General features: G+C 39.2%; 2 protein-coding genes across 5 annotated transcripts; one reads left to right on the top strand and one right to left on the bottom strand.

Moving 5' to 3' along the window:
- Window positions 1-11,692: 11,692 nt before the first annotated feature.
- On the bottom strand, window positions 11,693-13,950 carry LOC139740088 (uncharacterized). Its single transcript, XM_071650676.1, has one exon. The coding sequence runs from the start codon at window positions 13,853-13,855 to the stop codon at window positions 11,693-11,695; it is 2,163 nt and encodes a 720-aa protein (XP_071506777.1). The 5' UTR covers window positions 13,856-13,950.
- Window positions 13,951-50,952: 37,002 nt separating this feature from the next.
- LOC139740080 (uncharacterized) lies at window positions 50,953-132,263 on the top strand. Of its 4 annotated transcripts, none has more exons than XM_071650668.1 (15): window positions 50,953-51,140; window positions 97,962-98,005; window positions 101,592-101,746; window positions 116,062-116,132; window positions 116,553-116,806; window positions 118,301-118,498; window positions 120,729-120,834; window positions 122,923-123,051; window positions 123,710-123,756; window positions 125,576-125,722; window positions 126,321-126,381; window positions 127,589-127,728; window positions 128,440-129,926; window positions 130,421-130,591; window positions 131,027-132,263. In XM_071650668.1, exons 1-15 carry the CDS (start codon window positions 51,111-51,113, stop codon window positions 131,518-131,520), a joined length of 3,534 nt encoding a protein of 1,177 aa, XP_071506769.1. In that variant the 5' UTR covers window positions 50,953-51,110; the 3' UTR covers window positions 131,521-132,263. The 4 variants fall into 4 exon arrangements, with proteins under 4 accessions (XP_071506769.1, XP_071506771.1, XP_071506768.1 ...); XM_071650670.1 differs by lacking the exon at window positions 50,953-51,140 and adding an exon at window positions 79,663-79,699 and having other exon boundaries at window positions 101,592-101,674; XM_071650667.1 differs by lacking the exon at window positions 50,953-51,140 and adding an exon at window positions 79,663-79,699.
- Window positions 132,264-138,938: the final 6,675 nt, after the last annotated feature.

Here is a 138,938-nt window from a genome sequence, read left to right as displayed (position 1 = left end):
AAAGTTGGTTTTGAAAAGGATGAGATATCCATAACAAGCGATCCTGGTAAAAGGTATTTCTTTTTTTTTTTTTTACTTCTTTTTGTTTGTTTTCTTGTTATCGCAGCCATTTCAATACCGACTTTCATCAAATAAACTTTGAATTCATCTTAGACGTGTTAGAATGTCATGTTCCGTAACATTGTAAGTGGTTTCTTCATGTGTTGCAAAATGTTACAAGCTCAATCCTCATTTCCACCAATACTACCATCCCTTAAAAGCAGTCGGTCCCGTGATTTGCTTGCTTACAAGTACTCGCTTCTTCCTTTAAAGCGGTCACGTAAAATACGTCAATTCAATTCAGTTGCCTGTTATAAACGTGTTCATGGTTCGAGTTTTAAAGCACAAGATCGCCAATTCGGAAGTTTTGTGATTGCTCATATACAGTGCGTTTCCATGCAATCCTTAAGAAGAATTTACATCATGTAACTTAATATCTTCTTCAGTCCGTTCTTCTATAGTAAACATTTAAGTCTGATATCGATACACAAGCTTGACAAACAGAATGGTGAAAGTTTCATCGAAATTACAACCTGAAGTGTCTTAAGATTGTAAAAGTTAACATCTTTTTCTGGGACCAATATTGATCGCATCCACATTTTCGTATGGTTTGTACACGAAAACATCATAAAAGTCATATCTTAGCTCATAATTGCACGGCGGCAGACTCTCCCTCACAGCAACACTAAAAAGATTAGAAAACATGATATTATTGCCTGTTGCTTATAATACAACAATCACTGAATATGAAGGCATAAGTTCTTTGTTTCGTACCCATAGAAAAGAAGATATTTGGTGAAGATTAGTTGGCATGTCTCTGGGAGACTTGTGGGCCAATGATATCAGATTCTCATTTGCAAAAAAAAAAGAGAAAATGTTAATGAGTAATCTTACTGTTTTATGAAACGTGCGACATTAAACGAGAAATAATCTCACTCTTACTGCCTGAGTTTGCTGAAACTTGTACTATTCTGCTTGTCTAATCTTGCTCTAAATCAACATGAGGATCAAATGACATTCTGTAATCAATTTATGCTTTCGATACATTCAGCATGGAGTTTACTCCTGTTCAACAGAAGTGTTTGCGTATTGAGAAAGGACTGCATTTGAATTCTCTAATCTGCTGCTGACAGGCTGTTGGTAGTCGTTGCTCATAGACCTTTGCAGTTTTCGACGTTCTCGAATGACGTCAGGATCCTCGTAATTCTCATCGATTTCACAATGTTGTGACTCACTCATCGATCGCTGGACACGGCGGTGACCGGTGGATGTCACCATGCTGGAAGGAAGAAATCCGCCGGTGGGGATGGGTATCATGCCGGATGCAGGAAGGGTAAGCGAGCGGCAGAGGAGAGGGTGATGTTCCGAGTGGGCACTGCTAGCGCAGCTACCCTGGCGAGATCGCATCACGCCCGTGTCCCCGACCATTGGCTGATACTGGGAATCCTTGACAATCGAGACAGAGCTTGCGTTAGGCTTGTCAAGTGTGCCGGTCGGGTTGGGTACTGGTGTTAGTGTCGCAGAGATTGCTCCTGTTGTGTCAGTCGGTTCAGCAGGAAGCTCCCGTTGGCTCTGAATCGTTGCCTGATTGTGTCCGCGAAGTAAAAGTTGACCATTCATCAAGGTATTCGAATCCGCGCGAAAAGAGATCTGGGGACTTAAGGGAGCCTGGTAGATAAACTGGGGTTCATGATGCTTTTTCCCCCTTCTCTGTAAAAGCAGCAGGAGAAGTAAGATCAGGAGCACTGCGACGGCGACAGAAACACTGACGATGAGGGCAATTTGTGTCGTTCCAGTGACCTTGTTCGTTGGTTGCCCTCCAATGCTTTCAGCCAGATGTGGATAGGACACACTCCCAGAATGGACCCGAACGCGAATAATCGTCGGTTCACTTCTACCAGAGATATCTCCAAAGGAAGCGATACACATCACAGACGCTCCGTCATCTTCTTGTGAGATGTTTCGAACAGTGAGAACATCATCCTGCACGTCGAATTTTGAGCCATGCACGTCCTTACCGTTGAAAGTCCATCTGATATGAACTGTGTACGTTGTGAAAGGAGCGTGCAGAGCTGACCTATAGCTGCAGCCAAATGAGACACTCTCGCCGATGTACACAGTAGGGTTCTTGGGCACGATAAATGCAGTAATAGCGTTCTCGTGATACATGTTGGTCACGACTGACGGTAGAGTGGTTTCGTCGAGTGAGCCGTCGCTGTGACTGTACACAGTCATTCTTGTTTCCGCAACGCCCAATGCGTTTTCTGCTCGACAGATGAGGACAGTGCCGTTGTCTGCAGGAGCTACCGGACCGATGGTCATGACGCCGTAACCGGGAAACTCGGTTTCAAAAAGTCGGCTGGTTGCATGGGAGGCTGTCAGGTCGCAGGATATGTCTGAAATGAAAGGAGGATTCGAGTGCACGAATGCGTGGTACTTGCTTTCTCTAGAGTTTTCATCGGCCAACCTAAGAATTGCGATGTAAGGTCGGCTGAAGTAACATGAACGTCTAACTTCTGGTTCCACATCATCGTTGTACGTCAGCCGACATTCAAACGAGCTTGTGAAGTCTTGCCTTTGAGCCCGGTAAACCGCTTTCATCTTAGCTCCAACTGGTGTATCCTCTGCAACTAACGAGTCATTTCGATACCATCGCAAGGTTAAAGGCGGTGTGGTTCTTTCTGACATGCAGGTAAGGCTTACCTCATCTCCAGTCTCATCTGGGAGTGCCGTGCAATGTGGAAAGTGCTCCGCAGGTGGATACTTGACTGTCAGCTCAAAACTTGACGACGGCGTCTCAGTGCCGGACGTCTCGACGAGGACGCACATATACCTGCCTCTATCAGCCTTCTGAATCTCTCGAATGGTGAGAGTCTGAACAAAGAAACCATTTCTGGACACCTCTCCCGCCGATCCTAAGGCATATCGAGTAGCGTCTGCACCGTCCAGGAGTTCACTCCCTGAACCCTGTGACCATCGTCCGATAGTCTGTGTACCAGTCATCAAGGATGACTCCCGCCGCCATTCCACTCTCGCTCCGGTCGGGAATCGCCCTCCGCTGTAACATTCCAACTCAGCGGTGGTTCCCCGACTGACCACCGTACTTCGGGAATCGATATGCATGCTATAGGGCTGTACAGCATGGATGTAGGAAAATAGAAGAAACAGCAGACAAATGTCACTGGCCTCCATATTGATTCCACTAATAATCATCTCAAACTTGCATGTGTAATGTCTATACAGGACAATGTATTGAAGTAGGGGTTGAAGAAGAGAATAATCAGCTGACCCGAGTTGTTCGATCTGTTCTGATTACTAGTACCCCAAAGCAATGCATATCAGTATATAACTTCGCAGAAGGTTCCTCTGGAGTTTGCGAAATGATAAAGGAAAAACCACTGCTGTGTCTGATTGGTTCTAATCCGCGTTGCCAAGAAACAGTAATGAATTGAGTAAGTGTGTGTGTGTGTGTGTGTGTGTGTGTTTGTGTGTATAGACCTGTGTATGTGTGTGTGTGTGTGTGTGTCTTTGTTGCTTTTTTTCTTTCCCTGTTGAAGATGAGAGGGCGCTCATTAGGTTATATCAGTGTATGATTTTACAGCTTTGATGTCTGTGAAATGAAAATAAACAGCTGCTGCATGTTTTTGATTGGCTACTCCGTATTGCTATTAAACACGCCCACTAATGAATCCGATGTCACGTGAGCAAGTACTATAGTGAGAAAAAATTGAGCTCCGAAATGTTTAACAACTCTTGACTGTCTGCCGACCGTGGCAACAGAGGGCGATAGTGCTTTTGAAAATGCATTGCGTGAAACATGAATGATACCTTGCCCACGAGTGATCGATATTTCATGTATACCAGTGCCTCAGTAATTGTTGCTCAATACAGTTCATCTCGTGTCCATTATTGATATTCTCCATTAATAATTGTCAAATGTTCTCTGCCATTTTGGTAGCTCAGTCTCCCTCAACCATTTTTAACCTTTCTACCACCAATTATTGCTTTAAACTCCCAATGCGAACAATTTGCTGGCAATACTTGTTTTGAAGTCGAAATGGCAGGGACCGACGCATTTTTACAAATTCTAATTCTTTTGTATTCTTAATTAATCCTTTCCTTGCTTCACATTGTTTTTAATTGACCCTCATACATATTTCACATTCCTTGTGATCCAAACTCAGAACCTGTATTATGATTTATTCATGATAATGATACAGACTCATAAAGTTATGTTAAGCGTCAAATTTCTTTTATTTCCGTAATTTGTTTTCATGGAAAAGATTAAAAAAGTGAGTGATTATGGTCGATATATTGAGTATATTCACAGCAGTAATCAAGCTTTCTGCAAAAAATGAAAACGATACTAGTAACAATATCAAAACTATTTGAATAGAATGTATTGATAAACATAACAAGACGCCTCAGGTTTTCGATGCTTGTCTAAAACAATGAGATCTCAATTTCTGTGGTTTTGCCGCACTTCTGAGAGTTTCAAACTAAGTTGTAGAGCGTAATTTATTGTACTTCCTCATTATAACAGTGCTTTGAAATGGGCATGCGCATGCCTTGTAAACGTAATGAAATGAGAACCGGGAAATGAAAATCAAACAAATGACCCCCATGTTTTTAATGTGTTTATGAAACGGCTCGTCATAGGCTGGCGAAGTTGCGCGTATATAAAATTCAAATAGAGTATACGCTGTACTAGTACAGTATATGTTAAAAAAAATACAATTGGATTTTCGTATTGATAATACCCAATATGATTAAACTGTCTAAATGTTACTTCAGGGTCTTAAAATATAAAATCTTAACTCTATTTTGCAGAGAACCCCCTTCAATTTGATTAAGCGGTCACAGAGAAATGTGCATTGTTGTAAAGCATGTCACGAGTCTGATTCTTCCGAGTTTAGTGCTCTTGGATGCTCTTGGAACTGCATATTAATGTGTGAACACAATAGACAGAACTTGGAGGGAAGAGATTCCCGACATGCTCCACAAAATTCCTCATTTCTCTTTGACCACTAAAGCAAATCGAATGGGGTTTTCTATACGATGTTGGCAATGAGTTAAAGTTTCATATCCTGAAATTGTATTTGGATTGATTCACTATTTTTAAAGTTACCGTTGCGGAGGGTACCGTTGTAATTTTTTTTTTTTGACATTCGGTATAATACTATATACTTTGTTCAATACACCTCTACAACATTTGATTATTATGTACATTTATAACTATATGTGTGCGTGTGTGTGTTTCTCTCCTTTTCTCTCTCCTCTACCTCTTTCTCTCACTCCTTTCTTTTCGCTGTAGAACATGAGAGGGCGCCCCATAAGCTTGGGAGAGGGAGAGGGGGTAAGTCGTGGTTGAGCCAAAATTACTTCTATTATTGTTTTTGTTTTGTATTTTGGCCAGTGTCGCTAAATGAATATCTTTGTCAAAATGATAATCAGAAATAGATAGATGCGTTTTGAATGCTTTTTGTTCTTTTAGATATCTCTTTGTCTTGTTGCATTTAAACGATTAAGGGACCATGGAAACAACAATTTCGAATTGCTCTTTTAATTCTGCATGGCATATTACTTTTCAAAACATGTTTTTAGGAGTGGAACAATCATTTAAATCTAATCAAGGAAGTACCGAACTGAGTATAAAAACAGAAAAGGTACTTATTGAAAGTTGCATCGGGGTAAATTTTTCAGTTTAAGTTATTATTTTGTTTGTCTCTTTTTGTGCGCGTGAATGTGTTGGTTACAGATGTTATTCCAAAGGTTCCTTAATCTGAAAATAAAATGACGTTCCTTATTCCGAGGGTTCGTTACTCCCAATATATATATATATATATATATATATATATATATATATGTGTGTGTGTGTGTGTGTGTGTGTGTGTGTGTGTGTATGTATACATAATTTGTTATTCCAAAGGTTTGTTAATCCGAAAAATGAAACAAGGTTCGTTATTTGGAAGTTTCAAAACGAACGCATTTTTGCTGTTTTTAATTCAATCTGGGAATAACGAACCTCGTTTCATTTTCGGATTAACGAATTTTCGCCATTACGAACCTTATTTCATTTTAAGGACTGACAAATCTTTTGAATAAACAACATTTGGAGTAACGCCACAAATAATTGGATAAACAATTTCATTTTCTGATCAAAGAACATGTGGGTAGGCCCTTATTGAATTTGTGTGTTTCAAAATCGAACGAAATAACGAACCTTATTTCATTTTCGGTTTAAAGGGCTGATTTCAATTCAGTTTCAATCTTTATTCCCGATTTGATATGAGCAAATTGTATAGGGCCTACAAACGTACAGATATAAAACAATGATAGCATTAACGAAACAAGGCGAGATTATGAAAAAGAAAAAAATAACAGCATGAGGAAACAGATAGCATATACGTACTTACAGCACACAAGCTCAATATCATAATTCTCTGTGCGTAGTGATCAAAAAGTGGTATGTTCGTATGAAGCCCATAGGCTTGTTATGTTGCAGCAGTGGCAGATCCAGAGGGGGCGCACTCCCGGTGCGCCCCATCTTTATTTGTTTGCTAAAACAAAATAAATAAAAAGAAAAAGTGGGGCTCGTGCGCCCCCTTTAATTTCGTAAAGGCACCTCCCCTTAACGGAATTCCTGGATCCGTCCCTGGTTGCACATACCCTAAAATATCATTAACAATTCAAAATAAAATAATGGATACTAAAATTTCACTGAGAACGCTTTGCGAAGGACGCGAATGTCGTAAAAGTGGTAGTCCATCACTCGGCATGGTTTTCTCCGAATGTGCATCCACAATCAGGCGGTAAACTATTGATTGCGCAGTTTGTGCGTAGTACTCACAACATTATGCATGATAATAGTGCAAATGTCGTGTGTACCACTGCTGATGGCTGAACTCCACTCAGACCACACTCACCGTGCGAAGAACACCTGACTTGAGAAGATCTGAAGACCTGAAGGCGTTTCACGAAGAACTGAAGTCGAACTTAAAAGTTGAGATCGACTTATATTTATGGTATGCCGTTGGCTTTTTTTTTTCCTGAATGTAGACATTGTCTTGTTTTGTTTCCCTCCCTTTCTTTGTCATGCCTATCTTCAGTTTTATTTTCTGTCTGTTCCGTCCCTGCTTTTGTTCTTGTCCTTGTCATAGTCCTTTTTTAATTTTCTGATTATTACGCCTGACATCAGGATATAAAAATCTTATGGAGTCCTTGACGGATGTTGAGATGCCCTCACCTTCTAAGTAATTCACAAATTTTACAAGCTATGCTTTTCTTGTGAATTCCTATTTTCCATGTAGAGTTATGAATTAAGATTGTATTGCTTACTTGTTTATTTATCCAAATCAGAGTTGATATCATTATGATAATTGTAATCATGATTTGTTGAAACCTACGTGATTCAAAGTTCATTTGAATATTATGTACTCATGTAAGCATTATATATATTACTTTGTATTACTTCATATGGAAGTTAAATCATCTTTGATTGAATTGAATTGAATTTCAGTTTTACCTTATGTTTTCAGATTCCTGTTCAAATTGTTATCAAATTGAAAGAAAAAAATCCTTTGTCCCTTACTTTATTTTGTTGATTAATGCCTGTATGAAACTCTCCATAAATATATGCCATAATTTCAAGTTGAACTTCACAGTTAAGATCGACTTAATTTCTGTGTCAAACACCCCCTCCCCGTAGCGTGGGTAATTCGTGGGTGCTGCCTACCGGAGTAAACTCGAAAACCACGAACAGCACCAGACAGCCAATACGTGCACCGATTATAGCTAAGTTCCTTGGTAACTGTCGACTCCAGTCACGATGTGTGAATACTGACATACAATTTAAAGCACAGTAACAAAGCTGTACACATTTTGTTACGGAGATTCTCGAATACTAGTAATCCGAACCAGGCGAGTCCTTAATGCGAACGACGTAAATGTTCCAATAATCAGGGACAAAAATGTTTCCAACGGAGTTGGCAGCTGTCTTGAGTCGAAGTCAAAGTTGTTCTCTACTTTTTCTTCTTTCTTTTACTCTTTTTTTTCTTTCTCTCTTATTTTTCATACATTGTTAGCTTGTGCAAAAACATTTGTTGTTGTGTAAGTGTGTGTGTGTGTGTTTGTTTGTGTACCGACTTAATTTCCAAGGAGCTACCTGCACAAGCATCTGTTTTTCTGTACAATAGGTTCCCTCATATACATTATCTTAATTTTCACATATATGAAGTACTCCAAACTAATTTTGGTGTATTTTCTAGTGTGACTTATTAAGTAAATTTGATTTTCGATCATGTAATGTGGCGACGCCGCCAAACCAACCCCATCCCCCTCCCCTCCCCCTCCCACCCCCCCCCCCCCACCCCCGCCGGTTTGACGATCATTTGCAGACGAGCATACGAACGTTGACGTTTGTCATTTTTTCGATATTTGCATCCCTCAAAAATTGCTCACGTGACCCGTGAAATTAGCCCCTAGAGGGATGGCATAGTTTTGGCTGAGATGGGGGATTCACGTTTCCAACTTTTTGCGAGATAATAAGAAACCACATAGATCTATGGAGTATGAAAGAGCACACAATTCTAAAAGGAATTCAAAGTTTATTTGACGAAAAGTGGTTTTGAAATGGCTGAGATATCCAAAAGCAGGGGGACTGATAAAAAGTGGGATCCATCGTTTATTAGGCTCCTCCAGATCAAACGATACTGATATAATACAAGAAAATGCAAAACAATATGGGCAAACGGAAAAAAAGAGCTAAACTATAACGATACTGACAATACTGATTAGATTTGTAGCAACGCACTGTATCTATCAAACCTTTGATGACGAATCAACTTGGGACATGTCTCTATAGACAATATCGTTTCGACTTCAACAATTGCTCCAGCAGATTTGCAGCTCTTGCATTCCCAGTGCAGTTGTCACCATTCGACTCGTTTGTTGCATGCCTACAATCAATTTCTGCTGCAAAAGTGACGTCAAACGATGATCCATCTAGATTGCTGCACACGGTGACTGAACGCCCTCTACGTTGCTTCTTGCGTGTCAATACCTTTTGATTTCGCTTGCGTGTTTGCTGGCTTCATGGTTCGCGATATGTCACGCAATTATAACGCAGCTTCATTTCAACATTCTTACATATAATATCCTCGATAGAGCATCTTATGTTCTATCGAGGATGTCTAAGAAATTTGACACGTTTTGTATTAGAAAACATTCGGGGAACTCTGTTCATGTAATTATAATGAAGTATAGGTATAATCACAAATATCAAAACCTCAAATATAAGTATAGTCACACGGGAGTAGGAGCTTACGTAAGACGTCACCAGGGAGTTCTATCCCCCTGTTTTCACAAAACATGAAGGAGGCAAAGGAAACGGGTGTAGAGAGGAATGGAGAGAGCAAAACGGAGGAGTATCAATCAGCGAGGATTGAGAGAACAAGCACACACCTTTTTCGCAGAGTGCCGAGACAGAGTGGTTGGAAACGTAGTTACAACTGTAGTATATCCTGTTCTTACACTAAACAAATAAACTGTTAACACAAACATACAATATACGAATGATCTGATGCACAGGACAGAATGTGTCGATGAGAATGGATGCGCAAGTTTAACTCTGGAACTGTTTAAACCCACGAGCGCAGCAAGTGGATTTTAGACTGAAGTGATTTTAGAATGAAGTGATTCGCACCATATTTTTTTTTTTTTTCATAATGATATGATATCAGTGGGACCGGAAGTTTCAGGTGGAGGTATACCGGCTTTGAAGTGAACTGCACCTTAATTGATATTCCTCAGTACTTTTCATATCATTGTTATATACACCACACGTCATGACAGGTATATCCTATCTGAAAGCTTGCATCGAAAACCTGTACAAAGTGTAGGCATAATCAGCATTGCTCCGCGTACAGTTATCAGGTCATCGCTCCAGTTGAACTATCAAGGCTTTCCCTCGATAAGGATTGCCCTTACAGGCAAATCTGCGGTGGAACACAATGAGAGCAGTCTTACACAACGTGAAAATGTAATGGGTTTCACACAGTGCTTTGGATATCGAAAGAGAAGACCCTGTTAAAGACACCATGATTTATGAACATGCATAATGTTTCGTAATATACATTAAATAAAACTGCTGCACAAGCGCTAAATGCAGATTGATTTCTCATTGATTCTCAGTTCTATGCACTTTAGTGTATTTACATTAGAACGACTCCATCTATTACCTTTTTCGACTTTACAGCACTGATTCTGAAGATATTAAAATTAATATCTCATGAAATGCATATTTTCTTGAGTGAATATGATACGAGATTCTTACTGCTTCTTTTCCTTATTGTCTATTCTTAAGTTGCGGAACATTTTGCTTACAGCACTACGGATATTGTGGTACCTCCATCTTCTTGTGGAGGGAACTTAAAGGGATGGTATAGTTCTGGTTGAGACCTGGCTTCAGGTTTCTATTTTTTTTTTGTGAGATAATGAGAAACCTCGTATGAAAGAGTATGAAATTCCAAGAGGAATTCAACTTTTATTTGATGAAAATTGGTTTTGAAATGGCTGAGATACCCAAGCGATCCTAATAAAAGGTATCGCTTTGTTAAACTTTGTTTTTGGTTATCTCAGCCATTTCAAAACCGATTTTCATCATATAAACTTTGAATTCTTCTTAGAATTTTATGCTCTATAGCATTTCATAAGTGATTTCTTCGTGTGTTCAAAATGTCACACGCTCAATCCTCATTTCCATTAATACTATACTATCCCTTTCAAGCGGTCGGTCCCGTGATTTGCTTGCTTGCAAACACTCGCTTCTTCCTTTAAAACGGCCACGTAACACAAATCAATTCGATTCAGTTGCCTCTGTTATATGAATGTTCATATCGAAGTTTTGTGATTGCTCATATGCACTCGCGTTTCTATTGAATCCTTAGGAAGAATTTACAGCATGTACTTTATCATCTTCATTCAGTTCTTCTGTAGTAAACATTTAAGTCTGATATCGATGGATAAACTGGACAAACAGAATGGTGGGAAGTTTCATCGAAATCAGACTTGAACCATAAGTGTTTTAAGATTGTAGAAGTTAACATGTTTTCTGGGAACAGTGATATTGATCGCATCCACAGTGAAATATACATATCACCACCGAAGCTATTTTCGAATTGTTTGTACATGAAAATATCATAAAAGTCATATTTTAGCTCATAATTCCACGGTGGTAGACTCTCCCCCACAACCCGCGAAACAACACTAAAAAGATTAGACAAATAATTAATATCATTGTCTGTTGATTATAATACAACAATCACTGAATATGAAGGATTTCAGTTCTTTGTTTTGATCTCACTTACAGAAAAGAAGAAATTTGGTGAAGATTAGTTGGCATGTCTCTTGGAGACTTGTGGGCCAATGATATCAGATTCTCATCTGATTTGAAAAAAAAGAGAAAAAGTTAATGAGTAATATTACTGCTTCATGAAACGTGGGACACTAAAAGAAAATTAATCTCACTCTTACCGCCTGTCCGAGTTTGCTGAAACTTGTACTATTCTCTTTGTCTAATCGTGCTCTACATCAACATGAGGATCAAATGACATTCTGTAATCACTTTATGCTCACGAAACATTCAGCATGGAGTTTACTCCTGTTCAACAGAAGTGTTTGCGTATTGAGAAAGGACTGCGTTTGAATTCTCCAATTTGTTGCTAGCAGGCTGCTGGTAGTCGTTGCTCATAGCCCTTTGCAGTTTTCGACGTTCTCGCATGACGTCAGGATCCTCGTAATTCTCATCGATTTCACAATGTTGTGACTCAATCATCGAGCGCTGGGCACGGCGGTGACCGGTGGATGTCACCATGTTGGAAGGAAGAAATCCGCCGGTGGGGACGGGTATCATGCCGGATGCAGGAAGGGTAAGCGAGCGGCAGAGGAGAGGGTGCTGTTCCGAGTGAGCACTGCTAGCGCAGCTACCCTGGCGAGATCGCATCACGCCCGTGTCCCCGACCATCGGCTGGTACTGGGAATCCTCGACAATCGAGGCAGAGCTTGTGTTGGGCTTGTCAAGTGTTCCAGTCGGGATGGGTGCTGGTGTAAGTGTCGCAGCGATTGCTCCTGTTGCTTCAGTCGGTTCAGCAGGAAGCTCCCGTTGGCTCTGAATCGTTGCCCGATTCTGTCCACGAAGTAAAAGTTGACCATTCATCAAGGTATTCGAATCCGCTCGAAAAGAGATCTGGGGACTTAAGGGAGCCTGGTAGATAAACTGGGGTTCATGATGCTTTTCCCCCCTTCTCTGTAAAAGCAGCAGGAGAAGTAAGATCAGGAGCACTGCGACGGCGACAGAAACACTGACGATGAGGGCAATTTGTGTCGTTCCAGTGACCTTGTCCGTTGGTTGCCCTCCAATGCTTTCAGCCAGATGTGGATAGGACACACTCCCAGAATGGACCCGAACGCGAAGAATCGTCGGTTCACTTCTACCAGAGATATCGATGTCTTCTCCAAAGGAAGCGATGCACATCACAGACGCTCCGTCATCTTCTTGCGAGATGTTTCGAACAGTGAGAACATCATCCTGCACGTCAAATTTTGAGCCATGCACGTCCTTACCGTTGAAAGTCCATCTGATATGAACTGTGTGCGTTGTAAAAAGAGTGTGCAGAGCTGACCTATAGCTGCATCCAAAAGAGACACCCTCGCCGATGTACACAGTAGGGTTCTTGGGCACGATAAGTGCACTAATGGCGTTCTCGTGATACATGTTGGTCACGACTGACGGCAGAGTGGTTTCGTCGAGTGAACCGTCTCTGTGACTGTACACAGTCATTCTCGCTTCCGCAACGCCCAACGCGTTTTCTGCTCGACAGATGAGGACACTACCGTTGTCTGCAGGAGCTAGCGGACCGATGGTCATGAAGCCGTAACCGGGAAACTCGGTTTCAAAAAGTCGGCTGGTTGCATGGGAGGCTGTCAGGTCGCAGGATATGTCTGAAATGAAAGGAGGATTCGAGTGCACGAATGCGTGGTACTTGCTTTCTCTCGAGTTTGCCTCGGCCAACCTAAGAATTGCGATGTAAGGTCGGCTGAAGTAACATGACCGTCTAACTTCTGGTTCCACATCATCGTTGTACGTCAGCCGACATTCAAACGAGCTTGTGAAGTCTTGCCTTTGAGCCCGGTAAACCGCTTTCATCTTAGCTCCAACTGGTGTATCCTCTGCAACTAACGAGTCATTTCGATACCATCGCAAGGTTAAAGGCGGTGTGGTTCTCTCTGACATACAGATAAGGCTTACCTCATCTCCAGTCTCATCTGGGAGTGCCGTGCAATGTGGAAAGTGCTCCGCAGGTGGATACTTGACTGTCAGCTCAAAACTTGACGACGACGTCTCAGTGCCGGTCGTCTCGATGAGGACGCACCTGTACCTGCCTCTATCAGTCTTCTGAATCTCTCGAATGGTGAGAGTCTGAACAAAGAGACCATTTCTGGAGGCCTCTCCCGCCGATCCTAAGGCATATCGAGTAGCGTCTGCACCGTCCAGGAGTTCACTCCCTGAACCCTGTGACCATCGTCCGATAGTCTGTGTACCAGTCATCGAGGATGACTCCCGCCGCCATTCCACTCTCGCTCCGGTCGGGAATCGCCCTCCGCCGTAACATTCCAACTCAGCGGTGGTTCCCCGACTGACCACCGTACTTCGGGAATCGATATGCATGCTATAGGGCTGTACAGCATGGATGTAGGAAAATAGAAGAAACAGCAGACAAATGTCACTGGCCTCCATATTGATTCCACTAATAATCATCTCAAACTTGCATGTGTAATGTCTATACAGGACAATGTATTGAAGTAGGGGTTGAAAAAGAGAATAATCAGCTGGGCCGAGTTGTTCAATCTGTTCTGATTACCACAAAGCAATTCCATATCAGTATATAACTTCGCAGAAGGTTCCTCTGGAGTTTGCGAAATGATAAAGGAAAAACCACTGCTGTGTCTGATTGGTTCTAATCCGCGTTGCCAAGAAACAGTAATGAATTGAGTAAGTGTGTGTGTGTGTGTGTGTGTGTGTGTGTGTGTTTGTGTGTATAGACCTGTGTATGTGTGTGTGTGTGTGTGTGTGTCTTTGTTGCTTTTTTTCTTTCCCTGTTGAAGATGAGAGGGCGCTCATAAGGTTATATCAGTGTATGATTTTGCAGCTTTGATGTCTGTGAAATGAAAATAAACAGCTGCTGCATGTTTTTGATTGGCTACTCCGTATTGCTATTAAACACGCCCGCTAATGAATCCGATGTCACGTGAGCAAGTACTATAGTGAGAAAAAATTGAGCTCCGAAATGTTTAACAACTCTTGACTGTCTGCCGACCGTGGCAACAGAGGGCGATAGTGCTTTTGAAAATGCATTGCGTGAAACATGAATGATACCTTGCCCACGAGTGATCGATATTTCATGTATACCAGTGCCTCAGTAATTGTTGCTCAATACAGTTCATCTCGTGTCCATTATTGATATTCTCCATTAATAATTGTCGAATATTCTCTGCCGTTTTGGTAGCTCAGTCTCCCTCAACCATTTTTAACCTTTCTACCACCAATTATTGCTTTAAACTCCCAATGCGAACAATTTACTGGCAATACTTGTTTTGAAGTCGAAATGGCAGGGACCGACGCATTTTTACAAATTCTAAATCTTTTGTATTCTTAATTAATCCTTTCCTTGCTTCACATTGTTTTTAATTGGCACTCATACATATCTCACATTCCTTGTGATCCAAACTCAGAACATGTATTATGATTTATTCATGATAATGATACAGACTCATAAAGTTATGTTAAGCGTCAAATTTCTTCTATTTCCGAAATTTGTTTTCATGGAAAAGATGAAAAAAGTGAGTGAGCATGGTTGATATAATATTGAGTATATTCACAGTAGTAATGAAGCTTTCTGCAAAAAATGAAAACGATACTAGTAACAATATCAAAACTATTTGAATTGAATGTATTGATAAACATAACTAGACGCCTCAGGTTTTCGATGCTTGTCTAAAACCAAGAGATCTCAATTTCTGTGGTTTTGCCGCACTTCTGAGAGTTTCAAACTAAGTTGTAGAGCGTAATTTATTGTACTTCCTCATTATAACAGTGCTTTGAAATGGGGTGGATAACGATTCAGGCGCATAACTTGTAAACGTAATAAAATGAGAACCGGGAAATGAAAATCAAACAAATGACCCCATATCTTTAATGTGTTTATGAAACGGCTCGTCATAGGCTGGCAAAGTTGCGCGTATATAGAATTCAAATAGAGTATACGCTGTACTAGTACAGTATGTCAAAAAAGTTACAATTGAATTTTCGTATTGATAATACCCAATATGATTAAACCGTCTTAGTAAATGCTTCCTCAGGGTCTTAAAATATAACATCTTAACTCTATTTTGCAGGAAAAAACGCTTCAATTTGGTTAAGCGGTCACAGAGAAATGTGGATTGATGTAAAGCATGTCATGAGTCTGATTCTTCCGAGTTGAGCACTTGGATGCTCTTGGAACTACATATTAATGTGTGAACACAATAGACAGAACTTAGAGGGAAGAGATTTCTGACATGCATGCTCAACAAAATTCCTCATTTCTCTTTGAACACTGAAGAAAATCGAATGGGGTTTTCTATAAAATGTGGGCAATGAGTTATAGTATCATACCCTGAAATTGAATTTGGATTGATGCACTATTTTTAAAGTTACCGTTGAGGAAGGTACCGTTGTATTTTGGGGGACATTCGGTATAGTACTACTTTGTTTGATACACGTCTACGACATATGATTATTATGTACATTTATTAGGCCTACTATATATGTGTGTGCGTGTGTGAGTGTGTTTCTCTCCTTTTCTTTCTCCTCTCCCTCTCTCTCTCACTCCTTTCTTTTCGCTGTAGAACATGAGAGGGCGCTCCATAGGGCTTTTTTTTTTGGGGGGGGGGGGGGTTCTTTCTCGTGGTTGAGCCAAAATGATTTTTTGCCCAGTGTCGCTAATTGAATATCTTTCTCAAAATGATAATCAGAAATAGATTAATGTGTTTTGGTTTGTTTTTGTTCTTTTAGATATCTCTTTGTCTTGTTGCATAATGATAAAAGATAAGGGACCATGGAAACAATGATTTGGATTTGTTGTTTTAATTCTTCACGGCACATCACTTTTCAAAACATGTTGTTGATTATGGAATAATCTAAATCTAACGAAGAAGGTACCTGACTGAGCATGAAAAAACAAACAAACATCGAATAAGGTTCATATTCCGATGGTACATTACTCCCAAAATGAATTATATATATTTATTTATATATATATATATATATATATATATATATATGAACATATATATTATTATTCCAAAACTTCGTTAATCGTTAATCTTTTATTCAATTTGGGAATAACGAACTTCGTTTCATTTCAGGACTAACGAAACTTTTAAATAAAGAACATTTGGAATATAGGCACAAATAATTAGATAAACAGTTTCATTTTCGGATCACATGTAGGTGGGCCCTCATGGAATTTGTGTGTTTCAGAATCGAACGAAGCTGGTTTAAAGAGCTGATTTAATTCAATTTCAATTTTCCCGATTTGAGCAAATTATATAGGCCTACCAAAGTATAGATATAAAGCAATTAAAACATTGACGAAACAAGGCGGGATTGCGAGAAAGAAAAATAACAGCATGAGGAAACAGATAGTATAGGTACTTACAGAACACACGCTCAATAACATAGTTCTCTGTGCGTAGTGATCAAAAAATGATATATTCGGAGAGAGCTTCAGGCTTGTTATGTTGCACCAGTGGCGGATTCAGGGGGGGGGGCGCACTGGGCTCGCTCCCCCTTTTTATTGTTTGTTAAAACAAAAGAAAGAAAAAGAAAAAAATGGGGGGGGGGAGGCGCTCCCTGTAATTTTGTAAAGGCGCCTCCCCTTAACTAAATTCCTGGATCCGTCTCTGGTTGTACATACCCCCAAAATATCATAAACAATTCAAAATGAAATAATAGATACTAAATTAGGGAGTTTTAGATTTTAGACGCGCGGACGTTCAAAGGGAAAAAAACATGGTCTGAGCGTGCGCAGAAGCGTGCGTCAACTTGACGTGTGCGAAATTGTCTCCATGCGTTTTGTTAATGGAGCATTAACGTAAGCGTCGGCGTCGATTCGCGAAAACAACATCTCGCGAAAATGTCTATGACCTCGTCATTCGCGAAAATATCTGTACGCGAAAATAACTGCGTATACAGTACGTGCACCGATTACAGCGTAAGCTCCTTGGTAACGGTCGACTGCAGTCAAGAGTCTTCGGCTGTGTGAATACTGACATACTATTTAGAGCTCAGTAATAAAGCTGTTCACGTACGGAGATTCTCGAATACTATAGTAATCCGAACCGGGCGAGTCCTTAATGCGAACAACGTAAATGTTCCAATAATCAGGGACAAAAATGTTTTCAAGGGAGTTGGTAGCTGTCTTGAGTCGAAGTAAAAGTTGTTCTCTACTTTGTCGTCTTTCTTTTCCTCTTTTTTTTCTTTCTCTCTTTTTTTTCATACATTGTTAGTTTGTGCAAAAACATTTGTTTTTGTTGTGTAAGTGTGTGTGTGTGTGTGTCTGTGTGTCTGTGTGTTTGTGTACCGACTTAATTTTTAAGGAGCTACCTGCACAAGCATCTGTTCTTCTGTACAATAGGTTCCTTCATATACATTATCTTAATTTTCACATATATGAAGTACTCCAAACTAATTTTGGTGTATTTTCTAGTGTAAGTAAATCTAAGTAAATTTGATTTTCGACGCCCGCGAATCGTTGTAATGTGGCGACGCGTCGCCAAACCTGCAAAAGTGGCAAACGATGATCCATCCGAATTGATACACGCGGTGACCAAACGCCCTCTACGATGCTTCTTGCGTTTCACTTGCCATCCTTTGCTTTCGCTTGAGTGCTAGCTTGCTTGCTTGCTTCATGCATGGTTCGCGGTATGTCACGCAATATGACACAGTTTCATTTTTAACATTTTAACATAAATCCTCCATGGAGCATTTTATATTTCATCGAAGATGTGTAAGAAAGTTGATATGTTTTGTATTAAAAAACATGTGGATCGGTGAGAATTAGATGCGCGAGTTTAACTCTGGAACTGTTTAAACCCATGAGCGCAGCGAGTGGATTTTAGACTGTTTCCAAAGTTAAACAAGCGCATCCAATTCTTACTGATCCACGAAATAGGCATTTGCATCATTCGTATCCGTAAATTCATGAAATTCAACTTTTTCCCAATCACGCGTCCCGTACAATAACAATTACATAGTTTGATCCATGCTTTCGGATTTTACCGGAGGCATGGCCATGTGTTCAGATTTTACCGGACGCATCATGGCTCAGTGTAGATCAGTAAAAATCAATGCATGATAACTGATCAATCAGATTGCAGAGATTCTAAAGCCCATTTTATGGGTAAGCACTATTGAGCACCCGTCCCGCTTCATCATGAATATTTATCATCTACATGCATCCGTAATACCGTGGAAATACATGATTTTTACATTTCCCGGCAGCGTTTTTACATTTCCCGACAAAACTGAACATTTTTCCTTCTCCCGGCGAGACGTTTTTACATTCCCCGTTGATGCATTTTTCGAGATTTTTACATTTCCCGGCGATACGTTTTTGCATTCTATGGCACCTATCCAGCATTCTGGCCATTTACTTGTACAGTATCTTACTGCCTGATGAATATTCATGATGAAGCGGGACGGGTGCCCAAACAGTGCTTACCCATTTCATGAAACGAAATAATGTGGCCTCGAGCTGTCCTTCATTGGAGGAAAGAGTATACAACATGTACTATGTCTAATGGCGAAAGGAAGGACAAGGCTCGGGGAAGGAGGAAGAGTTAAAGGCAATTTTCTCACTACTGGCTGTCCTCTCATAATAGATATAAGTCGGGAGCCATCTTGCGTCCGCATACAACGATTAGTTTTACTAGACGATCTGCTAGATCTATCGACTTGCCTTCGCTGTGCAGGTGTATGTGCAAGTCGTGATAGAAGTGAGCATTCATTTCCAACGCAAGTTTTCGGCCCCTCTTTTCTCAAAGTAGGGACGATATGACGTTAGCAATGCGATTCTAGACAAACAGTCTCAAGTTTCTTGCCCATTTTTGCTCGTTTTAAGAATTTCTTACTGACCTTCTCTCTCGTCCTCCTCTTCCGTTTTTACACACACACTCTCTTTCTTCTATCTCTTTCAATTTCTCTTTCAGATCCCTTTCTCTCTCTCTCTCTCTCTCTCTCTCTCTTCATCTCTCTCTTTGTGATATATACTACCCAGAAACAAACTAAACGGCTAATTCTATTGTACGGTCTTATTTGTTGTCTGTATTATGCTTTTTTCAGAGTAAGGCATCGCGAAAGTATGCCAAATCTGTAATTCTTACATGACTGATATTCTCATTCCTAGCCGGTCAAGTTACACCACTTCTAGAAAAAAAAACCCCAATAACAATACAATAAGGAAACAAATCCTGCCCAAACAAACACGCGCGCACACACACACACACACACACACAAGTGAAAAATTAAAGATAACATCTGATTTGGTATATCAATGTTCATACGACGATCTCATCTCCAGAAAAGTGAATAGAAAAAACAAAACGGAAGAAAAGCATTTATATTTCGGTACAATTAGAATGCCACTGTGAAGCCTTTACTTCAATTCATGTCGAAGTTGTAAGTTGTAAGGGTATTCAGTTGGAATAAAAAACCCGGACCATATATATACGGATATAAAAAAACTCGCTTTGATAATATCTTCGCTACCAATTAAAGCTGCGGCATCCAGCTACTAATGGCGAACAAGTAGAACGACCTTTTTTATTCTTCAATGACACTCTTAACGTAAATTTTAAAGTTCACAGTGGACTAACAATAATGTGGGCAGACGGATTCGCGAACATTTCAAATACAGCTGCAAAGGTTAATGAGACAGAAATCTATCACGGTATGGAGTTTCACATACAGAAGAGAGTACTGGAAGGATCGAGTTGCCAAAATATCTAGTTCTTCCATATCCTCTTCAGTATTGTGAAGGTGTGTGCGAATGTATAAACTGGCTATTCTCATTCGTCAGCGACGCAACATGAAGTGCGCATGCCCAATCTCGATGCCTGTGCTCCGATCCGTTCGTGGTGCGTAGGAGTACATAGTATCAAATATCATATCGCAGTACCCTCGAACTCGGCACTAGTGATAACGCGTTTTTCAGTGGGTTCCCGGTCAATAATCACTCATTAGCTCACTCGATGCAGGTGACGGGAACACAACAAAGAGCTCTGCTGGTACTCACGGTAAGCCGAAGACAGACCTAGGTTCTACGAAGCCTTGGCAAATGGTCCTTCCCTTCCGGGCAAAGGCTGTGCTGACTTTATACTCATTTTTGGGAATTGATGGTGCAGAAGAGCTACGATGAATTATCCAGCTTCAATCATGTTTTCTTTCTTGGTGTTCTCATCGCTAATCATAGCTCACGTATCAGCGGCAAACGAACTTTATCTCAATGTTAACTCAAGAACTGTCAGCCAGGGCACTGCAAACACCTTCACTTGCTACAGCAACCAACTCTCCGATTCGAATGTCTTCACAACCGGCGGGATGATAGAGTGGTTTCGCTACCCGCAGTTTTCGTCCAGCCAGCAGCTGGTTGCCACATGGACCAGAGACGCCGGGCCCAGGTATTTGCTCACCGACCCTGCCGATGTGGATCGATTCACTCTCGTAGGCGCACTGAGTGGCTACGACAGAGTCAACCAGCAGCTCAAGATTCGATCTACGACCAGGTCTGACCAGGGGCAATATTACTGCGTGGTGTATGATGGGCAGGGTTCGAAGTTAATACAGTCTCTCCCTGTGCAACTGACGGTGAAGTATCCTCCGGCAGACCACTTTCCTCTCTGCACGGCCACGCCCCTTGGGGGTACCCTGAAACTCCGTTGTGAGTCCGAGAATACAACCCCAGACGTGGTGGTGCAGTGGTATAAAGACAACAACAAAGTTGCCGATGGAGTGAAGGAAACAGTCAACACAGTATCTTTGTACACAGCGGATCCTTCGGAATTTTCGAGTCAGTTCGAGTGTCGCGTGTCGTATGATGACAATCTCGGCATGCAGCAGTCTCAAACCTGTCGATTCAGCTTACCATACGTCATGATACTCAGAATGGTAGGAGAAAGTACCAATCAAGAGATAACGTATTACGCCTTTGCACACTCTAGCCCGCCGTTTGTGTCCGATTTATCCTGTAACCTCGAAACACCTACTTCGACTCCAAACGACTTCCGGTTGGAGTTTCCCGGTTATGGTGTGATGAAAGTCGGTCCCGTCCCGGTTGCCGATAATGGCACTCAACTCGTTTGCCGTGCGGAGAATGTCTTTGGCACTGGCGAAACTCGGATGACTGTTTACAGCAATGGCGACGGATCCGTTGGGGTGGCAACGATACCGTCACTGGTCACTAATTACGTGAACAACGAAGGGTCTCTCGTCGTTTCTATCTGGCCCGAAGTCCCATCAGTTGCTCCAGGTCAAAGCGTGATGTTTTTCTGTAGTCACAGCCTGACAGCCGTTCATGCTTCTTCTCACGCAAGAGTCAGTATTAGCTGGAGGTTCAATGACGTTCCCGTAGATGTGACGTCATCGGATTCTAGATTTGCCATGGAGGGGAACACTCTCCGTGTCGATAACATAGAACAAGCAGATGATGGAGCCAGGGTGACGTGCCGAGCTTCTGTGGTCGTAGACGAGATGGCTTTTATCAACATCCCCGGAAAGGAGTCGACAACCACCATATCGGTGTCTGCGGAGATGGGATGTCAAACGGTGAACGGTGCTGATCCCTCTATTGGAATCAGCCAGCCAGGTGGAAACTCAGTTCTGCACAACCAGTCGTTCGTTATCGGGGTCCTGGTTTTAGCTGCGGTAGGTTGGCTAGCTCTGATCATAGTCGTTCTCCTCATCGTCACTCAGAGGAGGAAAAAGAATCGATCGCGTTTTGCAGGTGCAACCACTACGTCTCAAATTACATTTCGAGCAAGCAGCAATGGTGTGTCGCACAGAAATCAAGTTCGCGCCGAAAATGTGATTCCAAGCCCGGTTCAGCGTGCGTTACCGATGCAGCCCTCTCAGAAAGAAGCTCAGAGCGACACTCAAGTGAATACGACGATGGATGTTCGCATGACAATGTCAAACGGGGCATCCAAACCTGCAACTACCTATGAGTCGATGGTTGGGCACACCGGAGTGACGAGAAGCCGCAATCCTCCCTCCTCCAATGGTGTCATCAATGGTGTTCCTAATGGCCATGGCATTGCCAGATCGTTGCAGACATCCGCTCCCGTGATGGTGCCGGGACCACAAGGGGGATTCGTTCCACAGAGCTTGGCGAGCACGCCTAGCGAAGCGAGCGGTGAGGAGGAGTGTGGAGACATGAAATACGAGGAGTTGGACTGCATCAAGCAGCAGCACGTTCCCCTGGCAACGGGCAACGACTACCAAACGTCCGTTTCTAACACGCCTCGCATGCAAGAGCTAGATGAACTTCTCCCACATTACGCTAACTCATAACAGTGGAACCTTGTTCGGAAGCATTTCTGCTAATTCTTGCATGGTCTAAAAATATCGCAGAACATCATTTGGTCGTCTGAAATGTGTTTATCTTCGAAACGCAGTCACCCGGGAAAGGGGATAAGCGTGACAGAATACGTACATTATGAATACTGAGATAAAGCACAGGTGCAGAAGGCTGATTTTGAACAGTGATGTCGAACATTGACACGGGTATTGAAAATGTCGACCCAAAGACCATGGCAGTGACTTCATTGTATATTGATTTAAATCCGTCTTCCCCATCTCTATATATTATCTTTGAAAGCAATTAGATCAAGGGATAATTACGTAAATACTATCAAGAGTTGTGTTCTTATCGTCACATAATGGTGCATTTAGCTGCATGTTCGCGATGAAACAATGGCACATGTCCAGCTATTACTGATAAGATGTATTATAGATATGAAGAGTCGAGATTGTGTACATTCAATGTCACTTTTCGGTGGGGGATTTGTTAATTTGCCACCCGTTACGTTATCTGATATCAAAGAATGAGAGGACTATCACCAAACTCAGACTCTGCAGAGTTTGTTGCAAAGGTCGTGAGTAATTCGTGGTCGTAGGTCGTAATTAGTATATTCTTATATGAATCTACATGGTGCCAATCAGGATGTAATATTTGAAGTATAAAATGCTCTTCTCTGCACATTTGTATTCTAAAAAATTGCTCGTGTAGTTACACATATTTTGATTCTTTTATTCTTCGAAACACGTGTAATGGGAGGATGATCATCATTAACTATGGCTCTGACTGGTGAACGACTGTTTACTAATCTTACATCGAATTGACTCATTGTGCACCGTAGTTCTTTTTGATTTCTTACTTAAAAAACAACAACACTATAACCTTCAAAACCGAAGTGAAAAACGGGCATGTGATGAAGTAAAATCTCTTCAAACAAATTATGTAAAATAAACCACTTAGTGTATCTCCATTGAAATTACCCTGTTAATCGATAGTGTATGCCATATTGTATACACAAACAATCCTGTAAAGGGATTTAAAAATTTACATGCGTAACACTTTGTTTCCTGTAAGTCCCGATGGTCAACTTACCTACCATTCTTTATATTCTTTTATTATCTTTTTTTTTTTTTTGCTTTCTTCCTTTCTTTCATTTTTCTTTCTTTTGGGCGTATTGTTTGGTAAGTTACGATTGCGTTTTCTGAAGAGAAGCAGGCAACAGGTGTCAAATCAAATGTATTCTTTGTATTGTCACTGTAGTACAGTACCTATTTTTGTGTCTGTTTCAGTATGCATTCATGGTGATGACCCTGCTACTGAGAATGACTGCAATTCACAAAACAAAAATATGGGTACCTGCAACATCCCCAATGCTTTGTCTTGATAAACAAGTACTAAACTGGGAAGTCATGTCAATGGACATCCATCTCTGATCGATGTACATGATGTATTTGTGACCGATTGTGTAGTTTGTCACTTAAACTGAGATTTATGAAATGACATGACAACTTACAAGAGTGTCTCAAGAATGGAGCTTGCAAATACGTAGTATTACGTCACAGTATTTTCAAAATACCCAGAGGCGGCTTCCCAGGAAAATCCTTTGTCTGTCCACTTACATATTCAACATTTGCTTTGATTGCGATCTGTCAAAAATATCTTTTCTTGGTCATATTTTACCAGGCTTTTCCTCACCATAACATTTTGTTTCCGATGAGGTGAATGCGATATCTATACTTTTTTACTTGACCATAAGATGTAAATGTTCACCCATACAAAACGATCACAAGTAAAGGTGTATTCCCCGACCCCCGCCAGATCCAGACTTTTCTAGGATGTCAGTATGTATCTATTTACAAGTGTATTTTGTATTCATAATTACCAAAAACTATAACGATTTTCTGTTTGATCAGACTATCATCAATACGAAGTTCTGGATTCACCCTATTTAATCATGGAATGAGTGTTATACATTTAGGCTGTGGGTAAAAGGATATATTTAACTTATCGCTGAAGACTGATGCTGTCAAATTTGCATCGCAGTAATCGTGTCTTGTGTAGAGATGAAAGTCCTCAAGAACTATAGAGATAGACGCGTATTTTCAGAGAAGTATAGTTGCCTTTCCTTGTAGTATGTACACAATTATATCCAACCACAACCAGTGAAACTCAATCGCGTATAGTCACTGATTAGTCAGGTGTCTAGAGTACGACGATTTTTTAAAATATCTTTTTTCCCCATCACAAAACACTCACAAGATTCTCTTAAAACACATTCAATATGAATTTATCTAATTCACTTGCTATCTTAGCAAACGATGAGAGAACATCGAATCAAAGTCGAATTTGCGTCGAATTATTCCTTAGAAATATTGTATTATATCTTTGCGTCACTAATCTATCGTTTGTTTTGTTGTTGTTGTTGTTGTTGTTGTTGTGCGCGTGCACGTGATGTGTACTACACAAGTCGGTAGCAAAGCCTCATATTGATTTTAGCCATAGGACTCATTTTGGAAAGTGAAAACAAAGCACCTTCTCCGTTTTAAAGCACTCTGATGGGGGAATTAATTGCAAAAAAATGCTTTTGCGTTTTGTTCCAGTCATTTTAGTGCCAAGTTTGAAAGATAAAATGTAAATACACATGTATCGCAATGTATAGGAAGTTTAACATATTAGTCTTCACTTATGCCAGTTACAGACACGCCGTAATCCCCATAATTACCCGAAGATGGTGATGATGAAGCATTTATATCAGGTATGATTGTGCATTTGACTTGAAAACATTATGTCAATATTTCGTCCGTATGAATTGTGATCAGACTGTCGTGTGTGAGATGAAGCATATTACAATATAACGGACAAACAAGACTGCATACCTGCTCAAGCACAAAATTAATGTTGACTAATACACTATATACTTGCTTTGAAAAGCAAGGATGTAAATATTCTATCATCTTCATGATTACAGTATAATGGTGTACGCTATCAAATGTATATCTAATGTATATACTGCTATAAGCATTTTCCCCCATTTTCGGACATGCGAAGCCTTTTGTTGTTGTTGTTTTTTGGAGAAATAAACTGTATATTGTCAATGCTTCCATGACAAATAAACGTGTTCCATGTACTTTTAATTTTATTTGTTTGCTGGTTCATTCAAAATCTGTAAGTCAAATGCATATACCTATATTCATTCGTGTATGAATTCATATGCGCATAAGTAAACGTTTATATATATATATATATATATATATATATATATATATAAAGGTCTTTGATAAAAACCTTCATACAATATACAAAATTTAAGAAATTGTAAAATACCCAGAGGCGGTAAAAAATAAAAAAAAATAAAAATCTATTAAAATTTTATCAAAATTTAATAAAAATTTTAATTGTGCTTTATTTAACCTTTAATAAAGGTCTTTGACCGAAACGTCAGTCTAATTTTTTGGCTGCTGCGGTGTTTATACCAGTGTTTTTACTCTTTATATCTACTTACTACACACCGACGCAGAACTTTCATATTTTGATTATGTATATGTATATATATATATATATATATATATATACGTACATAATTATATATAATTATATATAGGTAATAGTAATGTCACGATGAAGGAATTCATTAAATGCCAATTGGTTTTTATTCAAAATCCAAGTTTTCGAGGGCCTTCCCCTTTGTCAGGGATGAAAGTGCTTAAAAATCTTCGCAAAATTGTCATATATATGTATATATATATATATATATATATATATATATAATGTGTGTGTGTTTGTGGGTGTGTGTGTGTGTTCGTGCGTGTGCCTGTGTGCGCGTTCTTTCCTGTACGTGCTGTTGATACAATATTTGTCTGGAGATGAATATTGGAAGATTATCGTAACATATCAGCTGAACGAAAATACCATATTTAGCTACCGGTAAACGATGGAGTTCTGAATACACATTCATGTTTTACTATTATCCAGTATATTTTTAATACCATATGTATCGTGGAACATGGCCGGGGGGGGGGGGGGGCTGATAATGTAGGTAAAGTGTATTATATAGTACAGTTTTTGACATGAGATTGTGTTATTGAAATAGGGTCATATAGTATGTGGTATCCGCTTCTTCCTCCCCGATTACAATATGAAAGATTAACTTAAAATTTGGGACTTCCATGTTTGTTTGTTTGTTGTTGTTGTTTTTTTTTTTCAGGAGTTGCATTGGAGTATCATACAAGGAGCACGTGAAAAAAAAAATGGTCCTTTTTGTATTGCATTCACCCGAAAGGTATTGAATGGGAACTTGGTCCCGCTCGGGAAAAGGAAATGACAGAATGTTACCTGAGATAGCAGAGCTAGAAGCTTCTTGATTGATGAAATAATGATAATGCACCCATACCATGCATACGGTGAGATACAGTGGTTCCTATTATGGCTTATCTGCGAGTCAAAGGGCAAATTATGACACAATCGATACTTAATAACCCGATACCTTCTATTACATTAGATTGAACCTTATCAATGGGATTAAGTTGGACGTGGAATAAGTTCTGGATGAGATCTTGTTAACCATTAATGAAAAGGCACATACTCTCGCGGTCAGCGTCTCTTAACCTTGCCGGGTAAACTAGTTTTGTTTTGTGTTTCCTTCTTAGGTGGTTGTCCTATATTCTTTCTTTCACTTCCGCGAGCTGATTTTGTCGGGCATCGTTCGAGCTAATCCGAGGCCAGTCAATAAAATTGCCCTTCAGTTGATGCAAAACATGACGATGCAATGATCTTCCTCAACAGACGGAAGACACGATTTTTACCTGCGGTATTGGTGTCCGAGGTCCGGGTCCATGACTTGACATTGTTGTTCACTCAGATATTTACTGCCAATCGGACACTAGCACCATATGTCCCTCCATACCACTTGAAAATAAATGCTGGTAAGCAATGCCCACGTCGTCGAACGTATTCTGCAAAAGCATTAGATCTGTTTGATATTCTGACTCTGTTCTCGTCTTAATGATGATTATAGCGAACTTGCAATTGGAGGCCCTAAAACAAAACTAAAAAACAAACAAAAAACAAAAAATGACGTCAGGCCCCGGAGATTTATGTAGTTTCCTGTTTTATGATTGACTTTCTGCTGCCAATGTTGACTGCTGGTTTCATTGCAGACATAAAGGGGAATATAATGTACTAGTATATAACAGAGAATTAGACACACAGGTAAATCAAGACGAGAATAAGGAAAAAGAAACAATAAACCAAAAAGTTCTTTTCTCCGTATTTGAGGGTTTGCTTTGGGTTGATTTTGATTTTGATATAGTCAAGCAGACGGTCCTATGTCGTATTCGTGCCATTAAGGGAAGGGAATAGAGAGAGTCTTTTTCCTGCTATAACTTAGTACACTGGTATAGTTGAATTTTGTTAAGGAGTTAAGGGCAGTGACCTCTATATTTCAAATTGTATCTTGGTTGCCATAAAACCAAACGAAAAAAAAGAGAAAGAAATAGAGAAATATTTACGTCGATGTAGGGCAATTTGTCAATCAGTTGCAATGAAAACATCACGACGGAAGAACTTCATAAATTTGAATAACAAAAGCAGTACCCGCTGCATGCTATAAGGATTAGAACCAACACTTGCTGTCGGGCGAAAGCTCGGTGGTCTAGTGGAGATGACGCCTGTCCGGTGATCAGGAGGTCGTGGGTTCGAATCCTGCTCGAGTATGTACGCCCATGATTTTTTATCATGGCTACTACTAAAAACACTGATCAATTCAGTGCTTATTTACGTCGATGTAGGGCAATTTGTCAATCAGTTGCAATGAAAACATCACGACGGAAGAACTTCATAAATTTGAATAACAAAAGCAGTACCCGCTGCATGCTATAAGGATTAGAACCAACACTTGCTGTCGGGCGAAAGCTCGGTGGTCTAGTGGAGATGACGCCTGTCCGGTGATCAGGAGGTCGTGGGTTCGAATCCTGCTCGAGTATGTACGCCCATGATTTTTTATCATGGCTACTACTAAAAACACTGATCAATTCAGTGCTTATTTACGTCGATGTAGGGCAATTTGTCAATCAGTTGCAATGAAAACATCACGACGGAAGAACTTCATAAATTTGAATAAGAATTGTTCTATTTTAAAATATTAACAACTGCAATATACAAATTAAAAAAGAAATTAACACGGGTAGTGATCAATGTGCTGAACTTGCACATGTACTCATGGTAACCTTCCTGTAACATGGGTACAATCACTGAAACAACTTATCAGTCAAAGTTAAATGAGCAGTGGTAAGGGAGAAAGATTGAACACGTAATGACAATGTTGATTGTTGGTAAGTTATCCAATTGGTGCACGGAAACAATCACAACAGCCGATTAGGTGTTCTCACAATCAATATCTCATACCAGCCATGGCTTGTCATTTTCTTCCGTCTCGTATTAATTCTTTCTGACTATCAAATCAAGGTCAAGTGGGCCTAAGCAAAGGACTGAGAGGAGTTCCTGCATCCTCAAATATTACCCGGATGGCCCAAAGGTTCATGACATTTTACCACTCAAATCCTCGCACAGTTCCTACTACAAGGCTGCTCAGCGTTGTCACTTCCGCTGGTTGCCATGGCAACATCTTGCAAATCTTGCAAGAAAAAGGATATTTGGTCATTTCCTTCCCGGCGTAATACTCATACAGGAAATCAAATTGTTCAAACCATTAAAAAAATATTACGTTAAATATTGGTGGTCACTGGAATAAAGGTGTATCGTTGTCAACTTGCCGTTCACGTGGTGTTCTACCTTCATGAGATAAGTGATTTTAATGATAGTGTCAATTTTACATGATGATAAAGATAACAGTAGCAACAATAATAACAACAATGATGATGATGGAGATGATGATAGTGATTATGATGATAATAATAACAATAACAATAATAACAATACTAAAATAATAATAATAAGAAGAGTATGGCTGAAGAATACATGCATTAAGAATAAGAAATTTTCGAGGAAGAAAGTTAATCCCCCCCATTCCCATTCACTCACACATAAACACAGACACACCCAACACCCAGCACAAACACACATTCATACAATGTTTAAAGGGGAAATCAAGTCCAAATATAAGTTAATCTGAGAAGAAAGAGTAAAATATTACGAGTTCAACGGTATAAATTTGATAGAAATCGGATGAAAAATAACGAAGTTATGACATTTTGAAGTTTCGCTATTTTGGGGAAAACAGTTCTTGAACAGTCAATATGAATATGCAAACGGAAAAGTGAGCATGTCTTTCCCTCACAACTTCAAATTCTATAGTTTGTACATAAAACTTTGAAATTTCCTGTTTTTAAGTCAGACACAATTATGCCCGAGGCTCAAATCCTCGTATGTCTAACTGATCACTATTCCGAAGTTATTCAACCAGGAATAACGTCATGTTCAGACTTCAATGACAGAAACATTGAATTATCGTCATTTTTTGTACACGATCAATGCAAAATTGTGAGGGTATGACATGGTTAGGTCACTCATTTGCATATTCACATACCCACAGTACAAGAGCATGCAGTTTTGGAGAAATCATCAAAACTTCAAAATCTCATAACTTCCTATTTTTCATCCCATTTCAGTCAAATTTTTACCGTTGAACTCGTAAAATTTTACTCTTTTTATCAGACTAACTTGTATTTGGACTGGATTTCCTCTTTGAATATTATATTATGTCCTTTTTGGACAACAATGTCTACGACTGAAATTAATAATGAGGCAAACAGAGAGAGAAAGACACACACACACACACACACACACACACACACACACACACACACACACACACACACACACGCACAAACACGCACAAACACAAAACAAACGCATTATGCAGACGATCAGTAGTTCAGGCAGAACCAGAAAGTAGACCTAGGTCTTTTTCGCGGAAATGCCAAGTGTCCTCCTCGAGACCAGATGGTGTTGGTGTTGGACTGTACCTGGGAATATATCCATTTTGGTAGGATATAACAGACAAGACGAAACTGGTTTCAATTCATTTCATTTTCAATTTATTTTCTTTTCTTCTTCCACAAAACATAACGTAATGCACGAAAATTACAAATGATCTTGTACACAGAGGTTGGCTGTCCGATGAATATAAGAGGTAATTTACAAACTAAATATAAACATTGTTTCAATGCAAACTTGTTATATTATCCATACTCAAAAAAAGGAAGAAAGAAAAAAAATGGGGATCCAACAAAAACAGCAGGAACAGAGTTGTACTCCACTGCGGACAACTCATACAATCTACTAAAAAAAGGAAATATAGAGTTATTAAAAACATGACAAACATTACAAGACAGACACGATAGAAAAACAAACAATTATTCAATACAAAAGCACAAAAACATAGTAAATACAAAAGCACAGCAACATGACATGCTATTGAGGAATCGGAACAATAAGGATGATCAAGAAAGTGGCTTGAATAGTTGGTGACTTCGGCTCGGCTTTAAAGCTGTGCTGAGAAAATGAAGTATGAATATCATTATCTCGGAATGATGATATTTGAATCATCATACTGATGGAAAAAATTGGAATGATGCAATACTAATTTGCCAAGAAGGGGTCCTAAAATGAAGCATTATCACCCTCGCTGATTAAGTTAGGCAATTCAGGACCTTTCTCGGACAAATTATCTATATATGGAGTCATTCTGATTCATGTTGATTTCGTAACTTTGATATTTTTTGGATAATCCTTTTCACTGATTCAAGTCTGTGAAATCCATGCATAATTGGAAAATTCAATTGGACAAATGACGCAAAGGAATAGTGATGTGTGAGTTCAGAGATAAGTAATAAATGCAGTAAATGCCGGTATCCGATTGCATTCTTGCATGGGAGAGTAGCAAAAGAAAAGGAAACAAAATAGGACCTTAGATAAGTGACTTGAATTTAGAATCTGCTGTAATTTTGTCGTTGACAGCGAGAGTGCGTGTATTCAGCCAGATCACACATACACACACACGCACACGCACACACACGTGCACAGTCCCCCCCCCCCCCCCATCTCCAACAACTCTGTTTCGGAGTTTACCATAAAGATATAGTTTACCATAAAGATGAAGCATATATTCGTATCTCTGTTAACAATTACCTGTGTCTTTATTACATGTTATCATGTTCATTACATTGTTGTACTGATTTCGTGACATAATTCTATATACCAAAACATTTCATTGTATCCTTAATTTGTTGGAGATGAAATAAAACAACTTGAACTTCAACTGGAACAAAAGAAAATACATACAAATACATTTTTCTCTCATTAATTCAATAAAGTGACATGTCTCATTCTTTGCTGATGACTCGCCTTAACCTAACTTGCTCACAGCGCACAAGCAACGACATCGCGTTTATTCCTTAATCAGGGTTCAGACACATTATACAATTTTTCTATAAATATGTAACATCTGTTCAGATACCTCACGCCCCTTGACGTCCAGGGTTTCATTTTACTGGTCACACTTTTCTAATTTTCCAAGGGGGGGGGGGATAAGGAAGAAAGGGTAGGCAGAGAGGGTAGGAGGTATATATAGGGAGACTGGTACCTCAGGGAGACTGGTAACAAAAACAAAAGATGGGTCTATATTATGACTACTTTGCGTGGCGCTTTAGCGACTCCAATTATACTATCCTTGGCAAAACTGAAAAAGTTGGTGCATATACAGTATGGTTATACTGAAGACACGGCGCGACTTTAATAAGCACGGCTACCCGCCGATACGCTCTTCGGAAATGGTTAACAGTTTCACGGTCGGGCGAGCCCACTGTGCGCCCGGTATGTTGCTCCAAAGGCATCGTGCGTACGACCGTGACGGGTATGAACGCGCGGATGAAATTTCGTTAATAACAGCGCTCGATTTTCATTAATTGAATCATAAATCAGCCTTTAAAATGAACGCTACCCCCCTTCCCCTTCCCAAATAAATAAGAAAATGAGACAGAAAGAAGAAGGAAGAGGAGATGTGTCTTCTCCATCCATTTGAAGCTATACCTCCATGTCCTTTTTGTATAAGGACTGGGATAATAGGATTTTTTATGCACGTTGGATGGAGGGATGGTGGAGTGAACAGAGAAACTGGTAGTAAACCTATTAATTTGACGTAGTGTGGAGCTGACGTGCTCACTGGGCGTGATGAACACTCTGGCATTTCTGTATTTTCTCAGTTTGGCTCACAAATCACGTGGAAAGGAAATTCAACTGACGAAGAGAAGACGTTGACGAAGTTGATAGAAATCACAAAAGAGAGGAAAACAATCCTGCAAAAAAAAGAGAGGAAAAGAATCAGATAAGAGATATGTAGAAGGAAATATACAAAAAAAGGAAAGAAATGAAATATATATGTATATATATATATATATATATATATATGTTTATTATTATTATTATTATCATTATTATTATTATTATTATCATTATTATCATTATTATTATTATTATTATTATTATTATCATTATTATTATTATTATTATTATTATTATTATTATTATTATTATTATTATTATTATTATTATTATTATTATCGGCAGACATCAACTTGATAGGTTGTCTGAACTGGGGGCATTTCATGAAGCGTTTTGGTCGGATATTTTTCTGACAAACTGTTACAAGCTACTGAAATCCTTACATCTATTTGGCTGAGGGCAAATTTGTCCGACAACTTTGTCGGACAAAATGCTTCATGAAATGCCTTACATCCCCCCCCCCCCCCCCCCCAGATGTGTGCTCCATAGATCAAGTTTCATCCTCGTCTTCGTGGTTAATTGTTTCATGCCAAAATTTCGACATAATAATATGGCAAAAATGTGCAACGTCGTACCATGCAGGCAGGTATGCAGGCAAATGTATGCCCCCTTCAAAAAAAACAACAACAAACAAACAAGAAGAAGATATAATCGGGTTCTGCATAGATAATTTTTAAAATAGAGAATCAATGCAAATGCAATTTCATTGTATATGAAACTACATCTTATTATCTATATCTCACAGAAACCCCACCAACTTTGCTTTGGTGAGAAATAAGTATTTTATCCCCTCAGAGCATGTCAGAATCCCTTCCCTCCAGGTTTTGTCCATTGTGTTCACAGTTCCAAGAGCATCCAAGTGCTGATCTTGGAAGAAGCGGACCCATGACATCCTTCACAATGATCCACAATTCTCTGGGACTATCCGTTAATTATCCAAATTGAATGGGGTTTCTGCAAAATGTAGGTAAGAACTTACAGTTTCATTCCCTGAAATAGTATTCAGATTGTTTGATCATTTTGAAACTTTTCAATGCGGAAATTCAATTGCATTTTTTTTTTTCGGGAGGGGGGGGGGAGACATGTTGTACAGATATATTTCGCTGTGAGTAATGCAAGATGTCTGTATGTAATATTGGCGTTAATGCATGAGTGAATAATGATAGATAAATATATCAAGGAGAGAGACGAAGAGGCATAAGAGGGAAAGGGGCGGGAGGAGAGAGAGCATTTTTATACGTGTTAAAGGGATGATACAGTTTCGGCACAGCGACAGTTTAGAGTAAAGTTAAAACAATGGATGGATGTCAGACGTAAGGAAAGAAAGAAAGAAGCACAGGATGAAAGAAAACGGAACAGAGATAAGCAGAGTATGCTCAGCTAATGCATCGCCACCCGCACATATTACCCCGTCATGCGTTTGAACACAAGTCGTAAACCCTAAAACGATTTTTTTTAATGCATGTACGTCTCGTCATGCATATAATAAGAGGTTAAAAGGGTGTGCTGCTATAGCAAGAATTTCAATTGGAAACAGGTATGCTTTTTCTATACTTCACTCCAGAGGTCAAGGGAAAGCCTACTTTTCTGTCTGGGGCACCATTGTGATTGATATTCACTCCTATCCCATAAATTGATTCAAACACAACCATTAAAATTCATCATTCAGTTTGTCTTCTTGTCGATACAAAATGACTTAGACAAATCCTCGCTAAGTCTGAAAGTATGCCTGCAGGCTTTAAAGGGAACATCGTGTTCTTGCGACGATCAAAAACTCTGTGTTTCTAATAGTACCTATGATAGCATTGTGGCCATGAACCCAATTAGTGAGGTATAATTGGAAACATATCAATTTGACGACATGTAAGGAACAAGCAGCGTAACTGCGACACCGATTAAAAAAAGAAATGGGGAGGTTTATATTTAATAACTTTTTAAAACTTATAAAAGTACTGTTGGGATATTGAAAAGGTGTGCATGCAATTACATGATTACATGGCTTTGAACAACAAGACCGCCACAAGCCATATTATGTACATAGGCAGACAACGACTATTCAGGATGCCAGTACAAAGACTAACTTGTTATAGACGCTAGTTTTAATACGAGACAATACCTCTCTCAGATACTATTCAGCTAAAGCTGATGATAATACGTACTTAACAATATCTGAGAGTATAAAAGCCGGGTATACCACGTCCCAACGTCAAGTCGGTTGCTTTGTGGGGACTTACAAAACTATATCATGGACTAGTAGGTCCATTATTATATCAAGCATGCCAAGGGCATGCAGTAATTGTATAGTGCTATCATGGTGATCATAACAAATTCCAGGAATGTCCCCTTAAGACAACACAAAATATCACTGTCAACAACGAATATTACATGAATAGAAGAAAGAAAGAAGGATAGAGAGGAGAAATAGATAGATGAATAGATAGATAGATAGATAGATAGATAGATAGATAGATAGATAGATAGATAGATATAAGATAAAGAGTGAGATAAAGAGATAGATAGAGAGTGAGATAAAGAGATAAATGGATATAGATAAAGGGATGGAGAGAGATACATCATATAATTAGAGAGAGAGAATGTATAGTGAGAGGGGGAGGGAGGGGGGAGAGAAATATCATTATGTAGGCATATATGCCATATATCTCCACTGTACCCGAGAGGCTTCTTGAAAATAATGTTTTGATGTTTGATCACTATAATGGTCTCATGGTGACAGACATCAACTAAGACGAGGTATGCCTACAAAACAAGAAGATAAGTTTTTATTGAAGAAGAAAATCTGGCTGTCAGCACTGCAAGAAATGATTGCCAACCGTACCATGTTTTGAGCACAGTTCAGCGAGATTTCTGTTTTTTCATGACAATTAAATTGTAGTTGGCAGAGTAATAGGCGACTTATTTTATTCATCTCTATCACTATACTCTATATGCTGTGAGCCTATTGCTCATATTAACAGTTTTTCTATCTATTCTCACTCATGTCATCTCATACCCAGAAAAAAAAAAGAAAAAAAAGAGACGAACTTGGGAATTGGTTCATTAAAAATTGTACTTTATGAGACTTGTTGGGTTCTTTGTAAGGGATTTCAAAGAGTCATATTGATACACACCACAAGGCTTAATGAAAAAGAAAAAAACACGAAAATCGGAAAGCATAAATTGAAATTGTCAAGGATATAATAGATAGCCGCTTACGTGATTATCGCTTTGTATGCTTTTAAATTTCGAAAATGCGTTTTAATAGCCAATAGCAAGCCTTTTATTCGTCATATACGAGTAACCGTATTTGAATATCATTTATCTTATTCAAAACAAGGTAAAATGAATATGAGACATGTCCATGCTATAAAGTTTGGCGGTCGTTTTGGCCGACGAATGGCTCTTGAGGGATAATACCGTGCCACGTTGTCTTCTGTGAAAGCTGTTGGCTGTAGATACTTTTCGGGTTCCTTCCCGTACTTTATCATTCTTGATTGGAATTAATTCATGTAATTGCATGGTAAAAGGTGGTCATTTGGACCTGCTTCATCTTGACTGAGCCATTCATATTTGCTAAGACTGCTAAACTGAATGCACGCGTTACACTATAGCACATTATACATGGACAGCGCAGGTTGATGTAACAATGTCTTCAGTGCCAAATTGATTCAAAACTGAGACTTCGGAGGCTTTGCACTTTTTTGCATCTATCCAAACTGAAAGTATATATCGGCAGATATCGTAGAAGACAGGTTTTTAATTACAGCTTATCAAATTTTCATTTGTACGACTTACAGTAAGAATCTTATACTTCTCAGTATGTAATAACATTCCTGCGGTTATCAACTCTTGCGGATTCAATCAACTCAAATCCTCTTTCTGAAAGTACAACTGTATTTAGCCCCTCCCTCCTCCCCTCTCTCCTAATGCGTGATACTGATGAATGTTTTGAGAAACGTCTGTGTAATGACTAACAAGGGCGGAACCAATATTGTCGACACCAATAACTTATGCCAAAGAATCAACAACAGCATTCAATTGCAATTAGGAGCGTGTCTATAACGGTTGCCACAGTACATTTTATTATTTTCCATCTTAAAAGTCTGCCCGGCAACACCCCTCTCATTATATAGGTTAGCTTTGGAAAAAAAAAAAACAAATGGGGGGGGGGGGGGTATGTTAAAATTAGCTTTATGATATTTACGTCGTTCTCAGCCATTCAAAATACCTCCTTGGTGTATAAGAAATTTTGCCCTCATATCAATTAAACCAATATTGAGCGGAATTAGGGCGGATGTTTGATTTGCGGCGGCGGAATAATTTCGTAAGCAGATGTTGCATGAGTGTTTCATGGATGAATACGATTTTTTTTTTCGAACTAAATTTTGCTACGTTGACACACCCCCACTTTGTGATTTGTATTCCGTTTCAACAACATGACTAACTCTTCCCCACAACATCATTAATTGATATCAAATACGTTAAAACTATACATAAATAGGCTTGTATAAATATATGTATGAAATTTCGTAACAGAATGTAACCTTACTATCGATGTATCTGGATGGAAATAAGAAAAGGAAATCGGTGTTAATATTTAGCCTGCCATCCTGATCTTGCATCGAGTGAGGACTGATTACGCTTCTCCAATTCATTCTTAATTTGTTTTATGATTAAATTTGATCAATATAACTTTCTGTGACTATAACCCACGACATATTTAAAGGAATGGTATAGTTTTGGTTGAGATGGGGATTCAGCTTTTAACTTTTTACGGGATAATTAGAAACTGTGAATGAAATATCTAAGAGCATACGATTCCAAGAAGATTTCAAACTTTAGTTGATGGAAACTATAGTATACTATATATTCGGCTCTGAAATGGCTGAGATATCTTAAAACAAAGTAAAACAAAACTATCCCATCTCAACCAAAATTGTAGCATCCCTGTAATGTCCATGGAGTTACCGTTCGGCTCGTGCACGAGCAGAAAACTGAGAAAAAGCAAGCATGTCTTGCTTCCAACAAGTCCAAGTCAGTGTAGTCATTCTGTTTGACAGTGCTGTAAAAAGTCTTCAATCAGCGATTTTCCACTTGTTTATCAACTGTCATGGAGTATACTGATGAAATTTCTCCCGTTGTCCTAAACAATTCATAATAATCATAATGGAAAAGGGGAAAAAACTTCGTATATATGTCAACAAAGCATTGTTTATTACAATGTTCGTGTTTTGTTTACACGTAAATGGTCGCTTTCAGTCTCTTTAAAGAACAGGGCTAGCCCAAGTATAATTTTCAACAATCATTGGACTGAAGAAAATTATAATCTTATGTTGCCGTCTCAGCATATACGAACTTTGTAGGTGTATAGCCCAAAACAAGAGTGCGCAGGTCTGGAAAAAGATCATATTGTAAAGCAATCACACTATAGGTTTCAAACTATGTCCAAACGTTTGGCCACTGGAAAAATATGCTTTTGGGAATTCCCCAAACATACGGAAATTCCAAAGATTTTTTTTTTCATTTGGCATCGCTGTTTCCGATTAGTGTTACTTTTCACGTGCGATATTTTTATTTGTTTCATATAAAGTTGGTAATAAAATTTTGTGGATATTAAGAGGCGGAAAACGGGAGATCACTTACCATGAAGAAAAAGAAAAATATTCCGACGGCGGAAAAGATACAATTATAATTATTAAAAACAACAAACAATGCTACCATGCTGCAAACCCAAACAGTTATCAAGGCCAATAATTATGGTCATGACACAGCACGTACTCTTCGCAGGTGCCTTGATTTTTAACGCAAATTGTTATATAGTTGCATTTTGTTTATTATTGTTGTTTTCTGTTTTTCTTCGAATTCTTGGTCTTTATCGTAATGCCAACTTAATGAAGAGACCTCGTGATATAATATGAATCTTGTTTTCCCATTTCATTTTCTGGACTTTCAAAGTTTTGTTTTGATACTTTGACACCCGTGAATGCTGGACACACACACACACACACACACACACGCACAATTCATTTTTTCATTTCATTTCATTCGTTTATTTATGCACGGCACATACTTCAGTCGGAAGACTGTTCTTCCGCAGGTCCGTGCGGATAAAATACATCATAGATATACAGAAATGAAAAAAGAAACCAAACACACAAAAAACAAAACTCATACATAAAAAAGACAAAACATATAGAAAACACCAAAAAAAAAAATGGTGATGAAAACTGCGGCACACATTTCGACAGAAACAAACATGATCAATCGGAGATAACCATGTACAATTATTATACAAGTACATCGCCGTAGTTTAAAATGAAAGAGACGAAAACAAAGGAGAGTTCAGGAGAGAGAGAGGAGGGAGGCAGACAGAAAGAGAAAGAGATAGTGAGAGGAGATAAAGAGAGAGAAGCCCATGCATATATATATATATATATATATATATATATATATATATATATATATATATATATATACACTCAGCAAAAAAAAAAAGTAAGTTCCCCCCTAGCATTTTTGGATATATCTCAAAAAGTGTTTTACCGATTTTCATAATTCAAACGGAAATGGATAAGGAATTCTATTACTCATAATATGAGTGGCAAATCATTGCCACCAGATATCATTATTGGTGTAAAAAAAATGCATTTTATGTCAAAATGCATGGAAAAAAGTTGCACTTTAGTGATTTGCAATGACTTTTACACAAATAATCAAACAATCACTCATGATTCTGAACATTTAAGCATGGTTGATTTCATATTTCTCTATCTCTTTCTTTTCATGAGCATACAGTGAAGTACTTGATAATTGATATGTCCACCATCCGCTTCAATGACCAGCAGGCATCTCTTCATCATACTGTTAACTAAAGTTTACTTGGCACTGCTCAATGTTGGCCCATGCTCTCTGCAAGATGCGCTTATATTCTTGCAGTGAAGTGTCATCTTTCACCTTCTTGCTCGCTTTCCGCTTAATGACATCCCAAAGATTCTCTTCTGGATTACAGTCAGGCTATCTTGCAGGCCACTCCATACGTTCGATGCCATTTCCCTCAACAAACTGCTCTACAACTTGAGCGCATGATGCAAAATGGCCATAGGCATTTTAATGTGATCAACCCAGATTGGAATTATAAATCACAAGGCTTCTACCAACATTTTCATATTAAAAAGGCTATTGTTTAAAAAGTATGCATAACATCTGTTTAATAGGGAAGCACATTGTACCTGAAGAAATTCCTGAGAATTGCACAATTTAAAAAGGTAATTTGTTAACTTACATAGGAAATATATACATTATGCTTCATATAGCCTGAAGTGCAACTTTTTTCCCATGCTTTTTGACATAAAATGCGTTTTTTACACCAATAATAATATCTGGTGGCAATGATATGCCATTCATGTTATGAGTAATGAAATTCCCTATCCATTCCCGTTTGAATTATGAAAATCCGTAAAATACTTTTTGAGATGCATCCAAAAATGTTAGGGGGAACTTACTTTTTTTGCTGAGTATGTATATATATATATATATATATATATATGTATATATATATATATATATATATATATATATATATATATATATATATATATATATATATATCAAGTGTAAAAACAGTCGTATAAACACCGCAGGAGCCAAAAAATAGTCCAATTTTTTGGTTCCTGCGGTGTTTATACGACTGTTTTTACACTTGATATCTATTTACTACACACCGACGCAGAACTTTCATATATATATATATATATATATATATATAGAGAGAGAGAGAGAGAGAGAGAGAGAGAGAGATAGATAGAAGGATAGAAGGAAGAGAAAGCATAGAGAGACGAAAAGCAAGTAGATGCATACAACATTTTCAAGAAGAATGGCCTTAACAATATTGGAATAGATCAAGACTGAGAGAAAAAAGGTACTGGTTAGCGTGTTGACATGAACACATCAAATTTAGCACATCTTGTAAGATACGTAACATACAGTATTCGGGGTTGCTGAGATCAGTCAAGGAATAAGTGAGACCTGAAACATTGCAATGCGTCAAAACAATGCCCATTAAATCAATGCCAGACTCTTAAACATTCCCCGCATTTGATGGATTGTTTAAGCTGTAAAACGGTCAAGTACTGGGCCACGGTCTGTTCAGCTGCACCAAAGAATTGGGAGAAATTGATATACCTATGAATATGTTGGAAGAAAGAAGACCAGGGCCCCATGTCATAAAAGACGTTAGGATAGCAACTCTTGCTGCAATGGCAACTTCCCATAGCAACAGCCAATCAGGGAGCTGAATTCTTGTCGTTACCATGGCGATTGCCATTCTAGCAAGAGTTGCTATCATAAGTATTATAATATCAACTTTTTATGGAATGGGGCCCAGGAACTCACGTATGGTTTAGGCTTCTCTGCTATGCAATGATTGTTAAATACGTGTTACCAAGAAATGCATCAACAACAAAAAGGACGCGTGTGCACTCTACTAGTATCCCCTGACCTACATGAAGCTTCCCAGTGGTTCCTCTCCGGTAACTCCAGGGGCCGTGCTTGCCCCCTCTATCCCCTATAACCTGACTACCGGACGTCAAAGGTTGTTTTGCTTTAGCAGCGCAACATGAACTCTGCATTGTTTTTTCCCCACGTGCCTTCCACTTCGATTTAGACACCGCTTGCGTTGCGTGCTATCAACTTATAGTTTGGTAGCATAATGGGTTTAGCGCTATTTTTTATACATTTTAGAGTAAATCCATCATATTATAGACCAAAGTAAAATCTCTCTTGTAATACCTCACTTCGCAATATAACAAGGAATATTCTAGGAATCATGATGGAAGATATGTCATATTTCTATTATTCTCTTTTACAGTTTCAATCGTAAACATCTCAACTTGACAAGAATGTACTTAACTCGTTTTGCAGTCAAACTATTCTATTCTTCAAGGAGGAATCACACGGAACATCCTGTGTTGAAACTTGTCGTTGTTGTTTTATTCTAAATTTGAAACACGAATGATAAACTTTGAACGTTGTGAAAAGACATTATCAGGGGCAGTAGAACATTTATTAGTGTTTTTTATTAATTACTGGTATACGAGAAACAACGAGAGAAGAGAAATTTCAGTCTGTTTGGAACAAAACGTTAAGTAACGAGGTAAGAGAAAGCGTATTATTGTGGTTTCAGTTATATGAATTCTAAGTCATTTACAAGAAATTTTGTTAACAGCAGTAGCCTTCATTCACAAATTATCTGGTATCAAGAACAAAAACGGACTCACTGCAATAACAACTCCTGTGATAGATATCCCAAAATCTTCTTCCGACCGTAGTTAATAATTGGCAAGTCACTGTCCTTCATGGTGTCTTCATACTTACAGAAAATGAAAAGTCAAAAAGAGTTGGAATGTCTTCTTTGTTTACATTAATTGAACGGTGAAAATATATAGCTGGTATTTGGGCTAAAGTTGGGAAAAGTTCAAATGCCATTTGGAGCGTGCTTCCTAAGTAGGTCAACTACTGGTATAACATATAAGTCATTTCCGCGTACACAAACTACCAGATGGCCTTGTTGACGGACATAATATCCTCACAATCCTTCTATAACCGCCTTTAATCCTATACATGACGATTTGTGTGTGTGAGACAGGCGTGTTTGTGTATTACACAATACACTCTTAGATGAATGCATGATATCTTTTCTTTATTCAATTTCTACATACGACCAATCAAATCCCCAAAAATATATTTCTGTCGCTCGCAATCGTATGGTTTTTTAATATTTTACTATTCATTGTCAATATTTAATAAGATAGAATGCACAAACAAGATCTCTCTCAACTTATCAAGCACTCTATTACTTTATTCTATGTAATTGTATGTTTACTTCGCAGATTTAAAAAAAAAAAAACTTAGGTGTTAGATTTGCAACTGATTCTTAAATTGCCAACACGTTTAAGAAACTTAATCAAAAAGTGACTTGTTCTCTCTCCAATCGGTTTATTTGCCCAGATTGTCCCATCTGATTATGTGAAGATTTAATTAACTGTAATACATGTCTTGATTCACTCTCAATGTTAGGTATGCAGTAAATGCAAAAGGTTCCAATATAATGGGGACAATATGACAAGAAGGTAGACGATCATTGATGACCCGTACTTTTATATGGATATTTCTGTTAGTCCTTTGATAGTTATCCCTGTCATCATCTGCATCAGCTGAGGACAGTCATAATGCCAAAGGGGATCCGTAAAGTGATTATCGTTTCATGTGTGTAATGTTTATATGTATGCTCTTTTAATCTATTCAATTTTTATTTTCCACTCATGGGATGGTACATCCTCGTCAACCAAAGGCTGGTTTTCAGAGGGGTCCACACATACAGGATAAAAATACAAAAATTATACATATATACAGTATGACAAACATATACATCACATATGCAAAGAGCAAGAAACAAGGTATAAGCACCATGATAAGCTTGTTTCAGACACAAAAGAAGAAAAAGAAAAAGAAAAAATAACAACAAGACCTTAGATTACGATATGAAGAAAAACAAAAACAAAAAACAAGGGCATGTGAGAATGAATTTCAAATGCTAGTCGAACACATAATAATAATGATAAGAATGATAATAATAGTAATAATAATAATGACAATAATAATAATAATATCAATAATGATAAGAATCGCATTCGGAGACGATCTGATGGTGACTCGAGTCTCAGCGACGTCTCTAGGAGACAATCCAGGTGTCTGGGTAGTCGCTGAAAATGAGACATGTTCGAATACTTATTTGTTCTTTGTTCTTTTTCTCTTTTTTTTTCTATTTTTCCTTTACTTTGGAGACTTTTTCCTGTCTCCAGCAGGTTTCAGTTATGTTTCCGCGACGCCTGCTTCGCGACGTCTCCGGAACGTACTGAAGACCAAGGAGAAAGTGGAGAAGTTGCGGTGAGGTAGCAGCGATACTGCTTGCCCCACTTCGGATACCATGTGCAGATATGGCTGAGTGAGTGCTGGCAGTCTGGCACCATCGAGTGTCACTTTCATTCCTGGTCCAAGACGATTATACGTTCCGGTGTGGTAGGAGATAATGTCCGTCCGGAGAAACACTCCGGGGGACCTTATTTCCGGGTTCGAATTTAGGAAATAGTATCCTAGGACCAAATATTCGTTTCACAAGGACCTAATCGCCGCTGAGGGGGGATCGAATCGCCGGGTTTATACGAAGAAGCCTATTCGGGGGACCAAATCGCCGCTGAGGGGGTCGAATGGGCGGGTTTATACGCAAATTCGGGGGGACCAAATCGCCGCCGAAAAAGGACTGGATCGGTGGGTTTAGAAGAACAAGCCTACTACATAGTATTCGGTAACATCAAAGTGCAAGGGAAAAAAATCAGCAGGTCAGAAGGGTGATTGCCGCTGAGGGGTTGTTGTTTGATTTGTTTAGTAGATTCAAGTTGATCGAAGAAATACTTACTCCTCCATAGTAGTCCCGTCATAGCGGGGTTATTGACAAATGTGATTCATAGCAGTTCTTTGGACTTAATGTTGGGAATTGGGCTCTTTTGTCATAGAGTTAGGTACGCTGAATCATAACAAACAAACCCATAAACAAGTGTAATTCTCAGTGCAAGACCAATAATTGGCATTAAAAAATGGCTACCAAATCATCACCTTTTCTCCATTTTTGCAATCTATCAGCTTTTCATAAAGTTTCGACAGAAATGACAAGATAATAACATCCACTAACAAGAAGGTGACCAGGGGCCGCAGAAAAGAAGTTGATATACTATTCAGTCCTTTGTCGTATTATCTCACAATATAGGCCTGTTATATATTGTCTTATATTCTACAATGTTACATTTACCTCATTCTCTGTTGCCTGAGAAATTGAAATGTACATCACTATGTTTCTGTCGAAAGACGAAATAAACTTTGAAATGAATTGAACCCATAATATTTAGTAACATGCAAATTATGGGCAAAATATGCAAAGTAGGAACTGCCATGTAGGGACCTACATATAAGGACAGTATGTATATCATAATTGCCCGTGTATGTTTTCACTATTTTTATTCATTTATTTTTTGCACTTCATCGTCTAGGGAACAAACTGCTTATAATTTATGGTGTCTTCATGCATAGTCATAAGAAGATCGGGTATATAGTAGATCGGTCAAACCCTCAAAATCATGAGAATTGTGCAAAATTTGACTAAAGTATGAAACTTTCACCAGTGTTAGTATATACCAAAAGATTCATTTTAAGATCAGGAGGTAAGTCTGATTTGACCTCTGATGACCTCCAGAGGTCAATGAACTTTGAATATCAGAATATTGATGTTTGGAGGCATTTGTGAATGATAGGCTTAGATCTTGGTTACGCTGCACTAAATATGCATTTGTACTACAAATCTTCTGATTCCACAGGGTATTGACAGGTTTCTACCTTTGACCTCTGATGACCTTTAGAGATCAATGACCTCAAAATACCATATTATTGATCTGTGATGTTATTAGTTAATGATAAACATGGTTAAGATGTGCAAAACAAGCATATCTGTTTTGCAATGAAACTGTCTTCATATTCCAAAGAGCAAAGACAGGTTTCTAACTCTGACCTCTGGTGACCTTTTAGAGGTCAATGACCTCAAAATATCATAATATTGATCTGTAGTGTCATTATACAAAATTAATGACGCACAGGTCTGAGTGCGTCAGTCGGAATTGTGTGCATAAGGTAACTATGGAATGCTTAACCCACGAGGCGAAGCCGAGTGGGTTTAGGCTAAATTCCATAGTTACCGCATGCACACTATATTCCGACTGACGCACGAAAAGACATGTGCGTCATTTGATTTATAGAATGGGTAATTTTCTTGTCAAAAACCCAGTTTTCTATCGTGTTACCCGATGACAAAATTACTGGATGCATTTCCTTTTGGCTTTCCGTAAAGGGCATGCATACCCGTACTTACGGTTTTTACTGGATGCATGGCCAGCCATGCATAAGTTTTTACTGGATGCATGGCCAAGCCGAGTGCGCGAACGCTTGCTTTAGTGCGCGAACCTTTGTTACAAGTACGCGTACTCTTGCTAAGTGCGCGATAACATGTTTACCACTGTGACTCAGCGTGCGGCCAGTAAAAATGAACACATAGCTCTCGACCAATCAGATCGCAGGATTCTCGCTACCCATTCTATAATAGTTAATGATAAACATGGTTAAGATGTACAAAACAAGCATACCTGTTTAACAAGAAATTGTCTTCACATTCCAAAGAGCACAGATAGGGCTCTACCTTTGACCTCTGGTGACCTTTAGAGGATGTACAAAACAAACACAATTGTAGCCCAGATGGCTACTAGCACATGTTTATGATAAAGAATAAAATAGAATAGAATAGAATAGGATAGAGAGTAAAAGAAAACAGAACACTGCGGTCGTTTTCCTAGACACCCTGTGAGGTCAATATATGCTCAGTCTTTTCCTCCTCTTTGGAGTTTACGAAACCGTTTATCTTCCTTCCAGCTATTTCCTTTCTTTTTTTCTTTTCTTTTTTTGGTCAAAACCACCTCTTCCAAGAAAAGTCTATGGTCATAGGAATTTATGAGTTTGATGTTGGCTACTTTCCGCGCTAGTGGTCAGCACTCTCCATCCCAAAGCCCCGCGCCAAATTACGGGGAATGACGTGATGACATGTTTTTGCCCTCTGATCCCCAAACATAAATGACCCTCTGAGCTGGAAGGTGGCCCTCCTGCCAGAATTTATCCCTCTATTTTAGCATTTATTGTTTAGTGGAGTGGGTCAAACAGGAACTCCATAGACAAATTCAGGGGTAATGACCCAGAACAACGATGACGTTGGTTGCCATAGCCTAAGGACACTAATATTCATTTGGTTTATCATTTTGATATCCAAGAAACAATAAAGTCTTTACCAGTGGTTACAGAGAACAAGTGAATGAAGAAACTAAAAGAGAGTGGGCGAGTTAATCAGAAATTGAGATGAATCACAGAAAATTGAGTTTTCACAGAAACGAATAGGAGGAGCAAATTGAACATTTGACCAGTTCGGAATTAATTTCTAGTGAACGCCACACCCCATTATAAGATTGAGCCAATGAAATGCTTTAGGGAAAGGAAGTTTGTTAGTAAATTAGTTATTAAAAAACATGTCTCAGCCGAGAAATAAGTTAGAGTGGCAAGCACAGTGGGAGCGGCTTCACACTAAGTCTATGTAGTGAAGCAAAGGCAGCAGAGTATTTTGGAATTTTGAGGAACTTTGAGAATAGTTGGAAACTACAGAGATAAAGTCAGGAGTTTCCCTTTCTTGGTACATCATGCCCCTGTGGAGCCGGGAAATGTGCAAACGCCGGGAAATGTGCAAACGCCTGGAAATGTGCAAACGTCTCGCCGGGAAATGTGCAAACGCCGGGTAATGTGCAAACGTCTTGCCGGGAAATGTGCAAATCTCTAAATTTCATCAACGGGAAATGTGCAAACGTGACGCCGGGAAATGTGCAAATGTTCAATTTTGCCGGGAAATGTGCAAAACGTCGCCGGGAAATGTGCAAACCATTCAAGGCATTTCACCTATATGTAGAGATGGAAGAGAAACTCTCAATCAAAACGAACCATTACCATCTTTACCACCTGTCTCAGCGACCATCTGTCTTTTTATGCCTCCGCCACGAAGTGGTGCCGGAGGCATTATGTTTTCGGGTTGTCCGTCCGTCCGTACGTACGTCCGTCCGCTTTCGTTTACGCGATAACTTGAGTAATATTGACTGGAATTTTACCAAACTTGGTTCAAGCTAAAAGTGTGATGGGGCAATTATTTGATAAGATTTTGGGTGAAGTCCGCCAAAGGTCAGAGGTCAAAGTTCAAGGTCAAATCATGAAATTGTATCCGTTTACGCGATAACTCAAGACTGGATCGACAAATTTCGCCAAACTTTGTCGGAGGATGATGTATTATGGGGCAATTACTTGAAAAGTTTTCTAGTGAAATCGGACAGAGGTCAAAGGTCAAAGATCAAGGTCAAATCCTAAAATTTATCTATTTACGTGATAACTCAAAGCTGGATGAAGCAGCTTTCACCAAACTTGGTCCAAGGATGATGTATGATGGGACAATTAGTTGAGTAGATTTTAGTTACATTGACAAGAGGTCAAAGGTCAAAAGGTCAAGGTCAAATGCTAAAAATGTTGTTATTTCCCCCATATCTATGCAATGCCCAAAGGTATTTTCTTGAAACTTAGTGTAGACATGTACTGCTGCGTAAAGATTCTCCAAAGAGAGTTTCATGTCATAAGGTCAAAGGTCAAAAGGTCAAAGGTTAGGTGAAAATGTTGCAATATCACTTTTCTCGCAAATGGTTCAATGTATCTTCATGGAACTTGGTGCATACGCATGTACTGATTGGCAGGGATTATCTAGGGAATTTAGGGGTCGTGGGTCAATAGTCAGGGGGTCAAAGGTCAAGGTCAACTCCTCAAAATTTTACTATTTCCCTCATATACAGTATATGCAATGCTTGCATTATTAGTTTTAAAACTTAATATATACGTGCATTACCTAATGGAGAGTCTTCGGGAAATTTCCAGCCAGAAAGTCAAAGGTCAAAGGTTAAGGGTCAAGGGCCAGGTTTCAATGCCCCCCCCCAAAAAAAAAAAAAAAACAAAAACAAAAAAACAAAAAAAAAAACTATTTTGTACTGTAATTACATTCTTTTTTCATACCTTGGAAATTACTCAATGCATAAACTTATAAAAGGGTCCGTCAGAAGTCAAGTAAAAATCCTCAATTCCCTAAATATGTGTACCTCCACTCTTAGACAATTATAGCAAACCTAGTTCAAGGAAAGTGAACATTCAAGATATTTCTGACAAACCTGTCATTTCAATATTTTGCCAGTTATGTGAAACTGTCATCACACATTGTGAAGACATTGTACTCATAGGCGTACCCAGGATTTTTTAAAGGGGGGTGTTCAGTGGCGTACCGTGGGTCGAAACATGGGGGGGGGGCACCTCATGGAAGCAACATCAGAATTGCATAACTGTACAATTAAATGCGAGCGAGCGGAGCGAGCGAGCTTGAAAATTTTGACATTTTACAGTCCCCAAACTGCCGTTTGTAGCTATATATAATAATATATGTATATATATATTTGCTTTGGAAATTAAGGGGTTGCACCGGGTGCAACTGCTGGCAGTTGCTGGCAGTAACATCAGGAGAATTGCATAACGATTAAATTGCGAGCGAGCGAAGCGAGCGAGCTTGATAATTTTGACATTTTACAGTCCCCAAACTGCCGTTTGTAGCTATATTTTTTCGCTTTGGAAATTAAGGGGAGGGGGAGCACCGGGCGCAACTGCTGGCAATTACTGACAGCAACATCAGGAGAATTGCATAACGATTAAATGCGAGCGAGCGAAGCGAGCGAGCTTGAAAATTTTGACATTTTACAGTCCCCAAACTGCCGTTTGTAGCTATATTTTTTCGCTTTGGAAATTAAGGGGAGGGGGCGCACCGGGCGCAACTGCTGGCAATTATTGACAGCAACATCAGGAGAATTGCATAACGATTAAATGCGAGCGAGCGAAGCGAGCGAGCTTGAAAATTTTGACATTTTACAGTCCCAAAACTGCCGTTTGTAGCTATATTTTTTCGCTTTGGAAATTAAGGGGAGGGCGCACCGGGCGCAACTGCTGGCAATTATTGACAACAACATCAGGAGAATTGCATAACGGTTAAATGCGAGCGAGCGAAGCGAGCGAGCTTGAAAATTTTGACATTTTACAGTCCCCAAACTGCCGTTTGTAGCTATATTTTTTCGCTTTGGAAATTAAGGGGAGGGGGCGCACCGGGCGCAACTGCTGGCAATTACTGACAGCAACATCAGGAGAATTGCATAACGATTAAATGCGAGCGAGCGAAGCGAGTGAGCTTGAAAATTTTGACATTTTACAGTCCCCAAACTGCCGTTTGTAGCTATATTTTTTCGCTTTGGAAATTAAGGGGAGGGGGCGCACCGGGCGCAACTGCTGGCAATTACTGACAGCAACATCAGGAGAATTGCATAACGATTAAATGCGAGCGAACGAAACGAGCGAGCTTGAAAATTTTGACATTTTACAGTCCAAAAACTGCCGTTTGTAGCTATATTTTTTCGCTTTGGAAATGAAGGGGAGGGGGCGCACCGGGCGTAATTGCTGCTGGCAATTACTGACAGCAACATCAGGAGAATTGCATAACGATTAAATGCGAGCGAGCGAAGCGAGCGAGCTTGAAAATTTTGACATTTTACAGTCCCCAAACTGCCGTTTGTAGCTATATTTTTTCGCTTTGGAAATTCGGGGGGGGGGGGGGCGCACCGGGCGCAACTGCTAGCAATTACTGGCAGTAACGTCAGGAGAATGGCATATAACGGTTAAATGCGAGCGAGCGAGGCGAGCGATCTTAAAAATTTTGACATTTTACCGTCCAAAAACTGTCGTTTGTAGCTACATGTATATTTTTTTCGCATTGGAGGGAGGGGGCGCCCGGTGCGCCCCCTGGATCCGCCACTGGTAGTCAAGGGTGTCGGTTTATGTTCATGATTGGGGGAGGTATGACCAGCGAGGGGGCGTCGAAGTGACCAAGCGGGAGAAGGATGTCCAAAATCTGTACTTTATATAGAGCATCCCCTAATTTGTTTGTGTTTGTGAGTGTGTGTGTTTCATATAGATGGAAAAGTTAGGGGGAAAAGTGGCCTAACCTAGAAAGGACACTCACCATAATGTACAAAGTTGTATCCCTAGCCACATTGTAATACTGTATGCTTTAAACTGATAGAGAAAGGCTTTTCACAGTGTCTCATAGGTCCCTGGAAATCCGGAGTACTGTTACAAGTTTGACCAGTGTAAATTGTATGATGGTGCCAGTAAACTTGTATGAACATTCATTCCGTGGACAGATCGCTGTGCGGCCTCGCGGTGTGTGAATCTCGGGGACAGGAGGCCTGGATAAGATTTTCTTGTTTTGTGCATGAAGCCTGTGGGGGTTGGTGATGTTTGACGCGGGCCGAGCTGGAGGAAATTAAAACGATTTGAAGTATAATGGCCCGACTTATCCGCGTGCAGTCATTGGTAAGTTTTGAAGAGAAAGAGCACTGTTATCACATGGGAATAGAGGACTCACGCCAATCATTAGCTGCATTCTGATTCATTAGTCCCAGTTTCTGTCTCATTTCTTTTATCTTGAGCTCTGGGCTGTCTGACTTTCTCAAGATTGTGTTTTAGTTCTTGTCACTGACGCTTAACACCCACTGCATGATCTCATAATGTGGAATATATGGCTCACTTTAACACCGGAATACAACTGGCATGGTAGATGTCATACAACATGTTGCATCATCGACTTTTGCTCACTGGTGTCACAGTTTTGCATTGTTTGCTGACACAAACACATTACATTGTGTATAATGTGGGCACTGTAAAAGATGTGATCTGGTACATCAGGAGTCTTTGAACATTGGTTGTGTGTATCTACAATGTACAGGATTCTTAACCTGTTAATACACCGTACACTACACCATGGCATCTATACACTAACACTCACACTGTCGTATGGTGCACAGAGGCACTGTGTATTGATATTAGTCACTCTTTGCTATGGAGTTTTATTTCCTGTGCATTTCTGCTCTCACTATTAACCTTGGTTTCAAAAGGGACTTGCCTTCAGCACAACTCTTGTTCAACTCGTCTAAAAAAAAAGCAAAAAACAAAAAAAAAACCACCAAAAAAACCCCCTATGCTAACAAAGCATATCGTTTCACTGCTATATAATTGGCTCCTAATTTCAGTCAATTCTTTGCCTGCACCTTGGATCTTTGTGCTAGATTTCATACATGTGCATCTTAACATGGCTTAGAGGAATTTCTCATTTGTGTCACAATCTATTGACAGTTTCATATTTATCTACCTGAAGGTACTATGCTCATTCATGTATTTCATAATAATGATAAGCCCATATGCATGCTAGTAACCGTTGACTTCTACCAGTGTTTAGACCATAGCCTTCTACAAATTGATATCATGTACACATCAAGGAACCAGGGGTCCGTTTCAAGAAGTCATCACATAAAAGTCTTTACACAAATCTCAGAATGACCGAAGTCGCTCGTCTGTAGCTATGAGAGACTTTCAAATCCATTTCATGAAGTAGTCTTTCATAAGTGTGTCTTATGAGCGAAAATTCTCTCATAAGACTTTCATGAAATGGACCCCTGGAATGCTGAAGAATTTAGAGAGATATTCTTGACCTGTTGTACTATGAGAATGTCATCATTAATTTAAATACAAGAATACACATTTTTTTCCCCACCTCATCATTATGTGGGTCGTACTGATCCATCTCATCAATTCTGCTCTTGTGTGAATTTGTGAAATGTAGAGCTACAAATGTACCATGGCAACACGGAGAAATTGTGAGAGTTGGTTAGATGGTGCCGTTTAAGTTACCTTCATATTTCATGCAATTGGACCCTTTCATTATTGTGAAAGTATTGTACAGTGTAGATGTTTTTAGCCATTTTTATTGTAAACATTTAATCAACAATGACACATTTGTGCCTTTATTTTCAAATGTAAGGTTGATTATTATGTTTTACAAAGAAAAGAACTATGAAATATACATGGACAGATAACTTTACATTATTCTGTGAATCATAGGTATGTACAGCGTGGTAAAATTTCAAGACACACAGTTATGAATTGCCGAATATAACCAGCACACCATACATTCAGAAATAGTTTTGTACAACTGTAGCTCACATGCTACTTGTTTAACCATCCCTGAAATCTATGATTTCTGTGACTAGAATCCTATGCATATTATGCACATAGGACAGCAAATTTAAGTTGTCCTTTTCTTTGAATTTGATTAAATTCAATTCTTGACATTACAAGAGAGATTCATGCAGCGTGGGTCTTGAATTTTACAGACTGTATGTACTCTGGTAATTCAACCAGTTGCACATTGACATCATGTGGAGGTTACAGAATTTCATAGACTCATATTCAGACCTTTATTAGTTGTCCATTCTCCAGCTGTCGGCACAGAAGTCCAGGGCATCATTCTCCAAACTGACAAATCAAAATGGTCAACTTTCTCGCAGTGCTTGCAGTAGGCACTCTAGATAGCCGACCACTTTGCCCGGGTTTCCTCCCTACAGTTACAGGCGTACATTTATGTTTGGGGATCCGAGATGCGATGCAAAGTACCATACATCCCGAGGGACAATTCAGGCACACACTTCTTTGACAGTACTGTACAATTGGTTTGATATCAAAATAGATCACTTGTCTCCCAGTGTGCAATGCTGTCTGATGCTGTAAAATCATACATATTTCATTTCATCATAGCTGGTAAAGGCACATACAGTACAAGTTGTAGAATACAGGGTTTAGAAGCCAGATTAAATGGTGTTAAATACACATGTTGTTTTGGTTGAGATGGCAATTCAGGTTTTAACTCTTGCGAGATAATTAGAAATCTCTCATATGAAATGTTAAAGAGGATATGATTCTAAGAGGAATTAAAAGTTCATTTTATAAAAAGCAGTTTTAAAATGGCTGAGATATCCAAAAACACAGTAAAACAAAGTGGTCCAAATAATTTTATTAGGACCTTTTTGCTTTTGGATATATCTCAGCCATTTCAAAACTGATTTTTATCAAAATCAATTAATTTTTTTTTTCCTTTTAGAATTGCATGCTCTTCAGTATTTCATGTTACTGGTTTCTAATCATATCACAAAACGTTAAAACTAGAATCTCCTTCCCAACCAAAACTATGCCATCGCTTTAAGCTTTTTATTAGAAACAATTTTGGCACTCTTCTACTGAATATTTCCTTCACTGTCCATGATGCAGGTTTGAAGGAGCAAGTCAAAATAAGCCACCCTAGCACTCGGGTGGTCACTGGTTTGATTTTCATTTCACTTTCCTGTGCAGTGCATTTTGTCATAACAGGATATTGATATCTCTAACTGCTTCTCAGGCACTTTCAGAAGATCCGCAGTGGCTTAACTACTTCATCAGGGGAAAAAGAAAAATTCAACACACATTTCAAACAAATATAGTTGGGATACAACTTGCATCATTACTATTGAGTCATACAGAAGGATTGTGGATTTAAATCTTGCATTGGATTTCCGTCATAAATCAGATAAACAATTCCAGTTTTACAGTTCTCTATATGATAGAATATCGTATTACATTTGACTCCTGTGTCACAAATGGATCTGTATTGCCTGGGGCATATTCGCTTAGAAAGGAAAAAAAATATCCTTGTGCCCTCTTCTGCCAGCATTCATTTCAAAACCATACGACTTGTTTTGTAAGATCATGGTTGTTTGGTTTTGAATAAAGGGATGGTACAGTATTGGTGGAGATGAGAATTGGGCTTTTAACTTTTTGCGAGATACCAAGAAAACACTTATGAAATAGTTTAGAGTATACCATTTTAAGAGGAATTCAAAGTTTATTTGACGAAAATCGGGTTTGGAATGACTGAAACATCCAAAAACAAAGTAAAACAAAGCGATCGTAATAAAGTGTGGGTCCCACACTTAATATTAGAATCGCTCTTTTTTGGATATCTCAGCCATTTCAAAACCAATTTTCATCAAATAAACGTTGAATTCCTCATAAATGGAATTACATGCTCTTTCATATTTCATAAGAGGTTTGTCATTATCTCACCAAAAAATGTTAGAAACCTGAAATTAGGTTTCAACCAAAACTGTACGATCCCTTTAATTGCTTCATCAATTTGTGGTTTAGTGTATGTAAAATATTTAATTTTTTTTTTTCTTTAGATTCTTTTCCACAGATGTTTGGGAATCACAATGGCTGCTTATGAACTTTGATGACGCTTCAATAGACTACTGGTATTTATGATTTAACCAAGAATTTAAACAAGAGTTAATGGCAAGTTCTCCATCTCAGCCAATGACAATTAATCTCTTCTATGCATTTATAGTACATAGATTCACCACCCCAATACAAAATTGGTTCTATTGATTAATTTTATTATATAACAAATAAGGTTTGAATCGTTGCTCTGTGTCCTAATGATTCTTGTGACATGAGCAAACTTCAATGATTTGTTTATTTGTGAGTGTACTTGTATACATATACATGAACAATGTAATAGATCTACATTGTTAGTACAGACACCTCTTTTGATTTAACTAAGATGTCGGGCAGTGGTATTCAAATGACATTTGAGCATCAATAGATTATGATGGACTATATTACAACAATGTATCACATTTTGATGGGGGGGGGGGGGGGGGTTGCTTAGATAGAGTAAGAAGGAACCTTTGTCCAGACAATCAAAGATATACTAAAAGTACACTTATTTTACCTCTAGAGATCCTTGCTATATCTCAGCCCCCAAAATGCCATTTTAATGAATACTGACCAGTAGGAGATATAAAGGACACTTTTCTCCATACATTATTTGGATGCAAAACTTACATGAGTTAGAAATATTGTACATGTATTCAGTTTTCAGTGTAACATAGTAGTGTTCAAATAGAAAATGGTGAACAGAGATGGGCAGATATTCTGATGAGCATTTCATTGTTTTGACCTCTTTTGTGGTATTCATATTCTGTTTGTTTTTCATCGCTGTATCTACATGATAACATGATTCATGTTGCCATGGCGTCATTGTGGAAGATCGTTTTGGCGATAATGCAAGTTATATATGTGCAGTCTACACACCCCCTTTTACATGAACCCCTAAGTTTCCTTGCCACAGTGTGGTCTAATTTTAGAAGCGTTCATTGTCTAATGCAAATTTCCACACTGTTCCAAAGGAGCGCTCAGATTTGTGACTCACTGTACGCCATTTGATTCCACCCCCCCCCCCCCACCCCCGGAGGGAGTTGCTATCACGAGCCAGCGGTTGACTGCCAGTTGTCTGCTGTGCTTCGCGAGAGTCGACGACCATTATTCGCCTGGAAAGTGAGGAGAGCAGTCGTCTAGAGCCTCCCCGTTTTTCGGGAGCGAGAAAGGAATCGCTACGAGTTCGTCAAGTTTTCCTGTGCAGGTTTTGGAAGAGGGGGGCACAGACCCTCAGGACCTACTCAGCTCTTCAACTTCAGTTTATATTCTCATCAGAAACGGCGTAGTCATTGATCTGGATAATTTTTTTAAACTACGGCCTAGCTTGTCCTGATGAAGGGTTTTAAAGGTGACTTCTGGAGAAACAAGTGGAGTGTAATCAATAGGGACTGTTATTAGAAATTACGCTCAGCACCAATTCGACCTGATTTCTTTGAAGTGTGATATCGCCTTATCAACGGCATCTTTCTGAAGGGCCAACAAGCCGCATTGATTAGTAATCTCTAATCCTGATAGCTTCATCGTATGCGATTGGCTTACAGCATTATCTAGAGCACTGACGATCTTTCCTGTTGCAAAGGACAGTTGATTTCAACTAAAAGTAAAAAAAGAAAAAAGACCCAAACAGAAAACCTGTTATTTTCCTGTTCACGCTCAGCAGCGTTGCATACTTTGGAGAATCTGTGGCATATGCCTGGAAAACTTTGAAAGGACATGCAGTGGAAATCGAGGACAGTGCTTGTAGAGACATTGAGTCTTTCTGATTGATGGTATGAAACTCATTACCCTTCTCTGCTTGATGACTGCAGCGGTTAATTTGTCGCGAGAGGACATTTGCCCGACGAGAACAAACAGGAAGCTCCCATATCTCGACTAATCGATTCAAGCACCTTGGATGTGCCGCATTAGTGCGGATCCCTCACGGAGTCCCCTGGGCTCAGGCGTTTGTTTTCTTGACTCAATCACCGCTTGAACTACCGGGCGCGCATTTCCCTCGTTGGCTATGTCCATGATCCCACTTGGATTCTTCCAATACACAAGAGCTTTTCCTCAACATTGCTTGAATGTGCACATTGCTTTATTGCCGTACTGAAGAGTGTATTGAGAGAGTCGTTGACTTCTTTTTGAGTTGTACTTGGAGGTACAACTGCGCCTCCAGTGCATTCTCTGGAAAAAATAAATGGTTAAATGAATTTGAATGGTCCCCTGCGACCAAAAGAAGTTATTTCCCCTTCTCTCAGCACCTAGACCTAGGTGGAGTTCTCTCTTTGATTGGCCATCTACTGAGAAGTCTAAACTATTTTGACCAGTACCCCATATGGCTGGACCTGTGACTCAGTGTCAGCTCAACAGTAATAACTGAGTTGGGAATTCTCCATCCCCCCCCCTTGTTGCAGTTAGCATTTCTCTACTTTTTAAACCTATACCATATTTGGGGGGAACCTTGTGGAGGGATTGGCACTAAAGGCAAAAAGCGGGCAACCCAGCTTTTTGTGCCTGCATAGCAAGTTGGAATCGCATCTGCCGATATGGTGATCGAACGTCGCAAGAAATCACGCTCGGGCGCTCACGCCCTGGAACTTCCCAAGATTCGGCCTGTCAAGAGACCTTTGAGCCAGGTATGTGTACACTACATACGTACCATCGTAGACTTTACATCACTCCCAGGGGAGTTGCTCCCACACTTCTGCCCCTGCTACAGCACACTACAGTTGACTCCTGTTATCAAAAATTCTCTGAGACTGGCAGTTTTCTTTTATTATGTCAGAATTTTGTTTATTCTGTAGTAAAACAAATAAAGCATAAAAATATAAAAAAACTAGAAAAGCACTCTGAGAGCACAGACCTACGCCAAGCAGCTACTTTCCACCAATGATCTTGCTCTTCCATAGTGATCAGTGATTTCCAGGCATACGTATGCATGCTGAAAAATCGGCCTATTTCCCAGAGAAGCCTTTGTTGCATCATAAACCCTCTACTGCGTGGCGCGCCTCGCCCTAGCAGAAACTAGAGCACGCACTTTAGTGCGCGTATGAAAACCTCAAAAATGTGCAGCTTGAACTCCCCAGGTCATTGACCCTACCCACCAAAATATCGAAAATCCTTCATAAAATCCATGAAAGTTTCTGGATCACTAGCAAAATTTTATCATTTGTTCCTTGTGTCATTCTCAACCTTCCCTGCAAGACCCCGTTTACAGTTCGAGGCTCGGCCGCGGCGGAGCCCACCTTCATTTCAGTGTAAACGTGCAAAAGGCCAAATGCGAGGCCAAAATTGGCCTCGCATTTGGCCTCGCTCTGGAGGTGGTCTCGGCCGAGGCCGAGCCGCGGCCGAGCCCGGCCTTTTCTTGGTGTAAACGCAAACTGGGCCAAATGCACGGCCAATTTTAGTCTGGATTCCAAACCCTCTGCCTGTATCTTTCGCTATTCAGGATATTAACCCCCTCAACGTCGAAAACTAGTATAGTTTAAGGTGGTTTTGTCCTTCAAAGGATTTTTTCCTTCGGCAAAGACCTTTGCCCGAGTTGGCAAAGGGTCTGAAAACCAGACAATACCAAATCGCGTTTGTTTACAAGCAGAGCGCCACTACGACAAAATATTGAAAGGTTTGAATCAAAAGCGCGGCCGAGCCCGGCAGTGTAAACGGACAAAATTGCGGGGCTCGGCCTCGCAATTGAGGCTGGGCTCGGCCGCGGCTCGGCCGCGGCTTGGCCCAGCCCCGCACTGTAAACGGGGTCCAAGTTTCATCTAAATCCGTTCCCAACTTTTTGAGTTATTTTGCACACGGACAAACAAACGGTAACAAAAACATAACCTCCCCCCTTGGCGGAGGTAATAAATAGATAATACTTTTGGGACCTGAACTTTTACTTCATTGTTGCAAAATTATTTTTAACTCTATCAGTAATATAATGGGAGTGTATTATACAATGGAAGTGTTCATAGTGTATACGCCGTTGCCAAATGTGATGCATGAAATTTCAGTAAATCTATAACAACTACAGTTTAATATTAATCAAAGTAAGCGTTTTTGCTCATTGGCATACAGAAGAGTCCCTATGAACTGAAAAACATACTTTTCCTAAATACACAGGTCTTTTTAATAAAGATCATTGTAGGAACCACTGCCAGTATTTATATTGCTATAAACATACCTTCTTCTCTACAAGGAAACATTCTACACTGGTCTAGTGGCAAAAATCAACAACAGCAGCAACAACAGGCCACCAAAAGATGATGACAATGTATTTTTTAGAAAATGGTTCTGTAAACTGTGTTGTGCATCAGTGATTAAGCTTAAGCATATTCAAAAACAAAAAAGTTTATGAGGCAAGCCTTTTACAATTGTACTTAGCTGATGATTTATAGCAGTTCTGCATTTGGAGACCTTGTCGTATTTGTATGATGTTTGAATGGCAGTGAACAATTCAGAATATGAAATTTAAGAATCGGTCCCTGTTCATTATCTCACCAGGCTGGGATATCTTAGTAAAAGTGATGCAGACTGTACACTGGATCATGCAATTATTGTAATCGATTCAATTCTATTCAAACTTTATTTTCACTTTTTCAAGAGTGAAAAAAATCAACATGAAAGTTACTTTTTCAAGAGTGAAAAAAATCAACATGAAAGTTACTTTTGAGTGAGAACATTAAACTTAGGTGTAAATTGAATTCATGCAGTGTTGAAGTCGGCTGACTCGGGGCAAGGACATAATTGTACTGTAGGATAGCTCCTGCCTCCAAAGTGTGTGTGTGTGTGTGTGTGTGTGTGTGTGTTGTGAGTAGTTTCTGAAGCAGTGCCATGACTACGCGTACCTCAGCATATCCTGTTGACAAAGTCGAAAACAAAACTCGGCTTTCCATCGATGTACAGATTCATTTCTTCCACAGCGGCCTACAGTACCCCAGGCTTTCAATGACATTCCCGCCAAAAGGCTGCGTGCGTGTTTTATCCCAGCTGCTTCCTGTTTAGATCATCAACAGAGAAAGGAGTGCAACATCAGAAATTCACTTCATCCCATCTATTTCTAGACTACTGCAGGCAGTGCCTGTCATGCTACAGAAATGTGTGGTATATACCTGTATTATACTCTGGTTCCAAGACATGAATGGATGCAAACCAAGAAATTTGCACAAAGTTACTCCGTGGTGGTGAATTCCTGATCCTCTAATAATAAGTAACTGTTTGATTTTTTTTTCACTGCTCCTGTGTGACATAGGCCTGAAGAGCATGTTGCCTGTTGTCTACAGTTACAACTCATTTGTATGACATCATCGGAGAAGAGAGCTGTGATTCAATTGTAAAGTATTGTTTATGGTTGGACTATTTGACATAGCTCATCTTCCTTTGCATTTAATTGACTTTCCAATATGTGATGCTTCACATTCAGAGACTCCAACTCTCCCGTTTTCGACGGGAGATCTCCCGCCGAAAACCCATTTTTGCAAAATCTCCCGTTCTCCCGTTTGAGATTTAATTTCTCCCGCCCTGGCTCTTTGTCTCCCGTTGGAAAGGATTTCTTACTTTATTTCTATCGTGTGTTGAAAAAAAATAAGCCTTAGATAGCACAAGAGAGCATCTAGAACCCTAGGAACTTCGCGCTTCGCACACATCAAGTTGGAGTCTCCCGTTTGCTAGGGGTTTCAGGCGGGAGAATCTCCAGATCAGAAGGTGCTTTGGGTTGGAGTCTCTGCACATTCACTTCTATACTTTCACAGTTTTTACCTAGAGATCAAAGCGCCATCCTCGTTTCAGACTCTAGTTGCATATAACATTCAAAGAAATTGGTCGTTCCCCCTTCCTTTTTTAGTAGGAATGGGGGTGGGGGATGGGAGAGGAGAGTGACAGCAGAAAATCATATACGTAGATGGGTTTATATAACCTCATTCAAGAGGCCTTACAGGGGCCAGATTGAAGCATAAGTTGATTCTCTTAAAATATCTGTATTTAAGAAATGCTGCATGAACAGTTCGTGAGTGGGCGTGTCATTGATGTCAAGTTGACTGAGTGTTTCTTTCTCAAAGATGGAACATAAGACATAGCAGAGTTCCATGTCTATACTCAAGTGTAGGGTGAGAATAAAAAGAGGCCACACAGTGTACGGCTAATACGAAGTTGAACTTGACTAGATGGATAAATTCCACACTCTGTGTGACACTTAGTATAACATTGTACATTGTAGGTGCCCTGGATTGTGAAATGAGTCATTTCCACTTTTGCCAATGATTACCCCCCCCCCCCCACAAAAAAAAAAATGAAGATGTTTAGCCACTTCACATTTATATACAAGAATTATTGTTTTTTGAATCATGTTGCAAAAGTTAATTCTATTTACCACCATTCCCTCATGACCCCCCCCCAAAAAAAAAAGAGAAGATATTGATAATACTAATAATTTGGCTGCAAGCTAAGCACTTTAAATGAGCCAAACTGTACATGCCTAACCAGTGACCGCAGTGTGACCTCGGACACATTCACTCAGGAACTATTGTGGCCAGTTGCGTCGTGGGATTGGGCAACTTAAGTTTTTACTGTGTGGTGTTCACGAACACTGCACAAGGATTTCTATAAAATATCAAATTGGACTGATTTTTGCATGGCAGTGCACTTTGTGATGGAGGGAGATTTTTGGTTACCGGGCAATTAAAAGATAATGATATCTGTAAAGCTCTAGATGTATCTATAAACTATCTTGCCATTCCTGTATAAAGTGCTGGGAATAGCTATACATGTAGCTCACAAAGCTATAATGTAAAGTCCTGATGAATTTTGCAGAACTCTTTTTGGAAAGTGATACTGGTTTGCATGGTGTAATTTGTCTGACCGCTGGAGCCGAGGGAATTATAAACAATGAGTGTGATTAGCATCATGTGAGGCTGTTCTCATGTTGTGTGGCTTTTGCCAGTCGAGATTACAAAAATATCCAATACCTCAAAGTCCTTTGCGGTCTGAATGTTATCCATTCATCAAGTACTTGTAGTATTATTACTTTTTCTTGTCTCCTTGCTAAGATTTTCATTTATTTTGTGTAAAAATGGAGAGCAGTCAAGCCATTCCCTCTGTCTACAAGAGGGGCTTGTGATTGAAGGGGAAGAGTTTTCTAATGAGGTAATTCTCTTGAGCATGTCTCTCGTCATTTGAGAAAAAAACAATGACCAAAAAAGGCAGCACATGATCGCTTTGTTAAGAGCAAAATTGGACAAAATAGGGATTGAAAAAGTTTGACAATATTTACATCTCCAAGTCATTTAAAAGTGGACCGTGTTTGGAATCTCAGTAGTAATGCTCTGTGATTATATAATTGCTATTGAATTACTGCATCGTAATTGTTTGGTGGTACAATCATTCTGTTTGATTTTAACTCTTTATGTGCCACGTTCGCACGTCCGACTCAGTCGACGGCGTGCCAACTTCGCATATTCTGCTCAACAAACAAAGCCGCTTAAACCGATCGATAAATCACTAATCCCGCGGTACGATGAAAGCGTTTCTCGCGCTTTTGTTCCTCTCACATACGGCTTGCATTCTATGTGGTGATTGACTATCAAGCGGTGTTAACAACTAAATTTGCATGTATATTCTAAGTTTCTGTCACGGTTTTATGTGCAAAAGTCATGCCTTTACAGTAATGTAGCAACTGGTCATTCAAAAGAAAAATGGAAAATGAATTTTTTCATACAATTTATATTGAAGCAAAGTTTGGCATTCCTCTTTAACTTTGCTCACTATTGTGTCCACCTTAACAGAAATTTGTAAAAGTTATACAAACTGGAAAAACCTAATTCTTTCTCGAAGCATGACTACCTTCGTGTCTCAGAATAACGTGGCACACAGGGGGTTTCCACCATGGCACATAAAGAGTTAAGCTTGCATATTTCATACTTGAAAAAACTTTTTTGTGGCCAATTTTGTATAAGTGCAATTCAATAAACAGATTTATATCTATTCAAATTGATATTTCTTGCATGGAATGCAACTGACCAATTCGTCCATCAAATGCAGGATTACAACTGTATATCTGTTTTCCCTTAAAATCAATTTGCAGCATGGATGATAATTGCTGGCTTACATTGTATATATACAATGTAAGCCAGCATTTAAAATATCCCATTCACACATACATTGTAGTATACACTATCGACATGTAGTAATGATGTCGTAACCTGTCGTAGTCATTTCCTAAAAGCCATAGTGAGTTTAGCTGCTCTTGTTTCATTGGTTAAAGTCTCTACATCACTAAAGGAGGCTACGTTCTGTTCCAGTCGGGCACAATGCAATCGACCGAAAAACATAATTTCAAATTTTATGCATGCCTTTTAAACAATGGTTCTCCTTGACAACATGAAAGCTTGCCCAAGGTTTGCCTGCCGTAACAAAAACTAGTGTATGCAAACTGGATTCCAAATTACATATCGAAAAGTGTTGTTGAGGTACAGGTTAATAGAATAGGTCATTACTACGTCAATTTCGGAGAATTCTCAATGAATTTGAATATTAGTGTTGGAGATGATGCTATGCAAAGGCCTTTAACAGGTGGGAGAATGTAGAACTGGAAGTAAAAGGTTGTTCCTGATTGCTGCGTGTGCGGGCGTGGGTGGGTTTACATCCAGGAAAACACTCGTCAGCCTGCCTGCTGCTGTCCTGTAGCCTCATTCCTGCGGGCCTGTCTGCATGCTCCGAGGCTCCCCACCCACCCCATCTCTTCTTTCGGAGATCATTCATCAAGAGTCTTGGCAAAACAACAGGAAATATGATGTGCCAAGAGAGAGTGCCGAATGCTGTGACAGGCAAGCGGGGTCAAAGGTGAACGGTGTGCGCCTGTCACTTGGGCTGGCAGCGGGGACAAACTGTGGAGGGAGCCCTGTCAAATAGTTTCAAGCAGTGCCTTTTCCTTTTGATAAGCCAAAAAATATATTGAAATGGGGATGTGTGCATGTTTTGTGAATGTCACTTTTGGCAGACCCCACTTCCGAAGTCTTATCTGGTTACATGAAAAATGCTGTGTCTTTCATCATGAGTGTATTTGATCTTATGTTGGACACACGCTGTACGAGCCGAGTATCAAACAGCTTCTGTCGGATCATTAAAATTTGTGCCCCACTCAGAGGCCGTGCTTGACAGCTGTTGCCACTCCACTTGAAACTGAAGATATGGAATGACACATGTAACTTCGGTGTAACAGAAACAGTTGTATTCTACCATTGAAGTTAGAAGTTAACCTGTCCATGCTCCATGAAGAGAAAAATTGACAAAATTTTGTAAAAATGCAGGAGGTGATATTGGGGTGAGCATGAAATATGAACGAGGTATGCATTGAATTTTAGGATAGAGAAGGAAATGTAGTCGAGATAGAAAAAAGGGTGCCAGGGTATGAAAACACTGGAGAACGCCAGGGAGAAGAAACTTCTTGGTATTGACTCTGCCACAAATTCCTTCGTGTGTGTGTGCAAGCAAACATGTCTTGTTTCTCGTCTGCTTCTTTCTTCTTCTTCTTCTGAGGAGGAAGAACGTCAATACCTGGCCCTGCTCCGGCAAACATCGTATCCAGCGGCAACACCCGCATCCAAACGTGTCATCGCCCCAACATCTCTTTCTCTCTCTGTTGCTATCTATCTTTCTGTCTTGGTCACGTACGTGCTCTCGGCTTCAGAAGGGGAAAGGCGGTAAAGGGAGTCACGGCCAAGCAGAAAAACAGAGAAACCCAGAGAGGGATTTTTTCGAGGCTTTTGGGATGCGCTCGTTCCTATCTCTTTTCCTATCCCCAGGCAACAGATGGATCTTCAGAGCGTTATTTATGCAAGGCTTACGCTAGCGAAGCCCCTGACTTATCCCCCAGTTCATTGTGTGAGGGGGATGATATGATCTCGTCTGTATGCCATCAGTGAGAAAATTGAGAAACAATTTTTAGAACTAGATGCCTTTCAGATGGTCTGATATGATGTCAAAAGTAATGTCTGCATCTAGAAATGTTGATACATTGACGTACAAAAGCACATACACAACTGTGTAGGAAATGTCAAGCCATGTTCACCATCTCAACTGTTCCATCAACTATTCAGCTGTTCAGTTGCTGAAAACAATGCTTTACATGTGTTGTATCAAAGCCTATGATACACCAGTTCCGGTTACACAGCCAATTTAAGATATATTGCAGGATTTCACAAAGAAATCTAAGGATGAGAAAGATACCAAGGAGCTGAAACTGATTGTTTTTACAGTTTGCAGGCTTGGTGCTTTGGGATGCAGCCGCGAACCCTGTGTTGTTCTGGAACTCCGTGTGGAGCAAAAGTGGTGGACCTGTCTCCCCAAGTCATCTCCTCGTCATGGCAACGGCATGCCCTCAATTCCAGCATTTCCCCTCCCAGCACCTATGAATAGCGAGTGACTCATGACTTCTTGTCATGAGAAATGGCGCGTTTGACATTATCCTAGGATGGACACCAGCTTGAATTCCCGTCTTTCCCCTCCATTCTCCTTGTAGGAAAATCGCAGAACCGGTACATTCTGCCCACCAAATTACCTCCGTGCTTTAAACTTCTCCCAGCTGTGAGTTGTGCCCATAATTCAGAGTAAACTGGTATTTTGACATGATACTGGAACTTTTCAAACTCTTGGATTTCATTCTCTGCACTCAGTTCTCCTAGGAGGAAAAGTGCAGAACCGGTACATTCTGCTCCCCCCCCCCCCATTGCCTCCATGCGTTAAACATCTCTGAGCTGTCACTTGTGCCCACAAGTCAGAGCAAACTGGTTTTCCAACCAGCATGATACTGGAACTAGTGCAAACTCTGTCACATTTAAATCAAAATTATGTTCCACTGAATTTTTGGGTGCAGAGAAGACCAATCTCAAGTACAATGTATGCCCATTTCTGCCACAAGTGGATTATACAACATGTGCAGGTGCTTAGGCTTTTGAAAATGCAATTGACGTCAACTCTCAACATCTACTGTTCTGAATTCTATTAAAATAAACACACGAATCTCCCAAAATAAAACAAATGATGACAATTGGTGTACACACTGAGGAGATCAGCTATTACACAGGTCTATTTTTACTATAGACCTGCTTTTAATCAAGGAGCCCAATGTACAAATAAATTGCTAAACATTAGCCACTCTGGTTTATATAATATCTTGAATCATAGATATGGTTGAATCAAAGAATCAAAGAATAGGGCTGGGTGCGATACTCATAGCTTTGATGTCACAGGCATATTCTTATCTTCTTAAAAGAATGATCACGTGATTGCATCTTGAAAACAATTGATTGGGGCTGCTAACACCTCCATATTGCTTCCTTCTTCTGTGGAAACTCTGTGACGAAAGGACTGGCTACTCAGAAACGAAGTTCTGACGCAGGCTTCCCGTTTGAATTCAGATAGCGTCCGAGTGCTCTTAATCACTTCCCATGCAAGCTACACGCAGTGATTAGCAGACTACGCAAAGATTACCATAGAGCACTTGTCCGACTGAAGTCAATTGGCAAACTGCTCTCCTGCAATAATTACCTTGCTATGATATACTCGACCTGCGAAGCTCATTTTAAAGTTCTTCATCTGCAGGAAAGCGTTAATCTAGCTGTTATTGGACACTCTACCTCTCAACTCGATTCCTCCAGTCTGTTCACGAATATCTTGGATTGATACATTTAATGAGGTCATTAAATTCATATACACAATCATTTAATATTATCTGCCAAATGCATTTTGTCTACGAAGGAGCAGTGGAATTAAAAACTCAGTTGGATATCTGAAGAGGTATGCAGCTGTGTATTCAGTGAGATTATTCCTTTCTTTGCTCACTTTAAATTGCTAGTCTTCCTCATGCTATTAAACCAGGGCTGCTTCAATTTTGGTTGTGATTTATTATTATAAAGGAATATTATTGTTTATACACCTTAATGTGATTTTTATATACTTTTTCCAGCAGTTAAAGATATGAAATAATGTGTCAAATGTGCAGTCATTATGCATTTAGTCTTCATATCATTTCCAAGTCATTCCATCTTCTACACAATACATGTGTACCGTACACACACACATGTGCTACTCCTTTAAAATGAAACATGAAAAAAAATATTACATTGTACATGTGCTTTCGATCTGTGTATTATTAAAAACTGCAACATTTGGTTGGTTTTAAATCAGTTGTTTTTTTTCAGAACTATCCTTGAACTGAATAGTACCTTAGTAGATATTTCATCCAGAGTCAAATGAATGTAGTTTCTGTGAATATTCTGATGTTCATTGTTAGTAGATGAATAAAGGAAACAGAAAAAAAATGGAATAGGACGAAAATCTTAACAGAGAAGGGTAATGGCATTAGGCACATGAAGAAATTAAAATTGGACTAGTTAGTTCATGTGTTCAAATAGATGTAGAATTGACTTTTTACATGAAAACACAAAGTGACCTTACATTTTATGTGGCTGGGTCGTCTATTCTCTTTTTACTTGCTCAGTTTGATACTCAAAAGACTCCAAATATATGACTATTTGTGATTATGAAGTGGAAAGATATTCTTGATATCCATTTCTTAATGCTTGTGATTGTTGCTGACATTTGCAGGAAATACACTGTAAAAGGAGAAATTTCCACACAAGTTATTTTCTTCATTCTCAGCCGGTTTAAATGAATTCCGCATGTTTTAATTCCCTGGAATGAAACGTGTTTCGAGTACATATAGCAAACAAAAAAATTTGCATTCTTTTATTTTCGTGCTAGTTTCTGGTTGTGCAAAATGTGCAAAAATTTCCACACCTCCAAAATGTCCGCTTTTAATGGCAAAAGGTATTATGTGATGTCAACATGAAGCACTAAACTTGCTACTTCTCACTGACCTTGCTATGATAGTACAGTACATCCTGTAAAGCTAGTAACCGGTATGCATGTATGATTAGCATCTGTGCTAGCTGGCCGTTGATTTCCTATTGCCAGTGTATTTCAGGAACCGAGAGGCCGGATGTAACGTAAGCATTGGAAGATATAATATCATATGCTTGCCAAGTTTTGTAGTCAGCGAAATGTCTCTTTCCAGCTCTAAACAGCCGTGAGATAGAAGAGATAGAAAAAAAAGTGATTACTCAAACATGGCCCAATGTGAAATATTTTTGGTATGGAGACTAAAATCTATACTTTCTCTTCGCTTGATGCCAGTAAATTTATGTGCAAACAACTGTCAATGGCTTTATTAACTCTTTATGTGCCATGGTATAAACCATGGCTCGACACTAACTTTTTTGTTTGGTGGCCTGATGGGGCCACCAAAATTCTAAATTTCAAATTTTTGGTGGCCCGAGAGAAAAATTTGGTGTCCCGAAAAAAAACAATAAAAAACATTAAAAGTCCTTTTTTTTAATGAGTCAAATATTTAAGATTTATGATAGTAAGAATTAGAAGTTGGACATATCTACTCATAAACGAGATATGAAACTCGTCACACTGAAGACGAGTTAGGTGATACGCTTGGGGTCATCAGATGTCGGTCATCCGTGATCGACAAAGAAAAGAATGTAATACAGAACCTTGAAGTTCTAATGAGATACTTAGTTGAACTTTTCTGGGCCTACATTATTCAGATCACATTTGTTTTTCTGTCACACAAACTAAGTGGAAATTCTGTGCGTGTGCGACTAAGTCGATTTACGGACTTTTTGAGTACTTACAGTGCATAAACTTAGACCCCGTTTACGGTGCGGGGCTGGGCCGAGCCGCGGCCGAGCTGCAATCAAGGACAACCTCAATTGCGAGGCCGAGCCCCGCAATTTAGTCCGTTTACACTGCCGGGCTCGGCCGCGCTTTTGATTCGAACCTTTCAATATTTTGTCGTAGTGGCGCTCTACCCTTTTAAACAAACGCAATTTGGTATTGTCTGGTTTTCAGATCCTTTGCCAACTGAATTCCGTGGCGACGAAGTCGCCGTTCGGGCAAAGGCCTTTGTCGAAGGAGAAAATCCTTTGCAGGACAAAACCACCTTAAACTATACTAGTTTTCGACGTTGAAGTAGTTAATATCCTGAATAGCGAAATAGTACAGGCGAGGGTTTGGAAGCCAGACTAAAATTGGCCGCGCATTTAGCCCAGTTTGCGCTTACACTGAGAAAAAGGCCGGGCGCGACCGCGGCTCGGCCGCGGCCGAGACCACCTCCAGAGCGTGGCCTAATGCGAGGCCAATTTTGGCCCCGCATTTGGCCTTTTGCGCGTTTACACCGAACGCGGCCGAGCCTCGCACTGTAAACGGGGTCCAAGTGATCCTCGGCACGTACAAATAAAACATGACAATTAAGTGTTTATAACCATCCTGGCTTTAACAGTGGCCTTTTAAAACATGACCTTTGACCATTATTTACATAACCAATATGACTCCCTCTAATCTTGCTATCACAATGATCAGTTCAGAGAGCTCTTACAACTATATACAAGCCTGTGAGATTTACCAGCAGTAAAACCAATGAAGCCTCCGATACAAAACAGGGGATATAGAGCAAGTGAGTCTGTTTACATGAGAATGTGATTTATCCTGGACGAAAGTGATACCTCAATTAAAGAGAAAAGGGCAAAACATCACCTTTAACCATGTAACTATAGGTCTCCTCCAACTAAGAGTACACTTTGAACGTAAGCTTATACGTGAATGATAATTTATGACGATCTCACGTGATCGACACACATTCAAAGGGGACAGTTAGAAGTGGAAGGAGTGCTTAATCGTGTCATTAATTCCTAATCAATGACACCACTACTTTAGGCATATCATAATTTCTCATCTAAAATCAATGGCCTATAGGACTCATGCACCATTACTTGTATCGTGCATAAACTTTGTTTTTTAAGCTTTGAGTGAAACGTGTCATAACATAATTCTGTAATTCCATCAGCAGTGATCGATATAATAAAGAAGAAAGATATATCACCGTATTGAACGCTTAGAACCTAACGGGGGGGGGGGGGGGGTATTATAGCATGATACTCGGTTCTTTACTGCCCAGATGCCAACAACACCCATCACCCACGGCTACGCATAGAGAAACAGCCATGGCGAAAATAAAACTTTGCTTTCTCGTAGGCAGAATGACACAGAACCCCGTCAAACACACTTTTATTGGCAGGGATGGGCATGAAAAAGTGTATTACTAATACTAAACAGCGTATGCATTCCATTCATGTGGCGCGAGATACCTCTATAGCAACATAAAGCCTGTCTTCAACTCCGTTGGTCGAACAATGGCAACCTGAAATTTCAAAGAGATGAGCGAGACGCTATATACACCTGGCCCAGAGTTAATTTATTCAGTTCTCATTCCTACTTTAAGTTGGGTTATGCTATTGTAATCATTCCCATCTGCAGTATAACAAAACCAAAGTGAGGGAAAAGGGGAGAGAAAAACGAGAGGTGGCAAAAGGAAAACTGCATGCACAACTGCAATCCATGTCATTGCGTGTGACAGGTGAAGCAAATGTATTAGTTGTTATAGCAGTGGTTTATGAGCATAAACTGGCAAATAGACAGACAATGTCAAATATAAAAACCATCAATTTAATGTCAGAGAAGATGGTAAACAAGATGCATTGAAACTGTAACTAAATCGCTGCTCTTCTACTCGATCACGGAACGTCTAACTCTATATTCAACAAAAAACAAATGTTAGGGGAAAGAAACAAATTTAGATAACATTCTTAAATTAAAAACAAGAAAAAAAAATGTCCACGTCAGGATTAAAAAAAAAAACGCCGCACGAACATGCATTATATTCTAGATGGGAATACGGTCTTGATGCAAAGGTCCAATGATTGTCTCATTACTTTAAAAGCAATCTATGGTTCCCTTACCATCACCAGTACCACACCACAATGACGTCTCTAAAATCAATGGTAGCACATTTATCATTGCATCATGCATTAACTCCCTTTGCCTAAACTACCAGTGGAACGTGTCATATTATATTGCGTATTTCGATCAGTAGTGATTGACTTTAAAGAAGAAAGATGATGCAAAAAATTGAACGCTTACCACATTGCTTATAGGGCTATTCCAGTTTGGTACTGATCTGTTCTATTCTCCCAGATGCCAGCAACATAATATCACCTATGGCTAACTAGTGAAACAGCCATGACGAAAATAAACGACAGAGAACCCCGTCATAATCACTACACTTGGAAAGGTGTTGCCCGAAATTCCTCATTATGAAGCAATATCAAGTCACTTCCTTCCCTGCCTGTCTTTAACTCCGTTATTTGGTCAAACAATAACCTGGAATTCCAAAGAGATAAGCGAGACGCCATGCACCTGGACTAGAGTTAATTAATTCAGTTCCCATTCATGTTAGTTATGTAAACGAACACGTTCCTAAATATCCTGCTACAGTATAACAAGAACAAATGAAGAGAAAAGGAAAGAGAAAACGAATCGTGGCAAGCGGGACACTGTAACAAGGGGCAATTTACAACATTAAGTGTGACAAAATTATTGAAGCAAACCCAATCTCCAAACTCCAATACAAAGCAAGGGAAATAGAGCAGCCGTGTTCACGGGTTACGTACACTTGATAAAATAATACGATAAATGACATCGGAGTAAAGCTGAACTGCCGAAAAAAAAAGAGAGAAAAAAAAAGAAGAAAGAACGGATAAAAGTCCTGCGGGGGTCGAACCTCTCGCCTTCCGGTATGGCGTTATGAAGAACCAGCGCGCTAACAGATTATGCCACATTGCTGTCCTGAAGATCGAGTGCAAAACTTAAATGTAAATACTATTGTGACAGTGTCGACTTGTGATGGCGCTATTCAATTTCTCACAAGTGGCAGCGTGGATTCGATCAATATACAGTTGCAAAGAAAAATTGGGAATCGTTCCGTACAGATTGCATTCTCATTTTCAGTTTTAAATTGCAAAATTGTCAACCTGATGAGGAGATTTGAAAACATAAAATGCATGATTACTAAAGCTTATTGTCTAAACTACAACATATTTATGTTTCAGAGGAAATGGAGCAAAATCAGATGAGGTAAAGGTGCTTAAACGTTGTCAAGTCAATGCATGGTTTAAAAAAAAAATCACCTCCCATAGACATAACACGTAAACTTGTCTGATTTTGAGTCTTTACCTTTAATCACAATTTCTAGTGTGATGACGTCATCATATTTCAAAACCATCACATGGACTTGAAAGGCAAATGTTCAAACTGCAACATATCTGAATTTGGGATAATATTGAGCTTAAACAACAGAGATACGAGCAAATGAATGTCAGAAACAGTACCTCAAAAAAATCAATTCCACTTTTTTCATCTAAAATGACGATATGATGACGTCATCGCGTTTTCCTGGCAATATTGATACCAGGAATGTTATTTACAATTCATATACTTTTGTAATATGCAATAGAAATATAGGGTCAACGGACGATTTAAAGAGCCATGGCGAAATAAACAAAGACATGTTTTTTCACTATATTTGCAGAAAGACGCGCACGTGGAATTTCAACTTTGACGCCAGTGCATTCCTTTGTTATAGGTCGAAATCGATCGGAAATCAATGGATATTGTTACTCAAAGTATCAGGAATCCAAATCAGTCAAAAAAATTGCATTTTCATGTTGCTTACGGGCTCTGCGCGCGGAATTGCGCGGACGGACGCGCACGCGAGAAAATGTTTGAAACGCTTAAAATTGTCTGAAACTTCGAGATTTCCCATTGGGAAGTCGTTTTGAGCCTTTTAAAATTTTGACGCGCGCTTACGCGCGCGTAATGATGACCTGTGTAACTAGCGTTAAAAAGTAAGATAGAGCGTGACCTGAACTTCATGTCCACCGAAAATGATACAGAAATGACATCTAGTTATGAAGTTATGATCGATCATGTGACAAGGTCCGAAAATCACAAAATGGCGCCTAGATGACGTCATAGATATGTTACTGTCATGAAAACCTTATTGTGGCTAGATTTTGTCATGAGACATGTTGACTGAAAATGTCATGTTATTTCGTTATGTCATTCTTGAGATATTGACGACACAAAATTGTCCAGAAAGAAAGAAGAATAAAAAAAAATAAAGAGAGATTTTGACAATCACAATAGGTGATACGCTGATAGCGTATCACCTAATAAACTTCAACAAACTTGCAACACTCACTCTCAGGCATTCATTCAGTCCTTTTCATCCATCCTTTGAACAAATTTAACTGCTAATTTCCGGCGCAAAAAGTTACGAATTTATTGACATACTTTTCAAAATATTTTGGTGGCCCGAGGCGGGCCACCAAATTTGCCCTTTTTTGAAATTTGGTGGCCCGACTTTCATTTTTGGTGGCCCCGGGCCACCGGGCCACCGTTAGTGTTGAGCCCTGTATAAACCCCCTGTGTGCCACATTATTCTGAGATAGCAACGTAGTGATGCTTTGGAAAACAATCTTTTTTTTACAAAACTATATAACTTTTATAGATTTCTGTTACCCTCATAATATTGAGGAAAGGTATTAGAGATAATGTCAAGCTTTGCTTTGATGTAAATTGTATGTCAAATCTCTGATTGCTTTTCTTTCAAATGACCAGAAGCTACATTATTATATAAGAGGCGTGACTTTGCACATAAAGCAGTGACAGAAACTTATTTTTTTCTTCGCAATTCCAGTGACGAACACCCCTTGATAGTCAATCGCAACATTGAATGCAAGCTACATAGGACATGTGGCAGGAATGGAATCGCTTTCATTCTACTGCGGTATTTGGCGATTTATTGATCGCTTTGGGTGAATTTGTGCGTTTGAGCAGAATATGCGAAGTTGGCATGCCGTCGACTGAGTCAGGTGTGTGAACGAAGCATATATAAAGAGTTAAAAGTGTAGTTTTTGATGAAACAATTTCTTTTTTTTTGGGGGGGGGGAGAGGGGGGGTCAGTTTATTCAGAGTTGCAGTTGGGCCAAACCTACATGTATGCATATCACAAATGTGTTTGCTGTGGGGCAATTAGAAAGTTTGGTCCTCGCCCTTGAAAGTGTAACATACACTTGTGTGAAAGTGTATGTTTCTTTGTGTTGTGTGTTTGTATACTAGGTGTTAGATGTGTTAATGTGTTCACCATTAGTGTGAGTGGAAGCTGCCGATGTTGTGTTACACAATGTGTCAACATTTTACGAAATGCACCTGCGGTTCATCACTTTTCAGAGTGATTGATATGAAATGGATGATCAGACAGGGTGTGAATGTGTTCTCAATTATTTCTCAATATTTAGGCTGTCCTGGTTACTTAATCATCATTTTAATGGCCACTTTACCTTTCAGACACACATATCTTAAATTTAGCTGGATGTTCCAACTTTGCAATGACAGTTAAATTTGACTTTTGTGTCACCATGCTCACCTACAAATAGACTGCTTTGTGAAAAGTGCTTGCAATTTTTTCCTGATAATGGTTAGAAAGCTAAAACTGTTATCCTCCCCCCCCCCCCCCATCATACTGGGCATTATACAATGTAGATAAAACTCAACATCAGATAATGACTCAGAAAAAGTTATACAGGACTCGAAACAAAATACATTTGTTCCAGTATTTTGTATATCTCACAATGACTCCATGTAAAACTAGTATTGTATAAGGTGGGAATTTTTCACCAGTGAGGGAAATTTTTCACACATTTCTTGTGACATGAATCTAGTGCAAAAGTAAAAACATGCAGAACTTTTTGCTTGCTATAATGTAATACTACATTTCATCTTGATTCTGCAGAATTAAAAATGAACATGCAAACTTTATCTTACCAGGCCTAGAATGAAAAAATTACTCGCACGAAAATTTCCACTTTTACAATAGTCCCACATATTTGTTCTACTGAATTTTTGGGAGGCAAAATCAGATGTACAAACTCTAATGCTGTAAGATCCATTTTTTTTTTTTGGCACTACTGTCTGTGTCATTGTGCATGTCCCAGTAAGGAAGAGTGTTCAATGCTTGGCTCACAGTCAATCTTTTTCTCAGGAAAAAGTTCTGTGTACAGCGGAACGCCGGTTTATTGCAGGAAACTTAAGTCTGTGCCGCAAGATATTGCCTGTTGCCCGATTTTGTTGTTTCTTTAATAGTGTCTGTATTGTTTTGTTGTTCTATATCATTTTTACTCAGGAAAGCTGGCAAAGTAAACTCAATGACAGATTTGGGTCATGACTTTGTTTTCTTCTTCTTCTTTTCTTCTTCTTCTTCACACAGTCTTGTTTTGTTTTGTTTTGTGTTTGCGAAAGTGAGGAAAGCAAATGCTTATGATCTCACATCATTGAAAGCTTAATATCAGTGCCATCATTCTTGTTTGAGCTCTGCTTTAATACATTTTATTTCTGTGAAACTGAGTTGCCACATTTAAAGTACAGTCACATACAGTTTGCACAACGTACTGAATGCGCCTAGCAGGAGAACTCTGTTCAAAGTGTCCTGTGGGGCAGTGGCATTTAAATACCAAAACTTCAGATTTTTGTATTGCACATATTCACATTTGCCTTTGAAATTTCCTGTATGGAGAGTTGGTTAAGTATTGTAGCTCACCAGGATGAAGTTTGCCTGATAGGAAAGGGTCATCGCATATCCCGTGGAGATGATTGAGTGTTATCTACTGAAGATACAGACATTATCTGTTTTGATCATGGTTTTATTTCAAAGGGGAAAAATGCAATTTCAGATTTGTTATAGTTTTTTTTTTTTTTTTTGGGGGGGGGTGGGAGGGGATGGGTGGGGTTATGTTGTATACTTGTGTTTTTTGAAGAAGAACAACACATTTGCCTCCCTCTGCTGTTCAGGTCCTTCTAGTCAGATCATTACCTGTTGTTGTTTTTTCTTTCCTGAGGTATTCACAAAATGAGAACAATCACACATGAAATCATGATTCCATTTCTTGGTTATAATCAAAATGACATCATTTGTTCTGCACAAGGTACAAGTGTAACTTGAATGCATGAAACATCTTGCAACATGATATGAAGTATGTGTATTGAGGAATAATACAAGTAACATAAAAAACAGATCACACAGCTCTTTGCGCTTCACAATGGAGCATTGCCAGTGATATGTACAGTTGTACGTATGCTGTCTTCCAATGTCAAGCGACCTTGCAATGCCCTTGCAGCCAGTGGGAATCCTCCAAGCTAGACAAGGGAAGACCTTCCACCAGGGCTAGCCTTTCTTATAAAATCTGGGGTAATCCCTACCTCAGGGAATATTGGGACACCCTAAGCTCATTAGCATATTTTCTCTAGCCAATCAGAGGGCCCCACCTTGGATTTGAGCGAGCTGACTAATTGACTGGAAAAGCTAAAAAGGATCCATGGGGGCAGAGCACTTTCAATCTGTATTGAAGCTTGTTTACTGCTGGTTTTGGGTGACATATGTGACCAGTTTCATGGTCAGCATGAATGAGGGGTGATAAACAAGCAGTTTGGGATATGGATGTGGTTTATGGCTTATCATGAATATAACTTTTTTTTTTTCCAGCCATTTTATCACATGCTGTTGGGAGGAAAGTTTACTGATGCTCAAATTTACATAATGTTCTCTGGGAAGTGTTCAGTGTCATTTTCAGTTTTGCTTTCAAAATTTTTGGTTGGCATATTGCCCTCATTTTGCTTCTACTTCTACGTGGATACTCAGCAACGTCCAAAACTGGATATATTACGCCGAGGTGTAACTTGAGTGCATGTGAAGTCGGTGGTGCATAATATGTACAAGTGCAATGCTGCATGCATTAAAGGGTTTGTAGAGTTCTGGTCGAGGTAAGGATTTAGCTTTTAACGTTTTTGCAAGATATTCAGAAACCACTTTATGAGATGTCAAAGAGCATGCAATTCTAAACGGTATCAACAGTTTATTTGATGAAAATCGGTTTTTAAATGGCTGAGACATCCGAAAACAAGGTGAAACAAAGAGATCCTAATAAAGTTGTGTTCTGCCGCCTTTTATTATTATCACTTTTTGGAATATCTCAGCCATTTCAAAACCAATTTTCATCAAGTAAACATTGAATTCTTCTTAGAATTACGTGCTCTTTCATATTTCATGAGAGGTTTCTCATTTTCTCACTTACGAATGTTGAAAACATGAATCCCCACCTCAACCAGTACTGTACAGCCCCTTTAAGCTGTAGGTTGAATACCTAACTTGCTCTTGACAGGAATTTTAACAAGAGTTTTTTTTTTTTAATGTATGTATTTTTTGAAAAGAAATTATTCAAGATCTAGTAGTTCACCATACCAGTATTAAATTTGTAGATTCCATGGATAACAAGTCTATTCAACCATTGAGTGTATTCTGTCTAGTATTCAAACTTTAATCTTCATCATTATGTGACACATTGAATCTTCCAATCAAACGGTCAACTCCGTACAGAATAGAGTATGACCTTGTGAAAACTGACTTGGAACTTTAATCTGATGAAAAAATTTAAGTATCCAGTTCAACAGCAAATGCAGCTCATTCAGTTGCCGGTAATGTTGCACTGGCAGCCGTGTCAATATTCTGTGTACCCGTATGCTATTGGGCTTATGTCAGTCGGCTTCTTGATGTGAATGGTCCGTTCTGTTTACTTTCACCTTTCCGTCCAAGTAACGGCAGGGAGAGGTTGTGTCGTCAAATCTTGAAAGGGCACGAGCATAAAGAAAAAGTGCACTTCCTTGTGTGCACTTTCCCTCCGACAACATGCCCAGCTAGACTTTGGACTACCAGGTGATGATGACTGCAATGGAATTACCTCCAGAGTTTTTAAAGAGTTTGGGAGTTGGTGGAGATGTGGGAGAGGTGGATGGGAAGAGTGAAGCTGGGGTGTGAGAAAGACCCTACACCAACAAAAAGCCAGAACTCGAAATCAGTGCGATGTCAGAAGGTTGAGCTCAAAAGTATGAGTTGATTTGCGGTTGTTTGTAGCCAGTTTTAGGCTTGGAGTTGAATGTCGTCTGCTGAACCAAGCTCCAATATTTGTGTTGCCGATTTTTGTACTGTGTCTCCATTGGCTAACTCCAGCGAAGAGGGATTGTCAGGTTTATCATTTCAAATTTGGTGTTCAGTGTACAATATGGAAGCACTGCTACCAAACGTATAAGATGTTGTACCCACTCACAGTCACATCAAGTACATATTCAGCCCATGCTAACAATGCAATAGTGGCTTGTGGAACATACGTACATCATATGTACATGAACACTAGACACATGCACTCCATACCTGTATGTGTGCCTTAGTGCAAAATCAAGATTGTTGAATTTTCGACAAAATTCATGGCATTTTAATCTAAAACTAAGTATTCATGGCTGTATCCTTTTATATCCAACTTGAACCAAACATGATCATTTCTTTCATTTGCAATCTTGTGAACTTAACAGAGGCATGAAGGTTTAACACCCATGCCAAAAGAAGTGAGTATATCAACCATTCATGGAATAAACTTTGGTTTTTACCTTTTTCTCTCAAGAGGGCAACATGTCTTTAAAAATATAAGTTATTCATAAGAAATATAACTTTAAAAAAAAAAATTCAGATACTATTCATAATTGTATATGATATATGCACATAAACCTCAACAATGTATACACATTCTTCGTGGACATAATTGCTACACATGCCATATATGGAAAGTTAGACCTTACAGGGCAAAGTTTAGAATGATAACATTCCACATTCCACAAAATTGTAGCATGAAGTCCTTCGTTGTGCCTTTGTGGTGTGGTTATAGATACTAACAACTTTACACCAGTATTGTTAATGTGATACTTACGTATCAAGGCAAATTAAAACTATGGAGAATATCATACAATGATATGATATTAACACTCTTTTGTAGTTTAAAGTATACATTCATACAGCAACATGACTCTAGAAATCATTCAAAAACATGAAGAACAGATACTGCTTGCAATGTTCGATTTTTCAGTCAAGTCCAAGTTTTACCTGGCATCTAGTTTACTGCCCTCTATGTTACACAAGTATTTCCCCTTAGGCATTCAACCTAACAACGTAGGTATGCACATTTTTAATCCAGGGTTTTGTTGTTGTTTTTTTGTCCCTTCCCGTAATGTGGTTTACAATACATTTGCGGGTTCTAGTCTAGATTACCCAGCCTGCTTGAAGACCTGTCAAAGAACAATGCCAATCTTTAAGACTATACAGCAGAGTAACCATCTGTATGATGAGAAGACGTGACAGTTATCATTGGAAACTCAATTTGACTTTGCTGGTAATGGGAAGACTCTTGGGTTTTGAGAACTGGTACAGCCGCAAGCTTCCGCTTTCTTGCGAATTCGCTAAAGCATCAAGGACCTTTTTAAAAAAAATAAATACAAATGGTGCATGCTGTCTGGGAAGCTGCAGTATGTCAACAATAGCTGTGAAATACCCACCCAGATCAGAGTTTGTTTTGCTATTGTGTCGTCAGTGCTCCCCGTCTCTCTCGCTCTCTCTCTCTCGTCTCTCAGATATGCTTCAAGTCACATGCAATGCCATTCAGAGGAGACTGCCATAAAAACCACCCAGCTCTTATATGGGTTGTGTCATTAGGTTTCAGTCCAGAGTAGCCGTGTCGGTGGTCGCCGAGCGAGGACGTACCAGTGTATAGCTTCTCCATGTGCTGGGTAGAGAGAGGGAGAGCAGTGGTGTAACTAAACAACGACAGAGATACCAACTTATCATGATGATTGGAAAGTACTTTTTGCCGGCATTTCTTCGGTGTGCATGATTTTTGCGTGGAAATCCCATATTTTGCGATATTGATCTGTGGCACCCGTGTGATTTCAGAATGCCATCATCTTCAGACAGCAGCATCCACGTAAGTCCAAGTGAAGTGCGGTGGGAAGTTTCAAGTACTGCCCTTACTGTGAGGCCACTTTGCAATGATGCAGAGAGTAATTGTAGACACTGTTCTTTTTAAGTTTAAAATGTTTATGTTTCTTTATTTCTTTGCACAAAGTTTTTTACATACGTCTATTTGACATTAATGGATTTTTGTCAGTTTGTCAATTATTGTCAATTATGTGTATTTGGTGTCGGCATAACACACTTAAAAGTATTTGTTCACATGAAAGGAAACTTTACATTCATTCCTTTCAATAAGACAGGAGAACCAGGCTTTAGATACCGGTATCACATTTTAGGTCCACAGAGCCTTTTTTTTTCCTTTTAAAAGTGCTCAGATAATTTTAACATTTTATAAAGTTACTCTGTTGAAAGCGAGTAAGCAGCTGTTGCCAGTAGAGCCATTTCCATGTGAAGTAGCTATTATTCTTTTATACAATAGATTGTAATGTACAAATTATATCCCCTCATTATATGAACCATGGTCCTGAACTGAGACAGTTGGTGGGGGGGGGGGGGGGGGGGAGGGAGTACACCTTTTGATGAAAAACATTGCGTTAAAAAAATACCGTAGCATTGCGTCGGTGGAATTGCCTATGCCAGGATTTATTTTGTCTTCATTACACAGTACACGAGTGTTTATTGTAAGTGAAAGAGATGTACAAGCTGTTGCACACGTAGCCAGAACTTTAAAAAAAAAAAGGAAGAGAAAATTGTTTCTGTACTTAACCAAAATGAGTCATATACCCCATGTTGACGTACTTTGAACATTGATTGACACTTGTAAACAACAGGTAATACAGGAAGCCTATCAGTATCTTGCAAAACGCTTTAGTGTGTACAAACCATGAGGTTCTTTGTTGTCATTTTTCTTTTCTCTTGGTCCCAAATGTATGACTCATGATTGTTGACGTGAATGAGTAGATTTTAGATTCTGATTAAACAATATTTGTGACATGGGCTACAAAGTGAAACAGCCAATAAAGTGTGAATAGAGAAAACTAGAAATGTCGCTATGGCGACTGATGCCTCCGCCATAATGCATGATTCTCCCAATAAGCGTATAGTACAATGTCTTCACAATGTGTGATCCATGACAGTTTCACATAACTGGCAAAATATTGAAATGGCAGGTTTGTCAGAAATGTCTTGAACTGGGTTTGCTATATTTTTCTAGGAGTGTAGGTACACATATTTGGGGAATTGAGAATTTTTACTTGCATTCTGACGGACCTTTTTGTAAGTTTATGCAATGAGTAATTTCCAAGGTATGAAGAAAGAGTGTAATGACATTTTTTTTTCCTTTGGGGGGGGGGGAGGCATTGAAACCTAGCCTTTGACCCTTAACCTTTGACCTTTGACCTTCTGGCTGGAAATTTCCCAGAGAATCTCCATCAGGTAATGCATGTATTAAGTTTTGAAAGTAATGATGCAAACATTGCATATACTAGTATATGAGGGAAATAGTAAAATTTTGAGGAGTTGACCTTGACCTTTGACCCCCTGACTATTGACTCATGACCCCTAAATTCCCTAGATAATCCCTGCCCGTCAGTACATGCGTATGTACCAAGTTCCACAAAGATACATTGAACCATTTGCGAGAAAAGTGATAATGCAACATTTTCACCTAACCTTAGACCTTTGACCTTTTGACCTTTGACCTTATGACGTGAAACCCTCTCTGGAGAATCTTTACGCAGTAGTACATGTCCACACCAAGTTTCAAGAAAATACCTTTGGGAATTGCATAGATATGGGGGAAATTGTAACATTTATAGCATTTGACCTTGACCTTTTGACCTTTGACCTCTTGCCAATGTAACTAAAGTCTACTCAACTTATTGTCACATCATACATCATCCTTGGACCAAGTTTGGTGAAAGCTGCTTCATCCAGTTTCGAGTTATCACATAAACAGATGAATTTTAGGATTTGACCTTGATCTTTGACCTTTGACCTCTGTCCGATTTCACTGAAAAACTAATCAAGTAATTGTCCTATCATACATTATCCTCCAACAAAGTTTGGTGAAATTTGCTCGATCCAGTCTTGAGTTATCGCGTAAACAGATACAATTTCATGATTTGACCTTGACCTTTGACCTTTGACCTTCAGCCGATTTCACCCAAAATCTAATCAAATAATTGCCCCATCATACTTCATACTTGGACCAAGTTTGGTAAAATTCCAGTCAATATTACTCAAGTTATCGCGTAAACGAAAGCGGACGGACGTACGGACGTACGTACGGACGGACGGACAACCCGAAAACATAATGCCTCCGGCACCACTTCGTGGCGGAGGCATAAAAAAAAGTAGAAACAAACTAGAAATCAAATTTGTTATGGAATGAAATGAACATTCACTTGTTTATAAGAGGGGATTATAAAACATTGAAACAAGTGTATGTGATGGCAGTACATACATTTGTGGGTGATCAGTGCAGCATTTAGGTACACTGTAGAGATGATCATGCAAGTCTATAGTGCAATGATGCTTCAACCAGACTAAAATGGTCCAGTGTAGGGACAGGATGATTTATCCATATTTTGCAGTCATTTTGGCAGGAGGATACACTACTAATGTATGTTTAATATGGCATTTGGCATATAAATACACTGATTATTCAAAGCCATTCTCTTTCCTCTGCAGTCTCTATCTATATACATGTAACCATGGTAACCCACCCCCTTTTTGGTTCATTGCACTTTGTCTAAAGATATACTGCAACATTATTTACTCTGAGTTCAACAAACATGGCCTAGTAAGCCACATTCCTGTCTGTGGATCTGTTTTTACTATCGAAGCTTTGCTTTGTATAAATATTTTGATATTCATCATCGCAGCGTTTGGACGGTTGGATGAACAAAAATGATAAATGTTAGTCCCAACAAGCTTGAAACTTTTCCGTGAGATTTGCCAGACAAAACTCTATCTTCAAATCTTTTACCACTGTAAATGATTTCAAATATGAATATTAAAATTGACTTTAAAGGGAAATCCACTCTTAACATGTATGCTGTAGATTCAGTAAATGCATAAAAATGAGTGGAATACATTGATTGGTGCATGGAGTGAGAAAGTTTTGGCGTAGCGTTCAAAAGTTTTGAATTTTAACGATATCGGGTAAATTCATGTTCCATCAGAGCTGGATAAGAAGGCAAATTTATCTGTCTTCTGGCTTACTTTGTCTTGTCAGTGCTACAGGCAGTTGTCAGTTTAAAGTCAGTGCTGACATTATATGCAGTCGCTGATGGCATTACAAAATGGCTGCCATTGGTCATGTGACCTTTACATTTATTGCCTAGTACTTCTTGATTGTTTTGGTCATGAAGTATATCTTGATTCTTTCTCTCTTTTTCTCTCTCTCTCTCTTGATGTGGAAGAAATTTGACTGCTGAAGTTGAACATGGCCATTAACTTTTCACACATTCCAATATAGAAGAGTCAATATCTTCATAAAATGATGTATTCCTATAAAAGTTATCTTTGACCAGGCTACTTTACTTTACAAATAAAGTGAACAAACCTTTTTAAACTACATGTATGTAGAGATATCATAGTTGAATGAATGTGGTAAGACACATTCTCGTTTTCCAATAGGACTTACATCTATAGCATGATTTGAGATACCAGTATTCAAATGTCCACAAAACTCCTTGTTGTGTCTTGGAGTAATTGATTTTTCTTTGATCTGCTTTCTACATGAATAGAACACATTAATCATGATAATTTTGACAAGCTTTTGGGCATCCATTTCATGTTTTCTATTATTTAAAAAAATTGATTTTTTAATAAAATTTACTGTTGTTATTTTTTGTTAATCAATAAAACATACAATGAAAAAAGAAAACAAGCTCACCTTAGGAGTAACATACCCGGTGTCTTTCAATGCATTGTCATGATAGATTTTAGACCAGTATTATATTTGAAGAGCAAATCCATATTGATATGCATTGTGTTTACGACACGAACCAAGAGACCTTGAAAAAATAGGGGCAGTGATCCCTCTTTTCAGAGAAAGGATGGAGCATTAAGCATTGTTTCTTTGGAGACACGTTTTCTATCATGTGCTGCCTATTGTTGACACACTTGAGCTATGGTATATTTTGCACACACAATTGTGTACACTCCCATCGCATCCTGCTTTTGTGTGCTCTCTGTGTATGTGCCATACATAATTACATCAGTGTATACACCTTGCTATCCATGGAGTGAATGGGATTATTGGAAACCCTACATCATTAATGGAAACCTTATCACTCTAGAATGTCTGATTCGTGGAAGTCTTCAACTGTTATCCCAGTTTGAATTGGTTGTTTTCTATCAGTACTGTACATAACTTAAAGTTTCATTTAGATTTGGCATATAATTCTAAGTGTTGATTTTAATACAAGTTGGTTTGGATTTTGATATTACAATGTATGTGAAAGATATGATATATTTGCTTGATTATGTAACATTATCATCAACTTCTATTCCTGAAAGCATATTACCTTTAATCACTTCTGTATTTAATCTCTCATCATGTTTTATGAAGGGACAGGTGTATGTATGTGCTACAGAATGAATTAGTTCGAAATCTTTGCTGGCATTAATAGAAAGTCAAAATCATTGAAAAACTATAAAATATTTGTAGATTGGAATATGACTTTAAAACAATAATCCTCTGTCATGCCATATGTGCCACTTTGTTTCCAGTCCATAATCCCTTTTCTCCAGTCATATGAATACAATGTGAAGCCACTGAGTAGCCTGCCATCAATTGTTACGCTGCATCGGAACTGCCGTTTTGATTGGAAAGTCTTGATGTCATAATCACACTGCGGTCAGCAATCTTGACCCAGTTGTCACAGTGACAGGCTTACAGCCCTGGGGCATTTTTGTCCCCGCCGAACGAGTTCGAGCAGGGGACTATGAAACGGGCTCTGTACGTGTGTGTGTCCGTGTGTCCGTCCGTCCGTGTGTCCGTCCGTCCGTGTGTCCGTGTGTCCGTGTGTGCGTCCGTGTGTGATCAAAATCTTCAAGTTGCTACTTCTCTGTCATTTATGAGCCAATTTTGATTCTGTTTGCTTTATATGATAGCACTACATGGGAGCTTTGAAACTTCTACACAGAATTTCAGTCGTGACCTTTGACCTTGACCTTTGACCTATATTGTACATTTTGCTACAAAATGCTACTCCTTCGCCATTTCTGACCCGATTTCGATTCCGTTTGCTTTATGTGATGGCACTAGGTGAGGGCTTCAAAACTTCTACATAGAATTTTGACCTTTGACTTCTTTGACCTTTGACCTTGATTTTTTGACCTATATTGTACATTTTGCTACAAAATGCTACTCCTTCGCCATTTCTAACCCGATTTCGATTCCGTTTGCTTTATGTGATTGCACTAGGTGAGGGCTTCAAAACTTGTACACAGAATTTTGACCTTTGACTTCTTTGACCTTTGACCTTGATTTTTGACCTATATTGTACATTTTGCTACGAAATGCTACTCCTTCGCCATTTTTAACCCGATTTCGATTCTGTTTGCTTTATATGATGGCACTAGTTGAGGGCTTCAAAACTTCTACACAGAATTTTGAGCTTTGACTTCTTTGACCTTTGACCTTGATTTTTGACCTATATTGTGCATTTTGCTACAGAATGCTACTCCTTCGCCATTTCTAACCCGATTTCGATTCCGTTTGCTTTATGTGATAGCACTAGGTGAGGGCTTCAAAACTTCTACACAGAATTTTGACCTTTGTCTTCTTTGACCTTTGACCTTGATTTTTGACCTATATTGTACATTGGCTACAAAATGCTACTCCTTCGCCATTTCTAACCCAATTTCGATTACATTTGCTTTATGTGATGGCACTAGGTGAGGGCTTCAAAACTTCTACACAGAATTTTGACCTTTGACTTCTTTGACCTTTGACCTTGATTTTTTACCTATATTGCACATTTTGTTACAAAATGCTACTTCCGGCGGGGACATATGTTACGCACCGTGTAATTTCTACTTTTCCTTGTTTATCTTGCATAACTGAAGACTTCTCTGAAAATGATAAGGCATCATGTTTGGTAACTCGCTTTTGTCAACTCCTCCATTTCACAATCACATGTTACATGTATATGATGAAATGCATGCAAATCAGGTGAACTAGTAATGTGAAATTTTTCTTCCTAATTCACATTAACCCTTTGTGTGCTTTTAGAATAGAATTGACACCCTGTCAATAGTCCCCGACACAGAAAGGGTTAAATTTGTCTCCTTTTGTAGGATGATATCAAACTAACACTGAAGTACTAGTAGTGCAGGCAACCATCTCAATTCTTTAAATAGGGTGTTTCTGCATCATGAAAACATCAATTTGAGCATTAGTATGGAATTATCAACTTTCTTCTTCATTCAAATGCATCTAACTGAAAGACCAAAACATCTCAGTCAAACCAATTATGAAAATCACACTTTGATATTAATGTTGTGTACTGTAATCGGCTGATACCGTTTTCTTAATAGTGAGGGTGAAAATACGGCAAGAGGAAATAGATGGACCATGTTTGTTCAGATGCAGACCCGAAGACCTCGGGGATAGATGCTGATCAGGATTCAGTTTCGTATGCTTTTTTTGCTGGTATGACCCCTGGTCTCAATTCGGTTACCACTCTCACATGCTTACATGTACACTATGTATATTGCTCCAAGAAATTGTTTTTCACTTGTGCCAGTTATATTTTGTTACATCATATTTGTTTATTATCATTATTTCCCTTCACAGTGTTCTATGAAAATGTTATATACAGCGCATGCAACCAACGTGCATTCATTTAGTGTCAGTTGATCCGTTTAATAATAAGATTATTTAAGGTGGGAAGGGATTTTTGTACATGTGTCAGTTTCCATTTTTCCGTTGGTTGTCTTTGGATTTTAGTGGGGGGGGGGGGGTTCATTTCTTTATGGGGGGGGGAGGTTGTGTGAATGTTTTGTTTTCTTTTAAAAGAACTAAAGCTGTTGCATCAGCCAGATCTGACAATAGAAAAGGAGATTTTGGTTGTCAAAAATGATATTACCTTCAACTATTTACACTGTACATATGTCATTCCAGTGTTCCACTGTAATGTTGGCTTTAGCAGAGGTACTTGTAGAGGTACTTGTACTTTGCAGAGCATTAATTGCCTACTATTCTCTGTCTCATTTTTCATGTAGCCTAAAGTCCTAAGGCTTTGGGCATACAAGCAGACACACACACACACACACACACACACACACAAGGAGCACCAATGGAATCCCGAAACAAAAACCCTTTATACATCGATCTGTCCAGGGAGGTGTAACCTCCCTGATCTGTCCAACTTTGTGGATTAGTATCAATGAATGCTGAGGAGCAGTACATTCCGGTGAGAGTATGAGTCTGGTGCACTAAGAAGTGAAAGGAAAAAAGAGTGAGGGGTAAGGTGATTTAGACGGATAAGTCTACATGAAGACTCAGCAGCACTCAGAGCTTACAGATTATAGACCAAAGTTCTACAATTACACTGGTGTACTATCATAGCTGTGACGATTACTTGTAAAGACGTTGACCCCAGTCCACCACTGAGCTGTAGTTATTGGGTACCAGCCTAGATTTTGCCCCCTGATGAGGTTTCGCAGCGACTAAATGAATGAATGAACCGTAATGGGATAATGAGCGAAAGTTGGATTTCTGATTGGATCCATTACCTCCCATTTACCTGTAGGTGAACTCCCTGAATTCCTGGGGGGGGGGGGGGGAATAATAGAAAGGCCCAGCATTATGATGCAGATTATGGGGGTTTGTCGCTTCAGTGTGAAGATTAGTCTAAGATCCAGACGTAGAAACAATGGTATTGTGATTCTGATAGGCTCCATCGATTGTTACTTACTTTGAGAGGGTAATTCTGATGTGTCTGAGAATTTTGACATCAGCTGACTAGTTGATTGGGTTTGTCTGCATTTCCAGTAATCAGATTGTGTTTCCATGGCAACTAGGGAACATAATGCTGAGATTTGTTGAATATCAATGTAGGGCCTATACATATTTATAATGATGTACATTGTAGATGTCAGATACCTGTAGATGGTGTTTGATCAGGGTGAATAGTCATTGTGAAAACATGATGTGCTCGAAAGAGAAAGAAATGACGGATAAAGGATTGCGATACTTTAAGTGCAGACTGGTGTGAAAGATCAACATGACATGGAAAGTGAGACAGTCCTCGTGATAATTACCTAGATGTAAACATAGACTTTAAGAATGGAAAGATTTTCCCAGACTTTGTCTGGAGAAAAGTGCGTTCACATTGTAATACTTTTCAGTGCAGCTTTTCTCTTTCTTATTTCTCTCTCTCGCTCTCTCTCTCTCTCTCTGGTGAACTTGTGAGTTGACGAAAATTAATATCCCTATCGTTACAACGTACAAGAATGTAGGAGGCCTATATGAATACTAACCTATTACTCTGAATCATTAGTTTCTGTAATCTATTCATACTCATCTACTATTCATATTCAGCCGAGGGAAAAACAGAAGGTATAAACACATGATCTATGATGATCATTTATCACTCTAGATGCCATCTAGGTGAATTAATCACGTAATCATAACATGTTTATCATTTTTGTATAATAATCTGTGCTCTACACCCCCATATGCAACATTGCACAGCATATTAAAGGACAAGTTCACCTTCATAAACATAAGGATTGAGAAAATGCAACAATATTAGTAGAACACATCAGTGAAAGTTTGAAGAAAATTGGACAATCAATGCAAAAGTTATGAATTTTTTAAATTTTTGTGTTGGAACCGCTGGATGAGGAGACTACTACAGCTTGTGAGTCATATGCGTACAACAGTATAAAGGAAATATAAAAGAAAATTCAACATATTTTCACTTTTTTCGCATAATAAAAGAGCAATTGACTTGCCTCTTTCTAAAGGCAGGGGGAATAATATTACCCATAACATTTATCGGTAACGAGTCAGGGGAATGTGTACTTTTTTCAAAAGATGGAATTTTGTGAAATTCTTTTTATATTTTCCTTATATTGTTGTACGCATGTGACATCTAAGTTATTCATACACTGCAGTAGTCTTCTCATCCAGCGGGTACTGCACAAAAACTTCAAAAATTCATAACTTTTGAACGGATTGTCTGATTTTCCTCAAACTTTCAATGATGTGTTCTACTAATATTGCTACCTTTTCTCAATCCTTATGTTTATGAAGGTGAACTTGTCCTTTAAGGTATTTAACTTATGTCATGCCTATAAAAGCTCCACTGTTCGATTTGTTGATTTAACTCTGCATGTACAATATATTTGTAAATATCTATTTAAAGTTATCTTCTATGTAAGGACTGGATAATTTGCCTGCTCAATTGTCTGTGGATATGCATTAGAAGCCTATTTCTTTAACCACTTGATATGGTCACTTTATAAGTCGCAGTGAGCTACCTTTTTTATTTTTTATTTCTTGTTCTTTTATTTCACCTTTAGTCCCATCCATGATGATTTGCAAAAGATATTGGTGACTTTCTCAGTCTCAGCTCCCACAGTAAAGGGCTTCATAAACTTCATCCTTCAGTTATTATTGGTCTACCTCTGTCCTATCAGAACCATTGGCTAGTGAGTCACGGAGCACTTTTACCTTTACGACATCCAGGTGCGCGCTATTTTTAGGCCGTCCCCCTTAGAGGTTCGGGCGAACCGGGGACTTATCAGTAGGCGTGTATTGCTGTATCAATATGAGTGCAATATCAGTCTGATGCCTCCTCAAATAATCTGTGATATATATATATTTCCAAGCCCCTTTTGCCATCTTTAAACCTCATGATATATTGAAAGGTCTCTACAGTGACCGGTATTATATAATGCATTCTTGTAAGTACACTCTGAAGCAGAATAAATACAGTGCAGGACACCTTAATAGTAGAACCTACAGTGTATAACCCCACTTTTTCCCCCTTTTTTTACTCTTCTCTTCATACTGATTGTTAAAAGGACACAAAGTCCCTACATAGCTCTGTATTTACCTCTAGTAGACTAGTCATAAGGAAACAAGTAACTCAGTTTACAAAATAAAAAGTTTGGCAAAGAACATGCTTTGAAAACAAGTAAAAACAACATGAAAAGTGCAACCACTTGACTTTCAACTTTATTTGAACTTTAATCTCATTTATCAAAGCAGTGTAAGGTTTCAGCCATATGAAATTAATGTCTGTAGTACCCATTTTGTGAATGGCATACCCACTTCCATATGCCGGTAATGTCTTTCCAAAGCAAGAAAGCTTTAACTCCACAGACTTTGTTCAAATATAATGACGTATGTTTTCTCTGTTGACAATATAAATGACTCTAGTGATATCTGATGGGAAAGATGTGACTTCGCTCCTTTAGCAACTTTTTTTTTCCTCATCAAATGGATAAGGTATGGGATTCTCCAACTGTTAAGTATTTCATGTAAATAAAAAAAAAATGCAAGCAAAATTCCAACATGATGCTAATGGCTGTAGCTACTGACAGTGAAAACTTATGTATCAGTGACACATCTGTGTTGAATCAATTTTTTGCATACACATCTACTGGGTATATATCATGATCTTTCTATTTTTGTGAATTTTTTGGCTAATTTACCAATATTTGTGACACACTGTCAATTCATGAAAATACTTCCTGCCATCATACAGGTGGGTTGACAGCAATTCCAAGATGGGATATTGCTAACTGTTCTCAAGATATGAATAGTGATGATACTTTAATTCTTTCTCATTCTGTCGATGCAGTTTTCTATTGTGAATTGTGATCACTAGAGATATTGTTTTACAAGTCTGTGATATACAAAATATTGTTGTCATGGAATATTTGGCACATACAGCACCCCATATTATGGACGCCAGTTTAATATATACAAGTACTCAATTAATCTGTTTGAATGAACCACTTTTTATGCCTCCGCCACGAAGTGGTGCCGGAGGCATTATGTTTTCGGGTTGTCCGTCCGTCCGTCCATCCGTCCGTCCGTCCGTCCGTCCGTCCGTCCGTCCGTCCTTCCGTCCGTCCGTCCTTCCGTCCGTCCGTAATGAATTTTGTGGACAGGGTAACTATCAAAACCTTTTGAGGTATCCTAATGAAACTTGGCATGTATGTGTATTAGGGGGTGAAGTTGTGCCTATCAACTTTTGGGTGCACATGCTCAAGGTCAAAGGTCAAAAGGTCAAGGTCAAATGCTTAAAATTGCACTATTTCTCCCATATCTATGCAATGCATGAAGATATTTTCTTGAAACTTAGTGTATACATGTATTACCCAATTAAGATTCTTTGGTGAAAGTTTGGGGTCATGAGGTCAAAAGGTCAAAGGTCAAAAGGTCAAGTAAAATGTTAAAATTTCACTTTATCTCTGTATCTTGGAAATTGTTCAAAATATCTTTATGGAACAAAGTATACATGCATGTACTGACTGGCAGTAGTTAGCTAGGGAATTTAGGGTTCATGGGGTCAAAGGTCAGGGGTCAAAGGTCAAGGCAATACTTTGATATTTTACTATTTTCCTTATATTTATGCAATGCCAGCAGGATTATTTTTTTTTTTAACTTAATGTATGCATTTATATTACCCACTAGAGATTCTCTGGGATTTTTTTTTTGCCAAGAAGGTCAAAGGTCAAAAGGTCAAAAATCAAGTGAAAGTGCTGAACTTACTACTTTCTCCATATCTCGGAAGCGGCTCAAGTAATCTATTAAGCTTAGTATATATTTATGTATGTTCTGCCTGACAGTGATTCTCTTATGAATCAAAGGCCAGATGAAAATGGTAACAATTTACTGTTCAATACAGAAATTGCACTTTTTCTCCATACCTTGAAAATTACTCAAGTGCGTAAACTTATGAAAGGGTCAAAGTCGAAGTTAAAGTACATGCTCTCCTATTCATCCAATTAGACATAGGTCAAGGAAGGTAAACATTCGATACATTTGTGACAAACATGTCATTTTAATATTTTGCCAATTTTGTGAAAATGTAATCACACATTGTCCACATGTACTATAGACCTATTAGGAGAATCATGCATTATGGCGGAGGCATACCAGTTGCCATAGCGACATTTCTAGTTCATTATGGATTCTGATAGGGAAATTTTGGATTATTTGAAATCTCAGTGTGACTTTGTATTCTAGCATTTTTCATACAGTCACAGACAAAAATTGTCTTGAATTTTGTGTTGTTTTCTCAAAGATTTAGCACATCTAATGGTAGGTACGTGACATGATTAAATGTGCACGTACAAGACAGCTTACTGCTTTCTCACCGTACAGAGAATGGTGTAGGTTTTTTATGTTTATTTTTAATGTAAATGTTGACACACTGTAAAGGAACTTGAACTTTGGATTCATGTACTCTGTTTAGGTGTGTTTTGCTGCTCTGGCTTGCTTCCAAGCAAACATGAATGACTGGGGGAGTTATATGACCAATATATCCTTTTATTATTTAGTGTGCATGTTTGCTTCATGTGCTATCTTATAGAGCTTGTAGGGATATTTTCTTCTTTTTTCTGTTTTTAAATATGACGTATATCCATGAGCATTTTTTTTCTCTTTCTTAAATTACATTCAATCTGACATGAGCTCATTGTAAAGTGGACTTTGTTTCTAGCATAGGATACAGTGTGGTGTAATACTGATACATTTGTAGGCCTGGAAACTGAGGTAGTATACACAAAAAAAAATGGGTGGGGAATGTATTACAGTGATATGATATCATACTACAGATATCCAAGGCATGAACATTTTAACCCCTTACCGCTGAACTTTTGTAGTTTCCCATTGGATTAAATGTATAGCACATTGGTGTCTGGCCAGCAGTGAGTTAAATTTCTGTCAATATGTAGATTGGTCCTTTGCAGCTGTGAAAAGGACGTGGCAGGCTGTAATTCAACTTCATTTTGATTCACAATCCGTCCATTGATTCATGTGCAAATCTTCACAATAATCACCTACAATGTAGTTGAAATGAATTAGACAAACAGATGAATCGTATGGCCTTTATACATATACTTATCAAATTACCGTGGAGTTGCAATGATTCAGCAATTATTACTTTTTAGGGGAGGGTTAATATTTTGCAAAATCATTGATGGAGATATTATGATAACTTAATATGACATCATTGCATCATCTGCTTTGAATATTTTCTATGCGATTGTAGTCAATTTTACTGTTTCCTGAAAACATGCGAAACTCATGAATTCCATATCTTTGGAATATCTGCTGGGTTCGAAATTGGCGATGGTCCGCTGGCCATTGGCCACCCAAATTCATGTCGGACTAGCTAAAAATCATAAAATTCTGAAGTAACTAGTCCGTCTGGCTAGCCAAAATATTGCTTCAGTGTCAAAATTGATGCTAAGTAGTCTGCCTGGCTAGTTTAAAAAAAAAGTTAAGTGCGACCCCTGATCTGGATTTTCATTGTACTTTGTGAGCACTGGTTTCATGGTGTGGCTAAATTCTTGTCACTATGGATGAGTTCAACATGATTGAATTGATTGACCATGTGTTGCCATGGGAACAAATGTCACAAAAGGAATCCTGTTCCAGCTCTAGTCTGACTTTGTGCCATATCATGCACTGCTTTTCCCCAAAGTCGCAAGAAATATTTTGTCTATAGATTAGTACATGTATGCTTAGTATGCGTGGGACCACCAACAATGCCTGCAAGGCATGCAGAGAACAATCTTACCCATGCACCAGCATGGAGATTTGGGGAGATGATATCAAAAAAGGAAAACAAAAAGAAACAAAACCAACAACAACACCTCCAACAAGAACATATTAATACAAAGAAACACAGAATCAAAATATTGAAAATGTAGAGCCTCGCATTTTTATGTATTGTTTTTGATCTCATCATATCTTGTAACAATGCATTGTTAGTGTGCAAATATTGTTTTATCATTCATTTATTTGTGTACTATTTATTGCTTCTCAATTTATTTGTGCTAACATTTCATATCGAGTGTCTTTTGCTATCCCACTTCCCTAAAAAAAAGAAAAAAAAGAAAGAAGCTACATGAATCTTGCAGTACAGTGTATTTATATCGATAGCAAAGTGTTATTGCTGAAAATTTACATAGCACCTCTGTAACTCAGAAGCATGTTTGGTTCTTCAGTGGCAACCACAGATTCGAGTTGCTATTTACCTTGAAAAGGGAAATTCTCTTCACATTTCCCAGTGCCACATACAGTCATTGATAGATAAAGGTTCTATTTACATGAAATGTACTATCTGCAATGTACATACTGATTAAACTGTTTGTTGCTTTTGAACAGTTGTTGCCTTGCTTGGGAAGTTATTCAGTACTTCACAATTTACTCTTTTATGGCCAGCTACATATAGAAAATGCACAAGAGAAATAATGATCAAGTTGGAAAGTCGATTCAAAGCCTGATCTACCACTTTTCTTTTTGAGCAAGGAAGCAGAAAAAAAAAAAACATGGCGCAGAAACCCCTCATAGCCATACCAGGATGGCAAAAAATGTCAGATTTGGGTGTTCAGAGTATCGCTGATAACCGTCTATCCTAAATCAGATCATGCTCTAGAAGTTGATTGCTGATTTTAAACTCAAGCCCACATTTTTGTCTGCTGTATGTGGGCCAAGAGGAAGGGAAACTGTGCTATTAAGTTCAGACAGGTTTCTTTTTTGTCATTTTTGTTTTGTTTCTGAAGATGGTGCGCACGCAGGAGACAAACATGGTTTAGCCGATAATAAGCCACACATGTGCAAATATTTGAGACACATGTCCAGCGCGGTACAATGGAGTCTGGATGAGAGTGAACGCACTATGGAGCGTCCCTGGAGGGCGGTGTTTGCATGAAGTCGTCAAGTGCTGCACTTTTCGCTCGGAACAAGCAGGATTAGAGTCACTTCTAGAGCAAAGTTGAAGTCATCCTTTGTCTATTGGCAAAATGCCTGTGAGATGCTGGGGTGTACCATGTCAGAGTCAGTTTCTCAAAGAACTTGAAATCTGATTGATATGTGAACACACCCAGAGACAGACCCCCTGTTCAGATGCAAACCAGTCTATACCAAAACTTGATAAAGAAACAGATACGTGTATAAAGAATCATTAGTATAGCCGACAGACCATTCAGATACTAATCTTGACCATTGTGGAAAACGTATAGATGGGCAGTTTCCCACTGTGCATATTGTAATGGTCATGACATTGCCGTCAGTGAAAGGTACATTGTATAGGGTCACCTTGTACATGCGCTCACAATAAGCCCCACCCATTTTTACTGTTCTATGGTCACCATTCATTGAGACGCACATGGACATGATGGAATGCGGATTTGTTATTGTAATGAGTTCCAGATCGAAACGATACTCTGACCATCGTTTCGTAAATACGTTGTTTCGTTATAATACGTTATTTTGTTTATACAAGTGTAGTCAGCATTCAGACATATAAATTCATCGTAAAGCTATACCGTTTTAGTATTCTAAATTTTTGGTGTCTGAATACCCTAACAGTGCAGCCGCAACAACAGAGGAGTGTAGTTGGGCCGGGCGTATGGCTAGCAATGTTTGGGGGGAGGGGGGTGTCAGTACAATGGCCCTGATACCATGGAGCTATACCGTGGTTGCTTGTTGCTCTATCTTTCGTAGGTGGGCACACCCCTCTTTGACCGAAAAGAAAGATGCTGGTTCACAGACTCATAATTCTTGTAAAAAATCATATAATAGAAGTGGAAATGACAACAAACATAACACGCAATCTGATTTTGTGGGAGAAAAATGATGCTATTAAAACTTTATAATGTTTCCGCTCAGAATATTTGCAGTACTGGCAGTTAACCATTTCCTTATGCAGGGGGCGTATGTCGCGACACAAAAACCAATGACACACTTTGACCTTCAACGTGTCAACCAATCACTGAGGAAGAATTACATGTGTGTCCTTAATATGTCTACAACACCAGCCCACAAATTCTCAGTAAATGCAGACTGCATCCAATTTCATAAACTTGTTGGGGTTTTTTTGTGTGCGTGTACTTGTATGTGCCCTTGTGAGTTATCATTTTCAGCATGCGACTTATATTCCTGTTAAATATAAAGATTTATTGATGCTGTGGTCCAGTCATCCATCTAGTCTGCCCTCATTTTATCTAAAATGCCTTTTCATCATGCCTTTCAAGAGGAATGGTAATTTCCCAAACACTGAACTACTATTAAATCCAAAGGCAAATTGAATGAAAGCCTACATTCTAACCTCACTTCCTAATCCTAATTCTAATCCATGCAACATATATCCTTTAATATGCTAGACAGCTTCATGTACATTCATATGTTGTGGTTTTGCTGATGGGACAAATGGTAACTATAGATCAAATGGTATACAGGAAACTGAATGACATGTTTCTAATTAGGTTCCCCCCTCCCACACACACACACACACACACACTTTTTGTTTCAGTGTATCCATTGATTGACAGGTATTACTTAAAATTGCAAATCAGATACAGGAAAAAAACAAGCCCATACTGTATGTAGATTGAAGGATTTTTAATACAGTGTAGGTGAACTTACAGGAAATTTTTAGGCATTATGTATGATTAATCGACCTATTTCTCCTGTTTGTTAAGATGTACTGTATTTTACAGTCATTTTTTTTTAATCTAAAGGATGGCTGTTTCTATTGTCTTTGTAATGTTTCTGATATGTCAATTTCAATAAATATACGGCCTTGTCTGTAAACCAAGGCACAATTCTGTGAATATCGTTCTAATTATTTTGAGCCGGACAATTAGGGCAGGATCAATACAGAGAGCTGTCTCTTTGGGACCTATTATATTCCACCATTTTCAAGTTTCACACACTTTACCCCCGATGTAGCACACAGAACCTAAAAATAGATTTGTTTGGTGAAGCGCCCTCGTTAGCTGCAACCCAGATCAGACAAGTAAAACCAAAAGGCACAGTGCAGTATATTATCCCAGGTGCCACGGCCATCATGGGAGGATTATAAGCATCGCGTAAAGTAAGACTGGCGATATATGTTTGCGAATAACAGCGGCCACTGCCACAAAATATCAAAACTTCTCTGAAATAGCATTGTGCGATGTCCACATCATGGCGTACAATCACAGCTCACATGTAGCATTACTGGTCAATGTAGGATCGCATTGCATGTAAGTCAGGTTTGCGCTTTAATGCGTGGGAAAATCAGCTGTAATGTAATTCGACTCTCTTTCAATTTCCAGTTTTACATGATTGCTTTTCGTTTGCATCCTTGGCAGAAACCAGTTTCAGATCTCAGTCACTAGAACTAGGAAAACAAAGTGTCTGACTCCGCAATTTTTCTTGTTTCTGTTTTTTTTTTTTGTATTATTCTGGAGATATTTCAAACGATGCTGTTACCCTGTTGATATTGAAATAGAATCATTTTTAAAGAGAATGCGGTTACTAAGATTAAGCTTTTGAAGAACATACAAAAATGTAGTTCAGAACTTTCAACAATTTAAAATGCGTTTCTCAACAAACAAAAAAAAAGATGAGAAAATTCTTGTCACGTTAGGAGCAGGTACTACCATTAGGCAGTTTTAATACTTGTGGTAATTTCTCTGGAAAAGAGCCTGAAATTCGCTGTTTGGCAAAGGGGTTACTGCTACTTATCCCACATTCCTAGATTGGTTTCCTATTGTTTGGCAGTGCCCAAGTGGCAAATCCGGGAGTTGGGAAAAGAAAGGGAGTTAAATCCTTGTGTGTCTTCTCACCCTATACCCCCCCCCCCCTTCAAAAAAACAACAACAAACAAACAAAGCAAAACAAAAAAGGGAAAGAAAGGCGTGGAATTTACAACTCACAAAGGAAATGAATAGATCCAGAAAGAAAAACACAGACGCATTGGTTTCCCCAGCATTTGCTACAGAACGGTATTCTGTTTGAATAGTTTGTAGGCATTTTTACACACTTCATAGCAGAATCATGGTAGGATAGAGCTTCAAAACTTTCTAAACCTTCCAAACATTGATTCAAATGTCTTTTTTTTTACTTTCTATTTGAAATTCCATAAATTCCAAGAAAACAGCAGGGAAAATGAATAGAAGGAGAAAAGCAACACATGTATGTAATATGGTGGCGTAATATGACACTTTGAACATGCACACTGTCTATCTGTGATGATTTATGTATCAATTTTATTATTTTGCCCTTTGTTTTTCAGGACAATGACGATGAAGAGGCTGAAGAGAGACTAAAGAGAGGATGGTAAGAAAAAATATTTTGTTCTTTTTTTTGCTTCTTTATTGTATATTTTCCATGATATTGTATATTTGTATCTTTTTTTCATTACATGCCAATCGACCGGCTGCTATAAAAGAAGTGTTGGTGAGCTGTCAAACAGATATGTGCTTGTTGAAGGCTGACATGATAACTTAAAAGGGTGGTTAATAGTATACTAGTAAACATTTAATTCATTTTTGTGCTGCCATGTTTCTGTCATTAATTAGGCTACTGTATATCTCAATGCCATGTGAAGCTCATAAATGCAGTTAACTAATGAAATATCCACCTAGCACTCTCATAAATCTCTCTCTCTTTTTTTTTTAGATAGTCAGTGCAAACTGCATTTACCAAGTACATTTTGCTTTGATTTTTATTTTTGGTCTTCCACACAAGTTGCTTTCATAATGATGATTCTCTGTACATGTGGGAAGGTCTGCAAAACATGAACTCATATCACGGTCCTTATTCAAGTTGGAACGCATACATATTACAACCACTAGAGTGTGAGGTTGGTTTTGGTGTACCATTTATCTTAAATTTGACCATTTGACCAAAAAATAAAAAAGAAATGAAGCAAAGCTTGGACATCAGGCTAAGTAATACACAACAAGTCAGGAAGCCCCGTGCGGGCCAAGCTATAGATGCTACTGACGTAGGCAGGTCGGCTGTGCGGAGATCTTGCATAGTCACGGTCGGCGCTGGCAGCTTCCCAGGAAACGGCCCTGGGTCGCCATGGCAACTGTTTGTATAAAAGCTAGTAAATGATTGACCCTGGTCTTTCAATCAACTTAAATGATTTTATTTAGGTGGGGATGGGGAAAAAGGATAGTTTCTCTTCACTAATCACTTTACAATGTTTGCCATGTATCTTAGCATAGACTTTGTTTTTATTAAAATTCTATATCCATTTGACTTGATAAGCCTGACAAGTGCTATTTATTTGACAAATGACTTGGAAAGAAAGAGGTTTTCTTTTTGTGACTTTTTTTCCCACAGTTACTGTAATAAAAGCAATTTTGATATATCTTAATGAGAAAATGAGTACCTAACTTGTTTATGTCATTTCAATTAAAGCTAATTTGTTTCAGCAATGTCAGTGTGTATCACCCCAGGCTGAAATCAAATCTAGTGCATACGCCTGACCGCCACTGATCGTAAGGCCTGTAGTGTGTGTTAAATGCAGGGCACATGTAAATTTGTGCACACATGATTTATCATTTAATGTTCCCCATCTTTGTACTTGCCTAGTGAGGACTAATCGCTTGTAGGTGATGAAGAAAGGCTTTAAAAAAATTGCAACAACTACAACGAACAGATGCATTATCATTTCTGACAAACGATTGCAATTATATCTTGTCTCCCTTGGGTGGGCTTAATGAACTTGATTGCTTTAAAGATATAAAGAGGATTTTTTTTTTCTGTGAGAAAACTAGGGAAAACTTTATTCCTTTTTTATCAAGCTCCTCTATTGCATGTACAATGTGCGATCATTTATATGCGGGGAGAATGCATTTTCTGTCGTGTACATACATATATATGCATCTATTATGCATTTTTGCCTATTCAAAGAGAACTGCCTACAATATGTATACATGTTTGAGTCAATCATGCCACTGCCTGTTTTAGGTAGTATTTGTATGTATGCCACAAATGTTGTGCATCATAACAGTGGGAATCTTAAAAGAATGACTCCATAAAATATGGGAAAAAAGATAGGATAATAAATGTAAAGAAAATAAAAAGAATGCTTGAAGAGGAAATATCTGCTTTTAGGGCATTTAATAGTGACTGCCATCACCCTGCGTTATCCACAGAACATTTTGAGCGATCTTTCTGTGCATGTGCATTGTCAGATAACCCCGCAGCAGTGTCTGAATCTCGGCAACTCCACAACCTCTTGTGGAATAACATCATTTTTTTTCAGTAGCCATGGCAACAGAGTGGTTAGTCATTCGTGAAGTCCTTTTGAATGCGCCTCTTTCACCGTGTTTTATTGTTACCGCCAGACTGCCCTGGAGGTGGACTTTATTCCAGTATAGCCATTGTTCTGAAAAATACAGGCACGCAATCATATATGGGATGTATTTATATAATCATGTAGCTCTCAAACCCAGACGCTCAGTGCCAGGGGCAGATATTCTGGGCAGGTTTTCAGAAATGATGCTGACTACACAGTGTTTGTATTAAATGCTGTGGCAATTTGCTCTTGAGTCAAAACAGAAGTCATTGCCAAGATATTTTTTCTCAATGATAAATTGCTTTTGTAGAATATATATCTATGTCTCGTCACAGTGATTGCCAAATAATATGATACTGTATTGTTAGTATGGTACGGTATTGTACGGTATTGTTAGTATCAATCATATAAATATGAGCTGATGTCATTATTCTTAAGTTGATAATTATCATCACTGTGATTATTGTCACCAGCTACATGTACTTGTGCAGTGAACAAGTATGTAGTGACCCTTTCCTCAGTTTTGCTTTATATTACTAACCAGAAAAATTGATAGAGGTTTACTATCACAGGATTCACCCAAATCAAAGAAGCCGTTGTCCAAGTCAAGTGATTTACTTATTCATGACTGTCTCCTCCACCTGTATTGACCGATTCTGTGACGCGCTATGTGTATTTTTGGCATGCGCGCAGCCATACTGGGTGTATCATCCGACCCCCCCTCCACACTCCCCCACCCCTCTCCCTACATTAGCACGCGCGCAGAATGAAAAACTGCTTTAGCCAATGGGCGTCTCGTACTGAGTGCGCGAATGCTTGCTAGTGCGCGAACCTTTGTTACAAGTGCGTGATAAACATGTTGCCCGGGGGTGGGGGAGAGCAGGGGGGGGTCGGCTGATACACACCATGGCTGCGCCCTGTGCCGTAAAATGTCTGCTGCCCTCAACGAACCCGAATCGGTCAATACTTTTATATACAGATTTATCATGAAATAAGTATGTATTATTCACATGATTATATTACTTGTAAAGAGAACTCTTGCTTATATTTTCATGACTTGTGAATATGTTTCATATTGTTGTCATATTTATTTTTCTTTTATACAAGTGGAGAAATAAAACTTACTGAAACTGAAACTTAAAAAGAATACAGATATGGACTGTTTTTTCAGAGCATTGTTGATGCCAAGGAGTTTGCCACAAGGGATGTAGCATGTAGTTGAGATCCCGAGGACATATAGAGGATTCACGTTATTTATCAAAACACAGTATTCTTCTCTCAGAACATGCAGACAATACTATAAATAAAGCAGATTGAAGTCATTGTATGAATTCTTAACGCTCTCTATGCAATAAAAGGAGTGTCTCCATACCGACTAAAATCCTCTTTTCTAAATGGCCATTCTGAAGGTAGTCCAGAGTTATAAATTTGGCGGGATTTTTTTTTTAGAATATGAGATTTGTCCATGACAGGTTAAAGGGTGGCATATACAGATTTGCTTCTTTTTTTTTTTAATGTAAAAACTTTGAGGAATATAGAAAGAACTCAGTTATAACACATTGAATGGAACCTGTGTAACTCCAGTTTTTTCCCTCTTTTTCGCCCCTCCAGTGAGAGCTTCTTTGCCATGAAGGGCGCGGCCCTGGTCCTGCCCCACTCCAAGGACACCCAGCGGCCCATCAAGAAGCACCCAGGTTTGGCCCCAACTGTCTCTGCGCCCCCTTCTCTCGATCTCATCCCCGGGCCCCCTCCTGCTTCGGAAGCTCGTAAGGAGCCGACGAGAGAGAGTCGGTCAAACATTCCACGACCACTTCCTTCTTTTGTTTTCGTTTGTTTTTCGTTGTTGTTGTTGGCGGGGAAAGTCTGAATGTTTTCGTTGCCTTTCAGGCTTTCCACAGTGTGCAGTGTTTATTTGCATTCATCAGCATTTATCATAACTCACTCTAGATGCACTAGATATGGAGATTAACACCCATAAGTCTGGATCACTTTGTTGCTTTGATTTGTATACCGTACATTTCACCCAAACTTTGCTATTTGTCATTTACATATTCATCATTCCTCATAGATAGATTCCAAATGTTGGGATTTTTCGTCTTTTGATTTTGTAAAAATGTCGCCTCACCTAAGACAAATCCAAAGGGACCAGAGAACATTCAACTTTGATACTGGAACATGAATTTTGACTTACACAACAGAATTGATATACACAATGTAAATTCATAGCCAGCCAGGAAAGAATTTTCTTCGACTTCGGCCAGTTTTTTTTTTTTACTTGTGTGAGGTTGACTAATGCAAGGTTTACTGACCGGGATATTTACTTCCAAAGAGATTATTTACTCAATTTGTCCATGAAAATTTCAGTTGAAGGGGACCGATACTAAGAAATATCTCATCTGATAGGTCATCCGAATACAATGTAGAAAAAGCTGTGTTTTTTATTTCATTCCAATCTCTGATTATCCATCATATGCCTTGTGCAGGATGTGTCCTTTACAGTTTTGCATCTTTTGATCAAAACCCAGTAAGAATGAGAGTGCAAAATCCTTGAAACAAATTTTGGAATGAAGGATTGTTTGTAATATTGATATTAAGAACTGGATATTTCAGAAGAGCATCAGACACTGATCACGTCTTCTCTTATCTGTTGATTTCATTTATCATTTTCAATTCCAGTTTGTTAGTTAGTTTGTTTGTTTTTTATTTGAGTTTTTCTTTAATTGGGATTTAATAGTGACATGACATTGATGTAGCATTTTTCAGAGATACATGTAGATGTAGTTACACTACCTCCTTTTTTATCTAATCATTTATGAGCCCCAGAAATTGGTATTTGATGGGTGGAGGAAAGATATGTCACATCAAGGTTGTAGTGGCCATTGATATTAGACATCAATGTATCCATGATTGCAGTATTTTATATTTGTTGTGATGATGCGATTTCAACTTACAAATTGAAGTATCTGAAATTGACAACATTTTCAACTGTTATATGTAGTTTTGCTAGTGCATTATAGGCAAATAAGGTCAACTGCCAGACCCAGAGAAACACCAAGCTATCAAGTATACAAGACCTATTGTGGACAGCCAGCTCTTTCATACGTATGTGAAGTCTTTATATGCTGTGCATACAGCTACATTACCCTTAACACTATTTTTTAATGCTTGTCTTGACTTTGTTTACCTGTAGTTGTCATGAGGCTTAATAGAAATATAATAAAGATTTCCAGGTGTAACAGAGCACCTAAAGGAGTACACTATTTAAAATAATTTGTATTCAAATTATTAATTAAACCACTCTTCTTGAAGTCAAGTTGTACAGGATGACAGCATGCCATCCCCCCCCCCCCCCCCCCCCCCACACACACAAAGTATTGAAATTTAAAATTAATTTGTTATGCACATGTTTCTGAGGTCCACACAAACTTGGCACAAGACTCACTGATTACAGTAAGCCTGTGGGTGAATTGTAACACTATACTAGGGCTCTTAACATTTATGACAACTTCATATCATTGACCCAGATACAGTTTAGATGATAGAGACATGCAGAATTTAATGATTTGACACACTTGAATCTCATTAAAATTCAAAAGAATCCTCTCATTGCTCAACAATGACCTAGATACAGAAGTAGACATGTATTATTATTATCATTGTTATTATTATTATTATTATTATTATTATTGTTGTTGTTGTTGTTGTTGTTGTTGTTGTTGTTGTTGTTGTTGTTGTTGTTATTATCATCATTATTATCAGTATAATTATTGTTATTGCTCTCTTTTCTTGGAAGAGCAGGACATCAAAGCAACAAAGTGATCCAGACCAGAGTGGGAGTGAATTTTAACATATTTATTTGCGAGAGTGTGTCTGTGATGATGATGACACTAACAATAGATGCCACCAGCGACCAATCAGCATATATTATCATTGCCTGCTTCTCGGTTCACAGCAAGAGCATTATATACAGTGTATAAATGTAGGGTGCATGAAATTCTTACCATGCCAACTAACTACATGTTTATCCAAAATAATATAGCAAGTCACACATTGTGTATTCATCTGCAAGTACATAAAACTGTATAGATATCTCATCTTTATAAATTTCAAATCATGGTAGCATCTTAAAGCATGCTCGTGCTTTTCCTTACTGGCTGAGTATACTTTTAAAGAGGAAATTGGTACATTTTTTACGTAAAATAAGTGAAGTACATGCACTTTACTGAATATGTGCACACATCCAACTAAACATTTCTAAAATGCAAGTATATATGTCCATTTTTTGATGAAGTGTGTATTTATATTTTCTATGTTTACATTTTTTTTGTAGGTTAAAAAAAGAACATGATTAAGACTATTTCCATTGCATTGGGTTATCAAAACCTCTGATCAATATCTGGATGTGTAAGAATCATCAGACACAAGTATTGATACCATCAAAGATTATTTGTTTGTCTGGTTTTTTTTTTCAAATTTCCCAACAACATAATAGCAATACAAAATGGATCTGTTACCAAGAGGATATTTACAACTCATTTTTATGTGTATGGGACTGCTCTAAAGTTGGATCTATTGCATCTACAGAGAATATTTTCCAACTTAGTTTTGTGTATATGGGACTGCTGTAGGATGTTAAGCCTCAGTCTTGCTGTGAACCGCGCTTGCTAAACATCACCAATACATAACCAGGAATGCAAAGAAACATGAAACATGCCACTGCCAATTCATTGTATAAACCAAATGATCAAATTAATCCATGCCTGGAATATAATGCTTCCGGATTGATTTTGGAGTGGAATTAATCCATCTGCGATGCTTTTGAAACATGGAGTGCCCAAGCTTCTCATCTTCTCTCTCTGCCCCACCCTTACCTCTTTCATACGTCTCTCTTTCTCGTTCTGTAAAAGCTATTTTAACAGCATGATCATTAGCTTGTGTACTGTAAAACCAGAATTTTTTTTTTTTTTTGCGTGCATGAAACTTTTGCGAATTTCACAGGAGCCAAGATTTGCGACAGTACAATGCGTGCAAAAGTTTTGTCTACACAATGCACTGAATGCCACTGGCAATTTGTGAAAGTTTCATGCCGCGCAAAATAAGGCTGCGGCTCCAATTCATGAAAGTTTTATGCCATGAATGTTTCTGGTTTTACAGTATCATGGATGCAAGTGTAGCTTTAAGTGTGTGTTTGTGTGAGCAAGTGTGATGTACATGATGTGCATCTAGCTTTCTCCCAGAGTCTGAGTGTGGCATTGATATTCGAGAGCTGTCATGTAAAGTGCTTTGATTGAAGGTATTTGGTGTGTTGCATGAAAGGAAGGATATATACTAGTAGACCAGTTGAGCAACATATGCAAATTTTGTAAATACTTTAATAATACAGATTGATCCTGATAACCAGAGAACATGCTCCAGGGCTTGCCCACCATAGCAATAAATAATGCATGCAAAATGCATTACAAGTATTGAAGTGCATGGAGTATGTACAGGTTGATGGAACTTAATCATTAATTAGAGGAAAAATACTGTATCATAGATTTTAATATACAGTGGACTCCCATTATATTGAAGTCCTTGGGACCATCAGTTTTCTTTTGCTATATCGAAATTTCTTTATAACATAACAAATAAACAATTTTAAATAACATAGAGGGGATAATATTGCGACCTGAGTTTCTACTTCGTTGTAACTGGAATTTTGTTATAACCATGTTTGTAATAACTGGAGTGCACTGTACTACTAAACTGGCTTCTTTAATCAGAAATGATTCTGAAGTTGAGTCTGGTATCCATGATCAAAATATCACATATGGTTGATATACAACAAGCCCTTGAGTACTGTATGTGGTGATTTTGTGTTTGTTCGTTGGTGGAGCAAGGTCCATGATTTGACAATGTGTGTTATGCTTACCATAGATTCTCTTCCGTTGGCAAAGCAAATATAAATTAATGATATTGTCTCATGTTCACATACAAAGGAATACATTTATGTATGGGTGTGTCCTGCACCCATGACCCTAAAAATCCCCGGTGAACAATATGATACCCAGTTCATGGAAAAGATCATTGATCACACACAGATGGTTGTGGTGTACCTTTCTAAAAAAAGGATATGATTTCAGACCTTATGCACACAAAATATACCACTTTAATTCTTGCTTGCACGGTTTCCCATCACATGTGTTAAAGGATTTAAAATGTTAGAAACTTTTAATTCATGTCTGCTTTTATCCAAAGAACTTTATTCCTGTTTTCATGATTCCAACAAATTTGATGGTTTGCTTCCATCTTGGGGGCACAGTATAAAACAACTGTGTGTAGTGATGAAAGTGACTTATAAAGATGATACCAAGCTTGTGTATTATGTACATACGTGAATATGTATGTGCGATTGTATGTATGTTTGTATATATGGATATGGATGTATGTATATCAGTATTGTCTGTACATTTGTATGTATGTACATGTATGTATGTTTGTATGTATGTATGTACAAGTATGTTGTATACTTATGTGTATGTATTTTTATGTGGTATGTGTGTGTACAATGTTTGTACATGTATGTAAATGTACCAAATGTGTTGGTGAATGTGTGTATTTGTGTGCAAATGCATTATGTGTATATGTGTGTATGTATGCAAGGCTGCACACTGGCACTGGTCTGATGGTCCCTGACCAGTAAAAATCAGTGTCGGACTAGTAGCTTTTTCAGGAAATTACCAGTGAAAAATGGAAAAACTTCGTACCTACTGGACCAACCGACGGGTCGGACCAGTAGAAGAAATGGGTTAGTGTGCAACCCTGATGTATACATGTGTGTGTGTCAGAGACTCCAACTCTCCTGTTTTCAACGGGAGATCTCCCGCCAAAAATGCATTTTTGCAAAATCTCCCGTTCTCCCGTTTGAGATTTAATTTCTCCCGCCCTTTCTTACTTATTGCTATTTTATGTTGCAAAAAATAAGCCTTATATAGCACCAGAGAGCATCTAGAACCCTGGGAACTTTGTGCTTCGCACACATCAACTTGGAGTCTCCCGTTTGCTAGGGGTTTCAGGCGGGAGAATCTCCAGATCAGAAGGTGCTTTGGGTTGGAGTCTGTGGTGTGTGTATGTGTGTGTGGGTGTGTGTTTGTGCATGTATCAATTCTGCTGCTGGGAATGGTTGTTGGGACAGGTGAACTTCAAATCTCGTTAGTCTCACGTTCTGTTTGCACGATAATAAGCAGAGCATGATGATGTTCCCTGTGATTGAGTGCAACATCATCAGCGTGCAACATTAATTCCTGCTCAGTTTGATTTGGTTTGATGTGAGGTAAACCCATCAATTTTTGATGCCCTCGATGCAAGATTTCAGTTCCAGTTGCTGTTTTACAAATTGATTGTACGTTGCAGCCCTCTGCAGTAAGCATTGAACAATTATATTTCTATTCTAGCCATAGCACTTTTATACAGCTGCTCTCATGTGATACAGGTTGTACAATGTAATTGTTTGCATGTATATTGGCAAGAACGTGAATAGTCTGTGTGTGTGTGTGTGTGTGTCTGTCTGTCTGTATTTGTGTTTGAACATGAGTGTTTCCTTCTGATGTGTCACATTAATTTCTTCAGTTTGTGGCATGATGCACTACCCTGATTATTCTGCATTACAATGTAAAAGATTCTTGTGATCTCCATCTTGACAAGCTAAAGTAGATGTGAATGTGTGAATGAAGTGTGAGTGTACAGAAATGATTCAGAGTGTTGTTACAGTGTAGTTATGATTCCAAACATGTGGAAAATATTACCTTTCTTTGTGTTATCTTGTACCAGCAAGCTTGGGAATCAAGGTATTGTGGTCCAATCTTTTTCAGACAATGAGCAGATGTTGTTCTTCCAGAAAAGAAACCTGGTTTCTTCCGGGACCTCTATCACACCGGTGTTTGTAAGCATTAGGAGTTGCAACATTTGCATTTACTGTGTGAGCAATTACCATTGAGCATTTACCATACTGTAGGGAGGGCACTACTAACATTCTCAAGCCAGGGGCAACTAAAATTCACTGTCTGGCTAGAAATTGTATTTGCCATTTCTGGTTGACAGCATGCCGGGGGGGGGGGGGGGGGGGGGACTACCGTGAATTGCTGTTTTAGCAAGCAAGAGAAGTATTTTTGAAATGCAACAAATGTACTTGTGTTCCATACATTTTCCAACTAACAGTAATCGGATCATGCAAGCTCGTTACATATTTTACATATATGTTTATCTCACATGAACATTCTGAAAGCTGCTTTTGGAAAGCAAACAATAAAAACACAAACAAAACCTAAGTTCATGATTCAATAAAAGCAGGTCCATGTCGCAATTCTTGACGTCATAGCTTGAGTGACGGCATGTCAATTGAGTCATTGTAGCTGGAGCAATCTCTCTATTATTTTTTTTTTCCTTGTGGGGATTAAGTGAAGAGCTGGCTGTCATGGTTAAACATGAAATTTGCAGTGACAGCCAAAGGGTGGACTGGCTGCGTGGGATAATGGCCCGGTGAATAAATCATGGGAATCGGCACTGAAGATGCGGGGTGTGGGACGAAGAAGAAGGGGGAGGGGGGTGAGGGAGAGATCGAGGAAAGATATCTGGAGATGGTCTAGGGACTGTGGGAGTGGGATGCAGCTTGCAGCTGATTAATCTGCTGTCTCTGTGTGTGTGTGTGTGTGTGTGTGTGTGTGTGTGTGTGTGTGTGTGTGTGTGTGATGTGGATTGGTGTGATACTGTATGAGTGTGTATGTCTGGTGGTTTTTTTTGTCTGTCTTTCTGTCCGTGTATGTCTGTGTGCTTGATGTGTGTGTGTGTGTTTTGTTTTTGTTTTTTCAGGTGGGAATATTGTGTTCAGGTATTTTGCTGTGACTTGATCGGAAGAAGCCGCATGTATGATGAGCGATAAAAAAAGAAATATCAATTTGCAAAATGCGAGCAGGTGTTCTTTAGGCCAGCTTTATATTGAAGCATGGTGGCTGTGATGAAAATTCATCGCTTTTCTACATGGACATACAGTTAGGTATGACTTTACCTGCTCTGGACAAAGTTTGATATTATTCAAGGTCTGGAGCAAAAATCTCTTGAAGTGGAATGAATGGATCTGTGACGAGCCAACTTTTTGTGCAATTACCACATTGAAATACCATGGTATTGCTGAAAGACATGGTATTTTGTAATGTAAATGCAAATATAAGTTGTACTCTGCAAAAGCCCTTATGCTAGCAAAATACCACAGACTCACCCAAGCACAGTTTGACCTCACTTGAACCTGTGCGATCGAGTCACAATTTTTCTTTGTGAAATGATATGATTTAGATCGCGACTGTTTTTTCTAGCCTGTGTATTTACATTGTAAATCGTGAACCAGAGCGCAGAAAAGTGCGATTTGAATCACGATTCAACTCGCACTTTTCAGTGTGTGTGAATGACCCTATAGTAGTGGAGACAAAATGGAGAGAGGATATATATAGAGAGAGAGAGAGGGGAGAGAGAGATAGAGATTGGACAGCTGATGCTGCAAGAACAGACAGTGGTAGTGATGTCTGCAAACTGTGCAGCGGATATATAATGGGAGCCTAATGAGATGGAGAAAATAAAGGAAACAAATCGGGCGCTTGTGCAAAGTTTCGGTTTTGAAACAGCTCCATATAACCATCAACAGTGTCGGGACTGAAATGAAAAAGGTATACACAAGGATATATTTGTCACATATCTTTCATCGTGACTGAAGTACACACACACCTACATACACACACACTGGCTTGAAATGAGAGTATGTATAGGAAACCAGTGTGTGCTCTCTAGAATGTTACGATGCAGGTTTACTGTATTTTTGTCACAGAAATTCTATAGGGATGTAAATGTCTGAGATTGACGTTTGTGTGTAATTGTGTACGTATACATTTTTACAAATTATTCTACTACAAAGATGACTAAACAATGTACATGTATGGCTAGGCCCTCGGGTGAGGAAAAGTTGTGCTAACACCAAAGAGGCTGAGAAAAGACTCTATAATATTTTGATACCATTGCTAAACTAATGGCAGAAAACAATTAAACCTTGTTGTCATATGTGATATTCATAAGTTATAGGATAGAATTATTAAAGCAAAAATTTGATTTTCTGCCTGTCACATCCATGAAATGAGACTTCTGGACGGACTGTGTGGGGGCGTATATGGTGTGATCCCGAACCAGAGGGGAGCCAGCCAGTGTTGAGTCAGGGCTGGCGCTGCGGTATTAAGCCCATACTATGAGTTTATCAACAGGTGGTTCCACCAGTCAATCAGGATTTTTTTTCTCCAATTTTTTAATTGATGTAGAGATTCTGGCTGCAAGCCATTTTACCATATTTAGACTTAAAGGAGACAGAGATGATCTTGTTCTCTCTCTCCATCTCTCTCTCTCTCTCTCTCTCTCTCTTCGACTTCTTTTTATGATAGTAGTTAGTCCTGTTCACATGCACCCGAAATTGATGGTCTTTGAACATTGATCTTCGTCATGCCATGCAAAAACTTTTAATTCTTTTATGTGAACACATACAAATTGTTAACTCTCGCGATACGCATGATGATGCAAAGAAAATAAAAAATCCACTTTGATTAAAGCAAAACAAAAATAAAACAAAACAATATCAGAATAACTTGCCCAGCACAGCTTGTGTGAACGGCATGCGAAAAAGATTTGAATTCTTCTAATCTCGCAAAGCATCTCGCCACACTAGGTTTGCATAATCGGATGCCCGGGGGTCAGGCTCCGGTCATTGGTGTACACGTAGGCATGCGCAGTCTCGAGACTGAAAGCGCCCAATATTGCAGGCGAGTGATTTCTTTTGGCACGTATGAACAGTGGCAAATAAAGTCGATTTTCAAGATGCGAAAGTCGATAACTCCTGTGTGTGAATGGGGTCAAAGAGTTGTGCGCAAGTAGTATAATAGAAACTGATAATCTCATTATCATGCAAATGAGATTGTGCGTAAAAGAAACCGAAAAAAGTCGTGGAATGCGTAGTCACCTTGTCACCAAGGCGCACCTGTTTTAGGGAGTTTGTGGAGAGTGGGGATATTGCAGAGACACAGTTTCGAAAAGCTCTATGACTAACACAATATGTCTCGTGGTAAAGCCTGTCTCGTCTGAGTTGACTGCAAAGTTGGACAAGTGTCAGAGGGTTTGAATGATAATGACTTATCTTGCGTATGGTGCACTTTGGGAAACGTGATGTACCTATGCAGATTGTCTTACTTCAACACCCTCCCTTTGGAAGTGTTATGTTTTTGCTATGTTGAAAGACTGTAGATTAATCCCCCCCCCCACCCCGAAAAAAAAGGGAAAAAAATCCTGCTTGAAAGGATCAACTTCCTGAATCGTGAGGATGTTGCAGCGTCTCGACTTTATTCAATATACTGTTGATATCCGCATTGTCCATCACCTTGCAATATAAAATTTTCTCTCTCAAAATAAGAGAGACGAAAATTGTAAGATTTTAAAAATTTTACCTGATGTGTAAATAACAAATTGTACCTGTATAAAGGATTGGTTGTGTATATCACTGAGTGCTTTAATACCATGTCAAACACTGGTTCTTTTCAAGTAGAACCTTTATAGATTTGCGAGGATTGAGACATGTGAAATTGCGGGAGGTGTACAGCCAGGTGTTTAGCCGCAGTTCACCTCCGTTTTGGATGCCCCAGGGGACAAAGGATGTCATTCTTAACATGTGATAATTCCACCCCCCCCCCCCCACACACCGTCCCTTGCTGTGACAATTTCTCACGTTTAAAGATACAGTTAGAGAGGATTTTGTAAAATCACTGTTTGCCAGAACTAAAGCACACAACAGCTCATTTGGTGTCTGTAATTGGCAACTCATGGAGTGAAATTGCAAAACCGTATTTAAGGCTCTGATTTGGGCTTGAAGGAGGTCTTGATTTACATTTACTATAAGCTAGCTCATAATGGAGACATATTGCTGCAACTGATTTCTGATACCGGTTGATCAAAGAGGGTGAACCCTGAAAAAAAAAGAATTTGTGAAAGTTGCATTTATAAAGTATATGAAACAGTTGAAAGATGAAATTCAAGTTGCATCATATTTGCCCATATTTCCAATTGCTATGATGGTCTGGGGCTGGATTTTCCATAGACTATAAAGTAGATGCCAAGTGCAACTTTACTCAGATTTCACAAAGATGGGAGGCATTGAAAAAGAAAACTTTTTGAACTTTGTTAAAGCAATAAAAGAAATATTAGAAAAATAAAAAGATCTGAATCAAATGAAAGTATGACAGGGTTGAAGGATTCTCCTTTTTACTTCAAGCTTAGTCAAAAATAGTACTTTTGGTGCAAAGCTGTGACACAAGCATTATATCAAAATTCCATAAAAATTGTATCACCATCCCAGATTTGGAGCAAAGGACCACTCACAAAAGACAGGTGCGATCTGTAAACTAGGCGTGGCACTCTTAACATGTGTATGAAGAGGGCCAACTGTGTAGAGAGGGACTACCCCTTTAGAAACCGTGAAATCGCCTGTAATTGTTGCAGGGGATTAGGGGGATTCGCCAGCTGGCAAGCAGACATCTCTGTTCGAACATGCAACGGTGTTGTGTCAAATTTGGGACTGTACTTTTCAGCTCGAAAGTGACCGCACCACTCTCCGTGTATCAATCAGTTGGCAAAGAACAATCAAAGTTGAGCCGAATGGATTGTGTCAGAGGCTTATATGCCATGTAGCATGCAGATTCAATCATGTATGATTCCTAAAACCATGATGCATTATTATTCATTGCCTTTTTGTGGTGAAAATGTTGGCATGTACGATATCACAACTTATACATTGTATTCCTGGAGCATAATAACAACAAATGCACATGAAGTTTTGTTGAAATCTTCACTATGGCTGGGAAGTTATAACTGTGATGTACCTGGACAAACGGACAGACAGAAGGGTGGATGGACAGACAAATGGGTGGCTGGATAGATGGAGGGATGATAGAAATATACTGCAAATGGATGAATGGATGGACAGATGAATAGATCAACAGATCAATAGATAGATAAATAGGTAGATAGATTGATATAATGGCACGCATCCATTGTTGTAATATGAGAAGCATAGTTCCTCTTGTATCGGTCAAGCATAGCTCTTATTTCAATTTGACCTCTACAGCTGGGTTACGTCTTCCCCATCTATTGTGTATGTCCCTGTGTGTGTGTGTGTAAGTGTGTGCATCTGTCTGTGTATGTGTTCTGTGTTTGTATCCATCGTATGTCTTGTATCAATTTGCGAGTCGGCCGCGATGTAAGGTGTAGACATGAAAAAGACAACAACAAAACAAAATAGGGATGGGTGAGGGGGGATGTGACATACTGGGTATTGGCTCGGACATGTTGTCTTCCTTGGGAAAGAGCGGTCAAGGGAGTGACTCAATTCTGCTCCTTCAGATGAGTCTGTCCTGTTTGGACAAACATCCTGTCAGTTACACGTGGATAATTTCATTGCTAAGAGGAACTTTTCATCCCAGAACAGCATGGCCGTACTTTTGTGTAGAAGAAGATGTCTGGTGTGTTCCTTAGTCTCAGAAACCATATCAGGACAATTACCACCCCCCCCCCCCCCCCCCCCCCCCCAGCTAAATACCTGTTTAGTGATAGGGTTAGAGTAAATATTCGGGTAAGGGTTAGGTTTAGGATTAGAATTTGGGTTAGGGTTATAATTAGGGTTCGGGTCAGAGGAATAAGGGTCTCCAAGGTAATTGTCCTAAAACCCTCAGAAGCATAAGTTGTGTCATCAGAGGCTCATAATCTAACATCAATGCTGTGTGATCAATCGCATGGTTTTACAATGATGACATGAGACAGGCGCATATTGAATAACATCCTGGAGACCGAACACAGCAGAGCAAGGAGTGTTTGAATGAAATCCGGAAGTTTCTGGAGGAAGTTTTGGCAAGTTTAGTGGCAGTGAGTAATATACATTTGTATGACGCAGAGGACAGTGAGAGAGCTATCATTATAGTCACATGATTATGACATCACTATACGACAGTCATCATAAATCTATCTCATAGTGTATATGATGTAGGGTCTTTATCTAGCAAGTCTAATTTTTCCATGAATTGTGACTTTTGCTCTTTTCTTAAATTGTGTTTTTCTATAGGCTTACAACCCTCTCCTGGCTTTAATGGAAGGGTTAAAAAAAGCTTTCAAAACACATACCACAAAAAAAGAAGAAAAAAAAATGAGGAGCAGACAGCAGGGCCAGTATAGTAGCAAGGGCACAGGAAACATGAGCAAGAACTGTTGTATGGGAATGTTTCTGAGAGAAAAGAGAAAGAGATGAAGAGAGATATTAAAAAGGAGACTAAACGGAGATGGAGACAGAGGGAAGGACAGATGGTGAGAAAGAGGGATGTTGAGAGAGGGGATGCCCTTGTTAAAGAGGACGAACTGCTGGGCCACCATGGATGTTCCACAGATGAGAAAACAAGCTGAGTTTTTAATACATTCTTCAATTTTGTGATCATGAAGGTATGGGGTAAAGCATTTGGGCACTGCATTTTAACAGCTGGTATACTTGGCTGTGGATGTTTTCCATGTCCTGTTGCTATAGTAACATCTTTATGTATGATTTAAGTGCAACCGCTTGAAGAGTGTGGGAAAGTTGGAAGGGAGAAGAGTGGAAAACTTGTCTCCTTTTTTTTTCTTCGAACATACCTGTCTCAAATTAGCACTCCTCTGTGATGGTTACCGGCAATATAATGTTAACAGCGTGGATGTTGTGAAGGATGACTGTTTAAACAGTCTGTTCTGTGGTTTTTAGTTAATGCCTACCCTGGTATTTCTTTGTGGAGGAGGGGGGGGGGGGGGACAGAGCGTCGATGTTTCTGATTTGTCACATGGAGCATCGTCATTGTGCAGGGATGTGGATACAGCAGGCCTATGGTGTGAATGAAGGGTGCAAGATCATTCCCCTACCCCTACCCCACCCCGCCACCCCCTTCCCATTGTATATGACCTCAGACTCACCCCAGACTTACATATCCTCCCAGATCTACAGTGAAAATTTCAACAGAGGTTATGTGGGCATGGGCCTTCGTCGTATCGTATAGCTCTTTGTCATACATTCTAATAGATTTCGTGAAGAGAGGTGTTCTCTAGACGTTTTCCAAACATTGGCTGCTCTGCCTGTCCACCAACCCCCCCCCCCCCTCCCCCCACCAAACCTTTGCTTTAATAGAGGTGTGAGAAAATTAGGAGAGATCAGGAGAGAGAGGGAAAGAAACATACAGACAGACAGGCAGACAGACACAGACAGACTGACTGAAGGAAGGAGGTGTAGAACTGCTTTAATAGCAGAGATTGGCTGTGATGTAGTGAATATTACAGAGTCTCTTTTCTGCATGAATCTGATTTTGATTTTGTTGTGCTGCATGTGATTTGGTATAACAAATTGATAACTCTACATGAGAGGGAGAGAGAGAAAGAGAGACGGAGGAGGAAGTTGTAAACCTGTGGTATGCTGTTGTCTTTGTGCCTGTAACAGGTTGTGATTGATATGATATGTCGCTGTGTTGGGGCGACAAACCCTCTTATCTCAAATATAGCAAAATGTTCACGAGAGCAACAAAAAGAAAGAAAGAAAGAAATGGCAGCTAAAGCACTATAACAAATGGGATCGCTTTTTGCTTTGATGTATTGTTTTGGCCTCATTTTTTTTTTTGGGGGGGGGGGGGGTGGGGATTCAGACAACTAGGATTTTGGACAGGACATTGTGTAAGTGATTATCTGACAATCAATCCAAAAAGTGATTTTCACAAAAGGTCTTTTCACCCCACTTACAATATACAATGTATATGTTTATCATTTGGCAGCAGCCTACAGCATCATCTGATAGAGCTACTCCATTGCCACCAGCTTGCCCTGGAAGGTTGTACATGCAGTAGATATCAACTTTCTGCCTTGCTGTACAACTCTTTGTCTGCTGATACAGACAATCCACTTTCTAGTTCTGTGCAGAAGTATCTCATTCTGCTACATTGAATGGAATAAATTTCTTTCTTCCTTGCAGTGGTTGGAGAATTACAGAATCATCTACAATGTATATTTTGGCTCCTGAGGACGCAGGACACGATCAAAATGGTAAGCGTCAGCGACAGTTAGAAAAACTGATCTCATGATGTTGCAAACAATGAAGGATGGACGTATGGATGTGGTTCTCAAGGAGAAACACTGCAAAGATTTCCTCCTATCAAAGTAACGCCATCGCAGAAATGTGTTTGTAGATGTGAGAATTTCAAAATATCTTGTGTCAGCATTTAGCTTCAATTTCTGGATCAATAATTTGATACACATGAATGAATATGCAATAGCAGAATTAGCATAGAAGATGTAGTTGAAGACAACAATAAAATATTTACCATGAATTGAGATGCATCATATCGTACCTTCTCTTCTATTTCTTGTTATGAGCCACATTTTAAAAAAAAGAGAGAGAGAGAGAAACATCTTTAACGTGTAGTTTGTCCCCAAATTCTTTGACTTTGGATTGCTTGTAACCAGGCGGTGCGGTTGGAGACCTCTGTGGACCGCGCCATCCGCTACATGGTCCTGGTGTCCTGCTTGGACCCCCACCAGAACACAGAGGAGACCATCATCCTTGGGGTGGACATCCTGGGTGGGGACCAGGCCACTGTTGGACTGGTCCTTCCCATCTGGGCAGACACCGGTATCCACATGGGCGGGGACGGGGGCTTCACCGTGACGACTGGTGACCGGGTCAACATCTTCAAACCCATCTCTATTCAGGCCATGTGGTAAGTGGGGATGATGGTGGTGGTGGTGATGGTGTTAATTGTGGTAATGATGATGATGGGGATGAATGGTGGTGGTGATGGTGATGATGGTGATGATGGTGATGATGGAGATGATGGTGATGATGGTGATGATGATGATGATGGTGATGATGGTGATGATGATGATGATGATGATGAGATAGTGATGATGTTGATGGTGATGATGATCGTGGTGATTGATGGCGATGATGGTGGGGTGAATGGTGGTGGTGATTATTATGATGATGAGATAGTGACAATGTTGATGGTGATGATGATGGTGGTGATTGATGGTGATGATGATGATGATGGGGATGAATGGTGGTGGTGATGATGATGATGAGATAGTGACGATGTTGATGGTGGTGATTGATGGTGATGATGATGATGATGGGGATGAGTGGTAGTGGTGATGATGATGATGATGATGAGATAGTGACGATGTTGACAGTCATGATGATGGTGGTGATTGATGGTGATGGTGATGATGGTGATGATAGTGATGATGGCAGTGATCATGATGATGGTGGTGATAGTGATGATTGTGATGGTGATGATGGTGATGGTGATCAGGTGATGATTATGATTTGTCATGATTATGGCGGTGATGATGGCAATGACAGTGCTGACATTTCTTCAGTATTTCCTCATTAAAAGTTGGATGATGATTTGACTAATGTTTAGATATGTTCCATTAAATTAGCACACTTTTAACCCGTTGAGGATGAGCTGATTCTGCTATAGCAGGTATTTTCCATAGATACCCGCCAGAGTATATCCAGGGACTAGTCTTTTGACGGGGTAACTTTTACCTTTCCTGAACAGGATTTGAAGTCGGGTAATGGATTGTCCTGTTTATATCAACTCCACTGCAATCCAGTGCATGGTAAAAATAAGTGACAGCCAGATATCAAATACGTTTCATGCTCCCCATGAACGTTACATGATGTTCTCATGTATCACTGCCTCAAAATTGTTACCTGTGATTGAAGTACAACTGCATCAAATCATGCAATTAGAGGAATATTTGGCATGAAGAGTCAAACACATGAGTTGTGTGATGTCATCTCCTGTTCAGTATATGCCAGGTTAGTTTACAGAAGGAACATACAATATATGCGTGTTTGAAATTCAAATGTACATGTATGTGGTTTTGGAAAGTGCATACATACATTGTATTTACATACACACTTCAGGTACTGTAAACGCAAACATTTTTGTGGTACATTAATTTTGGCATATTTCCTGCTACTTCTGGCTAGTGCGAATTCTAAAACCCACAAAAATTTCTTCACAATTTTCTTTGCACATCTTAAATGGATTGACAATTGAGCACCATTAATTACAAGCCATGAATACGTATTTAAAATCTAGAATTAATCACGCGAAAATATGGACATTTGCAGTATGTAATTACAAATATTACATATGAAGTGTGCACTTCTGTGGTATATTTGTGTATTATGTATGTATCAGGTCAGCCCTGCAGGCCCTGAACAAGGCCTGCGACGTGGCGCGCAAGCACAACTACTTCAAGGGCGGGCTGCACATGACGTGGATCGGCTTCTACGAGAGCAGCATCCAGTCCCCGTACCACTGCCTGACGGAGTGGGCCTACCTGCCGGACAACGTCTCGCCTCAGCGGGACGAGATTAAATATATCTACTACAGAGAGTGAGTAGCCCTACGGGGATTAGGGAGGGGGAAGATGGGGGATGGGGGTGTCGGTTCATAGAGCTGCCAAGTGTAGGCCCTATCTGATCCTGTAGGATGCACATTGAAAAATCCACCATTTATTGATGTCCTGAAAAAACAACAAACTTTATGTGTCTATCACTCAGGGCTTGACACTAACTTTTTTATGCCTCCGCCACGAAGTGGTGCCAGAGGCATTATGTTTTCGGGTTGTCCGTCCGTCCGTCCGTCCGTCCTTCCGTCCGTTCGTAATGAATTTTGTGGACAAGGTAACTATCAAAACCTTTTGAGGTGTCCTAATGAAACTTGGCATGTATGTGTATTAGGGGGTGAAGTTGTGCCTATCAATTTTTGGGTGCACATGCTCAAGGTCAAAAGGTCAAGGTCAAATATATAGAATTTCACTATTTCCATCATATCTATGCAATGCCTGAAGATATTTTCTTGAAACTTAGTGTATTCATGTATTACCCAATTAAGATTCTCTGGTGAAAGTTTGGGTCATGAGGTCAAAGGTCAAAGGTCAAAATGTCAAGTAAAAATATTAAAACTCACCTTTTTTCTCTGTACCTTGGAAATTGTTCAAGGTCTCTTCATGGAACGTAGTATATATACATGTACTGACTGGCAGTGATTATCTAGAGAATTTAGGGTTCATGAGGTCAAAGGTCAGGGGTCAAAGGTCAAGGGCAACACTTCAAAATTTTACTATAATATTTTCCTCATGTTTATGCAATGCCAGCAGGATTATTATTATTATTTTTTTACTCTAGGTGTATGCATGTTTAACCTAATAGAGATTCTCTGGAATTTTTTTTCTTTTGTTTTTGCTCAAAGGTCAAAAGGTCAAAGATCAAGTGAAAGTGCTGAACTAAGTTTTTCCTCCATATCTCGGAAGTGGCTCAAGTTATCTTGAAATGTACTACATATTTATGCATCTTCTTCCTGACTATGATTATCTTATGAATTTTAGGGTCAAAGGCCAGATGAAAATGGTAACAGTTTAATATTCAATACAGAAATTGCACTTTTTCTCCATACTCAAAACTCATAAACGTATGAATGGGTCAAAGTCAACTTAAAGTCCATAAATGCCAAATACATGCTCTCCTATTCATCCAATTAAACCTAGGTCAAGGAAGGTGAGCATTCAACACATTTGTGACAAACTTTTCATTTTAACATTTTGCCAATTTTGTGAAAATGTAATCACACATTGTCCATATGTACTATTTAGACCTATTAGGAGAATCATGCATTATGGCGGAGGCATACCAGTCGCCATAGCGACATTTCTAGTTCTCTGATGGAGTCTTTGGGCCACAACAAAATCTTTGAATCTGTCATTTTGGTGGCCAGAAAGAGATATGTAGTGGCCAAATATAAAAGCAAACCTAACAATCTATTTTGAATCTTATTTGCCCAATCAGACCTAACAAAAAATAACTTTTTTCCTGAAATTTGGTGGCAATACATCAATTTTCAGTGGCCCCAGGCCACTGGGCCATCGCTAATATAGAACCCTGTGTATGAATATATTATGTATTAATAAATGATTAAGATAAACTTGCTGATCAGATTGATTATGATAATCATGATTATTGCATTATCAAGAAGAACTATGATGTGCATGTACACATAAATTGTGTGTGCAGATATGATTTATAACAAACATGATGATGATGAGGATGATGATGATGATGATGATGATGATGATGATGATGATAACAACAATAGTAGTAAAGAAGATGATGAAAGGAGATGGGTTGATGAATGCTCATGATGATGATGATGACTAGGGCTATATGCTATCTGTTGATCCAATAACACTGACAAGACAAATACATCCTGATGAAAGTACATCCTAAATAGCTTTTGAAAAAAGTGCTGCAAACTGAGTACAAGCATGATTACGTTATCATTGAATAGAAATGTTCAGTGTTCCTTTAAGCGAACATCTTTGAGAGAGAAACCTTTGTCGCAGATTATGTGAACCAGCTGCCAACATTTTCGCACCTGGGGGGCGTTTCATGAAGCATTTTGGTCGGATATTTTTCTGACAAACTGTTACAAGCTACTGAAATCTTTGCATATGATTGGCTGAGAGCAAACTTGTCCGGCGACTTTGTCGGACAAAATGCTTCATGAAATGCCCCCCTGATTACAAATTTACAGTACTTATGACTGTCGATCATGACTTATTTTGTAGCGGTCGATATTGCCCGACGGAGGATGAGCTGATCAGGCGCTTCATCTTCGTGAAGCTGAAGGAAGTCATGATCCACTCCGACCTGGAAGTCATCACTTGCAAGATGGTAGGCAGTGGTGTGGGTCACTGGGAGCACATTAAGGGGGGGGGGGGGGGGGCGATTCAGGTGTATTTTCTTGCACTCTAATGTACAGCAAAAAAAGAAGAAGAAAAAAAAAGAGTTCAAACCATGTATATATTATCTTGCACATCAAACAAACAAGTGAAAAACAAGCATTGCAAGCAAGCCTTAATTTCTGATGACTAGTGAAAAGTTCAATCTATAGCATTTAGTTCACTTCACTTCAATGACATTCATATCCAGCAAGCAATAAACGTGTGCATGGGTAACAAATAACACATGGTCATCGTTAATCATGCTGAGGGCACATCTTTAGATTATCAAGGTCCTTCATGCGCAACAAGGCAATGACGAATTTGATATGTCTACTGCCATCATTTCTGCACTTTGGTATTTCCTGAATTGAACAGCGACAAATAGGAGGGAAGTATAAAGGGCATGTCTCGGACAAGAAATCTATTCGGTTTCATTCGAAAGCAAAACTGGGTGAACCAAACTCCAACATCTGCCCTCATGATGTCTGCATGGGTTTCAGTGTGGTTCTAATTAATGGTTTGGTTCGTGGATGAATTAGATCTTTGTTATCAATCAGCATTGGTTTTGTAAGCATTATCATTTACACGTTACAATGATGTTGGCCTGTGGAGTCCAGTGTTTTCCTCCCGATAGAAATTCAGACCTTTGCGTGCGAATGATCATGGTATTGTCTCCCAATGCCACTTTCAATAATGATGGATGAATAAAAACAGAAACTGGAATTCAATATCCAGAATGATTATGTGTACAAAGTAGTCACTGACGGCCAAAGCGTGTAAAGGGCACTCAAACTGTGCAATGAGATATTCCTAGTTTTATGCTTCCTCCACAGAGTGTTGCCAGAGGCATTATGTTCGTGGAGTTGTCCGTCTTTCTGTCTGTAATTAATACTTTTCCATGGCTCGAAAGTGTCTCAAAGTATCATAATTCAAATTGGTGTTTACATGCATATTACTAGACAGTGATTATTTGCTAATCATGAAACTGTTATGTCACATGAGCTGGCTGTACTGTTGACCTGTTGAGAGAATGACACTACATATTGGAGGCATACATATGTACCAGCTACCAGTTGCCATACTGACATATTTTCTCGATCTTTTGTGCTTCTGTGCTTTTAAGACAGCCAATCCCTTTTGCATGCAAATTTTGGCCGTCCAGGTGATTTGATCAAGTAATCGTAATTCATGTTTTTCACATTTGTATCATAATCTGTTCTCTACACCCCATACACAACATTGCACAGCAAATTATGGTATTTACATGTAACTTATTTCATGCCTATAAATGCTCCACTGTTCTGTTTGTTGATTTAAAGACGGCCAATCCCTTTTGCATACAAATTTTTTGAAATATTGGGGAGAACACTTAGGTATTGAAGAAAGCACTATTTGGAAACCTGTAAATTTTTAACTCAAGAGGGTCTTTATTTGTTTAGTTAAAGTGACCGTTCAGATTTGAATAATTTTTTAGTACTATGAAAAAATTACAAATCTGAACTACTAGTCTAGTTTTACAGACATGTGTGATGCACTTTGTTGCACATGTAATTCGTGTAAAGTGGTGTGTTGTTACTTGCCATCGATAACAAAGTAAGAGAAGCTAGTGACTTCTTCTTTTCTGACAGCTTTAACATTCATATCTGTTGTTCGAAGTATAAGTATCATATTACAACCACAGGAGGATTAATGTATGCAGCTGTGCTTACGCTATAGTACACAGAATATGTTACGGTGAGCGTTTGGTGCATTATTTGAATTTTAACAGCTATAACAACCTTCAAATATCACAGAAATATTATAAATAGCTTTACAATAGTCTTGTCATTCTGGTGAAATAAATCATGTTCTGTACTATTTGGGAAGGAATGCAAAAGGGATGGCCCATCTTTAGTATTCCTTTTGCTTTTCTGTTTTTTCTTTGCCTCCTCTCCTCCCCCCCCCCCCAAAAAAAGGTCCTTCAACATACTTGCATACCTTGTCTTGAATGTGATTTTCTTTTTTTCTCTTTTTTTTCCCCTTTTTTTTTGGCCAATAGCTCAGACAACAGCTGGAAAAAGAAATTGACAAGGACTTAACGGAATACCGAAAGTTCATAGACAAACAGATCATCACCATTTACGGCCAGCTGGACTCAGCATCACAAATCTTTGACCACATTTACCTTGTAAGTAGTTTGACATCGTTTGTTTTATCTTGTTTTTTGTCACTTTCTAAATCTTGTGTACATTACTCTGTGTCCTCTTGATGCCTCTGTTACAGGTATGCGTCATCTAAGCGTTGTTGGTTTTTTTTTTTTCAAAATTTTAAATCTTGGTTCCAAACAGTGTTCCATTCTTCTGTTTGATGAATTTTTGGTCAAACATGTATATCCTTTTGTCTGTGTTTGTATTGTGCAATATTTGTCTTCAACTGAGACTAAACGGTAATGGTGTAAACCAATAAGCGTAAAGCATCATTCACATTTTATTTGATATTTCCTCTAGGTGGCATGCTGTGCAATATTGGGAATGTTTCAGGATGGGTGTTGTGTGTTTGTTTGTTTGTTTGTTTTTCTAGAGAGAGAGAGAGAGAGAGAGAGAAAGCATAGAGGAAGAATATGAACTCTTATGTATAATGTCATTGTATTCCCTGTAGTATCAAATTGTATAATTTTTCTTCCTTAAAGGTCACACAGATTTTAATTTGAATAGAAGAGTGAACACTACATTGCTCAGTAGCCACTTGTGTATCACTATATTTTTTTAAAGCCCAGTTGCATTCAGTCAGAGTAAATACAGAAACAGGCAGCGGACAGTGGTTTGACTGTTCCTTTGATTTTGCAGGGCTCAGAGTGGAATGCTTCAAATCTGGAGGAGTTAGAAGCAAACGGGTGAGTTAAAATGTGCATCATATTTTCTTATTCACGCTTCAGTTCGTGTTTCTTCATTGAGTGTCATAGAATTGGTTTACATCATGCGTTTATTTTCCTTACTTTTTTCTTGACAGTTATCACTATTTTTATTTTCTTTTATCACCTGCATATAATTCATATTGTGTGTTGTTTCTTCCAAAATATCATAATTGAGATCACTGTGTAATGTATCACTCTTGCATCATTTAGCTTTTTATATAGATCCACTCTATTCTAAACACTTTAGTTGATATATTATGTAGTGACACCATATGTGACCTGCCATGACAAAAGGATCCGAAAATTGCTGACAGCTTTAAAGCTGAAAAAATCAAGTTTGAAGCCAGATCATCAAAATCAGTCAAAACCATCGATTGTCTGTTTTTTGCATAATTTTGTAGTCTAATGTTTAGTCTATCATCTGCTGAAATTTTGAAGCTAAATGATCAAAGGAAAGGCAAGAATTGTCGACCATTCAATGGGACAGAAATGTGGCTGAAGATTTGGATTTAGTGCCGTGTCTGAAGAATTGGATTTAGTGCCACAGATAGACTCTGCCCCGAGCAACGAGGGAGTGATCTTATTGGTCAGTGCGTGGCACCCTGGTTACTGAGTGGTCGTGCGTACACCACTGGTGCTAAACTTGAATGAACATTGCGGAGATTGCTAGGAGCAAACCTTTTATTGGCAAGAGGTGAAAACTATAAACTTACCTCCCCTTGATCACGATTGTGTCGGAAGGAAAACTTTGAAGGTAGTTTTCTCAAAACGCTGATTTCCTAGACCACTCGACAAGCTTTCCTAAAATCATCTATATCTCTGCAACCTAGTACTTTTATGAGTCGTGTTATATATGAAATTAAAGCGGAAGAGTAAGAGAATAATATTGTGTCATTTTCAGAAAATTGACCACCCCAGACTTTCAGATCCTTTTCTTGTAGCGGGTCACATATTCGTATTATCTTCTTTTAATTTGCATTCTTATTACAACATCTGAGCAACAGGGTTGGAAAAGATAGTTTGGTTGAGGATGGGCCACAAAACAGTGTGTATACTGTCTATTGGCATTCATTGCCTTTGCTACACATGTTCTATTTCCTGAGAGTACGTTTGGTTGTTTATCATTGAGAACACCAGTGGAGCAAATGAGTCGCTTGACTTTTAACCCATTGAGGACGAGTCCCGAGTATACTCCGGCAAGCGTCTATGGGAAATACGTGTTGTAGCAAAATCAACTTGTCCTCAATGGGTTAAAACAGGACATCTGAACCCTTCCCTATGTGCTCCACTCTGGACAGGATGTGTAACCCAGTTGGTGTCCCTCTCCTCACAAAGAAAACGGTTCCTGGTCTTTGAGTAATGATAGCTGCAAGGCCCTGTAGAGGAAAAGTTCTTTCAATAAGACGTTGTTATCTCTATTTTTGTTCCAACTGTGTGTCTTAATTTTTGCTTTCTTTGTTTTCTTGCATCATCATCATCATCATCATCATCATCATCTTCTTCATTGTCGTCATTACCATCATCACCGTCATCATCACCATCATCTTCATTACCATCATCATCATCATCATCGTCACCATCATCACCATCACCACCATCATCATCATAATACATCATCATCATCATCATCATCATCGCCATCATCGTCACCATCATCACCATCACCACCATCATCATCATAATACATCATCATCATCATCATCATCATCGCCATCATCATCATCATCATCACCACCACCACTACCCCCACCACCATCATCACCATATCATTTGTCCCTCTTTCTTTTCAATGTCACAGAGTGGGCTATATCCTCAACATTACCAAAGAGTGCGACAACTTCTTCCCGGACCGCTTCCAGTATTGTAACATCCGTCTCTATGACATGGAGGTGGAAGACCTCCTACGACACTGGGATACCACAAACCGCTTCCTGGCCAAGGCTAAGTGAGTATCCAAGCATCTCTCAAGAAAACAAGGAATTTAAAAAAAAAAAAAAAGCGAATAAGAATAATATGTTTCATGCTAATGAACAAAAATCTGTTTCTTTAGTTGTTGTTGTTGTTGTTGGTTTTTGCAAAAGACCAAGCTTGAAAATTGAAGCAACTAATGAACCAACCAGGAATACAACAACAACAACAATAACAGCAACAGGGGAATGATTCCTTTAATTTGGTCTCACCACGCCTTGAAATATTGCAGGAGTTAAAAGTAGTCTTCAAGAAATGTTGTTGATGTACTTGGGTCAAACACAGCTCAAACCCTGCTGACACTGAAAAGTAAAGACATGGACTGACTGATGTCATCAGACTGATAGGAGTAAGAATGTCAGAGTGTCCAGTGGATGGGGACACCAGAGTTTTTTCTGTTTATAGTGTTGTGGTGACATGTCAGAGCATTAAGGCAGCACTGTTCATTGAATATTTGGAGAATATCTTGAAAAATCTGCCAGGAATGTTCAAGGAAGGTAATGAATGCAGTCAGAAACAAAGGGTCACATTATATTTCATCGTATTTTTGCTTTGTTTTCATCCATAAACAACAGAGAGGCAGGATCCAAAGCACTTGTACATTGCAAGATGGGCATCAGCAGGTCGGCCTCAACAGTAAGTGTTGCGAGTTATAAGACATTGACTACCAGTATTCTATTCAGTCATATAAAGTGCTACTTTGATATCAAACACTGTCTGTTGCTGCAGTTATCATGACCCTTCATCCTTTCCTTTAGAAAAGTGAAAATATGTGAAATAAGGCTGCCATAACACAATTTCAGTTGTGCACCGACAAAAATGCCAAATATTAATAAAGAAGGTACACGTACACTGTACGCCAATGGCATTCCAGTCTGAGAATATATCCAGTTATGGTTGCTACGTAATGTTTTATAATTAATTTCAAATTGGGCCATAGCAGTATCCGTCTATTGTCCGAGGGAGAGTGAATGGCATCCAGCTTGTTTGGAAATACTGCTGCTAGGGCATGATTGATAATCACATAATGTTGTACTAACGAACCACTACTGAATGGGAAGGTGCTCCCGGAATAAAGGTTGGGTACTCCAATCTATAATATTTCATACTTTTGATCTGAAAATACAATTCAACCTTAACATATCGGCCACGTCAGGACTGGCGGGCGTCGGGGATAAGCAGTTTGGCCGAATAAGAGAGATACATGTCTACTCAAATACAGCAACAGGCTTTCAACAAATAACAATACATATCGCTCCCTTGATACCTAACAGCTTTCTGTATTTTCAATAATGCTGCTGTTAAAAGTGTCTCAAATACTGACGGTTACTATAAATCTCTATAATCTTTGCCTCAAAAGCAAAGTGTTGATTGTTTTATATTCAATTCTATGGGTCTATTTTACTCCCAGGTTGGTCTATAAACAAACAATCATCACTTAAATAATCTTTCAGCTGCAGGTTTGTAGGGTTGAGTCTGCTGCAATGATTGGAATATGTCCCGCCATGTATTTGCACAATAATAGTTAAACATGTGGGGGTTTTTTTGAGTGAGATTTGGCACTAAAAGTACATGAAAACATTAAAAAAATGTCAGCCAGACGGCGTCCGGGTAACAGAGAGATCTGGTTAATCAACGTCTGTATGATCGAGGCCAGACTGTACTCCATTGTCTCCTGGCAAATCGCATCAGCCAGATGAGTTCTTGGTAGATCCTTAATGATATACTGCAAGCAAATTCCAAACGGTGAAAGATGAATTTTGAACCCTTCAGAGAGCTGTGTTTTACCTTTTAACATGTGCTGCTCTTAACCCTCTCACCCCTGCAACTATCACACTGTCAGGTCATCGCCTACGCCATGAAGGAGTACGAGATGACGCTGGAGGAGGCGCTGCGACATGTTGACGAGCGACGTCCCATCATCAGACCGAACAAGTCCTTCATGAAGCAGCTCCAGATCTACGAGGGTATCCTGTTGGCCAGGTGAGTGCTCGGTCCCCAGTCGTGTCTGGAGGAACCAGCGTCATCGTTGTCTTGCCCCAAGGGTGTAAAGAATGGTTAGACTTGGCATCCCTAGGGTTATGATGGAGTCATGCCCCTGTGGAAGTGCAAGGGGTAACAGTAGAGATGGTACTCTGGGTAAATGTTGTATTAAATCAAGCATGGCGCACATACCGAAGAGTCAGGAACAAGAAAATACTTGCATTGTTGACAATGCCCAACAATGCAACGTTCACGATGAGATTACACCTTTTGGAGATTTCTTTGCACTCGTGAACAAGTCTGTTTCTGTATAACTGCTGGTAATCGACTGTAAATGCTACTCAGTTCATTTCCTCTGTCGTCTGTTAGATCATTGCCTATTCCTAACTGCACTGCTGCAAAGAGCAGACAGAGTGGTACTGCCATCTCCTGTCTCTATTAATTCATCATGTTGTCCCAGTTTGTGTCTGTCTTTTCTGTTCTCTCATATGCTGCAAGTGCTATTGTGCTGGTAGTGCTGTTATGCCACGTCTCATCTTTACTTCAGTTGCATTTGCATTTAATATATTAATTGATATAATATCTTTGACAGAACTTAGCCTTGACATTTGATATCACACCTTTGAGGATGGGTGTTACCGTGCATGGGTACTGAGCAGGGTAGGGTAACTATTTCAAGAATTCAGAATTGGTGTTGTATTCTCTTTGCAGCCGCAATAGGCGCAAGATGTTCCGTAGCAAGTCCGACAGCTCCCTGAGCCGCAGTGGGTCTGCTGAGAACCTCGCTCAAGATAGGCCCTCAGAACCATCCACTCCGGACGACGCTGGCCGTGGCCTCGTCAGGAACAAGTCGTGGTGTACCAGGGACAATAAGCAGACCCTGGACTCGCCAGAGGGTGCCGCCAGTGGAGCCTCTTTCACCATCGGGCCAGACCCTACCCATCTTGGTGCAGGAGGGTTTACCACCGGTGGCGATGATGATGACGACAAGGAGAATGAGGGGGATGATGAGTGTAGCGAAATCAGGATTCCAGTACTGACCACCAGACCAAGTTCCATTGTGAAGCAGCAAAAAGAGGGAACTCTGGCCCCTGGTGAAGTGCCTTTCCTTACCCTCGCTAAGCAATCAGAAGACCCCACATCAGGGACACCATCAACAGTACTGTCAGCAGAGGACGAAACAGGCAATGCCGAAGGCTCCGGCTCAGAGGATGTTGTCCTGAACACGAACAACAACAGTGCGAACGAACTCTCATTCGATGGCTCGGAGGAAGGGTCGGCAGAGAAGTACCAGAAGATCAGCGTGAGATCCAAAGTCACTGAGATTGAGAGCAGTGTGATGGGTGCGATGGAACCCTCAAGGAGCGAGAGTGAGGGAGGGGATGGTGATGAAGGGATGGAGGACTCGATGATTGGGGCGTACCAGAGGGAGGCCATCCCCTGGAACCCTGGCACTGTACAACGACAGAAGGAGGAGATTGAAGGCAAGATGAGAGAGGGGAGTCCTACGTCAGCTGCGCCCATGAAGTTTGGAGAGGATGCCAAGGGTGAAGATGAAAGTGAGGCAAAGGAAGAGAAGAGAGAGTCAACACATGATGTGTCCCAAAAGGATGAGCTGGCCTCATCCGAAGAGACAGGACACAACGAGAAAGAGACAGCGGACTCTTGTCAAATCCCTCCCAGCACTTCCGAGGAAGGGATAGGACTTGAAGGGCACCAAGGAACGAGCAATGGACATTCTGTCCAGCGTGTGAACGGGGAAAGTTGCAATTTAGAAGACAGAGGGGAAGAGAGTGCTGCCATGGACACGGGTGAGGTGAGTCAGGCCGACACCACCGACACGGCGACATTGTACACAACGTCGGGCGAAGAGATACAGCTCTCCATGGGGATCGTCAGCCGCCACAAGAGAGAATTTGAGCAAAAGACAGGGCAGCAGCAGCAGCAGCAGTCAAAAGTGGAAGCAGCTGCTGGCAGACAGGATGCCCAGGAAAAACCGGAGGAAGAGCAAGAATCTTGCAAAGAGAAGGAGACTGCAGATGCTGAGCACACCGATGAATGCCAGACAGGAGATGGGCAGGATGCAGATGCTGCTACTGGGGAAGTCCTTGAGGTCGCGTACCCTGACGAGGGAAGCACATGGAAAGTTGGGGATGTGCGACGCCACACAATGGAGTTCGAGGAAAAGATGGATATGGGTAAGCTCACCACAAAATTTCTGATCTGCATTCTTCATCATTACCTATCCAAGTAGACAGTACATAAAGCAAAACAACTTCAAGGCTCATTATGATAACATGACAAGATAATTTGATGAAACTTCTTGGACGATAATGTGGTGTTTGTCCTGTGAAAGTGTAAGGGTAGTTCATGTAAGTTTGCTAAGCAGCGTATGTCTGAAATTGTAATCTCAAAGACATCAAATATTTCACTTGACTCACTGCTTGTGACACCTTAAAATCACAACTTACAAAATTTATGCGCCTAATCAGAATAAAGAAATCAGATGTCTGAAATACCCTTATCCAACAACACAAACCTCATTAACCTTAACAGATGTTAATGTTGGCAGTTATCAGTCTGGTGTCTCTACATTGTGTATGCTATCTATGCATGGCAAAGACGTCTTGTAACAGTGACTTTCTTTGCTTTCCTCATCCCATATCGGTCAAACCTGGATTCCGCATCGCAGCCTCCACGAGTCCAACCAAGAGGGCGTCCTTCCGAATCGGCAGCGAGGACGAGAAGCTCACGCCGGATGAGGTCAGGAAGATCAAAGACCTGGAGAAGATCCAGCTGACGTCACCCGCAGGGGACACAGAGGTGTGCCCAGATCCAGATGGCTCCGGAGATTCTGATCAAGGTAGGGTGCTTGAAGCCATTGTCTTGATTGGGAAACTGTGCCTTTAAATGTTTTCTTAAGAGATATATACGTAACGCCATGCAAATGCTGTGAATCATCATCATCATCATCATCAAAATACAGATTTTCACACTGCAAAAAATTCAGCTTTTTACAGTATTTTGATTAGGAACTCTCCTGAAAACAAATTCTCAGCTGTTCATTTGTAATGATGAATAATTGTGTATTATCAATTTATGAGAATTTGCTTTTTGAATTTCCAAGATGGTCTTGATAAACCTCACCTTACTATTATTATATGACCCAAACCATTGGGCTTTATTGCTCTTTCTGAACCAAATCTACCAGCTGCAAGTCTTCTATTGATTACTGATAGAGAGATTGGTGTCATTCCTATGTATATCACATCCTTTGATTTTGTGCCAATCATTTCAGGGGAGTCTGGAGGAGTTGTAAAAGTCTCTGACCGAGTCAAGAAGTTGGAGCTCAAACGCTGTGCGTCCATCGCCAAGATGTCCAACGAGAAGGTGGCAAAGCAACGATCAACAAACGGCAGCGACAAGCAAACACCACGATGGATGCACCCTGCCAAGGAGGCGGCCACACACCATGAAACTCCTGTACCAGAGACCGGGGCCCAAGGCTCAGATGGACATCAGTCCGGAGGGGACGAACCTTTAGTGCAGCTGAACCTGGATCACGTTAGACTCTTTACCAGCCAGCTTGAGGGCGACTCATCGCTCCGTGCTCCGACGGAAGCAAAGAAGGTGTCGCGGAAGAGCGAGTCAGACAAGGACAGTGTGACGTCAGCACATCCATCGCAGAGTAAACGACTGCATGGACCCTCGCATCCACTCAACAAGCTTGGAAGCAAGATCGGAGCCAGCAAAGGGGGCAGTAGTCGAGGAAAGTTTTATAGTACCATGTGATCTGAAATCAGTGTTGCGTCTTCCATCCGCCAACGAAAGAAAGTGCTCTGTCAAAATGTTTGTGTGTGTGCCCTGTCCATGTTCTTGTCACGACCATGAGATGTGGAACGTTCCACTTGACTCCTCTGTATGAATGAGGTAAAAAAGATAACGTGCAGCGGCTGCCGCTCTGTCTAGCATAAATGTGATTTTAATCAGCCTGTGATGTAATTTGTTCACTGACACAACTCTAATCTGCATCATAATATAGAATGTTATGCTTTTGTGTGTATAAAACGTTTATAAGTGTGATGGCACCTTTAACCTCTCAAGGGTGTATGATGCCCGAGGAATCTCAGGCTGGTGACTGTACGAAAGATGTGCGACGGAAGAGCCAAAGCAGTTGTCTGTGGAGGTATTGGGGCAACTGGCAAAGCGAAATTTCTTCGCCTTTTCTTTACTTGTGAAGTGTGATAGCATGACTGTGTATGTGGGTGTATGTTGTCTGCTGTGACGTATTGATGCAGCTTGAAAAGCAATGTGGTGATGCAGTGTTGCCCTTGAATTGTCTCTTCAGTCACAAATGAAGTGCAACCTCTGAGGATTTTGCAATCAAGTGAAATTTGAAAGAAAAAAAAAAACTTTATGCAAGAGCTTGCTTTCTTAACTCGTAGAGGACGAGTCCCAAGAATACTTGGGCAGGTGTCTATTTGAAATGCATGTTATGGCACGATCAGTTCGTCCTCAACAGGTTTAAGGCAAGGTTGGTTTCCATACAATAGGTTCAACATAAAGCATATTAATCTCTTCACAGGCTCACAGACACCACCAACGATAATGATATTGTGCATGCCAGGATTTAAAAAGCTTTGCATTGGAGAGGAGAAAAAAAAAAACAACAACTAATAAACACACACACACACACACAAAAGAAAAGAAAAGTTTTATCTGCAAGTATGTAGTCTTCAGTTTTCTCATTGTTGTTCCTATACATGTGATTTTGCTGGTGTTGTCTGTAGTGTAAAGTGTACAATTGTATGAGATACTGAAATATTGCTTTTGTGTCCTTTTAAAGCTCTGGAGCCGTATACCGTCACAAGTACTGTGTGTAGTAAAGCAAATCTTCCATCTTTGGACATTTGAAACAGCACTACTTTGATGGATGATAAATCCAGATAAATCAAGAGTCAGTGATGATGAAGAATGTCTGACGTGAGTTCTGGTACCAGCTCAGTTGACATGATGTTAAAATGTGCTTCTTTCGCTAGCGGCAAATGTTCAAACCCTAATGAAACCCTTGTCTTTGCCACTCTGTCCAAGATTTGTGCAGTTGTCAACAGTCTTGAACTGGAATAGCTGGATGTCATTCAGGAAATATTGCTTCCGTTTTGTAAAGTTCGGGATCATGGGTATGTCAAGTGCCAGGGGGGATGATGGGGAAGAAGGGGCACGAGACGAGGGTTGGTGGGGCAGTTATGGAGAGGCTCACAAATGTTTTAGACTTTATTTTTCAGCCGTTACTCCTCCATAGATAATTTCAAACTTCACCCTAGATTTCTTTTTCTGATCCAACTGCAAACCAGTTATGTAATTGAAAGAGTTGCCCTGCTGTAGTAAAAGAAATGTGTACAAGCGCGTCTGGCCAGAATTTGATCATTATCTCTGTTTTTCACAGATGATCATACGAAAGTTTTGGCTTTGTAGGGTTTTCTTTTATTTCTTTCCGATTTCTTTGTGTTTGATTTTTGGAGCATGTGGAGGCATGACAGTGAGTACAACTGAGAGACCCGGTCCAGATATGTATTAGGTCTCTAGCCTTAATCCAGCACAATGTTAACATGATACTTCTTTATAGAATGATACATTTGGTTGTTTATTCAATTGGTTTATACACAGTTGGTTATGTTGGTAATCTGTCTGGGCAGAGGGAGGGGTCAAACCTACAGACTTGTGAAAAGACTGTTAAAGCTTGAGAGAGCAAAGGCAAGAATGCTCAGTGCTATCGTTGGTGTTGAATTCGCATCCTGAGGTCTTTTCCTCATTCAATGCATTTTACCAGATATAATGAGGGATATTTTTTTCTGTTTTGCTATTGAAATGACTCGTAATCTAGCCGTCATATGTCGATTCTCTCCTTTAGGGAGGATTATGTAACAGCCGTGTTTGTATGATGTAATTTATGTATCCATTTGATGTACAAATCTCAACTCTTCCACGAGTACACATTCTAACTTTAATCATTGAGGTATTATGTCCCTTGACAGTATGAATAGGAGAAAATTGTTGAAGATGTGAAACTTGTCTAGTGAGCATACATCATGAATAAAAAAATTGAGCATTTCTTGTCACATGTAGGTAACTCTAATGTGTAGCTTTAACAGCATATTTATTTGCTATGGTGCAGAACTGTCATGGCAATAATAATGATGACTTTTGTATTTAAATCATTGATAGATTTTACCATGAATTTTATTCACTCAACCCTCCCCGTTTGATTTTTAGCCTCTGCTTTAGTATATATAGCACACATATGTAGTGTGATAATGTTAATATTAAATGAAAAAATGTGTCTTGTTTCTTACAGTAACTTCTTCTGTCAGTCATACATAATGAACAAGAGAATGACAATTACCTCGCACACTTGTATATCACCATACACACTTGTTTTTGGTGAGTTTTTGTCTAGAACTGTAAGAGTTGCTCAATGCGCTTTACTTTACTTTCCACAGGAAGTGGATCATTTTTTCACACATGCCTGTACATGATGTGTGCATCTTCTCCTACATATTCTGTTTCCAATTCTGGCATGCATTACAGGGGCTCTAACCCCCCCCCCCCCCCCCCCCACACTCACACACACACACTTTTGGCTCTTCAAAAAGCAAACAAACAAACATACAAACAAACAAACAAACAAACAAAAAACGGGGGGGATCAACAAAATTCATGACTTTCCAAAGGTTCAGTCTGGAGATTCTTCCTGTCAAAAGGGAGGAATACCATTGGCAAATAGCCTCCCCACCCCCCCCCCCCCCAAATACCACAGCCCCTGCATCAGGTAGTACCCTCTTAGCTTTTAACAGGAAAAATTGAACCTAGAACCTAACCTAGAACCTAGTGTCTGTCAGTGTCACAGATAGCTGGAGAAAACAGTGGTTATTTTTTTGTTTGTTTGTTGTTTTTTTTTTGCTAGCATTTTAATAGTGACTTCCAAAATTTGTGGACAGGAGAGGTGTCAAGCATATACACAATCACATACACTGTATGCAATGAACTTGAAAAAAAAAATGGGCAACACTTTACTATTCATAGTAATAGTTTTGTTTTTGTTTTTTTAGGATATATTTTTGGACATCATGTTTTGACCTCTAAAAGAGGCATGTCAATAATTTTTTTTTTTCTCCAAAAGGATTAATGTACATATTCTAATGAATTTTACAATTTAACTCACTAGATTTGTTGTATATTTGACTCACAACATCTTTTACTACATTGTTTGTGTAGTTTACTGGTATGTTGAATTTTGCATAAATTTCAGGTGTATCGAACTCCTATGTAAACTGATGGCGAATGAGATTCGCAGTGAGTTACATTTACGTACGTTTTACTTCCTTTAGACAGGGCTAGTGGAGTAAGATATTGTACAAACTCTAATCAGGGAAATGCTGGACAACTACAGAATTCAACATGCCCTGTATGGCAATGTAATATTTGCTGCTATTGTTTGTAACTGGTTCATTCCTATATTTCTCTTTGCTACACGGAATTTGCTCACATTTATTACGCGTCACTTTTCACGATTCGTGCAGCCATGCATGATATTGTACCATGTTTACATTCTACTTTGTGGAATTAAGAAGGGAATAGTGTTATTAATGTGTCAATCCTCACATGGCATATGTAAGTCACACACTTGCATTTCCACATGTATGCTGTACATACACTTGAACCTTACTCCAGGAAGACATAAAACACACACACACACACACAACTGAATTGCAGTTTTGATCAGAATGATTCAAATTGCTTGTAGGTGATTGGTGGTTGCTTGTCTGTAGCCATGACAACCATAATATTGATCTAAGTCAGAATAGCAGTTGTAAAAGTGCTCTGCAAAGCTGCAGTTTCCTACCCTGCACAAGGCTATACGTATCTGTGGTGGACACTGATTTGCAAATGCATTTTCCTTTGCAAGTGTGCAACAATTTCAGAATGCAGTACTACTGGTTTGGGACTACAAATAGAAGAGAAGAAATTGAATGACAACAGGACATGAAATGAAGAGGATTTTGATGTTGGAATGACATGTGCATTATAGAATTTTGTGTGAGCGATGATTGACTAATGAATGTTTATACCATCATCATTACCATTGAAACGAAGGAAAAACAGAATTTCCCATTATATGTTTACATCTAAATTAGGGATTAGAGTCAAGCAGTGCAAAAGAAAAAAATTGCTGTTTGTACAATTTGTTTTTTAATTTTCCAGTTGTCATCCCTGAGAGGAAGAAAAGTAACTTTGGCATGTGTACAGGTGTAGTTGTTGCATGTTTCATGTATGGTCAAGCTGTGTAGACACATGAGGCAGAGTAATTGTGGGCGCATTGGGTGTGATGTGTACATCACCTAGTCTGCTGCACCAGACGTTATCATGCATGCCACACTTTACCTGTTGAAATCAATCTATCGGTGATGTGTTTGAGCTACATGTATTTTACACAAATTCCCAAGAGTCCAGCCTGCACCAATTTTCTCTTCTCTTTTGGTTCGTGTCAGCTGTGAGGCGAGAACTGTGCTTTTTGTTTGTCAAAAAACAGGTTTATTTCCTTTTTATATCAGAAAATATACACATAGGCCTATTGCAATAAATATTTGATGTCATCCTATTCCAACTTGATATTGTCAAGAAGTTTCCTTTGTTTCTTGGTGTTGTTGTTTTTTTATAATAATTTCTAATTATGTGAAATTGCAAAATGTTTGAGCTTTGCCCGTTAGGAATGAGGTCTTCTGTACGTTTTCTATCACAGTGCTTGGTATCAATAGCCTGTGAGTTTTTTTCCTTGTCAGCTCTGTTTGTCCTATTATCTGCACTGCCAAATATCGTGCAGACTTTTTTCCCCCACATACATGTGATAAAGGCAAAGATACAAATGTATGTTAAAAGAACTCCACCCTCTCCAAGTTGAAAAACAAACAAACAAACCAACAAACCTTTTTTTTTCTTCTTCTTTATCACTCCAGTCCCAGCCCTGATATATTTTGTAATGTTCATGGAGTTTATTTCTAAGACACTTGATTTCTCCAAGTCATTGTACAGAAGCTGTTTTGAGTGTTTGGGTCACACACTGTGAGATCCTCTCCCAGATTCATCAGAGTTTTCATTGCCAGGACAGTGGTTTTCCATGCACCCAGCTAATTGAAAGCAAAATGAAAAACAGTGTACACTGTATGTGTAATGACAGGCCCCATCTTTTTTCTAGGTCGTAACATACAAAGTACTGTATACACCGAATATTTCGCGAGTTTTTTATTTTCGCGAATTTCGCGAGTAAGCTGCTATTCGCGAAATTTAAAGCACGCGGAAATATTGACTCTAATCCTGATATGAATGTGACGTATGCGTACGCATTTCTCCGTTCAGTACATGACTCCACAATCACGAAATTAACCACTCGCGGAATCGTCGGGAAGTCTCGATTCGCGAAAATTTAGACTTGCAAAATATATGGCGTATACAGTAACATGTGCATATGATTTCAGAAGTGAATATCATTTACATTGGCATTATATGCATGTAGATTTTGGGGCATATTTTCTTGTGGGTTGATGAATGTGTAAAATGCCCTGAGTTTATCAGTTGCGGCAAGTAGAAAGTTTAGGGAAGTTGAACGTTAGAAGCAGGGTGAAAAGGCAGCCTTACAGCTATGATGTTCATGTATTTCACACTTTCAAGTTTTATCAAACACCATTCTCTGTTGGTATCGTTACTAATGTGTACCTTGTGAAAGAGCCAAAGGTAGAAAGAACATGGCAGTTTGACTTCAAGATTATGCAAATAGTGTGTTGTTTGCCTCCATTTTGCATTTGCCATAGCAGCAAACAGGTTTTTGTAGGTGGAAAATGTTGAGATGTGATATAAAGAAATATATGTATTTTTTTTTTTCATGCTGCTTCAGCACTGTTGGTATGTTACATTACATTTGCAAAATATGTGGTAGAAAATATACGCCATGCAGAGTTTAACAACATTATTTTTGATTTTTGTGTGTATATGAGAACAACAAGCTCTGCATTTTGTCTTTTCTGCATTAGTAATTGATTTTGGTGGGCTCTTGTTTGCAAGGTATAAATTTTTATTAGAAGTATATATTATGATGTATTGGTAATACAGGTACATGTTCTAATAAAACATGTTGGTCACACCACAAGTGACCGTTGGTTAGAGAAGAGAACAGTGTCCACTGCGTGAACTCTTTGGACTTTTGTACATGGGACGGTCAATGCCGGTGGGTTTGAGTCCATTATGTACCTACATGTACAACATTTAAAGGCATAGTTTACCATTTGCAGATGAAATAAAAAGCCAGCATTAATGCTTCAAAATAGTTCCAAAATGTGAGTTAGGGATAAAAACAATTAATGTAAAATTTTGAATTTGCATAATCAACGTTAAGTATTGTTAAATACACAAAATATGAACAATGGTTATAATAAATATGTTTCCAGACTAAACCGTCTACAGTTACAGTTTATTGAGAAAAATTATCTATTGATATCTCCTTATATTATATGACCCATACAGATATCAATGTGTGATTGGTCAAAATGCAGTCACGTGACCATTGTCACAAGGATGAGAAGCGTTATATTTTCATAACATGACGTAAATTACGTAAAACCATGGAATATAACAGCGACTACGTTAAACAAATGCGTTATATCAGGAGGGGTGACGTCATCAAAAACCAATTGTTATGATGCGCGCAACATACACAGAGACGCTTTGCACACACACGAATGCAATCGCCGTGACCACAGTACACAGCAGCACACTACTGTAAAGCGTTAGCGGTAGACAACACTTCATGCACAGCATAATGTACACGCGCTACAAGCGAGAATTGCGAAATTGCAACAGGGGGGTGTTTCACAAAGGTCGCACTTAGTAAGTCAGACTTAGCGCTAGTCAAACTTAGTCTAAGTGCGACTTTTTAAGTCTGTTTCACAAAGTCAATCTTAGGCTAAGACTGACTTATTCGATTTGAATAATAATGTACGAGCCAAAAATATGCAAATTAGCCATTTGTTGTCTGCTGATGATTTTTGAGTAATTTCTGGAAGGGAAATTGCTTTGATTTTCTGCAACTACGATTCATATGACATGAATGTATCATTCGTTATTCACAGTGCTCATTTACTGACTCATATTATTTCTCT

The sequence above is a fragment of the Diadema antillarum genome, unplaced genomic scaffold (assembly GCF_040938485.1).
Source record: "Diadema antillarum isolate AM-2024a unplaced genomic scaffold, OU_Dant_1.0 seq00000833_RagTag, whole genome shotgun sequence".
Lineage (NCBI taxonomy): Eukaryota > Metazoa > Echinodermata > Echinoidea > Diadematoida > Diadematidae > Diadema > Diadema antillarum.
Note: the sequence above shows the minus strand (reverse complement) of the source record. Positions and strands in the feature narration are given on the sequence as shown.

Coding starts and splice junctions, on each gene's coding strand:
- LOC139740088 (XM_071650676.1), bottom strand. CDS start 13,855: ATGATTATTAGTGGAATCAATATGGAGGCCAGTGACATTTGTCTGCTG.
- LOC139740080 (XM_071650668.1), top strand. CDS start 51,111: ATGGCCCGACTTATCCGCGTGCAGTCATTG. Junction 120,835..122,922: donor AAGTCATCACTTGCAAGATG/GTAGGCAGTGGT, acceptor TTTGGCCAATAG/CTCAGACAACAGCTGGAAAA. Junction 123,052..123,709: donor TCTTTGACCACATTTACCTT/GTAAGTAGTTTG, acceptor TTGATTTTGCAG/GGCTCAGAGTGGAATGCTTC.